Source organism: Mesocricetus auratus, unplaced genomic scaffold (assembly GCF_017639785.1).
Source record: "Mesocricetus auratus isolate SY011 unplaced genomic scaffold, BCM_Maur_2.0 Super-Scaffold_100022, whole genome shotgun sequence".
Taxonomy (NCBI): domain Eukaryota; kingdom Metazoa; phylum Chordata; class Mammalia; order Rodentia; family Cricetidae; genus Mesocricetus; species Mesocricetus auratus.
The window spans coordinates 5,271,909-5,416,087 of record NW_024429203.1 but is presented as its reverse complement, the minus strand read 5'-3'; the positions used below and the strand labels follow the sequence as shown (position 1 = coordinate 5,416,087).

The 144,179-nt window shown below is 40.5% G+C and overlaps 2 protein-coding genes across 3 annotated transcripts; one reads left to right on the top strand and one right to left on the bottom strand.

The window, feature by feature from the left end:
- The first annotated feature begins 21,983 nt into the window (after nucleotides 1–21,983).
- Nucleotides 21,984–22,424, top strand: LOC101842364 (actin, muscle). Its single transcript, XM_005078501.4, has one exon. The coding sequence runs from the start codon at nucleotides 22,002–22,004 to the stop codon at nucleotides 22,392–22,394; it is 393 nt and encodes a 130-aa protein (XP_005078558.2). The 5' UTR covers nucleotides 21,984–22,001; the 3' UTR covers nucleotides 22,395–22,424.
- Nucleotides 22,425–59,198: 36,774 nt separating this feature from the next.
- Nucleotides 59,199–120,749, bottom strand: Septin7 (septin 7). Of its 2 annotated transcripts, none has more exons than XM_005078503.4 (14): nucleotides 120,588–120,749; nucleotides 118,679–118,680; nucleotides 101,195–101,297; nucleotides 85,848–85,954; nucleotides 83,031–83,131; nucleotides 80,687–80,821; nucleotides 78,981–79,098; nucleotides 73,469–73,561; nucleotides 72,005–72,101; nucleotides 70,400–70,451; nucleotides 67,721–67,846; nucleotides 64,262–64,397; nucleotides 61,588–61,727; nucleotides 59,199–60,250 (listed from the first exon to the last, which is right to left on the bottom strand). In XM_005078503.4, the coding sequence occupies exons 1-14, from the start codon at nucleotides 120,646–120,648 to the stop codon at nucleotides 60,211–60,213; spliced, it is 1,311 nt and encodes a 436-aa protein (XP_005078560.3). In that variant the 5' UTR covers nucleotides 120,649–120,749; the 3' UTR covers nucleotides 59,199–60,210. The 2 variants fall into 2 exon arrangements, with proteins under 2 accessions (XP_005078560.3, XP_005078559.3); XM_005078502.4 differs by lacking the exon at nucleotides 118,679–118,680 and adding an exon at nucleotides 102,501–102,505.
- Between the last annotated feature and the right edge of the window lie 23,430 nt (nucleotides 120,750–144,179).

Genomic DNA, 144,179 nt, shown 5'->3' with positions numbered 1-144,179 from the left:
GGTTTCAGACACACATTACTATGTTCAGCTTTTACATGTGTGCTAGGGAGCCAAATTCAGATTCTATTGCTTGTACAGCAAGTACCTTACCCACTAAACCATCTCCCCAGCCTGCACTTCAGGTTTTGAATTTTCATTTTCCCCAGTTAGCAAACTATAGTGAGATACTCTCAGTGCTGTAGTGAGAAGCAGCTCCCAGCTTGTCATCTGGTTACTCCATCATGAGTTCAGAGGAACCTACTGCAGTCAGAGTTTCTGTCCAGCCTGGTCCTACCGCCTGTATTGCAGTCGGAATTTCTGTCCAGCCTGGTCCTACATCCTGTATTGTAGCCGGAATTTCTTTCCAGCCTGGTTCTGCCATTCTTTAGCCCCAAATAAGCATACAGACTTACATTAATTATAATCGGGTTGGCCAACGGCTCTTATTGGCTAGCTCTTTCTTAATTATTAACTACTAATCTATGTACTCCTACATGTCCTTATCTTACTGGAGAATGTCCATGTCCTGTCTTCCCAGTAGCTACACAGCATCTCTGGTGGCTTCTCTCTGCCTTCCTCTCCTTTGAATTCTCCTAGCCTGGTAGCCCCACCTATACTTCCTGTCTGGCTACTGACTGTTTCATTCATCAACCAATAAGAGAGACATATATGCAGAAGGACATCCCCCATCAATCTATAACTTGCTGTAAATTTCCTTGGATTTTGGATCCTCCGTCTTTGTCAGATGTATCTGAAGTCCAGGAGACGGTGAATGTCACCCAGTAACAGAAGCAGGAAGGAGGAAATGAGAGTGCAGTGGGAACAAGCCCCAGCTGCCTCTGTGGCACGCCTGTCCCCTATCAGTCTCCTTCTGGCTGAGGCTGGACAGCCATCAGTCATGACAGTCATTCCAGAGACTCACTGTGGGAATAGGTGACACTGGCAATCCCCGTGACACTGGCAATCCCCGTGACACTGGCAATCCCCGCACCACCGGCCTGGCCCTCCACGCTTAATAAAGCTGGGCGTCAAATCCGATTCCATTCCTAAATATGGCGCCATCCGCTCACAGACCTGGGAGGGTGAGGGCAGTCAGACCCAGCTCTTAAGCCACTGGTTTTCATCATAAAGGAAATCGCTCCTTGCCACAAATTGCTGAGGAACTGATAACAATCTGTTGCTGAGGTAACTATTCTCCCAGGAAGATCAAGCAGAGAAATTACTCAGATGGACAATAATGGTGTAATTTCCAACCCCTTGGCCACCTGGCTGAAAGTCAAGACGTGTAGCCAAAAGCCCGTGCACATTATTTTCTTTGCTTGCAATTCTCTTACGAGCTGAGGCATGGGAATCATGCCCCCTCCCCTAGGCCCTTACAGCCAGAGGCAGCGGCAGCATTTGTCACCATGCCTGGGAAAGAAAAGAGGGCCTTTGTGAAGCAACTCGAGAAGGCTTCTGAGCCAAAGTCTCCCTCTCCCAGCTCTCGTCAATGCTCCTGCAGAGGGGAGCCCAGGGAACAGCCTGCCAGCTCTTTTCAGGGCTGAGAAAGTCAGGCTTTTTGTCACCTTGGCTGGGCTGAGGAACTTGGATCTCTGGTCACCAGCCCAGGATTTACACAGAGAGAAGAAAGGGGATGGGAACCGTCCGAGAATAAGGGACGTTCAGAGGTGGAAGAGACTGTGTTAGTCCTTGGTGGGCCTCTCTGCTCCTTGATTGACGAGAGATGGAGGCACACTATGGTCACACAGCACAGGCCTGGGGCTCTTGCTTGTCTAGAGGCAGCGTCAGTGGGTAAATGAAGCCTCTGCACTGATACCTCCATGGTGAGATGGTCAAGCAGCCGCCCCACCTTGGCAGCTCAGCTCCTGCAAGCTCTTCATCAGCTCCCAACCAGCAGCCGTCAGCGTCCACCTCCATCCAGCTGCTAATGTCATTAGCAGCCCAGAGCTTTGTAGCTGACTCCAGAGGGGTCTAGATCCCTTAAAGAGCAATTGCAAACTCGATGAGCTGGCATTTAAAGCCAGCTGATGGTGAAAAGAGCCTTTAGAAATACCCAGACAGGGGCTCAAAATTTGACTCTCTTTTCTTTCACTTTATATCGGTCACATGACTGAAAGTTTCTGAGCTTAAATGACCTCTTCACAGTAAAATGGAGCTATCAAGAAAAGTTTGAAGAACCCCAGAAGAGTCTGTATGGTATCTGGTATCAGCATAGAGAGGTACCTAGTAATTGGCAGCTGATTCCCCCCGGGACCCTCTAACTGACCAGGCTGTTTGGCAGCTCCCAGGAAGGTCATTTGGCTACTAGCTGCCTACTTCATTTGGTGACTCGGATGTAACTGTTGCTTGTTTCAAGCAAATTTAGCTTCTGAGATGTTTCTGGACCATCCTCTGCATGCAGAGCCCACCCTGAGCTCCAGGGACTGCAGAGCCTGCCACTTGGGAACCCAGGGCAGGCTGTAGGCAAAGTAAAAAAACTCCAGCCTAGGAGGTCAGATGAAGGCTAAAGTACTACATCAACTAATTTTCCCAGCTCCTTTTTTGTTCCAGCAAGAATTTCAGTCCCATCCCCGTGCCAGTGATTTAGTGGCCAGGCAGGGAGCCGCAGTTGCCCTGGATGCTGCTAAGACACAGAGCCCACGTGGGACAAAAATGCTAGAGTGAACACCCGAATCAAGATGGGTTTTCCATTGAGTTCTGAGCTCACGCTGATTGGTATGTCTATGTCTAATGCCATAAGCAACTCAAATTCTCGAGACAGCCCTTTTATCTCATTTCCTCTGTGAACTCACCATCTCTGAGTAGGTTGCATGTAATGAATTTATTCAAGACTCAACAAATATTTATGGAGTATCTAATAACATTTCCACCATGGTACCTGGATGACGTCCCAGCCGATCCATAGGCAGGGAATGGAGCTCTGACATTATTTATAGGCTGGAAGGCTAAACAAAGTCTCTATTCCAACCCTGAGGTACAAGCTGCCAAGTGACTGATGTGAAAAATCTGAGAATCCAAAGACTTTGTAAGTAAACATATGGATGAAGGATGGCTTTTTGACAGCTCAACTTAGAATGCAGATTACTTTATTCCCCTTTCTGCACTCATCAGAGCACACTTATTCTTCCAGAATGTCCCACAGCTCAGCTCAGGACTCTCCACAAATAGCAGGAGAGGCAGCAGGTCTACAGACTGGACAGATCTTCTGAGCAACTACGCAGAAATCCTGTGAGGAGAGGGCTGGGCTTCCTTGGCAAGTTACTTCAAGGTCTTTCAAATTCTACCTTAGATTCTGGGGAAACAAACATGGACCTCTTGGTTATCTTGCCACTTCTGTGTTTCCGGGATGTAAAGTAACACTGTGATGGGCTTAAGAGTGCATTAAATAGTAAACATACCACTAAGAGGTCCAGTAGGATCTGCAGTTTGAGATATAGGCTTGGACATGGGTGATAAAAATTTGAGAAGGGGACAAACTTCCTCCTTACCCATTCTTTTGTCTCAGCCCCCAACTCCTGCAGGCCCTCCCTGGGAACCTGTGGTAATTCCTCAATCTCGTCCCCTGGTCTGCAGAAGACCGCCTGCTGCAGCCCCCACTTCCTCTCCGGCCCTACCCACAATGAATCTGGCAATCTGCTCCAACATTCCTCCACACTCATCCTGTTATCCCAGCCTCCAGCTCCAGTAGTCGTTCCCTGGGAACCTGCAAGCCAGAAAAGCAAGGAGGCCAGGGAGACAGGTAGGTGGTCTTCAGATCTGCACTCTGCTTCTCTTCCTTCAAATCCAGTCTCCAGTCTCATCCCCGTCTCTGCAGCAAGCCACTTGCTGTGGCCGCTCCTCCCTCTCTATCCCCATTCGCAGGACACTAAGCAGATTCTAGTGGCTCACCCTGTTTTACTCCCTCCTGGGAACCAGCTTATCACCCACTTCCAGCCCCCCTTTGCTCCTGTGTGTCAGCTCCTTATGCCTAGGAATACATTCTATCCAGAGCCCCCAGTGGCCACACCTGGAAGGAGCATTCCACACCAGGCAACCCAGCTGCGAACCCTTTAATCTACAGTAGCACCCCACCCGCAAAAATACACCAGTGCATTAGTGGCACAAATCTTTTGGGAGTAACCAAGCAATATCTAATTTGGTATAAGGTCCTTTCCATAAGATGGAAAGCTCAGCAACGGGTAGCAATAGAGCACTGTGATTCACAATGTGGCTCACAAAGTCAGTCGGGGAATGATCTGGTACTGTTTATTGCACTTGCTAGTTGGGAAACACGGATGAGAAACTTGTATTAATCTTTCAGCTAGTTTTCTTTTTCCTCTGCTGTAAATCAAAACCAGCAGCCCTGCCTGCGGATGCTTTAGTCGTGTGACGGACATCATGTGATAGCCTTGGTCACTGAAGGGCTCTAGTAGGCCCGAGCATGGCAAACATGGCTCTGGCAGGCCTTGCCCTTCCCCCACACCCTCTGCCTAGCAAAGCTGTTAGACTGCATTCCTAAAGCAGCCACTTCCTTATTTGCCCACTTCCTCCTCATGAGACCACCAAGGTCCAGCTATCAAAGTATTGAAGTTCAGCCATCAAAAACCCCTTTTGGCTCACCTCATTAACATTCCCAATCAAACCAACTCATCCTAACATGGTGCTTCCCTTCTTCCCTTTATAAACTGCTGTTTGCCTACAGGCCACCATCTGTCTCCTCTCTACCCAGAGGCAGTCCTTTGTCCCTTCTCCGTCTCCCTCGTTCCTTTCCCCTTCTCCCTCACCCTCTATTCCCTGTCTTTGTCTCCAATTCCCTGTCCTTTTTTCCCTCTGGGACAAATAAATCTCCTTTGTGCTGAGAACTTGGTCTTGGGTGTCTTGTGCTGACTTTGAGAACCTTTCAGTCACAACACAGGATTTGATAAAAACAATCTTTCTTGGTCAGTTGCTCTTTGCAGAGGGGAGGGAAAACTGAGCCCTATTAAAGTCCTTTGCCTGGATAATGGGTCCTAGCCCCTAGAAGCACCCTGGCATCCTGGGGCTGAGTCCTGGGAAGGTGTATTGCAGAAGGGATGCAAACAATACCATCACTCCGCCCCTATAAAGAGTCACTGCCACTGCTAGCCTTTCCCCACGCAGGTACTCCTTTCTCTGGGGGCAGTGCTTGTCCTTCACTGTTTTTGAGTAAACAGTCCAGTCTGTGGAAACTAGACTCTAGTTTCTTTTTCTGCCTTTTGTCTCCCTGTGCTGCCTAAGAGACCTAGCATCTACTGCCTCAATACCCTTACTCTTTCTTGATGCCGCTCAGCCACTGTGTGGCTTTCCCTGATGCCCCTCACCGTGCTGTGAAGAAGAGCTGGCCTCTGATCTGTGCTGCTGAGCAGCTTCTTTACTGAACAGGGAGTACATGGGTACAAGGAATCTCTGCTTAAGAAGGCTGATTGTTTTATTTTCTGCCTTCTTGTAGCCCTGACCAGCTAAAGATGATTTTACTAATGTTTATTCAGAATATCATTCTTCCCCGTCCCCCACCACAAGTTTAAACCTAACTAGACATATTATTTATTCTCCTAACTGTGGCAAATGCTTGCCTTAGGCAACGAGGGGGGCTCATTTTGGCTCCATTTCAGTCCATTATAGTGGGGAAAGCATGTCGACTGGGGTGGCTTGGTTCATGGTGTTGGAAGCCTGCAGCCTGGCTTACCTAGGATTGGGAAGTAAAGAGCTATATTTGAAATGAATTGGACCGTAAACCTCAAGAGCCCAACCCTGCTGGCCTACACTACCAGCGGGGCCCCATACCCCAAAGGTTGCCACCCGCTAGGACCAGATGTTCAAATTTAGGAGCATGTGGGGGAAATTTCAGGCTCGATCCATAAGACTAGAGAAGATACAAGATGTTTGTGATACACAAGGCAGATAGAAACAGGACCTGGTTTGTGGGAGCAAACAGGATAGGGTATAACCAGTGGGTAAATTACACTGTATGGTGAAAGGCTGTAGGACCTAAGGAGATAGGACAGGAAATGGAGCAGTCAGGCCCAGCAGGATGGTCATTACAAAGAGTCCTGAGAGAATAATCTTAGGTATCTTCTACCTGCTGGGAAAGAGGCAAAAGGCGTTAATCTCTTTGTCCATTAATGAAATTTCTTGCAAGATATAAACCAAAAACATAACCTGATTTCAGTAAAACTTAATTGTTTTGGATTGTCTTTTCTTTCTTTTTTTTTTAACACGTCTCATTGTGCCCCTGAAGTGTATCTGGTTTATAACCCTCTCTCCTGAGCTAAGATATCTGACATATGTCAGGCATTTCAAATGGTGGTTTGGACTGAATGCTTCGCACTGTGGCTGGGTAAACACAAGCATAGCTTGTTATCTGAGCCACCTCCATCATGGCAGTCACAGTAACTCCACAACAAAGGGAGCTATTGTAAAGGGCACGGCAGTTTGCAGGCACATACTCAACGTGATAACAGATCGCTGTAGGGGCAGATCGTCAGCCCTCAATAACCCACTAGAAGCTGCCTTTTTATTGGATGACAGTGACCTCCCCAGCCAATTACTCTATATGAAGATAATCAAATTCTCCTTCCTTAGGCCTGGAATTCTAACTAAGGTATTAGTCTCGTATTAAGCTGGATCCTGGAGCTGGTATGTAAAGACCCTGGGTCATGAAGCAGCCGTTTGGGCCCCCATGCAGTACAAAGCAGCGCAAGCCTGTCTGTAGAAAGAATGAAGAAGACAAAGAAAGCAAGGGAAGATGTGATAAACCCATGCGAGACCCATGCACTGGCTTTCCCAGAGCCTGATTTCCAGATGTCTTCTTGGCTGAAGCCAGTTTCAGGTAGGCTGTTCTGATGTATAACCAACTGGGTTCAACCAGACCTGTAACATCAGTGTCTTGAGCCTCCAGACTTCAGCATTACTGGCTATCATTCTGCCAGCTGTTGTGTGACACTATTCCTGGGGAGACATGAACATGTCTACTCACCACATACAGGGAATCAATGACAGACCAAAGTTCAGATACCACCAGAGTTCAACCTAGTGGACTAATAAGTTGTATTGGGGTTGCTTATGGACAGAAGTTTCTGTCCAGCCCAGTTCTGCAGCAGTTTAGTCCCTAAAAATGCACAGAGGCTAATATTAATTATAAACTGGCTGATGGCTCAGGCTTCTTATTGGCTGGCTCTCTCTTAATTATTAACCTGTTTCTATTAATCTATGTATGTCCGTGTGGTCTTGGCTTACCGTTGATTCCCGGGTCTCTTGCTTCCTCGGTAGCTACATGGAGTCTTTCTCACTCTACCTACTACCCTTTTCTATCCCTGTTTGGTTTTCCACCTGGCTAAATGCTGCCTTCCATCAACCAATAAGAGAAGCATGTATTCACAGCATACAGGACATCCCTCATCAGTTGCTTACAGGATATGGGTGACTGATTACTCACAGGATCAGAAATGACTCAAAGACAGCTGCGTCACCAAGAGCCTACCCCAGCATGGGTGACGGCTCATGAAACAGGAAATTTGGAGCACACTGCACAACCTGCAGGCAGCTTAACAGGTTGAGGAGTGTTATTTTCATGTGACTTAGTTGGTCTGAGCTTCTTCAGAAGGCCTGGCTGGTCTCTGCTTTTCCTAGGCAGCCCTGTTTTCTGTTTTTTGTTCCAGGCAGTTTCACTTGTCTGAAGAGTGTCTCTCAGCATCCTCATAACAGTGGTTCTCAGCCTTCCTAATGCAGTCACCTTTTAGCACAGTTCTTCATGTTGTGATGACCTCCCCCCACACACACACCATAAAATTATTTCTGTCACTGCTTCATAACTGTAATTTTGCTACTGTTATTGAAATGCAATATAAATACTTGTATTTTTCTGATGGTCTTAGGTGACCCCTATGAGTCATTCAGCCCACAGTGTGATCATGACCCACAGGTTGAGCAACACTGCCTATTTGGGAAAGAAGGAGGGGCCTAGTGAATCTGATGGATTTCAGGGACTTCCTGAAGGCTTGTTTGCTTCCTGTGCTTAGCGAGTGTCCCAGCAGAAAGCAGGGTTTCATCTCCCTTGGCACAGACTATTGTTATACCTCCCTGTAATTATCCTGTGGCTTCAGGAGCTTCCCAAGGCCCCAGCCCTGGGCATTGAAGAAAAACAAACTTCCCAAAGCCACAAGGCTTCCCAAGCTGCTCCATTATCCCATCGTTATCTCATTGTCATCATTCTATTTCTCTACCTTAGCAAGGGGAAGAGAACAAAGAACCCTTATGGGCTCCATCTCCACCTGACACCAAAGGCAAAAAAAAAAAATCAGAAGAATGGCTTCTTCTAAAAGGTCATCAATATTTTTCTAAGAAGCTTGAAAAGGGTGTTAAAGATAATCAGATGAGAAAATAGGCGTTAATTGAGACACTAGCTTTGGCCTCAGGAAAACTGAAGGTGGAAGTCTTAAGGCCTTGAAGAGATTTTTCGAGGAATCCATGAAATGAGTCAGTGCTGTGTAATTGCCAATCTTTAAAGCTGGGAAAACAATTTATTTTTTCTAGTGTGTTTTTACTCTTTTTTTATTATTTAACTTAGAAACAATCTTGTTTCACATGTCAATTCCACCTCCCTTTCCCTCCTCTCCTCCCCCCCCTCCCCACCAGGTCCCCCAGTCCTCCACCCAATCTCCACTCTGATTCCCAGGGAGGGTGAGGCCCTCCATGGTGGATCTCCAGTAACTGTCATTTCATCCAGGGCAGGGCCTAGGCCCTCCCCCAAGAGTCCCGGCTGAGAGAGCATCCCATACTGTGGCATGGGCACTCAAAGACTGTTTGTATGCCAGGTGTAAATACTACCCAAAGCCCCATAGATTACCTAGGCCTCCTCACTGACACCCACCTTCAGGGGGTCTGGTTCAGTCCCATCTTTCTACACAGCCATCAATCTGGAGTCCAAGAGTTCCCCGTTGTTCAGGTCAACTATTTCTGTGGGTTAAACCAGCCCAGTCTTAACTCCTTTGCCCATCAGTTCTCTCTTTCTAACACTAGATTCCAGGAGTTCAGTTCAGTGTTTGTCTGTGGGTATCTGCCTCTGCTTTCATCAGTCACTGGATGAAGGTTCTGTTTCCCAGACTCTGGCAGTGGGGTTGCATGCTGGCAATTCCCTGTTCCATGTCTAAAATCCATAAATGAGTGAGTACATACCATGTTTGTCTTTTTGTGACTGGGTTACCTCATTCAGGATGGTTTCTTCTAGTGTCATCCATTTGCCTGCAAATTTCAAGATTTCATTGGTCCCCCCCCCAATAGTACTTCATTGTGAAAATGTACCACATTTTCTCTATCCACTCTTCAGTTGATGGGCATCTAAGTTGCTTCCAAGCTCTGGCTATTACAAATAAAGCTGCTATGAACATAGTGGAGCAGATGACCTTGTTGTACGAATGTGAATCTTTTGGGTATATGCCTAAGAGTGGAATTGCTGGGTCTTGTGTTTTCATTCTTATCTGATATCAACAGGAAAAAACCCACTTGTAACTTTGCACCCCCACATTCTGAATAATTCTGCCTAAAGTGGGGAGATGTTCATCAAGCCTTGGAATGCTCCCTTTGAAATCAAACTCAGAAGTTTCCAGCATTAACTTGATTTGTGTGTTTGTGCATTTGTTTGTGAACTTCCATATGTGCCAAGACTCAAAACTGGAAGTGAAGCCATCTTGGACTATGATCACAGGAAGGGACTTAGATGGGCTTCACAAAACCTGTCCTGATATTGGCCTTTGGCCCCTGGGTGTGGGCTTGTGTGTGGATGTGTTTTTTTGTCCTGTGCCCAAAACTCAACAGTCACCTTGACAGATAGAATCGTAGGGTGCTATGATATATGAAAACTTTATGTGACAGAATGCAACATTTTTAGATTTAAAAATCCATAATACAAGATATTATTTAATTATTTTAAAAATAATTTCCTATAATACGGGGAAAGGGTAAGATCTTCCTAATTATTGTGTTCTTTGTATGGTGCTAGGATCATCACAAACAGGAAGTGTTCAGAGTCCCGGGCGACCTGAGGTTCCCTACAGAACTCCACCTTTCACCCCCACAGCCCTTCAGACCCTGCGACTTTGTCTACTTTTCTCACACGGGGCTTTGGGAATTGATAAAATTGATATCACATTCCCTTGTTGATTTTCTGGATCTTAGAGTTTCTGCTCCCTCTTCTGCAACGCTCCATGTGCCTTGGGTCTAGGAACTGTGTTGTAGGTGTATCCACTGGGGCTGGGCACCACAAGGTCAGTTGTTCACAAATGTAGGTAGGAATTATGCTACTTTAGTAAAGTGGTGGTTGTAGGTTCTCCTTTGAGATCCATCACTTTTTAGTTTGTGAGGTCTCAAAATGACTAAGGTCAACAAATGCTGGAGAGGTTGTGGAGAAACAGGAACCCTCCTGTACTGTTGGTGGGAAAGAAAATCGGTACACCTGCCCTGGAAATCAGTAAAGAAAATCCTCAAAAAACTAAAAATAATGACCTAGCTACGGCCACTCCCTGGCATATGCCAAAGACCTTGACATCTTACTCCACCGCTACCCTACTCACAATAACCAGGAAACAGAAACAGTCTAGATGTCCTTCAGCAAGTGAATGAACAGGGAGAATGTGGTACAGATATTTGTAATGCAATACTATGTAACTGTGAAGGAAAATGAAATCATGAAACTTGCAGGCAATTCATGGGAACTAGAAAACATTACACTGAGTGAGGTAACCCAGACCTAGAAAACAAAAATGCTACATGTTCTTTCTCGCTTGCAGTTCCTAACTCCAAATCCACAGAGGTGAGTAACAATGTGGAGTAATCACAGAAACCAGGAGCTGATACTGAGACCATAGCTGGGAGGGGGCAGCAGGGGGTGGCAGGAGAGAGGTGATGTGAAGTGAGAAACAGAATAATGGGTAGGGGTCGCCAGCTGGGGAGGAGGGAGGTGGTCAATACAAAAGGGGGAAGGAAGAAAGATGGACAGGCAACACCAAGATTTGTGATAAACACCTTATAGTTACTTAAAATTATACACACTACACATTCTACTCATCTATGGAGAAACTGAAATCACGAAAATTTCAGGTGAATTGGTGGAACGAGAGCGTGTACTGAGTGAGGTAACCCAGACCCACAAAGACAAATGTTGCATGGTTTGCTTGGTTTCTTTTCAATCTGTGCTTATTAGCTCTTTAGATGTGATTATATAATCTGGTGTGACCTCAACCGGGAAAGTGAAAAGGGATTGGGTGTCAGGGGAGCGGCGATAGTAGGATACAGGTACTATGAAAGAGGAAATGGAGAAAAACCAGGTGAGTTTACAGAGAAGGGAAGGGAGGGCAGCACTGATGGAGAGAAGGGAGGAGACATAGAGAACACCAAGGATGATTGAAAAGCCGTGGGGAGTCATATTGTTGTATGTGTATGTTAAAATTTGTGTGTGGGGGTGGGGAGTGTGGGTATGTGTAAGTCAAATAAACTTATGCCACTGGGGGTGATAATGTTCCACTGAGAGTAGATGTATATCTAATAAAAAATCTCCAGTTCTGGGCAGGGGAAAACTCCCTCTGAGTCATTGATCAGAGAAATCCAAGAGCCTCCCACAATAATAGGAGGTATTGCTATCCCCTCCCAAAACCTGAATGTAAGACCCTTTTGCTGAAGACACCATACAGGACCTGGAGGAAACAAGCTGGAACTGACCTGGGAGCATCCTCCTTGAGAACTACCCAAAGGTGCTGGGCAAGTTGCCTAGGGAGAAAAAGCAATTAAAAGTCCTACCCTGCTACACTATAACCTAGCACTGAAGTTACTTTCTATTGCTGTAATAAACCACTATGACCAAAAGCAACTTGGGAGGAAATGGTTTTTTTGGCTTATACCTCATAAAAGGAAGCCATGTCAGGAACTGTAGCAGAGGCTATGCAGGGGTACTGCTTACTGGCTTGCTCTTCATTATGTGCTTAGACTGCCTTTTTTATGTATCATGCAGGTCCACCTGCCCAGAAATGGCTCTATCTTCTGTGAGCTGGGACCTCCAATACCAATCAATAATTAAGAAAATACCCATAGCCTTCTCTACAGGCCACCTTTAGGAGACATTTTCTCGATGGAGGTTTCATTCAGATAACTCTAGCTTATATCAATTTGACAAAATACTAACCAGGACGCCTAGAAATCCCAACAATGACCAGAATGACAAAATACACCCAAGGGTGCAAGAGTGGCACTCATGTGTCTGGGGTAACCAACAACCACCTAATTGCACTTAAGGCCTACTCAATAGGAGACAATGTATACTTGGTACGGTAAACCTCACCAACTACTTGTGACTGGTGAGGTCATGGACCCTCAAGAAGAACCTACTACTGCTACTAAACTAGTATAATTCCCAACTGCATATTAAATACTTGTCCTTATATCCACAGATAAGAATCTTTTTGCAGCAGATGTGGACCATCACAGAAATCCACAACCAGTCAAAATGCAAAATACACCTGACCATGGGATGGCCATCCCTAACTGATACATCTACAATGCAAGCCCTACACTAATGCTCAGAGAACACTGTGGAAGAGGAGGTGAAAGGATTGTAAGAGCCAGAGGATCAGGACATCTGCTACGAGGCAGTGTCTTCTATATATGAGAGCGTGTTGCACCCATGAAATTGTAATTATATGGTTGCCTAAAGAAGACCTGTTGGCATATTAGTGTAGATAAGGAACTGTCACAAGGTCCCACCCCTAGATAAAGAGAATCAGACAATGACTGGCTGCTCAGAGAAAGAGAAACAGTCTTCTCCAGGGATGAAGCCCCAGTGGGTTATCCAATCCAAAGACATCATCCCTAAATACATATACACGTATATGAGCAACATTAAGTATATATATATATATATATGTATATATATACGTGTGTGTGTATACATAAATATACATATATACATATATGAACAGAAATTGAAGAAGAGGTAATGAAATTGAGAGGGAGTGGAAGGGGACCCAGGAAACGTTAGAGGCAGGAGAGTATGAGGTTGGAATGATGCAAATAAAATAATCAGATAAAATTCTCAAAAAGAATAAAATACATGTTTCTATTAAGAGAAAGCAGGCTTATTACACAGGCTGACACAAGTGGAAGTACCTGCTTCTCATATGAGTTGTGAGAGAGGAAAAGGTGAGTAGATGGATTGGGAAAGGAGGAGGGGAATAAAAACCATCCTGGGAGCCCAGCAAAGCACCATGACAACACTTGACATTTGGGTGTTATCTGAATTACTCTCTGTGCCATGGGATGGGAGTTGAGCTCCAGATACAGTGGCCCAGACTCTCCCTCTGTTACCTCCAAACCCTGGACAAAATCTGTGCCATGCCTGTCCTGGATAATGTGGGTAGGAGAGGGTTGTGTCACTGCTCAGGAAGGCAAAACCACATGAAGAGAACAAGGAAGGGCCCAGAGGTAGCTTTATCTTTCTTCTGTTTTTGGTGTCTGTTGTCCTTCTGCGGAAATGATGTGTTTCACAACTCGGTAAGAACAAACAAAGCCTAAACTTTGATCTTTCTCTCTTATTTCTGAAGATGTACAAAGCAGCTACTAAATGTTCTACTGTTTTCCCGGCTGGTGGGCAATCACAGGCATGTATGTGGATGGTGAAGGTCAGCAAGGGAGCAAGAACACAGGCACACAGAGTGGCTGACAGTCTGCTGTAGGTCCTCAGCAGGCACCCTAATAAAACCATGCCGCCTTCAGTTTCCTATTTTACCTAATATTTGAAATGAGATCTCTCTCTCCCTCTTTCCCTCTGTATGTGTGTATGTGCATAATTGTGTATAAGTCTATACATGTATGTATGTATATGTGTGTGCATGCATGAGTATACACATATACATTTATGTGTGTATGTGTGTTCATGTGTGTATGTGTGGGTATTTATGTGTGTGTGCTTATTTAATAGAATATCATAACAAAGTGAAAGACAATCATGGAATGAGAAAAAATGTTTTTTCTGGATTTTGTGAGTAGCCAAAGGACTCTAGAAGCTGAGGAAGGAGATTCTTGAGCTCCAGCATGGCCTGAGGTATGAGATCATATCTCACACAGTGGGAAGACAGGGAAGGAGAAAGGAAGGAAGGAAAGAAGTCAGCTAGGCTAGGGAGGTCTTAGTCAGTGAAGTGCTTGTGGGGGACCTGAGTTCTATCCCCAGTGCCCAGGTAAAAGGTTGGGATGGTATGTGCTTGTAATCTAAGCACTGGGGAGGCAGAGACAGGCAGATCTCTGAGCCTCAATAGCCAACCAACTTGTTCTTATTGGTGAACTCCAGGTCCCAGTGAGAAGCTGTATCTCAAAATATTACTGAGGAACAACACCCAAGGTTGACCTCTGGCCTCCAAAAGCACTTTCCCTGACATGTATACACAGAAAGAAAGAAAGAAAGAAAGAAAGAAAGAAAGAAAGAAAGAAAGAAAGAAAGGAAGGAAGGAAGGAAGGAAGGAAGGAAGGAAGGAAGGAAGGAAGGAAGGAAGGAAGGAAGGAAGGAAGGAAAAAGTTTCCACTGGGGACAAACACCCACATAAATCTGGGCCACAATGGTTACAGTGCAATATTCATAACAAGCAAACAGTGAAACAACCATTGCCTATCGCCTGTGATCCTAGCACTGAAAGAAGCTCTGGCACCGTCTATAACACGGAGACTTGGAAACACACTAAGGAAAGAACAGTTGATTACATGACCCCATTTGTCTAAGCTGTCCAGAGCAAGCAAGCACATGCAGCCAGAAAGGAAGTCTGTGGCTATTAGGGCTGGGGAATGAATGCAGGTAAGTTATAGTTTCCATTTAGAGCAATGAAAAAGCATCCAGTGCTAACTATGGTAATGGGTACATCACTCTGAAAAAGTCTACAAACAATAATTAACACTTTGGATGGTGAATTGTATAGTATATCTCAGTAAAAATTCAAGGTGAGATGCTATTTTCTCTCTTTTTTTTTTTTTTTTTTTTTTTTGGTTTTTCGAGACAGGGTTTCTCTGTATTGTTTTGGAGACTGTCTTGGAACTCACTCCGTAGACCAGGCTGGTCTCGAACACACAGAGATCTGCCTGCCTCTGCCTCCCGAGTGCTGGGAGTAAAGGTGTGTGCCACCACAACCCAGCTATTTTCTCATTTCTAAGCACTTGGGTTTCTCTGTATAGTTACCATTGAATTCTAGTGTTATATGTTCAGATGATATTGACAAAATCATCTTTGGAGTAAATTAAAAGGCTTTGCAACTAGTCGATAATCAATTCTGTTACTTGTTTTTGAATCCCACATCTGGTGCTGAACTGAATGTTTTACAGGCTGCAGAGTGACCCATCTCATCATGAAGGTGCAGAAGCCCCTGACAGTCCAGCCTTATAGCATGTGAATGGAGGATCTGGGAACTTAGCCCAAGCCACCCTGGCTCCCAGAAGCCTGCTCACCACTCTATCACATGTTCTTTCAGAATTAAGCTTTTCTTCATGCAAATTACCTCTCCTTTGAGAGGAGCATTGGGTTATTTTGCCCCTCGTCCAGCCGCAAAGACAGTTAAAAGGGCATTCCAGAAACATTTCCTTCTTCCCACTTTAGTTTCCATCCAGCAGCTGAAAGCTGACAAGTCATCCAAAGGGGCAGAACACAGAGAAAAGCCAACTTGGGGTCCACCCATGAAGTGGCTCAGCAGGTAGACATGCTAGGGAGCAGACCTGACAGTCCAAGACTAAGCTCCACCCCATCCTCTGGATCCACAAGGTGACAGGACAGAACCAACTCCAGAGAAATGTCCTTGACCAACACATGTGCACTGTGGTGGGTGCTGGCACCAACACACACACACAGAAGGGGGGGAGAAGGAGGGGGAGAGGAAGAGGGAGAAGGAGAGGGAGAGGGAGGGAGAACATCAAGTAAAGAGTTTGGGAGTAATTTTAAAGATAAAAGCCAAGTGTTCTCCCTAAAGGTGTGGGTGAAAGGAAAGTGTACATATCTGGACAGTGGATTAAGGTGGTTCTTTTGTTTTGATGTGCGTGTGTGTGTGCATGTGTGTGTGTGTGTCTTTGTGAGTTTATGTGTACCACATGCGTGCAGGTGCCTGTAGAGGTCAGAAAAGGGCATCAGATCCTCTGGAACAGAACTAATAGGAGGTGGTGGTGAACCACTATGTGGGTGCTGAGAATTAAACCTGGGTCCACAGAATGCTCCTGACTACTAAGCCAACTCTCTGGCCCTGGATAACAGGTTGACCAGGGAAAATAGTGTCAGTTCATGGAAGTTAATCCAAATCATACTTTTACCACTGTAAAATTGTTAAATTAAAAAAAACTTGCCAGAATAATCCAAAACTTCATCCAAAAGCAGAAAGCATAATTTGAATAGCTAATTTTTAATGAGGAGAAATGAGCAGGTCTTGTTCTACCTAACATTAAGCAATGTCACAAAGCTGTGCCAAAGTTGCTAGAGGCAGGGCTGGGAAGACAGAACGGTTGGTAAACTGTGTAACCATGTAGCCATGTAGCCCTGAGGACCTGAGTTGAGATTCCCAGCACCCATGTAAAAGGTCAGGCGTGGTGGCACACTTCCGTTACCCCCAATGCTGCGTGGGGAGAGAGACAGGCAGATCATACATACATGCATCACACACAGATACACAGACATTGGCACAAACATACACCCATGATACTAAAAGCAGGAGAAGAACATTTGGTGCATAGTTCTGCGGAGTAAAAATAGGTTCTGAGGGGCAAAAGCTGAAGTGACAAATCCCTGACAAAAGCAGCATTTACATCAGCCATATAAGTGACAGTGAGGACCACTGAACTCGAATCCTCACTAAACAAAACTTCAAAGTTTCAGCATGCTAGAGGCAATTTTGTTGTGTTTGTTTTTATTATCCTTTTAAATAGGAGGTGTTATTATGTAGCTCTGGCTGTCCTGGAACTCACTCTGTAGACCAGGCGGACCTCCAATTCACAGAGCTCACCTGCCCCTGCCTCCCAACTGCTGAAATTAAAGGAGTGCACCCTCACACCCTACTTAAAGGCACTTAAAAAATAAGGACAAATGTCTAATGAAGGAAAACTTTTTACCAAATATGCTGTATGTCCGACAGTTTTCTCTGTCACAGGCTCTTAGGAGTCAGGAATCTGCCATCTTCCAATAGACAAAGGGTACATTAGTAAGTGGGCTTTAGAAATTAAATATAAACCTATAAGATCAATCTTTATACTAATTAAAAGTAGACGTAAAATGCAATGCAACTGCCAGAAGGGACACACTTTTCTATGTTTGTTTTTCATTTGTTTATTACAATAGGTTAGCAAAGTTTTCGGGTACCAGAGTTTTAGTGTAACAGTACTCTGATGTTACTTAGGAAATTCTTCCTTTGGAAATGAACTCCAAGCTAAGGGGTTGCTAAGACACTGAAGGACACATTCATATGACTGCTGTCCTGCCATTAGGAAGTTGTAGAACAGAAGCTCCCAGCCTTCCACAGCAGGCTGCTGGGGTGGCTCCTGAGTTCTTACCTAGGCTGGGTTATTTCCATCCTTGCTGTAGAAGGCCCTGCAAAAGCATGGAAAGATGCCCTGTGTCTGCTTGTAACTCAACTCCAGGGGATCCAATGCCCTCTTCTGGCCTCCACTGGCACTCACACACAGGTGTGCACATACCACACTTATACATAGAGATACATAGATAAATAGCAAAATAAATCCTTTTATTGGAAGGAGTTTGTAAATTTATTTTTTATTTTATGAGCATGAGTGTTTTTCCTGCACGTGTGTCTATGTACTACATGTGTGTCTGATGTCTGCAGAGATCAGAAGAAAACTCTAGATCATCTGAAGCTGGAGTGACCGATGCTTGTGTGTCAGCTTCCATGGGGGTGCTGGGAATGAGCCCCAGTCCTCTGGGAGAGCCGCCAGTGCTCTTAACCACTGAACTGTTGTTCTGACTATAAAATCTGTGGTTCAGTCAACTGTGTAACAGCAATATGAGTTTCTTAACTTTGTCAACTATGGCCTGGTTTTTGTAAGATGTTATCGCTACAGGAAGTTGGCAGAATAGCGGATAAGAATTCTTTGTGCTATCTTTGTACCCTTTTTGTGAATCTGAATTATTTCAACAATGTTCAGACAGGGAATAAACACAAAGCTTATCCTCAAGCAAACCTTTATCATGATGCAATGCTAATTTCTCTACACTTCCATAAAGCAATCAGCCTAAACAGATACTAATAGTGAAACAAATATGCTAGTACAAGCAATGATGAAAATATTACTTATATGCTACGTGTTTTCATGTTCCCTTCCATGAATGTGTATGACTTCTTTTTCTTTGTTTGTTTCTTAACTTTTTATTTTTATTTAATTTAGAAACAATTTTATTTTACATATCAATTCCAGTACCCTCTCCCTCTCATTCTCCCATGCCCCCCAGTGATGCCCCCAGCCAACCTTTCCCCAGGGAATGGGAGGCCTTCCATGGGGGATCATCAAAGTCTGTCACATCACCTGGAGCAGGGCCTAGGCCCTCCCCCTGTATCCAGGCTGAGAGAGTATCCCTCCACGGGGAATGGGCTACCAAAGTCTATTTGTGCACTCCAGATAAATACTGGCTCTACTGTCAGAGTCCCATAGACTGCCCAGGCCTCCTAATTGTCACCCACATTCAGGAAGCTTGATTCAGTCCAATGCTGGTTCCCCAACTTTAAGACCAGTGTCTGTGAGCTCCCACAATTACTTCTAAAAGTAAATATTGCTTCAAAGAGTATTTGGAGGAAAAGTAGCTGACTTTGGTTTGGATTTGGAAAAGACCCCCAAGCCCAGTGGACTGCCCCATTTTCACCCAGGCTGGCACCAAAGAGACAAAGCAATGCCTGCTGGAAAGGAAACAGAAGGCTTTCCAGGAAAGCCGGGCATTGCCATGCAAAGCGTGTCCAGCTCGGACACCACAGCAGGACAAAAACGCCTTCAGATCCGTTGGCAGACACACACTTGGAGCATGAGCAAGACAGGCATGGTGCTGGCCGTCTCTCTGTCCTTCCTGCTACATCAAGGAGGCAGGGAAGGTTTGCCAGGCTCACATGGCCGGTTGCCAGTCTCTGAAATAGGGACAACTGAAACATGATCTGGATGCCAGTGTGAACAGGACAAACGCAGGGCATAGGCAGGGCAAGCAGCGCAGCCCCTGAGGGGCAGAAGCAAAGTCGGGACATAGAGACGGTGAGGTCCTGTACCCATCTTTTGTAGACCCTCTGTGCTCCTGGCATGGTGCTAAGATTTGAGAAAGCAGCTAGTTTATCCTGATGACAAACAGCCTTCTGGGGCCAATGACATGCCAAACACATAATAAAGGTATAGGGCAGTTTCAGTGACAATTGTGAGAAACAGATGCAGAAGGGACTGTGGAGGCCAGCCCAAGCAGCCAAGTACAGCAGGATGGCATATCTCTTCCCCACTTCCAAGGGCCTCAGTAAGGCCGGGTTGCCCAGAGAGCACACTTTCCCCACAGCCACCCAGAGTGTACGCTCTCTGCCACAGTCACCCACAGAGTGTACGCTCTCTCCACAGTCACCCAGAGCGTACGCTCTCTCCCACAGCCAGGCCGAACTCCGGAGATAAATCACAGACTGGGGACTTAATCTCAAATTCGAATTTCAGTCACTTTGAATCTCACAGCATGGGACTTAGGCAAACAGTGGCAACTCTGTCATGCCCCCTCTCATGAGTCTGGTACAGTTATATGTATTCATTCATCACTTCCTCTACTTACCATACTCATGCTGAAAACTCCAGTCCATAAGAACCTCCTGTGTTCAAATTAACAAAAACCCCAAGGAAGCTAAAATGTGCACAGATGCAGACCAGAGCCTGGCTATGGAGGAAATGGAGAACTACCTAAGGTACCAGTACACCAAACCATGCAACTGGTATAATATGGACACAGGTTTTCTGGGTAAAAGAAGGAAAGGTGAGAGGAGGCAGGGAAGGAGGGACAGAGAGAAGAGGGGAAGAAAGAAAGGAAGGGAGGGAGGGAAGAAGGGAGGGAGGGAATGAGGGAGGGAGGAAGGAAGGAAGGAAAGAAGGAAGGAAGGAAGGAAAGAAGGAAGGAAGGAAGGAAGAGAGGGAGGGAGGGAGGGAGGACAGGGGAAGGGAGAGAGGTCAAGCTATGACAAAGGTGGGACTTTCTCAACACCAAAAGAAAAATTTAGAGACAGAAGATGACTCATCAGGTGAAGATGAGTCTGATGACCTGATTTCAAACCTCAGGATCCATGTATTAGAAGGAGTGAACCAGCCTGTCACCCTTTGCTGTCCTTTGACCTTAGTACATGTACTATAGCACATACATGAGTGAGCGTGTGTGTGTGTGTGTGTGTGTGTGTGTGTGTGTGTGTGTGTCTGACATGCACTCATACATATATAATATATAAGTAATGTCTAAATAGTAAATAAATTTCAAAAACCTCAATGCTTGCTTTGGGTTTTAAAAGGATCCCGTTAGGTATTGGAATTAAAAAAATGAATTAATTTTTTTAAAACATAGGAATGGGGAAAAATCCAGTTAGTTTGTAGTGAGGTCGTGAATTTTTTTCTGCCTTCTGTCAAGCCTTTTCCAAAACACAGCAAGCCTGAGAATCCCTAGAACTCAGTGGTTCAGACTGGAAGAGACCAGATTAGACTTTTGTTAGCATGAGACATCTTTGGCAGTGAAAAAGCCGTTTCTAATCTTGCTAAGACAGCAGATCATGAGGTCTGGCTGTGCCAAACTCAGACATGTCTTACCTCTTATGCAAACAGCAAAATTCAAATACTTCCTGCTAGTGCTAGGGCAGTCATGCAAGGGCACACACATGCTGTGTTCATGCTTTGTGCAATGATGGGTGAGTGGTTTTCTGACATTATAGTGGTGAATAAGAAGAAAGCGTTGAGCAGAAACTGCACTTCACATTTGGAGCTTAGATTTTCTTTTCGAGGTCAGTGATAGGAGCCCAGCTCCCACTTCGCAGAGCAGTCAAATGATCCACTTCACTGTGTTGCCAAGCTGCTAAGCTAAGTTTGGTAGTAGATGTTTGAGAGTCCACTTTACCCAGAACAAGGGATTGCAAGCAGAAGTTTCTGTCCCACCAGCAGCTCCCAAATAAACACATGGAGGCTTATATTAATTATAAATGTTTGGCCAATAGCTTAGATTTGTTACTAACTAGCTCTTACAACCTACATTAACCCTTATTTCTTATCTAAGTCCTGCTATGCAGCTCAGTGCTTGCTACCTCAATTTGTGCACACCCTGCTTCCTCTGAGTCTGGCTGTCAACTCCTCTGACTCTGCCCCTCTTTCTCCTAGCATTCTGTTTGTCTTTCTCACCTAACCTAGTAAGCTATTGGCCAGTCAACTTCTTTATGAAACTAATCACAGCACCGTATATTCATATATTCCACAAGGGGTCTTCCCCAACATGCTCATGGAAGCCAAGTGGGAGTCTGATTCCTTTCCTGGTAGCAATTAGTCAGGGCCATTGTCCCTGCCTCTACAGGTAGAGTGTAACAGAAAGCCATCTAAAACAGGCTGACTGCAGCCACATCCTCATCACACAGTATACAATGCCCAGTTTCCAACTGAGAATTCATTGATGTATGAAGAACTGAAAATCTCAACACAGAAGAGACGAGAACTAGCTGCGCATGCTCAGCTGACTGAGTGAGACCGCCAGGGCAATGGCTTCTGTGCATGGCTGAGGCGATGTCTTTATTAGATTCTGGTCTCGCCCAGAATGTGGGCAGCACCTTGACGCAGGCTGGGGTCCTGGACTGAATGAAAGTGGAAGGGAGGTGAGAAGTCATCACCTCTCTCAGAAGCTATTGCTCCATTGTAAATTACAAACCTCTGGGTTTGATTCTCAGCACTGAAAGAGAGAAGTATGGCGTGAGGGGCGGGGGGAGATAAAGAAATGACAATAAAACATGAATAAAAATGTTGCCCTGGATTTTGAGCAGGAAATGGCTACTGCTGCATCCTCCTCCTCCTCCTTGGAGAAGAGCTATAAGCTGCCTGATGGGCAGGTGATCACCATCGGCAAAGAGCACTTCCGGTGTCCAGAGGCGGTTTTCCAGCCCTCCTTCCTGGGAAAGGAGTCCTGTGGCATCCATGAGACCACCTTCAACTCCATCATGAAGTGTGACGTGGACATCCGTAAGGACCTGTATGCCAACACAGTGCTGTCTGGTGGCACCACCATGTACCCAGGCATTGCTGACAGGCTGCAGAAGGAGATCACAGCCCTGGCTCTCAGCACATTGAAGATTAAGATCATTGCTCCCCCTGAGCGCAAGTACTCAGTCTGGATTGGCGGCTCCATTCTGGCCTCGCTGTCCACCTTCCAGCAGATGTAGATCAGCAAGCAGGAGTATGACGAGTCAGGCCCCTCCGTCATGCACCACAAATGCTTCTAGATGAACTGAGAGGTGCCAGGCATCTGCTGCATGAGCTGATTCTGAAGTGTCGATTTGCTCTGGCAAATGTGCACACCTCATGCTAGCCTCGTGAAACTGGAATAAGCCTTTGAAAAGAAATTTGTCCTTGAAGCTTGTACCCAATACCAGCACTGGATCGTAGAACTTGTTGCTGATTTTTGACCTTGTATTCAAGTTAACTGTTCCCTTGGTATATGTGTAATACCCCGTGCATGTCTTGATTTAGTCCTTAGTCATGTGGCTTGGTTACTTGGTGGCTGGGGAGAGCACGCTGTGGAAGAGAAATCCCCAGCCTGGTGGATCTGTGTGTGTACCGTGCAGCAATCTGTGCAGGGTATTAGCCGACAGCTGACTTCCAGGATTTCTCGAGCCTGGCAAGGATTCTTGAACCAGTTACCACTTCCGTCTTGCTGGTCTAACAGGGTGGGAAAATCCGAGCCTTAGGACCCAGCTTCCGTTCTGGTGTTTTCCCTCCTGACCGCCGTGGGTTGTTACTTGCCTTGAGTTGGGGACGTTTGCATTGATACCTGTAAATGTATTCATCCTTTTAATTTATGCAAGGCTTTTTGTACTCAATTCTTTAAGAAATGACAGATTTTGGTTTTCTACTGTTCAGTGAGAACATTGGGCCCCAGCAACATTGTGTAACGGAAAATGAAAGTGCTGCAGTAAAAAAAAAAAAAAAAAAAAAAAAAAAAACATTAATTTTTACTCCATGGAGACTTGTTTTTTAAAAAAATGAAAAGACAAACTACAGAGTAGAAGTTATTTGAAAATTGTATCTCATAAAAACAAAATGATTAATTGCTACAGAATATTTTTTTGTTTTTTTTCGAGACAGGGTTTCTCTGTGGCTTTGGGCTTTGGAGGCTGTCCTGGAACTCGCTTGGTAGTCCAGGCTGGTCTCGAACTCACAGAGATCCACCTGCATCTGCCTCCTGAGTGCTGGGATTAAAGGCGTGCGCCACCAAATTCTCAAAATGGCATAATCCCAAAGAAAGCAGACAGGTAGGAAGGGGACAAAGACCATGAAGAGGCATTTTGCTGAAGGAGTCACACAGATGTCCACAGAGACCTGGACAGATGAGCAACATCATTAGCACAGGAATCCAATGAGAACACATGCCCTTGCGGTGCTCTGTGACTTTATAGTGGCGAAAGGAAAACACAGTATCAGCACCCAGCAGCTTCTGGGGAAGACAGACTGCGTCACTCCTGCACTGCTAGTGAAGCAACCATTGAAAAAAGTTTCAAAGGGTTTTGTTGTTGTTGTCTTTGCTTAAAAACAAGAAACTAAACATTCAACCAATAACTGGCTTTCCAGGCATTTTTTCAGAGAAATGCTTAGGTTCATATGGAGACTTGTACATAACTTTTATGGCAGATTTAGTCATGATAAATAGCCCCAAGTGGAAGTAGCTCAGATGTCTTTCAACAGTCAGATGATTAAATGAACTGTGGTGCTTCATGCCATAGAGTACTATCCAATATATCACTTATGTGCACAACAACCCTGGGATGCCCCCAGAGAACCACGCTGAGTGAGAAAAGCCAACACAGAGTGACATGCTGTATGATTCCACATGTGTAACACACTGAAAAGTATAGAAACAGACACAAGATTAGTGATTCTCTGGGTGTTAAAGAAGGGGATGGTAAGGGAAGCTGTGGTGGTTTGAAAGAAAATGCCCCCAAAGGAAGTGGCACTCATAGAAGGTATGGCTTTGTTGGAGTAGGTGTGGTCTTGTTGGAGGAAGTGTGTCACTGTGGGGTGAGCTTTGAGGACTCCTATGCTCAAGCTACCCTCGTGTCTGCCTGCATGCTGTCACGTCCTGCCATGATGACAATGGATTAAACCTCTGAAACTGTAAGCTACCCAATTCCTTTACAAGAGTTGCCCTGGTCATGGTGTCTCTTCACAGCAATGGAAACCCTAACTAAGACAGAAGTAGAACAGTTATACACAACAGCGTAAGGGACTGTGCTCTGACAGAAGGGTGCTGCCTTAGCTATTGGTATCTACACAAAGGCTACGAGATTCCCCTGTGGAAGTGCCAGCCAGGAGCAAATGTGTAGAGGAAGTACTAAAGCCCTTCTGGCCCTTCACTTTCTCAGTGGCCAGGTGAGAAGGGAGTCCGAAGAGCGCTGTCAGAGGTCTGTGTGCTGTGCTATGATCCATCACCACCTGCTGGCCTTGCCCCCTGAAGGCCCAGGAGAGCTGCTTAAGTGAGTCACTTGGAGAGCTCACTGTGTCCCCTACAGGAAATGGCTCACAGAGGTCTGCAGGAGGCAAGCAGACATTTGAGGACAGGAGCTCCCCAAACTCTTCAGGGCATGTGACATGACATCTGAGGACTATGGGGCAAGGGCTGCCAGGCATTATCAGATTCTGTCTGGTGGGCAGCCCAGAGAACAGAACTGGCAAAGGAGAGGCTGAAGGGTGGGTGGGTGAGCAGGTGAGCAGCAGCAACCAGGCAGCTAGAGCCACAGTGGAGGGCCCTGTGGTTATGGAAAGGATCTCAATGAATCCAGGAAAGAACTCTGTGCTGTAGGTGATCATACGCCATGTATGGTAGGAAAGACAGCCACTGTAAACAGTAACCAAGGACAGAAAACAGGAAGCCAAGTTACAGCATCCCTGCCCCTCCCCTCTCCTCCAGAGCTCTACCCCTGGAGGGTTCAGAATGAAGGCAGCTGGATAGAAAGCTAAGCCCCACTATTTCAGGGACGAGACTGTTTTCAGGCCTTGGAGGAGAAGTCAGAAGAAGGTTCACTGTTGAAAGAATCCAGGACTGTGATATCATATGGGAGTGAACCTTTCTGAACACTCAACCAAGGCGGTGGGACATAACAAGCTGTGATGCAGTCTTTCGTCAATGTGACATAAGCTAGAATCGCTTGGGAAGAGGAAACTACAACTGAGAAAAATGCCTCCATCGGATCGGCCTGTAAGCAGGTCTGTGAGGGCATTTTCTTGATTAATGATTGATGTGGGAGGGCCCAGCCCACTGTGGGTGCTGCCCTGGACAGGTAATCCTGTGTTGTGTAAGAAAGCAAGCTGAGCAAGCCATGGAGAACAAGCCAGTAAATAGAGAACACTCCTCCGTGGCCTCTGCTTCAGTTCCTGCCTCCAGGCTCCTACCTTGGATTCTTGTCCTGATTTCCCCATTTTGATGGACTGTAAGCTATATGATAAACTAAGCCCTTCCTCCCTGAGTTAACTATTGGTCAATGGTTTATCATAGAGAAACAGGGAAGCAAACCAGGATGCACCTCACTACCAGAGAGTAGGCTATCACTGTGACTCATCCAACTGTATTGCTTTGGGAAGAATGGTGGAAGTATCTGGAATTTGGGGCTGGAAAAGCCGTTACGTTCCCAGAGATGAATATGCTGTTATGGGATCCTAGAAGATAAGAATGCAGAAAGAGTGCAGACGATGGAGGACTGGCTTTTGAAGCTTCAGAGGAAGGCAATGGCTCAATCAGCACCGTTTGTGCTATGTATTTGAGGGGCGGGGGAAAGTCTGTGGTTTCTGACCAGCTGGATCTGAGAAATCAGCTGTGATTACAAAGAGACCAGATCTACTAAAGTAAAATTTGGTTTTACTGGGGCAATCGATGATTCCCCAGTAGCTGGGGTCGAGAGAACAGTGTAGTTAATAAGAGACCAGTATCACTGAGGCGAAATCTTTTGTGAGTACTTCCTGTCTGTCAGCACATAGAAGCTGTGGTCCAGAAGGCATCAAGACTGTAAATCAAGATGTCAGACAAACTTCGTATAAAAATCTCCCACATGGTACTGGCTTTGAATGTAATAAAGGGGCCATGGAGAGAAGCTGAGGCTTGGCACCATGTGAAGTCAAGAGAGGCCACTTGTGAAGGTACAACTTCGGTTGCAATGGAGACCCCAGCGCACTGGGGATGCCAGGACCATGGGACAACCACCAAGGACAGCAGCAGGTATGAAGTGGAGTTGGTCTGAGCAACAGAGAAGCAAACCAATGTTGGAGCCGAGCATGACATTAAATCTAAGTATTCTGGGGCCAGGGAACCAGCTCAGCAGGTAAAAGCACTTCCCTCCCAATCCCAGTGACCTGACTTTGATCCCTGGGACCTGCATTAAAAGCCTGATTCAATGGCACACATATGCAAACCCTGCATTCCTGCTGGAGTAGGAATGAGAGACAGAGACATATACCTCTGGAAGCTCACAAATCATCTACCCTGGAGGACAAAGCCCAGCAAAATTATTGCTAAGAGAGAGCCTGCATCAAGGAGAAAAGCAAAAACCTACTCCTGAAGTTATCCTCTGATATCCACAGTGTGTGCATACTCACACACTTTTTATAAAAAAAATGGCTGACACTTCCCAGGCCTGAATAGGGAGAGGACAGAGATGGCTCCCTCCCAGACCTCTTGGTCTGGTGGGGGATGGAGGGCACCATCAACCATGAGCCTCTGGCACCGGCCTCCCAGCATGTGAGAGAAGAAAAGCCACAGCTCAGTGCCACTTCTTGAGGTTGGGGTTGGCAGGACTCAACCAAGCTCCACCTGTGACTCAACCAGGAGCCCTGATGCCAGGTGGTCGGGCACCATTATGGTGAGCGAGTTCAGGATGGGAAAATGGAAGCGAGAGAGCAGCAGAATGGTTCATGGGCTGGGGAGAGAGGCAGACCTGAAGAGGCAGTGTTGGTAAGGAGCAGCAGGATAAGGACGGCCTGCTAGCCACAGAAGTCCAAGGTGATGTCCATGCCTGAGCTATTGCCAAGGGACAGGTCTTGGTCCAAGACCCTGAAGCCACCAAAGGGAACTGTGCTGATGTCTTTGGTTCTTTTTTCCACGGAGGACCTCCAGAGGCCTGTAGTCTGGGCTGCAACTTGGGGCCATGTTGGTATCTGAGGCTTGAGAGCTGACCCCGGAGTCACAAGATCTGGCCCCGGGGTCACGAGAGTGAGACGAGACAACAGGCCCTGCTTCTCACCAGCTACAGCACACAGGGTACAGGCCCTGCAACCTTCCCCGGGCAAAACAATAGAGCTGGCCCTGGTGGTGTGAGTGCTGGTGAATCAGATCTGAGGACCCGAAAACAGGAGTACACTCCTTACTGCATGCTGCTTGGGTGGGCTAGGTGTAGCAGCGCTGGAGAACTTGCCAGTGAAGAAGAGGGAAAGCAGACAGACGGACAGACCCAGATACCACCCAGGCCCAGAACCAGGGCTATGAGTTGGCCAGCCCTCCATCCCCTGAGTCTGTGAACTGTTGGAGCATGTGAAGGGGATTAACCTACAGATCTAAACCAGCAGGATCTCCGTGACACAGGACAACAGCAGGATAGCCAAGAGGAGCCCCAGTGAGAGCCTATTACCCATGGTACAGCAAAAGCCAGAGGCCTCCAGCCAGACCAGTAACTGGTCAAGATGAAGGGACTAAGGGGTAAACTGTGACTCGGTGGGGCCACACTACAGCTTCCACAGTTGACTCATCTTCCATTTTTTGCTTCGTGTTCTTTGTTGTTTTGGTTTGTGGGTTTTCTTTTAAATGTTGTTTTGTTGGGGGGGGTGCAAGGGTAGAGGCAGATGCAAGGGGGATGGAAGATAAGTGGAATGATAATGCATGGTGTGAAATCTATAAAGTATCAGTAACAGTTTTGTAAGACAGCCAGATAAGAACTCTAAGTACCCACAAGTCATAGATCACAAACCCATGAGCTATGCTGTTGATTGGGCTGTGGGAAAGCTCACAGATCTGGGGGTTTCAGGATAGATCTGGACACTGACATGCAGGGAGCAAACTCCAATTCTGTGTTCATCCTCAAGCAGTGAAGGGAAGGCAGTGAAGAGGGCTCCTGCTTCCTGGGGGATGAAGTAGACCTCTGCAGAGAAGCTGACTTCAAAGTGGAATCAGAGTTTGCTAATGAAGAAAGGAGCAAACTGTGTATCAGGAAAAGACGGATGTGCACAGAGGCATGGGAAAATCCATTAGTTCCAAGTTCAATGTGTCCATAGTCCAGGTTACCACAGGAGAGAGCAGGCTGGAGAGGAGGTAGATAGTAAGCATGCAGAAGCACTGTGTGTGTGTGTGTGTGTGTGTAATCTTTTTATGTATGTGTTTGTGTCAGTGTGTATTTGTATGTATGTGTATATATGTATTCCTCTTTGAGTGTGTGTTTATGTAAGAGTGTGTGTGCTGTGTGAGGGTGTGTCTGTGTGCCTGTGTATGTGTGACTGTGTGTGTGTGTGCTGTGTGAGAGTATGCATGCATGTGCGTGTGTCCTTGTGAGGTGTATAACAGGGAAGTAGACAAATGAGTTGGGAACGTCTCTGAGCTTCAGGGATTCTACCAACTAACAGGAGAATCATAGCCTAGAAGACAAGACCTGGAAAAGCTAGTTATGAAGCTTGCCATTCCCAAGCCCAAGACAACAGCTTGTGACTACTGTAAGATGAATCTGGGCTGCTCACAAAGCCCGGGGCTGAAAGTCTTGGTTCCCGCCCTGGTGTACTGGGAGGTAGCGAATGCTTTAAAAGTATGCACATAGTAGGACATCTTCACTGGGAATGTGTCCTTAAAGGGAACTGTTAGACACCAGTTTTTTCTCTCCCTTTCATTCTCTAGCCTTGAGGTCAGTAGCTCTGACCTACCTCAAATTCCCACCTTGATGAGCTACGCCATCGCAGACACAAAAGCAGTGGAAGTCACACAGTCACGGGATGATACCACCAAAACTAAGAGCCACAGCAAAGCTTTTTGCTTTACATGTTGATTACCTTAAATATTTGTCACAGCAACAAAGTGCTGGCTAGGAGTACCCCCAAACTACTCAACTGTGCAGTGAGGTGAATGTGTGTTTATGGATTCTACCTCAGTTAAAGAAACAACAAAGGCCTACCCTAAGATGCCTCGAGATGGTAAAAAGAAGGAAATAGACAGTAACGACATTTTAAACAATGCAATGGTCTTACAAGACAAAGCTCAGGGAGCTAAAGATGCTCCAAGAACTGCCATTCAGCTCCAGGCTCTCTTCTGTTTCCCATGCCCACAAGCTGGGGTGTCTGTTTAGCAGCTGTAGAATGGGCAGATCTCAGGGAATTCTCTTTAGGCCTGATGCTCACTCCCTCGCACTGAACGTTAGTGATTTCTTTCCTTTCTCTTGAAATCCAATGAAATTAATAGACCTCTTCATTGACTGCAGAGATGAGGGTGTATAAGTAATACTTTACTTGTCTATCATATGTCAGGAACTACACAGGCCTATTTATTTATTTTGAAGTTTTTGAGACAGGGCCTCATGCTATTCAGGCTATCCTAGAGCTACCCTGAGTGAGAGAGAAAAGTTGGGTGTATACAGCTTCCTTCTGTAGCCACCTCCACACGGTCAGGCATTCCCTGTCCCAGGCCATGAGATAAAGCTTGACAGCATCAGCGGGTCAGAGATGAGGCAGTGTGCTCTCACATGGATGGCAGGAACTTCACTTTGCAGCCACTTGGGTCTTCTCAGAGCTCACAGAGGCAGAGTGGACACGTGGGGAAAACCCAGGCCTCCGGGTTGATTCCTTTCCACTGGGTAGTTTGATCCCCTCCTCGCTCCCTATGAGGTCAGCAGAACTGGTGCTTTGACCTTGTTTTACAAAAAGAGTTACAGTGAATAGTTCAAGCCCACAGCCACAGTTCAGAACCAGGCTTTAAATCCCTGTCTTGTGACGGCAGGATGAGTGTTGCTTCTGTGTGCCTCTTCATCAACCCGGGCCTCCGCTAGGTTGTCCCTCATTTGTTAATCTGAAAGAAACCATTACCCTTTCTATCTCTACACATCCCCACATCCCCTTCTGAGCCTCCATCTCCAACAGAAAACGCATCCCATCTACCCTCTACCCTCTTAAATACTTCAAGTGTGCAGCTCCGCAACTCCAGTTACCTCACTCGGCTGCGCCCCTGCACACTCCACTTTAATCATTTAATGAATTTAAATTTAAAAAAACATGCAAAATGTGGGCTTCAGAGGCTGCCATTTTTTTTTCACAAAACAAATGGAAAGAGTTGTTTTGTGATATTCATAAGGCAAAACTCCTGCTCCCATTTGTCTTTTCTGTCCCCACTTCAGCCTCACTGGGCCAGGGCCTGCTTTGTCCCTTCCGGACGCTGCTGCTGTCAGGGTTTTTGTACTGTGAGCAGAGCCTGAAAGAAGCGCTTGAAGAGGCAGACATGTTTGTCCATTAAAGTCTCCAGTTCATGGTCTGTGTGCCTGAGTCAGGACTGAAACTCATACCAGAAAGTTTTGTGGAGGATGACTTCTTACCTCACAGTGACCAGAAAGTGGAGACAAGAAGGGGCCAGGAACTGAATTAACCAGTGTGACATGTTTTCCTGTGCTTCTCCCAGTGGCGCTACAAGTCCATCAACGAATGACACCTGTTTGGGATATGCTAACCCCTAGATCAAAACATTTCATGTTTCCCCACTTTGCACAGAAGAAAGCCTGCGCCTTATAGGTTAATAAACTTAAAACTTTATTTGGTGATTCCAGTGTGCGACATGCCTCTGGTCCATCATCTACTCCCAAGTCCCTTCTCTTTCCTTTCTTCATGAAAGCTAGAAAAGCTACAAACTCACTTTCAGAGTCTTTCTTGAGACTACAAATGGTTTCAGCAAATGTTTTAATAACCCTTATAAAAAGAACAGAAGCAACCAGACATCTGTCTATCTGAGCCAAATATGCAATGTCAGGGACTGTACAATGATTTTGCTCCCGTGAAGCAAAAAACATGAAAACAGGGCACCATTTTAATAACATTTCCAAACCATAAATAACCTTTCCAAACAGTTCCACCAGTTGGGGATCAAGTATTTAAACAAAGTTGCTTATGGGCCATTCTTAGTCACACCATGCTGAGGTGGATCTTTTGGGGTAATGTGACTCTGTCTTTGGATAATTTCTGGTCCTGTAAGTAACTTCACCCATATTACTGTAAGTACTCCCAACAAAATTCATTAGTTCACCACGTTGGATTTTGTGCTATCTGTGCTTTGGTCTGTCATCAGTTTTATATCTAGGGTGAGTAGACATTTGTTCACATCTCCAAAGGAATAGTGTCACACAAGGGTCGATGTCTGTAGGGCTTTGAATAAGAATGGCTCATATGTTTGCATGCTTGGTCTCTAGTTGAAAAACTCTTTGGACAGATAAGGAGTTGTGGCTTTGCTAGAGTAGGTATGTCTTTGTCGCAGGAAGTGTGTTGCTGAGGGTAGGCTTGGAGGTTTCAAAAGCACATTCCAGGCCCCATGTCTCTCCACTTGTGGATCAGGATTTAAAGCTCTCAGCTCCTGCTCCAGCATCATGCATGCTGCCTTGATGGCAGGACTAACCCTCTGAAACTGTAAGCAATCCCAATTAAATGTTTTCTTTTATAAGAGTTGCCATGATCAACAGTGACCATGAACAGTGACCAAGACAATATAAGTTTTTCAGAGACAACAAAGACATCATGATGATCTTTTTAAAACTTGGTCTCCATGAGATTCACTTCAGTTAACAAACACAGGAGCAATGGAAGCATAATTCACACAATAGAGTTTGGCTACCATTGTTAACAGATGTGCAGATTAATGAGTAAAAGTGAGAAAAAAATCTGAAGTGTGCACAGCCTCAAATAGTCTTCCCAAACCACCCCAGGGGAAATGGACCTTAGGGAAACTTGCAGATATTCCTAGATTAAGATGCTATTGCTCCTGCAACTATTACAGAAACACAGTGGCACACAACACATGTAACATGTATCATTTTTCTAATTTGGAGGTCCAAAGTGGAGAAGAAGAGGAAGAGGATGAAAATAGATTTTTCTTCTCTTTCTAGTTTTTCTACTGTAAAAAATCCAAAGGATATTCATTTAGTAAGCCTGCCATATATAAAACAGGGGAAAAACATTACTTGTATTCATTTGCTGAACAAGGTTTAAAGCACAACTTTAAATACAGCATGTATAATAGCACTAGAATATTTCCCAATGCCCAGAAATAAACTTAATAAGTGATGTGAGAAATCTAAATGGTAATTGGATGAAACTACCAACAGTCTAAGTGGGCTGAGGAATATGTCATGTTTGTGTGATGCTTAAACATCTGGCCTCAGCATCCATCTATATCCTAAAAACTGAAGGACCCAAAAGAGATTTTATATGTTAAGTCATTTGTTCACTATGCCAAGTTAAAATGGAGATTTATATTTTAAAAAAATACCTACTCATTGAAACTAACAGTAAACTTGTTTCATATTATCCTGGATAATATGTAAGAAATGGACATCTTTTTTAAAAGTGGTTGACTTCATTGCATTTGACATAATGCAGACCCCTAAGGACGATGGGTCCTTCTTAGCCCAACCACACCAGGCAAGCCTTCTCCACCCTCCTCTTGAAACAGGCTTGCTTCTTGTATGTTGGGTCCACTTCAGGTAGTTAGCTACCTTCAAAGGGTCAGCCCCTATCTGAATTATCTGGCTGCTCCTGAATTTAGAGCCACTTAGCCAGGAGCAGTCCCGTGAGCAGGTCTGATCTTCCTCCATTTGGTCAGCTTGGTTTCTGATGGGAAAAGGTAAATCTGTGATGCTTTTGATACTAACCCACTTTAGTTAGCAGAAGTGGGTAAAAAGTGAATGCCTCTAGTCTTGTCCAGATTACCTGAAGAGGCAGCCAGCCCACTGCACACCATTTGCCTCTGTAGGGCTGACACTGGGAAAGGAGAAGCCACACACTTCTCAGTTCTCACTGCTATCCAACACTAGTTGTACAAAGCCTATTGCCTGTATGAGCCCTTACTCTGGGATGCCAATAATCTTTCATAGGTCAACAAATCCAGACACAGAGACATCCAGTCCCTTACCCAAAACTTGATACTGAGATGCACTGCAGAACATCTTGCTTGAAGCCTCCAGGTACATACCTCCCAGCTACTGTCACAAAATAGGTAGTCAGAGGCTCTAAGAGCCTTACCCTCATGGGAGAATCCAGCTCCAGCTACAATCACATCCAAAAAAGAAAAATAATAATTCCTTAAAAATAATTTATGGGCTCAGGAAATGGCTCAGTGAGTAGATATGGTAGCTCTGCAAGCACCCAAGCCTGCATTCAAATCTCTAGCACCCACATAGAAAAGTCAGGCATGGCTTCATGCGCATGGAAGCCCAGCTTTGCAGGGCCAAAGAATGGTAGATCCTGGGACCTCCCTGATCAGCCAGTCTACCTGAAATAACAAACTTCCATTTCAGTGAGAGACCCTATCTCAAGGCAGTAACATAGAAAGTAATTAAGGAAGACAGCAACATCTACATGGATACTTTCTACATGCAAGTGAGAACACACTCATACATACAACATACGTGTAGATGAAGATACTTAGGAACTTGTACTGATTATGACTCCAAATACAATGCCTGTAACTCAACCATTCTATCTCTAGGACTATAGCTTGGAGAGACTAGAGACACATATACATGTGTTCACAAGGTACATACTGGGACACACCTATCCTAGTGAAAAGCACCTTTGTGTCCAACGGTAAAAAGCAGATACATTATAAATGCAGTTGTCATATACATATTTGCTATGGAGGCATCTGGAGTGCTCACCCACGCTACCCCACATCTGATCTCTATGAGGCTGCAACATGCTTGAGAGCAGGTGATCTATTGTGGGAAGAAAAAAATACATGTCACAAAACTAGCTGTAACTGAATCAAATTAAAACATGGAATTCATGTTAGTAATCTGAAGAATTTTCCAAATTCTTTCCATAACAATCCTCTATTACTTTTTTACAAGCCTGTCTAAAAATAAATAATACATAGTCAGGGTGTCGGCCCATGTCTGCAGACTGTGTGATCCCGCAGTGTCAGGCCTCCTCAGGAGGAGGGGCCACTAATAAACAAATAGGAGAGTGAGGAGAGCTGGTGCCATGGCCAGCGAGCCAATGACCCCTGGAGCTGACCAGGAGAACCCTGGGCAAGTGAGGCGATTAGAGACCCACCCACTGCTCTGAAGTTCTCCCACTGCTCTGGGTCAACAGGGAAGGCTCCGGTCACACTGGCCAGCACTGAAAACAGTGACAAAGGCACACTCAGAATAAGACCAAAGGTCTTAGTCCAGCATCCACTGTCTGGATCTTTTGGACTACTTGACTGCTTTCCATGGCTCCACAGCGCTTCCCTGGAGAAAGGCCATTTTCCTCTAGCTTTTTCCTTGCACTGACGATTATTTCCATTCTGCTGAGCACATTGTAGTTTTTCTTCCGAATCTTCTACTCCCAAAATATCTGTTCATCTTCCTAAGCCAAAAGGTGTTAGTGAGCTGCCTGGTGAGGGCTTAATACCCCCGCTATGCGCTCAGTTAACTGCCAGGAAGAGCAGCCATAATATGTACCGCTTATTTAGTAGTTATTAGCTGTTTACAGATATTGCATCCATTTAATCCTGATAGTTTGTCTTGGAAAGACAGCATTACCTGTTCCGTGTAAGAAAGATAAGAGATCCAAGATTTCATTAAGTTAAGCAACTCTTCCAAAGTCAATAACAACAGGAAGCTAGTTCAAAACCAGGAGCACTTTGACATCCATGACTCCCCACATCAGGGAGGGTGGCCAGGCAGGCAGATCATCTATGTTTCTCAGGTGGGGAAGCTGAGTGTGGCTTCTGGGAAGTGGGGGTAACGGTCTGAGAATCCAGGGCTCCTGGATTCTCCTAGATGTAGCTTTTCACAGCTACTGGAGTCTGCATTCAGACCATCTTAATGGTCTGGATCCTCTGTGCTCTTATGTATCTTTCTGAACTCGGTGGATGGAGCTTCAGTCACCCGTGGATGGTATGTCAGACACGGTCTTCATGGTTTCAGAGAGTCCTTGTGAAAAGCAGCCGCCAGGAGTCAGGTCTAAACAGATCAGAAGGTGAATTTCAAGGAGAAATGAGCAGTCTTGTTCATCCCCCTCCCACCCACCTATCCCACACTTCTGACCAGAGCCTGTGTTGTGGACTCCTGGGCAGACAGTCCTGGGCTTCATCTCCCCCTCCACTCTGTACAAGCGTGTTGGCTTCAGTGCTTACCCTTGTTAAGTTGCAGCTAATCTCTCGGGAGAGGCATGAAGTAGAGTCATTTGCCTGGCTCCCCTTGTTCCCAGACTGAGGTCTCTGTTGCCATTCAGTTCAGTCCATGAACTCAGCTAGGTCCTGAGTCCTGCCCAAGGCCATGGCAGGAGGAAGATCCTTTTACCAAAAGCAAAGCTTCTGCTGGAGGAGCTGCATTGAGAATCTCATTATGGGTCTATTTTTAGATGCACACTGTAGGTCTACTTTTATATATACTTATAGTCATTTCCTTTTACCTGTGACATCTTCTTGGAAGATGACCTTTTGGAAATAATTTTTGATTCACTTTTGTCCATGGGGAAGTGACTGAATGAAAGAATTAACTTTTTCCCCACAAGTAGTCTAGACAGAGAGTAAGTAAAATTGGCTCACACTTTCTGGAGCAACCCATGCTTTAAATACATCGGAATTCGGCCATATTTTTATCTATTGTTTTTATTGTATGAGGATCACACTGAGGATGAGTTTAAACTAAGGCATCTGTATTCACACATGAATAGATTCACGTATGTGCACACAGGTGATCATGCATACGTGCACATGTGTATGAAAGCCAGAAGTGGACGTCAGTGCCTTCCTCTGACACTCTCCACCGTTTCTTTGAGAAAGAATCTCTCACTGAACCTCAAGCTTGTGATTCAGCTAGACTGACTGGTTAGCAAGTGCCAGGAACACCCTCATCTCCACATCTTTAGTGCTGGAATTTCAGGCACACACCACGGCACTGACATTTTGGTCTATGTAAGTTCTGACTGGTCCGATTTAGATCCCCCTGAGTGAACTACAAGCAATGTACTGGCAGCCATCCCTCAGTGTGTGTAAAAACTCTTTAACAGTAATTATCACTAAATATCGTTAACAATTTTACTGACATGCTCTCGTATTTACCCATTTAAAGCATGATAAGTCACCAGTTACGGTATATTCAAAGTTATGTGACCACTTTAGAATTTTTTTTTCTCCTTCTTCCCCTCAGGCTTGTGCACACGTGAAACAAATGCTCTCTTACTTAGCTACAGCCTCAGTCCAATATTAGGATGTTTTTCATTACCTATATCTTCTTTCAAGTGCTTCTTGTGTGTAGTTTAACGTTCATTGTGTGGTACCGTGGAGCAGCACAGCTGTTGCTATAGCAAACAGCATCCCAACATCTCAGTTGACAGATGACAGATGAGCCTCTTCTACTCTTTGGCTGTTGAGAACAAGGCTGACCTGAACTCTTACAAGCATTTGTTGTGGACGTGTCTCCAGTACATTCCAAGCAATGTGATTCAAATAACGAGTGACGAGAGAGATGGCTTGGCAATTAAGAACACTTCCTTCTCTTGCAGAGGACAGACGTTCACAAGCACCTGTGACCCCAGTTCCAGTAGATCCAACACCCCCTTCATGCCTCCCTCCATGGACACCAGCTCTCAGAAGCACATACCCACAAGATTTGCCAGCCTGAAATTTCCAACTAACCTCTAAATAGTGAGTTTCTACTTCAGCAGCCAATTATTTTCCCTGTCTCGCATCCATTAACACCTGATAAACTTCCCCTCTGCTTACATGCAGTTTGATGTTAACAACTCGTGAATCATCCTTGGTGAAAATTGGTTGGTTATAAACGTGAGAACCGATGTCTGGATTCCCGGTTCTGTACTGTTAACATGTCCTTAGGCCAATACCACACCGTCTTAATTTACAGATTTTCGGGTCTTACTTTGTTCTTCTTTTCAATACTGTCTTAGCTACTTTGGTGTCCTGGTTAACTCCAGTTGTCACTGTGAATGTCTGAGGGTAGGGAAACTCAGTTGAGGAATTGCCTCCTTCGGATCGGATAGGTCCGTGTGGCATTTTCTTGATTGCTAATTGATGTAAGAGGGCTCAGCCCACTGTGGGTGGTACAACCCCGGGCAGGTGGCCTGGGAGGTATTAGAAAGGCCTTTGCGTGTGAGCCTGGAAGCAAGCCAACAGGTTGCAGCATTCCTCCGTGGTTTCTGCTTCAAGCTCCTGCTTCTACCTTGGCATCCCTTAATGGTGTAGTGTAACTCGTAAGCCAAGTAAACACACTCCTTCCTTCCTTGTGCTGTTTTTGGCCAATGTTTCAGTGCAGCAACAAAGATGCAAAGTAGAAAATTCGGGTTCCTTGAGTTGTGTCATCATGAAGAACAACTTGCAGTTTTGTCAAAAAGCTACTTAGTTGTTCCCCAAGAATTGTATAAAATCTACAAACAGATCTTGGAAGTGTTTCCACTTTAACAATATTCAGTCTTCTGATGCATGCATGGACAGAGTATCCCTTTCCATTTATTTGATTTTTGCAGCATTTGTCAACAATTTTTAAAAGTTTAGAGTTAAATTTTTTTCATATTCTATTATGAAATGAGATTGTTTTCTTTATTAAACACTTTCTCATTATTTCTCACCTGGCTTATTTTCCTCAGGAGTCTTTTGGAGAACGCAGCACGAAGGGCTTAATGTATCTTTGTGGATAAGTTTGTGTCACCAGCACTAGTGACCAGAACTACAGTTATGTCCCATTCTTTCAACAAGGACAATCCAGACAGTTCCCCTGCTTAAGGGTCCACATCCAGGACTGCCCAGGACTGGCCAGATATGGCTCAATCCCCAGCTCTGCTTCCCTAAAACTCACAAGGCCAGACTAGGTTTGAGCTACAGATAGAATTTCCCTTTGGAGAGAGCAGGAGTTGATGCCCCAAGGAGAACAACTAATTTACCTTTAATGTCAACCCTGGGAGAAACCAGTGAGCAAATCCTGCCAAACAGAGGTTTCCTGAGTTTAAAATACCACAGGAATCCACCCAGATGCCTGGAACATGAAGCAAAGGTACAGGCTCATCTCCAGACTCGGCAACACAGGGAGTTGTTGAGTTCCCTCAGGGGTCACTGTCCATCATTTCTGCCTGGAGATACCTCTGGCGACCTTTATAGAGACTTGCCCCAGGAACCTGAGGAGCCATCACTGCCTGGCCAGTGGGTTGCCCTCCTCGCTTTCTCCATCACTGCCTAGACCCAGCGGGTACCCCCTTTCTTTATTTAGGGATTCACATTTGTCCTTGGGTCCTGTATTCTTCTCAAAAGAATTGAGCTATCTCTTGGGGGGAAGCAAGGGGAGCAGGGTACAAGATATAATCCTATGTAGCCCAAGCTGGCCTTTGTAATCCTTCGTAGCCCAAGCTGGCCTTTAGCTTCTCCATCCTCCTGCCTCTCAAGTGCTGAGATGTCAGATGTGCACCATCACTCATGGCTTTATAAACAGTCCTAAGTATCCCAAGTGTTGCTGCAAGCACAAACAATACTGTGTGCACGTGCACACATGTATTTGAATTTAAGAACAGCATACCGGCTTGGGTCCAGCTTCCCTACTCTCTAGCTACCAGACGTGGGAGCTTTTTGACACTTCTTATACCTATGAGTTTGTTGTCAAGTAAACCAAAACCACCAGAAGAAAACACTTGAGCAGTTTTCCTTGGGACTAGCCAGCTGGGTCTCAAGCCCTCCAAAATACTTTGGATGTTGTCTTTGCATTTCACTGGAGGTCCCGTCAAGACAAGGACAATGCCAAGCAGTTCCCTCTGGTTTATTCCCAACTGCTTCAGGCTGTCAGCCACCAAGAGAAGACACTAAAAATCATTTGTAGATTCCTCCTTTTCATCACAAAAATCCCTGGGTGGGGATGGGGATGGGCAGACCCTGAAGAGGTCCTCAGGGTGAGGGTGAGGATGGATGGATGCAGAAGAGGTCCTCCGGGTGGGAGTGAGGATGGACAGACTCTGAAGAGGTCCTCAGGGTGGAGATGGGGATGGACAGACTCTGAAGAGGTCCTCAGGGTGGAGATGGGGATGGACAGACCCCGAAGAGGTCCTCAGGGTGAGGGTGAGGATGGATGGATGCAGAAGAGGTCCTCAGGGTGGAGATGGGGATGGACAGACCCCAAAGAGGTCCTCAGGGTGGGGGTAGGGATGGGGATGGACAGACTCTGAAGAGGTCCTCAGGGTGGAGATGGGGATGGACAGACCCCGAAGAGGTCCTCAGGGCATTCAGACCAGGAGGTTTTAGAATGGAGCAGCTCCTCCTGTGTGGGGAGGGCTGCAGCACACGCCACCACCCCAGTCCCAGGGCCTCACCTCTCCGCCTGCTAGGGCCCTGCCAGGAAGGGGGCTCCAGCACAACTCCACAGCCTCCCATGGGGCCTACAGAGGCCTGCTATACAGTTCCCCACCACCTGTACCTCAAGTCCCTCCACACCTTTGTCCTGCAGCCATCTTTCTCTCAGCAGCCAAGCTTGCCCTCCCAGAGCTCCAGGGTTACTTTCCCCTCCCTGAGGGACAGCCAGGCTCAAGGCTGCTTCCCCTTTCCCAGTCAGCAAATCATGGCACATTTATTCTGTTGTTAGTGTCATGACAGGATAGCAGCCTTAAAAACTCAAAGGTGCCTCCACTTTTCAGGCCACAGGTGGGTAGGATGGAGTCAAAGCCCTAGAAACAACCACATCTAGTTTTCTGTTTGGGCGGAAGGATACCTTACATTCCTTTTTAATGAGTCATAAGTCTGTCTGACCCACCCCCACAGGCATGAACAGGACTACTTGGGACAGTCCCCAAACCAAGCACCCATGAGCATATCATCTGCCCTCTTCTGACCTTCACAGACACTGAGAGACTGAGTTGCACATGCACAGCCACACACACACACACACACACACACACACACACACAGAGACAGAGAGAGAGACAGAGAGACAGAGAGAGACAGAGAGAGACAGACAGAGAGACAGAGAGAGAGACAGAGAGAGAGAGAGAGAGAGAGAGAGAGAGAGAGAGAGAGAGAGAGAGAGAGAGAGAGAGAGAAATACATCTTGAATAAATCTTGGGTTCAGCAACAGAGGCCAGACAGGTTTGCCTGATATCTGTGTGGATATTCACAGGGGACCTTTAACCTCCTGCCTTCTAAAAAGTTGCACTAAATTTGCAAAACCTTCCAGTAAGATGGAAGGATGACCCTGTGTGCATGTGAGCTTGACCTCACCTATTATTTCAACATTCCCTGTCTCCTGTTTCCTTCATCCCTGTCCCTCTGGACTCCACGCCTTCAAAACCCTATTCCACCAAAGTTGTGGGGGTTGGCCCTGGAGTTGTCCTACCCTGCACTGGCTACCCCTCCTGGGATTGCACAGAGCTAAGTGCTTTCAGAAAGGGTTGACAAGGAGCTAGGGTACTGCTCAGTGATAGAATGCTTGCTGGGAACATTTAAGAGCTCTAGAGTCTGTCTGTCTCTCTCTCTCTCCCTCTCCCTCTCCTCTCTCTCTCTCTCTCTCTCTCTCTCTCTCTCTCTCTCTCTCTCTCTCTCTCTCTCTCTCTCTCTCACACACACACACACACACATACGCAAACACAAGTTGTCAAGTTCCTCTTCGCAGTAACCAATCCTTCCTTCCTTTCAAGGAAACTTTTGATTATAAAAGTTCCTAGTAAATGGAAGGCCCTGAAATTGAACACCCAGAAGGTGCCATGGCCTACAAGAGAGTCCTGGGCTGTGAGGTCTCTCCCTGGCCAGGCTTGCTTTAAACGATTGGATTCGTGCTTGTTCTGAATCCGAACTACTCTGTGTTCTGTGTCCTCAGCGCTTGGCTGGGTTAGTTGGCTGAAGCGGGGCACGGCACGCATGCCCTGTGCCTGTCCATCTATGTTGATTAGTCTCCTTTGGTCTCTGAACCGCGCCGCAGCTACCACATTTCTTCTCTGTAGAGAGGCAGCAGCTGAGCCAACACAACACACATGGGGACAGTGTTTGGTAGCAGTTGATGGCTTTTACACAAGTGCTTCTGTTTGGCAGATAGAAAAATAGACAAGAAGAGAAAAACTTGCCTCTTAGAGAGCTGGAATATAGAGTCAGGGCTTCCCATGAACCAAGTTCATGGTTCTCAGAAGGACTGTTACTTACAGAAGCATTACTTTAACTGCATGCTTTCACTGCCCAGCCAGGGACTAAAGCCAGATGGTTCCAGAAGGCTGGTGCCAAAGCAGCACTGCCATCTAGTGGCTGCTGGCAGCGTGCTGCAGCTCTCCCCAACCATTTTCTTCCAGCAAGACACCCAGCTGCACCAGCCGACTTACACTCCCAGCCGATGTCAATAGACATTTGGAACCAAAATTACGACAGTGGGGGCCCAGACTATGCATCCACCGCGTCAGTCTGCACATTAGTGCTTGTCTAGCTCTACTGAGATCACCCCCCATTGAAAAAGTTTTCACCCTTCAGGTTTAGACCATCGGGAGGGCTCTTAACCCCCGAGCTCCACTTCCCAGATAGGTGATTTTCTACTGTGGGCATCACCCCCTTCAAAATCACTAAGGAACTGATGCCCATGCCCTTTGTCCTTGACTACAGCTTTAAATGGAACGCACACAGTAACCGATCTGCTGCCATTATGTCTAGCACTCCAGTGACTCCCTGGCTGAGTGTTCTCTCTCCCGGTCATTTCCCCTGGGCAATCCAGCCCTTTTCCTCCACTCCACAGCAAATGCCTGGTACCGGCTGCTGGCCCTTCCCCAGATTTGCCTCATGAGAGTGTGAAGCTACAGAGAGAAACTGATAGCCAGAAGTTCAAGATGTTTGAGACTTCACACACACAGAGAGAGAGAGAGAGAGAGAGAGAGAGAGAGAGAGAGAGAGAGAGACAGAGAGAGAGAGACAGAGAGACAGAGAGACAGAGAGACAGAGAGACAGAGAGGAGAACATCATTTCTCTTCTTGTCTCTACTTTCACTTTTGGCATCACAATTTCTAGATTCATCTGTGTTGTGATTCTCGTGTAGTTTGAGGGGCAACTGTACTAGCTCATTCCATCAGCAGTTTTGACTAGTGCTGTGTCAGCTGTGCACAGTATCGGCTCCAGCATCTAAGGCTGCATCTAAGGCTGCCACTCCGGGGCATGCACATAGAGTAGAAATGCTGGCTCATAGGGAATTCTATTTAACCTCTTGAGGGTGCTAGATGGTCACTCTTTTCCTTATGCTTGTTCATGATACTCTGCTTCTAGACTGTTTCTTTGGTAATATTTTAACATTTTTCTTCTTTCCTTTTCCTTTCTTGTGTGTGTGTGTGTGTGTGTGTGTGTGTGTGTGTGTGTGTGTGTGTTTTGAGATGTGTTTCTCTATGTAGCCCTGGTTGTCCTGGAACTCACTCTGTAGACCATGCTGGCCTCAGAACTCAGAGATCCTCCTGCCTCTGCCTCCTGAGTGCTAGGATTAAAGGTATGCGCCACCACCACCTAGTCCTTGAATTTTCTTTCTTAAACAAAGTAATTGGTTCTGAAGTATGGAAACCAGAGGGTGGGACCAGGCCCCTTTTCAGCCCTCATGTTACTCTGCGCTGTCTGTGCCCTGGGAAGCCCCTCCCTCCGCCCCAACATCACTTCTCCATTGCCAGCTCCTGTCTGTTGGGGAAAGACTTGTGGAAACAGATGTTCATTGTAGCAGCACCCATATCAGAGGAACTATTAATAGGCTAATAGACAGGACACAAGGTAGCAGCCCTCCAGTGCTCAACTCACACACAACTCCTCCCATATGGAAAAGCTGAGGTGAATAACCAATAGAACACTGGGAAATTCTGTTGTACGACTTCGCAAGCAGTGTCAAGAAACATAGTGGCCTGTGTCTTGCTCTTTCTTAGGTCACTTGCTTGGGAGAAAACACACCAGTGTCCGAAACATGTCCGAAGCATTCCTATAGAGAGGTTCATGGGGTAAGGGCCTGAGTACTTCTGACACTAGCTTGTGGTCCTGCAGCCTAATTCAAGCCCTCAGCTGACCAGAGCCTCAGTGGACATCCTCATCATGGCCCCTAGCTAGAAGCTGACCAGATTCTTAGGGACCACCCTGCACATTAGCCTGCCAGGTACTACTGCAGCTAATGCTGCTGCTATAACTCTGTTGCTAGAAAAGCTAGCACTGGTGATACTGAGTATCACGTGGCCACACAACACACTAGCAGTCTTTATTCACAGAAGTGTTAAATGGCTATGCTGGAGTTCTCATGCATTCTGGGAATGTGGGTGAACATGTATTTGGCATGTATAAGGCACTCCACTCTTGTCGCTGTATTACTGACCCCCCCTTTTTAAGCTATCTTCCCCTTTGTAAATAGGTGTTCTCCCAGTTGTCGGAGGCAGGGATGGGTCTGCTAGTTCTTTCAGAACAGTTGAAGAGAAAGACATGTCCTGCCCAGGACACGAACTGAGTGATCAGGCCCATCTTGCCAGAACACAGCTCAAGGAGAATTTTTCAGTTGTCTTCATGCCAGATTCCAGGAGCCTGGCCATGTGGGGTGGTCTAATCACTAAATGATATGAGGGGTTCAGGTGGGGAGATGGAGCTTCTTTCCCAGCAACTCCAAAGTAAAGAAATTCATTTTGTGTCAAGGGAGAAATCGCCATGCTCCCCAGGCTAAGCTTTTGGCTCATGTGAACTGAAGTTTCCTAGGAAAGCCACACTTACATTGGTCTACAGACTGATTAAAATGGTTGATTGTAGAGAGCTGAAATGTTACAGATCAAGAGCCAAAATTACCGTAGGCTACCTTCAATATCTTTACTGGCCATTCATCACCCCTCTCTCCGACCTGACATTCTTTTAACTAGCAGGTAAAACCTTTGGAATGTATCCTTAGCAGACAAAAAGCTAAAATGTCATCAGATACCAGTGAAACCTGTACAGCCTGCCTATATAATGTCCTCGCCAATGTAGTTGGCATATGCATTTCTTAAAAAAAATAACATTAAATGTAGTAAAAATGGCAATCCTGCCAAAAGCAATCTACAGATTCAATGCAATCCCCACTAAAATACCAGCACAATTCTTCACAGACTTTGAAAGAACAATAATCAACTTTGTATGGAAAAACAAAAGACCCAGGACAGACAAAACAACCTTATTCAACAAAACAACATCTGGAGGCATCACCATCCCTTACTTCAAGCTCTACTATAGAGCTGTAGTCCTGAAAACAGCTTGGTATTGGCACAAAAATAGACAGGTAGACCAATGGAATGGAATTGAACACCCTGATATTAACCCATACATGTATGAACATCTGATCTTCGACAAAGAAGCTAAAAATATACAATGGAAAAAAGAAAGTATCTTCAACAAATGGTGCTGGCATAACTGGGTGCTGGCATGTAGAAGAATGCAGATAGATCCATATCTATCGCCACGCACAAAACTTAAGTCCAAATGATCAAAGACCTCAACATAAATCCAGCCACACTGAACCTCTTAGAAGAGAAAGTGGGTGGTATCCTTGAACGAACTGGTACAGGAGACAGCTTCCTGAACATAACACCAGTAGTACAGACACTGAGGTCAACAATTAATACATGGGACCTCCTGAAACTAAGAAGCTTCTGTAAGGCAAAGGACACAGTCAACAAGACAAAAAGGCAGCCCACAGAATGGGGCTGATCTCCAAAATTAACAAAGAACTCAAGAAGCAAGTCTCCAAAACACCAAAGAATCCAATTAAACAGTGGGCTACAGAATTAAATAGAGAATTCTCAATAGAGGAGTCTAAAATGGCTAAGAGGCACTTGAGAAAGTGCTCAACATCCCTAGCCATCCTGGAAATGCAAATCAAAACAACTCTTAAGATACCATCTTACTCCTGTCAGAATGGCTAAAATCAAAAACACTAATGACAGTTTATGCTGGAGAGGATGTGGAGAAAGGGGAACACTCCTCCACTGTTGGTGGGAGTGAGTGCCAACTCATACAGCCACTTTGGAAATCAATATGGAGATTCCTCAGAAAAATGGTAATCAGCCTACCACAAGACCCAGCAACTCCACTCTTAGGCATATATCCAAAAGATGCCCATTCATACAACAAGGATGTCTGTTCCACTATGTTCATAGCAGCATTATTTGTAATAGCCAGAACTTGGAAGCAACCTAGATGCCCCTCAACCGAAGAGTGGATAGAGAAAACGTGGTACATTTACACAATGGAGTACTATTCAGCAGAAAAAAAAATGGAATCCTGAAATTTGCAGGCAAATGGATGGCACTAGAAGAAACCATCCTGAGTGAAGTAACACAGTCACAAAAAGACAAACATGGTGTGTACTCACTCATATATGAATTTTAGACATAGATCTAGGGAGCTTACAATCCCATGGCCAGAGAGTCTGGGAAACAGAACCTTCATCCAATGACTGATGTAAGCAGAGGCAGACTCCCACAGCTAAACACTGAGCAGAAATGAAGGAACCCAGTGACAGAGAGGGAGGACTGATGAGCAAAGGGGTTAAGACTGGGCTTAACAGCCGACCTGAACAAGGGGTACCTCTTGAATCCCAGACTAATGGCTGGGAATCTAGCATTGGACTGATCAAGACCCCCCTGAATGTGGGTGTCAGGGAGGAGGCCTAGGCAATTTATGGGGCCTTGGGTAGTAGATCAGTATTTATCCCTGGCATACAAATGGACTTTGGGTGCCCATTCCACAATGAGAGATGATGCTCTCTCAGTCTGGACTCTTGGGGGAGGGTCTAGGTCCTGCCCTGGATGAAATGACAGACTATGGACACCCCCATGGAGGGCCTCACCCTCCCTGGGGAAAGGAGCGAGTATGGAGGGCATGGGAGAGATTAGGGGGGAGGGTGTGGGAGGAGGGGAGGGAAAGGGAGAGGGACCTGGGATTAACATGTGAAGCAACCTTGTTCCTAATTTAAATTTAAAAATAAAGCTAAGAATATCTTTTAAATTTTTATTTAAAAAATGACATTATTTATGTGTGTGGAGGGGTGCACGTATATCACAGCATACACGCGGAGGTCAGACGACAAGACTTAGGGAGACAGTTCTTGCCGTCCCCTTGAAGCAAGGCCTCTTTTCTGTCACTGCACTGCCCACTCTACCCCAGGCTAGCTGGTCCAGGAGATTCAGAGGGTCCTCATCTGTGCCTTCTGCCTCACCATGGAGATGCTGGAGTAACAGATGCATGCCACCACATCCAGCTCTTTAGGGGTCAAGCTTGCACGGCTAGTGTGCTGCTGGCTGAGCCACCTCCCCAGATCCTGCACTGACGTACAACATCTGTTCAATGGCTGTAAGTTCATGCAACTACCTCAAGGGAGGAACTTGTCTCTCAGAGCAACTCAGACCCATTTACATTTGCCTCACAGTACTCTAATCTGGAGCAAGACAGGGCTTGTGGAGATGGTCAACCGGGGACGTTTGCTGGGACACCACAGTCTCTGTAGCACATCTGCAGACACTTTGAGCTGATGATCGCCCCGCCCCCATACTGCCATTCTGGCTTTGTGACAGTAACAAGAACCTTTCCCAACTTTGGATTTGGCTGTACTTTCTCCTGTACAAGGCGTGGAATATGTAGCTTTTCAGGAATGTCTTCTGCTGGAGGCTGTCCCTTCTTGGCTTCTTAACTGTAGGGTTACCCTTCTAAAGAAGTCTTACGGCACTGGCCTTCTTGGTTCCTTGTTTCGTCCCCTCAGTGTCCAGCTTTTCAGTGTTTTTACCTGTGAACCTGTAAAATGGGACCATCTATGGGAGTCTATAGGTATAAGAGGGGCATTGTTAACAAAAATAAAAAGAGGTCAGTAAGAAAATGTTTGGGGATGAGAAAGGACTCTGGACGACAGTTTGTCCTGCAAGTGAAGAGTGTTCCAAAGCGGAAGTATAAGAAGAATCGGACGTAAAGACGAATGGCAAGAAGGATTGTGAAGCATGACACCGAAGAACCGAACACACATGATTAAGTTCCTCACAATGGCAGCTTGGCAACATTGTCTTAGACCAAAATGCTACACACGCTAGCATCAAAACTGAAACTTGATTCCCTGCTATAAGAAACCTTCATTGTTTCAAAGGCTAGCCTTTTGTTTTAGCCCTTCACAAAAATGAGCTATTTGAATCGGATAGTCAGATTTTATCCAAATGCCTCCGGCACCAAAATATAAACATCTTACGCTAATTTGTATGATTTACCATGGGATTTAAGTCTCCCCTCATCAGAAGCCACGTGTTCTCACAGGTGGTAGGTAACTCCTATTCTAGAGTTTGGGGTAACCACAGACTCATGTGACAGACAAGTATTTAAAACTTGACCTTGTGTCTACTGGTTTTAATAGTATTAATTGGTTGAAAAAAACAGATGCCACGCTAAAACCAGAAGTTGGCAAAAGTGACTCAAGTTTCTGGTTTCCTTCGTTCAAAACATTCTTCTAAATTTAAGATATATGCATTTTGAGAGAGCATCTAGCTCCTTGTAACGACTGGGCATCCTAGGAGAATGGAGAAATGATGGTATGGGGACAATTATAAGAGGAGTTTGAAAATAACTGAGCATTCAGAATTGATTAGTCCTCCCAGTAAGCTTTGGGGAGATGATGAACTGAATGAATGAATGAAAACTAAAGCCAGATGAGTTCACTTATTGGGACATGACACAGCAAGCTCCAGTCAGCCTTAGAGAAAAGCACACCTTCCGGTCCTTCTTAACCACTTCCCACAATGCAGCTTTGGAGGGTGAACTGTGGACTAGCATTTCCCTACTGAATGCATGGCAAATCCAAGCAAGGGCATATCCATGTAGACTCCATAAAAAGGGATGGTCCTCTTCACTCTCAATTGAGATTCCCCAAGTAATGGAACTCAATGGAACTCAACCCCTCCTACAGCACTCCTATTCACTGTCGCTCTTGCGAGTATTTCACACATTTACATTCTAAACTTAGAGCTTTTACAAACTGTCTCGGTGTAGTTGGAGTTGGTCCTGATATAATTTTTATTGTGTATGTGCACGCGCGTGCGCGCTCCGAGGATAACTTTGAGGGTCATCTCTGCCTTCAGACTCGGTAGTGAGCACCTTTACCCACTACGCCATCTCTCTGGCCCTATGAATGTTCTTAAATAAAAGAATAAAATGCTGATCTTGATTATTTTAGTGAAACTACAGATAAAGATATTATATCCTCATTAATGTTTCTGTTATGACTTCTGACCTACCCAAACCTCTTTCTTATTAGAATATTTAAAAACTTCACGGTCCTCAAAAATGAATTCTCAATACCGGCAAAAAAAAAAATCAAGATTTAGATGGGCAGAGGTTTATTTTAAATCTTCCATAAGAAACCCTTGTTTTGAGGAAAGGGTACAAATACTTTAAATCTAAACCCCCTGTAGTCAAAACAATAGAATTTCCTTCTACTTGGAAAAAGAATTAACTGGGCCCAAGCATGTATAGGAAATATTGACATGAATTCCTAGAAATAATAACCCTGTAAATACAGTAGGATATACCGGTCCCCACTCTACCCATCAATACCAATCCAATTCGGAAGAACTTGGTGGCTCAAATTCCAGATGATATAAAAATTACCACCAAAGTCTGAAGGCTTTGAGGCCATCTCTGATTCTTCCTGACATTCACTGAGAGCACCCACAGACTTGGGCTGACTTTTCATTCAAACTAAAAGGGGAGCAAGGGGAGAAAGTTTCCAATAACAACAGCATCATGGTGAGTTGAGTTTATCCAACTAACCAAAAGCTAGAACCAGGGGCACTCACTACATACCAGGCACATTAGGGCTGATTAAACTCACAGAAAGCATTCCTTAGAAAAGACCTATGTTGATTCTGCCCACACACCCCGACACTCGACCATTCCCCAAGTCACCATTCCCCAAGCCCACACCAGCAAGACCCCAGATCCCTCAGTAGGGGCCTCCCCCAGCCCCAAAAGACTTCCACCAAGCAGGCCTAGGCCACATAAGCCAGAATGGGCAAGTGAACTGCCTACCAGAACTGTACCTTTCCCTGGATTGTTCCCCTTGACCCCTCACCAGGCCGATGCCACATTAGTTTGTTCCTAGTCCTGAAGCTGCTCAGTCCTGCCAACCCCAGTGGACTTCCGCCACTGAGGCACAGACCACACCAGCCACAACCACCCTTACCATGGATAAGCAGCCCTTTCCCAGAACTCCAGCAGACTCCACAGGCCCAGACACAGTCCATACCAGTTGGAAGAACAGAAACTATAGGCCTATGTACAGCCCACACTATTCAAAAGAACAGGCCCAGCAGCTCTACTAGAGACCAGTCAAGTCCTAGGTACCAGAGAAGATGACTCAAGCACTACTGGAGGCCAGGCTGGATCTAGAGACCCAAGAAGACTTCAGCTTTACCAACAGCCAGACAGGATCAAGGGACCCAAGACCCCCAAAATCCCAGCTGAGACACCCTACTGGACCTGAAGACTTCATCAGGTACCAGAACCCTTGGCCACTTAGGCCAGAAGACTAGAGGGGAAACAGAAACTAAGGAACAAAACATCCATCCAATAAAGACAAACACAGGAATCAACACCTAGACTTATATAATCACCCCAAATCCAGATGCTAGTGTTCAAACACCGGTGTAAGAACACAATCAAAACAGAAAGGGCAATATGGTACCACCAGAACACAGCTCTCCTATGACATCAAGACCTGAACATTCCAATGCAGCTGAAGCACAAGAAAACGACTTTAAAAATAACTGCAAAAAAAATGACAGAGGTTCTTAAAGGGGAAATGGAAAAAATCCCTTAAAGAAATGAAGGAAAAACCACCAAATATTGGAGGAAATCAACAAATCTCTTAAAGAATGTCAAGAAAAACAACAATTGACAGAACCAAATAAAATGTTCAATACCTGAAACTGGAAATAGAAACAATGAAGAAAACACAAACAGAGAAAATTCTGGAAATGGAAAACCTGGGTAAACAAACAGAAAATACAGATCACCAACAGAATTCAAGAGATGGAAGAAAGACTCTCAGGCGTTGAAGATACAATAGAGGAAATAGATTAATTGGTCAAAGAAAATGTTAAATCTGAAAGATTCCTAACATAAAACATCCAGGAAATATAGGACAGTATGAAAAGACCAAAACTAAGAATAACAGGGATAAAAGAAGGAGAAGAATCCTGGCTCAAAGGCCTACATAAACAAAAGTAGCACACCTTTACACAGTAATATTCTGCAGCATAAACAAATGTAACACATCTTTGACTAGTTAATAATATTCTACAATTATAAAATGGAGAAAAAAGCATCTTCAATAAATGGTTCTGGCCTAACTGGATGGCAACACATAGAATGAAAATAGACCCATATTTATCACCCTACACAAAATTCACATCCATGTAAATCAAAGATTTCAACATAAATCCAGATACACACTGAACCTGATAGAAGAGAAAGTGGGGAATAGCTTTGAATGTATCAGCACAGATAGAACACCAGTAGCACAGAAACTAAGATGGACAATTAATAAATGGGACCATATGAAACTCAAAGTTTCTGTAAGGCAAAGGACACTGTCAATAGGACAAAACAGCAGCCTACAGAATGTGAAAAGATCTTAACCAACCCCATATTTGATGGAGGACTGATCTCTAAAATATACGAAGAACTCAAACTAGACATCAAAAAGACCAAATAATCTAATCTAAAAATGAGGTACAGACCTAAATAGAGAATTCTCAACAGAAAAATCTCAAATGGCAGAGAAAAACTTAAAGAAATGTTCATCATCCTTAGCCATCAGGGAAATGCAAATCAAAATGACTCTGATATTCCAACTTACACCTGTCAGAATGGCTAAAATGAAAAACACAAATGGCAGCTTATGCTAGAAAGGATATAGAGCAAGGGAAATACTCTTCCATTGTTGGTGGGAATGCAAACTTATACAGCAACTTTGGAAATCAATATTGCACTTTCTCAGAAAACTGGAATCAATCTACCCCAAGACCCATCTATACCAATCTTGGGCATTTACACTAAGTATGCTCAATCATACCACAAGGACACTTGCTCAATTATGTTCATAGCAGCTTTATTTTTGATAGCTAGAACCTGGAAATAACATAGATGTCCCTCAACTGAAGAATGGATAAAGAAAATGTGGTACATTCATACAATGGAACATTACTCAGCTGTTAAAAACAATGACATCAAGAAGTTTGAAGGCAAATGGATGAAACTAGAAAAAAACCAACCTGAGTGATGTAACCCAGACCCGGAAAGACACTCAAACAATATGAGCTGTAAAGTAAGGATAGCAATGCTAAAATCCACAGACCCAAAAAGTCTAGGTAGCAAGGCAGGCCCAAGGTGACACAAGGATCTTTCTGGGAGGGGAAATACAGATTTCCTGGTTGGGCTGGGGGAAGTGGGCATGGGAACTTGAGGGTTGAGGTGGGAGGAGGGAGAGAGTGCTGAGAGATGACTGTAAAGGGTTTTTTTTATGGAATCAGGTAGAACCCTTATGAAAGGATGTCTACAAGGATGGCTCCAGCTAAGACTTCTGCAGCAGTGAATACACAGCCTGAACCGTGATCAGATTGGTCAACTACCCTGTTGTCATCGAAGAGTCTTCATCCAGTGACTGATAGAAGCAGGTTCAGAGACCCATGGCCAAACATTGGGCCTCACTTGTGCTCAGGGATTCCTACTGAGGAGTGGGAGGAGGGACTGTAGGAGCCAGTGTGGTCAGGAACACTACAGGAACACCCAGCTTGGCTCATGGAAAACGAGTCTTTCTTTTTTTTTAAGATTTATTTATTTATTTATATTATGCGAATGAGTGCTCTGTCTGCATATACAACTTTATGTGAGAAACAGGCACCAGATCTAATTATAGATGGTTGTGGGAATTGAACTCAGAACCTCTGGAAGAGCAACCAGTTGCTCTTAACCACTGAGCCATCTCTCCAGCCCCTGTAAATGGAATTCTTAATTGGTCTAAATAATAAAAACCCTGAGTCAGATAGAGGAAAATGCTGAAAAATCAGATAGAAGGAGCAAACCAGTCATACCTTACCTCCTCAGCATCTCAGGGGCAAGAGCAAGTTCCTGTTTCTTCCCACTTATATCCTCTCCGCCCAGCCATCTCACTTCCTGTCTGTGCCCAGTCATCTAATTTCCTGTCTGTCTGTACAGACCTCCAGACCTCTAAGATTACCTAGTGGCAAGCTCCATTTTCTGATCTTCAGACAGGCTTTATTTGTACAAGCAAGATATCACAATGGAGCCTGCATGGGACCGACCTAGGCCCTCTGCATATATGTTAAAGTTTTGTAGCTTGGTCTATTTGTGGGGCTCCTGGTAATAGAAGCAGGGGCTGTCCCTGGTGCTTTGGCTGGTTCTTGGGAACCTATTCCTCATGCTGCCTTTTTCACCCTGAATATAGGGTAAGTAGTTGGGTCTTACAGTCACTTGATATGCCATGTTTGACTGTTGCTCATGGGAGACTTGCCCCTTTCTGAGCAAAGGAGGAAGAGTGGATATGGGAGGGAGGGAGGGAGGGAGGGAGGGAGGGAGGGAGGGAGGGAGGGAGGGAGGGAGGGAGGGAGGGAGGGAGGGAGGGGAGACTATGGTCAGGGATATAAAATAAAAATTTTAAAAAGAATGCTGAACTTTAAAAAGTCTTGTGCTTATAAATAGGGCATTGGAGAAAAATACACAAAACAGAAAAAAAAACCCACCCTCAATTATAAGAATAAACACATATGGGGACCTTGTGATCTAAGGCATTACCTTAAGACTCATGTTTCCTCAATGGGTCCTCAAGGTATTTTGTATCAATCAGCATAGGACTGTAAAAACACCACCTAACACTGAGGTTCTGCCAATGAGAAAGGGATGACATGAAATGACTCCTGTTGAAACCCATCTCCTTTCTGATTGTGAAACAAGAAATACAATTTGTTATGCTCATAAAATCTATGGAGCCCTGATTTCTCACAGGTCTTGCCTCTTGTCTCCACCCCTGCCACTAACACTTACATAGAGAAGAGCAATTATTCTGGCAAAGTAGTACTTCTCAAACTGCAATATAGTGAAAGTTCAAAAAACTAGGACAAGCTAGATTATTGGTCACACTTGCTAGATTACACTGAAGATCAATCTTTCCTAGAATTAGGAAGCAAATATTCAAATACTCCAAATAGAAACCAGAATAAAATTGACTGTAGACATGGAGGTAAACATAGTCACTCTGGTTAGATGACACACACTGCAGAATTTCTGATGGGCTAGGATGCTAGGATGCTAGGTTTCCCTCATCTGATACATTTATTTCTTTAGGCTACACTGAGCTCTTGGGATTTCTAACTTCAGATACATTACTGTTGTATGTTGCACATAAATTTTACATGAGTAGGGGGGATGTGGGTAACTAGATGATCTGTAACTTCTTAAATACCTCAATAGCTATTCTCTCAGGAATACTCTCCTGCCTACTGGGGCTCAGTTTATCAGTTAGGAATAAGCCTTTCTGGCACCATGTAATGTAAAACATTTGACTCTGCATACACAAAATACTATGTTTGGCCAACAGGGAGAACCATGAACTGAAGTTTCCTGGAAAAGCCCCACCTCTATTAGAGTCCACTGAAGTGACAAAGGCTCTAAGGGTTAAGGCACTTGTCACCATGCTCAATGATGTGAGCTTGCTTCATCTCCAAAAAACACATGATGGAAGGAGAGGCCATGATGGGGGAAGTCCTGTACATTTGTCAATAAAGTACTGTTGAGCCAATAGGAATCTAGATAGGTGGGGCTAGGAGTCCAGGAGGATTCTGGGAAGGAGAAACACAGGAGTCAAGATGCCATGGGGGTAGGAAGCCTGGAACTATTCTCCAGTAAGAGACATACTTAGATTAACAATTATGGGGTAATTACTTAAGTCAGAGCTAGCCAGTAAGAAACAAGCAAGGCCAACAGCTTCATAATTAATACAGCATCTTGTGTGTTTATTTGGGGACTACAATGCGGCAGAGCCCAGGCGGCTGGCGGGGGATAAACCAAAGCGACTAGCAAAGAAAAAGCTTCTCTTTAACAAGGCCAACTCTTTTTTTTTTTTTTTTTTTTTTTTTGGTTTTACGAGACAGGGTTTCTCTGTATTGTTTTGGAGGCTGTCGGTCCAGCCTGGCCTCGAACTCACAGAGATCTGCCTGCCTCTGCCTCCCGAGTGCTGGGATTAAAGGTGTCGCCACCACCGCCTGGCGAGGCCAACTCTTACAAGTTGTCTTCTGATATCCACGTGCGGGCTGTGGCACATGTACCCCCCCCCCCCGCCTCTGACTCCCACAAATAAATGTTTAAAAAACATTTCCTAAGTCTACAGATTGACCGATTGAAGTCTGATTTTAAGAGTTGGAATGTTATAGGTCAATAGCCAAAATCATCTTGGGCTGTATTTAGGCCACTTATTTACCTCTGCATCTGACTCCACCAACACAAAAGCTAAGTGTCCTAGAAATATCTAAAACCTGTAGCAGAGGGCCGTGCGTTGATGCAGAGGCAGGCAAATCTCTGTGAGTTTGAGGCCAGCCTGGTCTACAAGAGCTAGTTCCAGGACAGCCTCCAAAACATTAGAGAAACCCAGTCTCAAAAAACAAAAAAACAAAACAACAACAACAAAAAAAACTGTAGCAGAGATTTGTTTTGCTGTAGTACCTGATGTGCCCATAAATGTTTGGTAAATGTACTACTGGCTTATGGTTCTAAAAGCTCATGAAACCACTGCCATTTGGGGCAATCTGAATACATGTCTCAGTCCCGTCTTTGTCTCTCTTTGGAGCAAGAGCTATAGCTATGCATTGTTTGACTACACTGAGATTGAGTCTGGCAGAAAGAAACATGGTAGCTTCTCCTACTCCCTCCTCAATTGCCATCATGTCTACCTTTAGAATAGCAAGATCAAAAGGCTTACACAATGCTGAGGCACTCTTCATTTCACCTAGCCAAACTGCTTATACTGGCGTATCCAAGTATGCAGAACTTTTCTATGCTTTGACTTTATTTCCTTATGAAACAGGTGAAGTTCAAGTAAGCCAAGCAGCTCCACAACCAGGAATACAGTGTTCTGTTTACTTGTAAAAGGAAAACTGGTCCTTGTCATACCTGCAAATCAGGGACCTAAGAGGGATCCACCCTGGAAGGAGTGCCTAACTCCCCACAAACCATACCCCAATTTTATAGCATGGTTCACATACTCATGCACACAAGCACCAACTATCTTACTCTCACTACTACAAAGGATTCAGGAAGCCCAGGTGCTATTAGATCTCAGGGGATCCGTGAGCTGCACTGAACCCAGAGGTTCTGCATGGCCAATAGGGTTTCCTGCTACCCCATGCAAGTCAGTGCAACATCTCCTTTGACCCAACTGTCCTTTGCTCAAGCCAACAACGTTCCTCATTTTTCCCATGAGGCTCTCAAAGTATAAGGAATACAGGAAATTCTTAGCCCTCACCTTTGGTGAAAACTGCTCACACAAAAGTAAACACTGTTAGCATCATAAACTTGTGATGTTCCCACCAGAGATGGCTAGTAAACCATCAACCATTTCTTACACAGGACATTCTCTGACTCCTGTTCTCCACACCTTTCCTCGCTGAGATAGTTACTTGATTTCTATAGAATGCCCTACTGTCAGAGGGCAATAGTTCCAAAAACTTGTTACTGTTCATAGAGGACCAACTTCAGTTCCCAGTGCTGACATCAAGTGGCTCACAATTCCCAGTAGCTCCCGACTGCAAACTGGGGGGGGTTGGGGTGGCACAGACTGATGCCTTATTGTGGCCCCCAAAGAGCACTCATCAAAATACATGGAGCATACATACACACAGACACATACATGAAGCAAAACACAATGTTTAGAAAACAAAAGGCTACCTTCTGTGTGCAAAGAAACAGGTATAGATACTTTTAGCAGCACAGACACTGAAAATGAACCACCTCCACCTCCTGAAACGGAGAAACTTTTTAGTCAAACCCCAAAGTCTGCATATCTTAAGAAACAAAGTAAAACCCCAAAGAAGCAAAGGTATGAGATCAATTTTATAGCTGAGGAAATACTAACAGTGTCCAGTTTAGAGCTGAAATTTGAAGCCACTAAGCACCAGTGAGCATCAGTTTGTGCTAATAACTGGAGAACAGCAAGTCTGAGAGATGAAACCAAGTGGTACCCTGAAACTGATGCACGCGCTGTTAAATAAGAATGTTCACTTATCTCCATGAAGTATTTACTACCTATTAGGTGAGTAAAAGTCTCCCAACCCTGGTTTTTACAGATGCAAACAATTGTGACATCTATGAAAGATTAAACATGATGTAAAACAAACAAACAAAACACAAACCTGGGGCTTTCTTTCTAGGACAGTTCATCAGTTAACAGGGTGAAGTACAGGAACTTCTGCTTATTCATCAAGGCTTTTATTTGAATGCCAATTTGAGTACCAAATAAGTGGTCATTTCAAATAAAACAGGAAGACAACGTCCTCAACTCTACTTGCTTTAAGTAATAACTGAGTCTCTATATACTACTATCACAAATGACCTAGATCAATGGCTCCCAAGAAGCATACTGATACTAAACTTACCTTTACACATGACACACAGAACACTTTACCAAGGAAGTAGGATTGGGTTCCAGAACAGGGGCCTAGGCAACTTTCTAAGTCAACAGTGTTCTTACAATATAAATAGCAACAATGTGCTTTTCCTTTCACCAACCTAACTTGCACCCCTAGATCAGAGGACACAGGTGAGAAGGTGCACCCAGACAATGAACCTGAGGGGAAGAGCCCCGCCCCTGTTCAGCTTTCAGGACTGCAATTTGAGCTATAGAGAAGTTTCATGTCCAATGTACTCTGTTAGCCATGAAACTGGAAACAATTAGATCCACCTCCACTAGGTGGCAGTAAATTTCTACTACCAGGCATTTAAGCACTTAACAATCAGCACTTGCTTGGTCAACAACCCCACTTGATAGCAGAAAGAGAAACAGAAATCAGACATATACAAATCACACAGCAAAACAGTTATCAATGCGCTTAAAACCCAAGAGTTAATGATCAAAAGACCCAGTAAATCCCCACAGACTCCTTTATATAATTTGGTAGAAGTCCGGGCATGGATAAGACTTTGGGGTGCTCTCATTAAGGGTGGTAAAATGAAGGAAGTCTTATCAATATTTTCACAACACATAGACAATATCGTAACTATTGCAGGCAATAGTTCTTGGCTAGGCAGGAGACCTAAATATTTTTCAATTCCCATTCTTCAAATTTATTAAGTTCTTAAATGAATCGAACCTTTTTGGAAAGAAGTGTTAGTCTCTCAACACAGCACTAGGAAAAAAACCAATAAATAATATGCAAACAAAGTTATTCTACTTTAGTATACATACTGCAATTTAAAAAATTACTTTAGACACAAAGTTTCACTACTAGCCCAGGCTGGCTGAGAATTCTCATGTAGCCCAGGCTGTCCTCCAAACTTACCATGTAGCTAAGGCCAACCTCACACTTGGAGCAGTCATTCCCAAGAATATGGGTCTGCCCAGACTGATGAAACCCACAGAGGCAGCTGACCTGAACAAGGGGGAGCTCTTGGACCCCAGACTAATGGCTGATAGGCCAACATGGGACTGATCCTGAACCCCTTTATTGTGGGTCAGTGAGGAGGCCTAGGCAATCTATAGGGCCTTGGGTAGTAGATCAGTATTTATCCCTGGCATACAAATGGACTTTGGGGGTGCCCATCCCACATTAAAGGATGCTCTCTCAGCCTGGACACATGGGGGAGGGCCTAGGACCTGCCCTGGATGAAATGACAGATATCTCCCATGGAGGGCCTTACCCTCCCCAGGGAATGGAGTGGGTATTGGGTGGAGGATTGAGGAGACTGGTGAGGGAGAAGGGGAGGGAGCTGGGATTGAAATGGAAGCAAGCTTGTTTCCAATTTAAATTTTAAAAATCATTTATTAAAAAAAAATATGGGTCTGCAACACCATGGCCAGATACTGCTACATATCTTCAAAAGGCTACACACAGCAAGTATGGTCATGTTTTCCAAAAGCAGATAGTAAAGAACACATAAGGTAATTTCAAATTATCAAAGGCTGCATCTTAAGAGGAAATGACTATTGAGTTTTCCTAAATGGTGTTTGAACGCCTTGGAAGTTCTACTTTTAAAATAGCCACCTGGGGGTGAATTTTTATATGATTCTTTAATATGACTAGTATTTTTAGTTAATGTTTTAAAATCTAGAACTAAGTATTTATGGAAAGCAGTAAGCATCTTTGAAGCATTCTAACTTAAGTCTTTCAGGCTTCTAATTAAACAAAAACCACTAGCTAATTAGAATGATCATTTACTTTGGCTTTGGTCAATAATTTAAAAAAAAGCTTAAGCACAGTTAAGTATTTTTACTTCAGTAAAGAAACTGCAATTAACTTTTTTAAAACAGGGGATGGAGGGGGGGGGGGGGGGGAGAGATCTAACAGTTTCAGGAAGTTTCCAGAGTATATATGATCCAAATATGAGAAAAACATTTTTAGAAGTAACTTATTAACCAGTATTAGTAAACAGCTCAGGGTGCTGGCTCTCTGAGCACTGGTACATCCACAAACTTACCAAGATGGTCATGCAGCAGACCGTCAGAGGGAATTCAGGTTTCTTCCCAACTTGTCAGTCTACTACAGAATATGCAAGATACTGCACTTTGTTACATCACAACATTGTTTATTATGTGAATTTTTTTACAATACAAACAAAAAATACAGGTATGCAATATATGGATACAGCTAAATGCAGAATGGTGATGTTTTTTCTCTTCAAGAGGCCATGATTCCCATTTCTAGTAAAACAAAAGACTGAGTATAGGTAGAAACAGGTTGGTCGTTAGCTTCACAATTTGCCTAGAAATGATCTACAAATGCATTTCTCTTCCTGCTACTTACCAGAAAGTGTAAAAAGGGAGTTAAAGGAAAATTTCCTTGTTGGTTCCTACCATATGAAAGATGCTATATTCTATTTTAGCAGGGCCAATATATGGAAAATATCTAAATTAAATGTTATTACAAAAATGAAGCAGTAATGAGATTCTGGCTAAAGGGGCACTAAATGAGAATATATATATATTTAAAGAATCCAAAACAAACAAACAACAAAAAAAGGTTGTTATAAAAAGCTCTAGGTGCACTGTAAGCATATAGGTTTTTTTTTCCATGTGTACTTTTAAACAATGGAAGTGTCAAAAATAGGGTCCACTGTGTTAGACTAAATACATTATTGTATAGGCTGCATTGAATGGAACCTCTGTATTATACTTATCATAGAGAAGCATAGTTTGCATCATATTATGGCAATTTATCCTCATTGAAAACCTTCCAGAGTCCTTTTATTTTAGAATATTCTGTAAACAATCAACCCACCAGAACATGATTGTACAACAGTAAAATGTTTTCTTGCATTAAACTGAAGACATCTTTTTAATTTAAAAAAAAAGAAAATGTAGAAAGGTACTTAGAGCTGTTAATTTCTAAGTACACAATATCCTAGACAATTCAAGGCATCTTAATCTCCTTCGAGAACAACAACAAAAAAATAATTTTTGTCATGCTGTTAAATCCATCATTATGGATAAAATTGGTGCAAATTGGTCAAACGGATCCAACAAACACTGATGTCCAAGCTGGCATATTGGCAACTAATACATAACTGGTGGTCAATAGAGTTTAAAAGATCTTTCCTTTCTTCTTATTCTTTTCCAAGGTTCTAAATGAGTAAAAGAAAAAATGAAGATGAGTTATACTACAAAAGCCAACAGCAAAGAAACAGCTAACCAAAATACAACTATGTTGGAATTTCAAACAATAAATTCTCATTGAAAAAATCTAAAATATTTAGAAGTAAACAGTAAACCAATGTTTATCCATAAAAGTATTTTCTTAGACAATCAAATACTTGACAAAATTCTAAGATAAGCAGTAAAAAGAGTTAAGCTCTGTTTTATTCATTTTAATTTACAAGAAATTTTTCCTAAAATTAAACTGTAGAAAATTTAAAAGATAGCTTTTTTCCTGCAAGTAGCATTCTTAAATATATCTGCTTTGATATGTTTTTTCTTCTTTGGACAGAAAGCACATAGGAAGACACTACAATAATGGCAAAGTGTGAAAGTGCCTCACTAGGAAAGTGTTATTACGGTCTCCTCAAGGGTTATCACATTTCAATTTTAAATGATACTATTAGCAAAAGAAAACTAATGTATAAACACTATTGAGTTTTATACATATTAAGAGGAAATGATTAGCTATATTTCAAACTAGATATCTCATATTTACCTAAAAGAATCTATTCTAAAGATATAATTGAAGCATCTTCTAAGGACCAGACAGCAGAGGTCCTGCCTAGTATGTGTTTCAGGTTCAATCCCAACACTACCATACCTAACACCCGAGTTGAGGAGGTAAGAACTCAATTATGATATGTTAACTGTAGAGACTGTTAATGAAACTGCTCAATCAAAATTATAAAAATTAAGCATGGAAAACATCCAAACTGAAGAAAATACTATTACAGTATATTAAATTAACCTATTCATATAAAAATTTATCATGAAAACAGCTGTGCCTGGGGACTGTAATGGCTTTAATGAAAATGCCTTCAAAGGCTCACATTTTTATTTGAATACTTGGTACCCAGTTGGTGGAACTACTTGGGAAGGATTAGAAATGTGGCATTGTTAAAAGAAGGTGTGTCACTGAGAGCAAGTTTTGAGGTTTCAAAAGCCTGTGTCATTCCCAGTTAGCTCTATCTCCTGCTTGTGGATCACAATGCAAGCTCTCAGCTACTGCTCCAGCACCATGCCTGTCTGCTGCCATCCATGCTCCTGCCATGATGGTCACGGGCTCTAACGAGTACTGTAAAACTGTAAGCCCTAAATGAACTTTTTCTTTTAGAATTGGTCACGATGTTTTACTTCGGTGATAGAAAAGTGACAGAGATACATAATAGACTACGTGTTTTTAATTTTTAAAAACAAGTAGGTAAAAAGTTCTTTAAAATACCAATACATCTATCTATTTCTTGGGCATCCTGATATTAGTTACCTTGAAGAGTTCTGTTGCTCTAAAATGCGTTGTTGAGCTTCCCAGTTTGCTTTCTCTTCTTCAAACTGGCGACGTTTTTCCTCTAATTCTTTGTGCTGTGCTTCTAAATTCTTCTTCATTTGCTCATGGCGCCGCTGAAGCTAAATCAGAATCAAAGATGAAACAACTGATTAAGAAATTTAGGACTGATACTCTAGTATCAAGAATGTACACCTTGTCACAATGCCAGCAGATTCCTCCTACTGCAGAATCTGCCACCCAAGCCAGTGACTCCAGAGAGTTACCCATAAAAACAGAAAATAACTACTTTTTAAAGTAAATGCAACAAACTTATATTTGTGTATATTTTACAACAGATAACCATTATCATTTTTCTTATTTCACAAGTACAATGGAGGTTGAACAGGAAAATCATTATTCCTGCTACTTTACAAAGAAATAGCAATGGACTACATATCAGAGGACAACAATATGAAAGACTTAATTCCTAATCTCCTAATTCCAAATTCAGATATCTGAGCCAGAAGCTAGAGGAAGTAGTTAACCTGTTAAATCCCAAATCTCCTAATTTCAGGTTCAGATATATAAACAAGCAGCTAATCAGTGAAGGACCTGTAAGTTCAAATGGATCCTGGCGGTGGATACTGTTCCCTAATTCTTGTTAGAACTACAGAAACCTAAAGCTTAATCTAGATGCTAGGGATTAGGACCTTCCCAATGATTCTAACACTGGTGATCCTTTGCAAGGCTAAGAACTAATGCTGAAAGAACTGCCGTCTGACTGGTGTTGACTACAGAAGCAAAAGGCTGACATCTAATAGATCATCAGGAAATAACTTCACTGCACCAAGAGCCAATCTGTTTCTGAAGAAAACAACCAACAATTACAAACAAAAGAAAACAAACAAACAAACAAACAAAAAAACAAAGCACATTAAGTCAAGGTAGATCAAATGCTCAATGACTGCTGAGATTATTCAGCTGCCCAGGAATTATATGCATTAAAGATTTATTGGTGAATTAATACATTAGGTTTGATTTTAATATAATTTGTTTTATTTTTGAAAACCAACAAAGTCCAACTTCTAATTTATTGCTACTGCAAAGGAATCACGTTTATTTCAAGATGTGTCAAATCTGAGGTATTTCAAGATGTGTCAAATCTGAGGTAAAACCTTCATAACTTACTAAGAAAAATGGAACAAGAGAATGTACATTTTGTACCAAAGACTTGGTATAAATGAATACAAAGCAATCACATACGCACAATTCAGAATAGTAATTTCCTCTGGGAAAGATAGATGGCATATAGGGAGAGGACACATCACAATGAAATTAATTCATAAGAGATGTATTTTTTAAGCTGGGAAGTAGGCCCCCCAGCTGCTTACTCTTTACAAGTAAGTAATACTTGTAAAATTTTCTAAGTAAAAGCATAGTTATTTCCAAGAAATCAGATATATTAAGAGTAGAAAAATTTTCAACTATTAAAAAAGCAACAGGTCTCAAAGATAAATGCTCAGCTGATAAAGGTGGCTGCCCACAAGTCCTACCCCCTAAATTTAATGAACACCTAGACGACTCCACATGGCAGCAGGAGAGAACTGGCTCCCACAAGCTGTCTTCTAACCTCTATACCCATGCCACGATATGCACTTACCCATACACAAAAATAACTAAATTTTGTAAAAAGGAATTATGTTTAAAATACACCTCCTGAAGTTATGTAAAGCAACAACCATAATGAAAACACATACACATAATGTCTTTATGCTGGCTTATGCAGCTGTAGTAATGGCTAATATATTTTATCCTTCCTCTCATGTGTAAGTGAAGATGGGCAGAAATATCTATGTTGTATGTCCATAGCATGGACAACATGACAAAATACAACAGAAATTTGGTATACGACTATGCTACTAAGTATTAGAAGTCATGTCTCAAGTATTTGCAGCAGAATAGACTCAAGAATGAATTATATTAAGCAAGGCTAAAAAGGTTCCTATAATTTATTGGCATATACTAAATATGTTCATATATGTAAATATAAAGCTTTGAAAACTTTATCTCAGGGATATTGGTAAGCATGCTAGAGTGGAGTTCTGTGAAATAAGAATGGACACCCTTAACAGACAGCATTTGGGTAAAGGAAACTTGGCCCAGCTTTCTTCACAAGCCCCTCCCTCAGAAGGGCACTATTATTTGCATTTACTGGCAGGTGACATAAATGCTATTTTGTTTAGGAATGACTTATAATTTTGGTTTTTTTTTTTTTTTTTTTTGGTTTTTCGAGACAGGGTTTCTCTGTATTGTTTTGGAGCCTAGCCTAGAACTTGCTCAGTAAACCAGGCTGGCCTCGAACTCACAGAGATCCACCTGCCTCTGCCTCCCGTGTTTTGGGATTAAAGGCGTGCGCCACCAATGCCCGGCTTAATTTTGGTTCTTATAACTAGTAATTCATTGTATTTTGACTATTTGTCTTCCCACTTAGTATATTGTATCTAAGCCCTTACACGCTGAACTATGTAATTTTATAATAAAAAAGTGCCTTTATTCCTCTATTATATTATACATTAAATTATTTTTGAAAATGTATAAAGATATAATTTACATTTTAATAAACATACTATTTAAAAGAAATGCTGACAGGCTGTTAATTAAACGGATTGATTACCTCTGCTTCAGAGTCCTTCAGTTTTTGAACTTTCTCTTTGACCTTCATCTCAAACACCTGCTCCATCTCCATCTCCATCTTCTTCATCTTTGCTACATGTTCCCTCCTTTCTTCTTCCATCTGTGCCAGAGGGCTCCTGCCACCGATATTAAGAAGAACCATTAAGGTTGATAAATAAAAATGGCAATACTAAATTCTGAAAGAGTTGATAAAAACAATGAGATGCTATAGATGCCATTATCTCTTGGAGGTATAAAATATCTACATCACTTTAGACACAAAATCCAAGTCTTATATAACACAGATGGGTAAAGAATCCTTCAGAAAATGTAAGATACGTAAATGTGCTCATAATCATAGAGGTTAATAGGAGTTTATCTTAGTCCTAATCTCTACAAATGATTACTATAAAGTAAAGCCTAAAATAAAACTGTCAGGAAGGTGTTTCTCTAAATCTTGTGTACCTTAGTTCTAAAGATGATTGCTCTGGCTAGTTTTTATGTAACTTGATACAAGTTAGAATCATCTGAGAAGAGGAAACCTCAATTGAGAAAATGTCTCCGTACGATCAGGCTGTAGAGAAGCCTAAATGTCATTTTCTTTATTAGTAATTGATGGGGGGAAGGTAGAGTGCCACCCCTGGACTGGCGGTCTTGGGTACGGCAAGATAAGCATTCGTTAAGGAGCAAGATAGCAAGCAGTACTCCTCCCTTGCCTCTGCATCATTCTTGACTCTAGGTTCCTATCCTGTTTGAGTGCCTGTCCTGACTTCCTCCAATGATGAACTGTGATATGGAAGTATAAGCCTGTTCCTCCTGCCCAAGACGTTTTTGGCCATGATGTTTTATCACAGCAATAGTAAACCTGACTAAGACAATGATATAGCTGAAATAAACTGTAGAAGGAAAACGAAAAGCAAGCAATCCCAAAATAAATTCAAAGGAAACTACAGTAAGTCATGTTTTCCTCAACTTTTTTTCAGTGTGAGGAAAACAAAAACTTAGATAATAAAGTCAGTATACAGAGAACATGTTTAATTTTATTAAAATTTCAAGTATTATAATGTCCTCTAAGATAACTACTGATGTCACAACTATATTTATTATAATTTAATTAGCTAACTCAATTGAAATGCTGAAGATAACAACCATTCAATGCTTGAAACACCATTTAGGTTACACAGACTTTTCCTAGGCTCTTTATAATTTTAATGCTGATGAAAATCCGTTCACTTAAATATCAGTGTCTTATAAAGTATAAAGTATCAATCATGTTCTGTGAGTTAAAATTGTTAAGAGTAGACACTAAAGAGCTAAGTAAAAACAAAGCAAAGCAAAGCTATTTCACTTTTAGGGTTCATGGATTCAAATCACATTGCTGCAAAAATGTGTTTAAATTTTTCATGGTGACACAGCCTATTGTTCTTGCTCTTGGTTGCCCTCCAGACGTGGAAGCTTATTTTTACTGTTGAAATCACAACTCACTTAAAACACAGGGGTTGGAGGCTCCTGAGCTAGAAGTGACATGAATGTCTCCTCCCTAAGGACAAGCTTTCATGGCACCAGGCACTTTGCAAGCTTTCAAAGAAGGAAGGCAACCAATAGTCCTACCTAGGTGCAATGCCCATGAATCAAACAATGATAACCCTAAGAGTGCAGTAGTAGTATGCATGCCTTGATGGCAATCTACAACTTTCTAATTGAGCTGAAGACCTGCTCAATAAGAGGGAAACCTAGCCAACATCCCAGGGAAAATTCTATCCAGCCAACAACCCAGTGAAGTCACAAACCTTGCATGAGAACCTACAAGAACCACTTTACTAAAACAGCACAATTTTAACTACATACTAAATATTTATCCTTATACCCACAGGTAGGTGTAATCCTCACCCCTCATCCAGGAAAACTTCTCTTTGGAACCAAGAGAAGCCATTAGAGAAAATCACAACTAATCAAAAGGCAGAGTTGTAGAGTTCATTCCCAATGGATTTATCTATGAAGCACTTCTGTACCAAGGGAATCAGGAATGAGGGACAGATTGTAAGATCCAGAGGATCAAAGTTTGCTGTGAGACAGTGTCTCTTAGTAATATCAGAACTATATCCATAGTCTCACCAACATGACTGCTTAAATATGTGAACAAGAACAGGAATGCCAAAGTGATGGGGGAAAGCCCACAAGGCCTCCACCCTACACAAAGAACTACAGGCAACTAAGGAATGTTTGAGAGTGGGAGAAATAATCTTCTCCATGGAAGAGCACATCAACTGGTTATCCGATACTAACATTACGCAAACTGAGCAGAGTATATTTTAAGAATATATGTATACTTACATGCATGTGCTGTGGAATATTATTTTAACTAGGCAAAGATGTGTTATAATTGTTTATACTGCATCATGTTACTTTAACAATGTAAAGGTGTGCTACTTTGGTTTATGTTGCATTTGTTTAATGATGTAAGGATATGTGTTTAAATCTAGGTAAGAGAAGAGAGATGAAGGAACAAGAAGACAAGAGAACAGAGGATACACCTGGGATCAGAAAACAGGAAGCCATCAGATAGACAGACATAGAAACTGCAAGAAAAGGCTAATAACAAAACAAAAACAAAAACAAAACAAAACAAAACAAAAAAACCCTGAGGCAAATCATAGATAAAGAAAAACAGGCTAACAGAAGTGAAAAGAGCTAGTCAGAAATGTGCCTAAGCTAGGCTGAGCATTCAAAACTAATAATAAGTCCCTGTGTCATGATTCGGCAGCTGGTTGGTGGCCCAAAAGAAAAAGCCTGGTACATGCATGTAACAATGAAAAATGAGACCATGAATTTGGAAGAGACCAAGGATGATGGCAAATGGGAGAATCTAGAGCAGTGGTTCTCAGCCTTCCTAATGCTGTGAACCTTTAATACAGTCCCTCATGTTGTAGTGACTGCCTACTATAAAATTATTTTCGTAAACTAACTGTAATTTTGCTATTATGAATTGTAATGTAAATATCTGAATTTTCTGATGATGTTAGATGATTTGGAAACAGGATATGCATGCTACCAGGAGAGAAGTCAATCAAACCCTCCAAACTGCAATTATAAATCCACCACATACCAAAAAGGCACCCCAAGATGTCCTTATCAGCTAAGCCATCCTGCCAGCCCAAGAAATTGCTTGTAACTTTCTCTTCAAATATATATTTGTGGTTTGTTTTGTGCTGTATGAATTATAAAGATGAATGGCAAAAGACAAGAAAAGGTACAGTTCTTTATTTAAAGAACAGAAAAATAATCATTCTAACAATTAAAGGTAAGACATAAAACTACCAAGACAAAACAGCATAATTTTCTGCTATTACAAGTAGAGAATATCACCCAAACTTTCTAATGAGTAGCAAGAATTTCAAGATAGGAAATGAAATGTTTACCATGTAAACATTTTTTTTCCTGGAGAAAAATATATACTTACTTAGTAAGTTGTCCTTTGTTCTTGTTGTTATCCACTCCATTGTAAGTCACTGCTGCTAGTTTTCTGCTTCTGTAGTTCTCATAGTGTACATTATTAGTAACATCTTTCAAATCCTGCATGTGTGTTCTGTCATAAACAGCAAGAATTTGATCATTAAAGATTTCACCAAGACAAAATTTCAGACAAAAATGTTAAGAAAGACGACATTCATATGTCTTCATTTACAGACAAAGTAGATCAAGACAAATAGGTTTAGGTTCTAAATGAGCTTTCAAGAGCCATGAATCACTCATGAGGAATAGTTTCTGCCAAAGAAATAGTCATTTCCAATAGTCTAACTTTAATTGAGAGGGGAAAGTGGATTACTATTGTAGCTCAATCTAGCAGAAATTGTTTTCCTATATACAATTATTAACAAAGTACTACTGTGTTTTCACAGGTTAATTTACATAGGGACCTTTAATATAACAGATAAGGTTGTTTTCCAACTAGGGAATCTTGTTTGTTTTTCCTTTCCAAGTCAGGGTTTCTCTGTGTAGCCCTGGCTATCCTGGAACTCACTCTGTAAACCAGGCTAGCCTTAAACTCAGAGATCGGGCTGCCTCTGCCTCCTGAGTGCTGGGATTAAAGGCCAGGCTCCAACTAGGGAATCTTAATTTAAAGTAACTTTCTGATATAAAACCACGACACAGGGAATAAAGTATACAATTTATAGGATATGATGACACAATTCTTCAATGATTAGAGATGATAAAGACTGAGTAATAATTCTTCTTTTTCTCATTCCCCACTATACTTTGAACTTCCTGTACACACCATCTTTACCATTTTACCATGACTTCCTTTGGGAGACAAGAAAACAAAAAACAAAAAAAAAACTAAAGACAGTGTCTTGCCCTCCCTTACATACAAATCCCATCCATTATGAAGTACCTTACCCCACATCATGAACAGAAAGCAACTTAATTATCTGGTTTATCTTCTACTATCTGACATTTCTATGCAGTTCTCTAAAAGTTTACTTAGTGTCTTAGTACTAAGTTTGGGCTTTCCAGTCTCCTCTCCTTTTAAACCCTGTTTACCAATGCACTCCTTTTCACTTGTAGTCTCAACAGCTATACCTAAGTTTCTACTGCTTCTACTTTAATCACGTTGGGTAGTTCCCAATTCCTAGAACACCTGACAGGTGAAATATAACAGCTCATGTTCATTTGTTAAATATTTTGAAAAGGAATTGGCATTAATTTATAAGTGATAGCCAATTATGTCTTCAACTACATTGTGGGCTTGTCTTTAACACAAGCATGTATTTATTTTGTACTTAATAGAGATAAATACCAGATAATAGGAGCTTTTAACAATGTTAATAACTACATACAGAAGATAACATAAATAGTATTTAAGACTGTATCACTGTATAAGTTTCTCAGGATAGAGAAATTACACCTGTAATTCAAACATTTGGGAAATGGAGACAGCATGATCAGATTAGCAGGCTAGTCTTAGCTACACAAAAAGTTCAAGACCAGGCTGGGCTGCATGAGACATTACCTAAAACTACACTAAAATCAAAAACAAAAGAAAAAAATCCAGTATTTTCTATAATTAAATATTCATTTAGTCACTATACCATTAGAAACATAATAGTAAATTTATAAATAAAATTAAGATATTGTTGAACTCCTTGTATTAGTGTCATTTAGCATAATGATTACTGTTCTGTGTCTGACATTCAAAAGTTGAATATAAAATTGCATTTACTTCTATTCATTTTTTTAATCCACCCCTTCATCTGGAAAATCAGAAGTTTTCTCTAGTTTCTGAATTTGTTTTTCTAAGTTTCCATTGAATTTACCTCTTAAAACCAAGTATAATTTCTAACTTTAGCCTGTAAGACAATTATTTGAAATTTAGACTGACACTGACAGTTCTTTCCTTCAATTATTTATTAAATAACCAGTAGGTGCCTTCATCTTAAAGATGGTAACTACATGAAACACTCATCCTTCTTAGAGCAAGTAATACTAGAAATTTTATTTTTATTTTATGTGTATGAGTGTTTTGTCCACATTTATTTCTGTATCAATTCTGTGCCCATTACCCATGGCAGCCAGAACATTGTTCGGGGCTCCCTGGATTTGATGGAGTTAGAGAGTTGTGAACTACCATGTGGAAAGATCAGCTGAGCCATATTTCAAGCCAATACTAGAACTTATATTTTCATACATGCCATGTTCAATTGATGTTTCCGGGAAGTCTGCTCTTTGCTGGAAGAAGACTGGGGTGGTGCAGGAGGACTAGGGGAGAAGGAAGATGGGGGGGGGGGGGAGGAGAGCTAGGTAGGATGGAGGGAAGGGAAGTTGCAGTCAGGATGTATTGTAAGAGAGAAGAATAAAAACTTTAAAAAATAAAAGACTTCATGAAAAAAAGTATGAGACTTAATTTTTCTTTGTATGCCTCGTCTTATAACCTGCTTTATAGTTTTGCTAATGACTTCAAACCCTTGGATAAGCAATATAAGTCATTGTCATACATTATTTATACTTCAATAGGAGAATGAAGATGCCAATATAAAGTAGCTCCACTTACAGAGTCACAAAGTCAGTCTTCCACACTAACTTTCTTTAGGGTGCTTAAAAGAAAAAATCCTTTGCTCTTTTCACTGTTGCTCACACTTACCTTATCAACATATTTCTTAGAATTGTAAAATCACAATGTTCACCATTTTCAACTGTAGAAAAAGAAGAGAAAACAAACCACACACATTCATTTTAATAAAGCTTATCTTTTCACAGGAATAAGGAAATAAAACCAAAGAGAAAATTTGTAAACTGCCAACACCAGAATTTTATTAAAGTTTAATACCAACACAAAATTTCAAGGAACAACAGGCAAACGCACCCTAATACTACCACTGTAGTGTTTAAAAAAATATATTGCTTTTCTTTAACTTTTCTTTGTGAATGTGTATCTCTTATATATGTAGATGCATGTGCATGTATCTGTGAAGAATAAGTTGACATCAGCTGTTTTCTCCACTCTTTACAGAGGCAGGATCTCATCCACTAAGTCACCTCCTCAGCCCTTCTTCATATAGCTTAATCCTAAGTGATGGCCACATAATAAATGAGCTCCCTGGAAATAAACACTGACAATTTTAAAGAAGGAAAGAATCCTCCTTATCAGAACAGAATATATTTATTATGTGATATATTAGAAAAACCTTAGCTGGGAGGTGGTGCACACCTTTAATCCCAGCACTCATGAGGCAGAGGCAAGCAGATCTCTGTGACTTAAAGGCCAGCCTGATCTACAAAGCAACTTCCAGGACAGCAAATGATATACAGAGAAACCCTGTCTCAAAAACAAAAACAAAAAACAAAAAACAAAACCAACCAAAACAAAAAACAAAAACAAACAAACAAAAAAAAAACTTCCTGTTGTGGTTGTGAGAGAATATGTTTTAAAAAAAACCTCCTTAGGACAATCAAAATCAAACAGCTAGTCAAGAGCTTTAAGATATTTTTTATTAAAAAACTTTATGTGAAAGAAGTATGCAAAATAATAATAGTAATATAATATATAAGGAAAGCAATTGTTTCAGAGAATACTACTAAAGGACATAAACGTTCTAAAGCCTTAAGTCAATAATTGCAGGCCACCTGGGAACAAAGTTGAAGGTCCTTGGGCAAAATCACAAATAAAGACAGTAATATAGCATGATTTTATAAAAATTATGCAATTATTTAAAATATCAGTACATAGATCAAAAGACATAGAGTAAACTAACATAATAAATAAAAACTTACAGAACTATTTCTATTGCTAATAGGATTTCTGGGGTTTGATATTATCACCAAGAGTTTACTGCCATTGAAAATCAACAAACTAGTAAAGTAATTGAAAAAGATGACATTCTCCTTGAGGAAAGAAGAGGCACTGGTCATGATTGTGGCTGGCTCTCTCTGAAATAACCTTAGACCAAGGGAAAACAAAGCATGTTTTCAAACAAGACAGAAACTGGTGGTACAGGCACAGGCAAGTGGAGCAACGACTACTGACTGTGAAACACTTCAACTAGAGGATTTAATCTAACTTAGCTAACACATCTGAAACATGCTATTACCTTTAAGAGGAAAACAAAGACTAGGAAAATGAAATTAAAACTATCCTTGAAAACCCAGAGATTATCATACACACTGCATATTTTACATTCCTTACAGTTCACATTTTAGCATCTTTATGAAACCTTACAGTAAAATATCCACAGAAAAATAACCTTACCTTCAGCCACACCCCAAGGATATTGCCTTCCTCTGACTCTTTTGCCATTAACTTCAATGATAGTATTACTACCTACCACAGCAAGAGGTAAACGATCCTATAAAATAAAGTGTTGCTGTTAACAGATCTCTTCAGTACTCATGATTCAATTATAAATTATTTACAATATTCAACATATTAACAAAAATTACTTGGATAGTTCTTATAATAATTCTAGTCAGCCAAGCAGGAAATTGGATTGTTTGGTTTTCTTTGAAGATATAGTTTGTCTGTAACACAAATGTAACATTGGTTGTCCTGGAACTCACTTTGTAGACCAGGCTTGGCCTCTAACTCAGAGCTCCTCCTGCTTCAGTCTCTCAAGTGCTGGGATTAAAGGTGTGCACCACCATGTCCATCTTAGAAATTATTATTCAAATGGTATTACCATCAAGGTAAATAATGAATAAAATTGCATTTTTTGTTGAAATTTTAAGAATAATATAGCATGTATTAGTCTAATTAGTTGTTAAAAATTACTCTAAAAACCGTCCTATATGGGAGACATAGAATAAAAAGTACATTGGTATTTGGAAGAAAAACAAATAGAGATAAGGCCATGAATCTACTTGATGATTAACCTTAACAACATGAAGTGCAAGAAATACTCATTTTCTAAACTGTAACTCCAGAAGCTCAAACCCACTTTTGGATCTGTATTCAATCATTTTTAATGCAGAGTACAAATTTCAGTATTTTCATAGCAACCAGAAATATAGAAGCTATTTTGCAAAACCTCTAACGCTCTTCACTTGTCAAGACATAAATATTCTATCATCATACGGTAATTAGAGTTTGCACGTACATAAGACCAGTATTCACTAAACTACTTTAGCTCCAGGTACTCAAAAACAATTTTAAATTAAAACACACAAATTTAAAAGCCAGGCATGGTGGCTACACCTTTAATCTCAGAACCTAGGAGGCAGAGGCAGGTGGATCTCTGTGAGTTTGAGACCACCGTAGTCTACAAATCGAGTTCCAGGACAGCCAGAGCTACAAAGAGAATCCCTTGGGGTGGAGGTGGGGTGGGGTAGGTTGTGATGGGGGGAGATAAGACACAACATGGAACAATGATACAACAACAAAAAATTAAAATGTAGAATTTTTGTAGACTTTCATGAAAAGACACATGAAACAATTTTATTAGGTTCTTAAAAGATCAAACACACAAAAATGAATTCCCCTTTCAAGTATGTAAACTTGAAACCAGTTAACTGAAAACCATGTGTGATGGTATTCACTTGTCCACTCTGTGCAATGTCCTATTCTATGTGTTACTAATCACTGTAAAGTTCATAAGCATTAAGAAATATCCGTATTTGTTTTTGTGAGCCAACTATTATAAAAGTGACACTTTTGTTCTTTAAATTAGAGTACAATTAGAAGGGCCAAACACTTTACTGTGCATAGCATTGAACCTACCTTTATCTTCTTAACCAGCTTATTCTCTTCTTCATCATCCGTTTCTGGAAATTCATATATTTTAATTTTATGTTCTTGGATTTCTTTCATTATCTAAAATAGAAGTAGTAAAAGGGCATCACATATAAGTATGACATTAGCAGTATTTTCCTAAACTGTGTCTTGGATTTTTATGACACCCCAGTTTCTGGTCCTTTGTTGTTCATATCTAAACACCAAAACCCATTACTGGGGAACAGGGAGAGAAGGTAAAGGTGCTAGTCATGCAAGTCAGGGAGATTTATAAAGGTAGATGGAGAAAGGCAGAAAGAAACAAACCAACTCTAGAAAATTGTCCTCCAATATCCACAAGTATGACACGGCATGTGCACCAACCTACACCTACACCTACACCTACACCTACACCTACACACACACACACACACACACACACACACACCAAAGTAAAATTTAAAAAATTTTTAAAATTCAATTACTTCAGAAGTATCAATCCTATGATTATTATACTAAAAAGAATTATAAAAATAAAAGAATATTCTAGAATGGCATTAAACCAGTTGGCCTCTACTATAATGGCTTTTGGTCATTTGTTTAAAATGAGTAAGATTCTTTCTCTTGATATAACTTACTATAAGAGTTGAAGCAATAGAATCTAAAAATAGTTGAAAAGGGTAAGTAAAAAACACATTAGCCCCAGCAGAAAGTTTCACTCTAACAGAAAAAATCATCACATGATTCACCAGTGAAATGCAGAGGAAGTTGGACATAGTCTACTGAGGAAAGGAAATGAGCCATGATATAGCAGAATGTAGAGTAATGTAAATGGTTTAACTTTCAAGAGCTAGTTGGGAACAAGCCTAAGCTAAGGCCATGCTTTCATATATAATAAAGTCTGTGTCATTAATTGGGAGCTAGCAGTCCAAAATAAGTCAGACTTCATTCAGGCCCTTATAACCAAGCATAGGGCCTGTAAGCAATCAGCATGCTACTTTGCAGGAGACTAGGAAACAACTGCCTCAGCTTGGCCCAGCAAATTCCCTATCTGGGGCAGGTAGATGCCGCTCCCGGCCAATGCCTTTGGGCTTGAGACTTGACTCTCACAGACCCGCCATGTGCTAATAAGCAGAGTCTCAGAAGGAGCCTGAGGACATATATAGAGGCTCTGCAACATTTTTGCAACATTATTCTAGAGCCAGGCACACTATGCTTGAAAATGCTTAGGTGATGAAGAAAAGGAAATGGATAAAGACAGTCAAAGAAAAAATAGCATGAAAAATAATAAAGTGAGGTCTTTAAAGACAGAGTAAAGTAATATAAAAAGAATAATCGACATAAGGATAGTAAATATAACATAGGACATTTGGACCCTATACAGTGCTTTCTTAACTTGAATTTTTAAAATACTAATGAGCAAAAAACAATAGTTACTGAGAGACATTAGATTGTAGAAAAACTGCTGAATTAAGCCAGTCTATATATTTTAAGGATGTCTTAACTTCAGGATGGAAGACAGGAAATGTATTAGAGGTGAGGCTATGCCTTTGTTTTCACAGGAAACAAAAAGATACGGGTCCTTTCAAAATTAATAAAGATCAGATTTGACTGGGGGAGACCTCCTGAAAATCTTGGCTGCAAACAGGATAGAAGACACCAAGAAAAACTACAAGACAAGGAATCTATGGGAACAGCTCTGAGACTGATGAGACGTGATTAATCATGTTGGCAACAGAGTCCTCATGACTTATTGTTAAATACCATCCTTTTATATGGTATGGGTGGATATTTATATTACAGTTTGGTTATACAGTCCAAACAGATTTATAAAGTTGACAGGTGTCTTTCACATGCTTAAACATAGAGCAGAGAATCATCTTTAGCTGATTTGTGCACTCCGCAAATTCCATACTTATGTCAATAAAGATAGGGCAGAATATAGGTAGGTAGGAAATCCAAGCAAGAGATACAAGGAGAAAGAAGGCAGAGTTGAAGCAGATACCAGTAGCTGCTGGGAAAGCAAGATGTGAGGTAACAAGCCACAATCATCGTGACAAAATATAGACTAATCTAAATGTAAGAGCTAGTTAGTAATAAGGCTGAGCCATCAGCCAAACAATTATAATTAATATCAACCTCTGAGTGATTATTTTATAAGCAGCTTCGGGACCAGGTTAGAAACAGAAAAACTTTCAGCTACAAAAAGAACCTGGTATCAATAAAGACAAGACAAGTAGCTGAAGTGATCCAGCCTCTCAGAATGCCTCTGTTATAGTTTCCTCAAAAATTCGCATCTCACCAACAGCCTCCAAAACAATACAGAGAAACCCCGTCTCGTAATACCAAAAAAAAAAAAAAAAAAAAAAAAATCCGCATCTAGAACAACTTCAAAGCTATTAGATGAGATGGTCCAGCCTCACGAACTCTCCAGCCAAGACTCAGATAAGCTCTACACTTTCCCATCACAGAGACAAAACAATAATACAGTTAGCTATCCAAGGACTTTACTATTATTCCAATCTTCTCACAGACTCCTAAAGATGCCTTTGCTACCAGACAACAGGAAATAATTTTAAGAATACAATGCCTATATTCCCAAGAGGTAATAGTTTTTGGTTCTTTGGTGGGTTTATAGATGTTTTTCATTGTTGAGGGGGGTTGACTGCAAGTTGTTACTGGTCATGGTCACTATAAAAACTAAGCAAGGGAGGTTACATTCAGGGATATCTTTCTGAAAAGAAAAAAGAGGTGAAGTAAGAATGATAAAAGGGTAGATTACTGAATCTACTTCTAAACTAAAAAACAACTACTAGTCTCAAATATGTACATTAGTGCTGTTTTTTTGTATACTGATACAAAGTTACAGTAATTTTTGTTATAACATTTTATATATATATATATATGTTTCTACTCTTGTTAATATAAAGTTCTAGTCCTTGAAAGCTATTATTACAATTAAACTTATAGTCATGTTAGGTATGTTTTCAAGGTGAAACATGTTTTAGATAGATAGGGGTCTTCAAACATGTCAGAGTTATAGATAATATGCATTTAAAATCTTTTAATAACATAAGGCTTTTCATGACAGTGAGATATAACTGCTCATGGCAGCACCAATCGACATCAGAGAAGATGAGAGGCATCAAAGAACCTCCATATGGAGTTTCTTTCATTTGTGGCAAAGTTAGCCACTGGGCAAGAAAATGCCCTTGCCTCGACTGCTGATAGGATGCTGTCCAAAGTGGACAAGCAGAACACAAAGGAAGTCGACCATCAAACTTTGCCAAGACAGGGTGGGCTAGTCCCTCAAAATTCCTGCTTGATAAAAATCTGTCAGATATTCTAGGCCTATAAGGCCAAAAATGAATGTTTCAATACTGCACAGGAACCTTGAGTGACTGCCCAGGCAGCCAGCTATCTCTGTCATTTTTATAATTTTTGGAAGTTGCTTGCTCTGCAATTCCTGTTTACTCAAATAATAGTTTATCCTTCTCAGGTTTCGGATGGGGTTGACAACTAAGATACTATTTTACTGCTACCAAATTCAAAGAAGAAACACAAAAAGATGTATAGTTTATAAGGCTGAGAAACATAAAAGCTTAAGTTGTTTATCTAAGAAAAAATTTTAAGGTCTAAAAAGAATTTTTAGGTTGGCAATACAAGTTGTGATAAAAAGTGATTTAGGAACAAAACTTTGGACTCAACAAAATAGTATTTCTCCAAGGTTGCCAAATACAAACGGATTGAACATTGTGAATGTAATTCTTATCAGATAATATCTGATAAAATCCTAACTATATAGTTTTACTGTGTTAAAAGTTAAAACTTTTTCTTTTTATTTGGACAAAAAGGGGGAAATGTTTTGGGATATTTGATCACACTGTAGGAAGATGACTTTGTTTTACCACACCTGCATAAGGCACCTTCTGATTAGTTTTAATAAGGAGCTGAATGGTCAATAGATAGTAGGCAGGAAAGGATGGGTGGGACTTCTTGGGAGAGAGAGCAACTTGGAGAAAGAATCAGAGGGGCAGAGATTGACACACAGAGGAAGTCTGACATGCTCTACTGAGTAGAAAAAATGAGCCAGAATGTAGATTAACATAAATTTAAATTTTAAGAGCTAGTTGGGAAGAAGCCCTAAGGCCAAGAAGTAATTGGCAACAAAGAAAGTCCGACTACAAACAGTTCCTAGCTTTAACAGCAATGCTCCTTGGTCAGAAGTTACATACTAAAATTATGGAAGGGAGCATTTTCAAAATAAAAGCTAAAGCCCCAACTTCCTCTACAGATCTAATTGGTAGGGATAATGTCCAACAATTAGTTTGAAAAAAAAATTACAAATTATTCCGAGTAAGAAACATGGCTTTAAGCATACAGAAAAGAAACTTGAGGCCAAAAGCACAATACAGAGTTAAAGTATATATGCCAAAGGTCTTGTGTTTTAATGCTGGATGGAAAAAAAAGAGAGGGAGTAGAAAGAGAAGCAAAAGGCATTTGACCAATCTGAAAGTAGAAATCATTACTAATCTATCCTTTCACCTCTAACTTCTCAGAATACATCAATATACAGATACAGACTATTCAAGGCAGAAACTAGCCTGGATATAGAGACCTCATCTCAGATAACAACAATGAAGAAATAAAAAGGAAAAGAGAAGAGAAACGGATGGATGAAAAGGAAAAAACTAAACAGGAAGAGGAGGGGGAAAGGGAGAGGAAAAGGAAAGAGAGACAACCTAACTGTGACGAAAATATTAGCAGTAAAAACTATGTTTAAGATGCCAAAATTGGTATGAATTAAACACCACTTCATGAACATTTTCCATTTTGTAACAAGTTTGATATTTAAAAGGTCGTTTTGTTACATGGAATCATGCAAAGATAAGAAAACAAAACTCTGAGGCTTATCTTGAGCATAATACAAAATTGTTGTTATTTTTAAAATATTGGTCTAAAGTAAAAAATAGACTATTGGAATAGACAGACTTTCAGAAATTTAACTTAGATGTCATCCATATATAACAAAGCAAATACAACAAAATGAGAAAAATGTATCGAGAATATTATTACAGCCTGGCACTGATGGCACATGCCTTTAAACTCAGCACTTGGGAGGTAGAGGCAGGTGGATCTTTGTGAGTTTGAGATCAGTCTGATCTAGAGCTCCAGGATAGCCAAGACTACACAGAGAAACTCTGTCTGAAAGAACAAAACAAAATGGGGGGGGGGAGGCTACTATTATAATAACAGAGCATTAGTTTGGGGTAGGTTGCTTAAGGGAATATATGTGTGTATATATACGCATTAATATGTATTATTTTCTAAATATTTTTATTTTATGAAGTATTACAAACAACATTAAGATTCAAGAGAAAATAGAAAAAACATATGCTTGTGAGGATAGCAAACTATAAGCTAGAAGATAAATAGACTATATTGTACTAAAAATAATAACAGCCATTAATTAATTAAAAGAATGGTTGGAAAACCCAAAAGTTAATTCATTCTTGCTTACCTGCTTTTTAAACTGTTGACATTCCTCTGGTGTGAGTGTGTCTGCTTTGGCAATTAGTGGGATGATATTCACTTTTTCATGCAAACGTTTCATAAATTCAATATCCAATGGTTTAAGTCTGAAATATACAGTATTTAATATGACTGAATCCATCTGTTTGGGGGAACAGATTCTTCACATTAAATACAATACGCTACTTTACCTATCAGAAACACCCTGAAGACATACTGGGTCAGCCAACAGGCAGAACAGGTAAAGGTAAAAGAATGGGGTTAAGATGGCTTTCTGACTCCTGACTTTGAAGCACGCTGGTCATTGGGTTCTGCCCCTAAAGAGGAATTGGAAAAACCAGAAAGGCTCCTAGAATGGACTATGGGTGCCCATCCCACAATGAGGGATGCTCTCTCAGCCTGGACTCTTGGGGGAGGGCCTAGGCCCTGCCCTGGATGAAATGACAGACTATGGAGAACAAAGGAGTAGGGTTTGGGGGAGGGGGGAGGGAGGTTGGTGGGAGGTTGTGGGAGGAGGAGAGGGAGAGGGAGCTGGGATTGACATGTGAAGCAACCTTGTTTCCAATTTAAATTTTAAAATAAAATTAAAAATGGCTCTCTGTCCATTATAAACTGGCTTTGGTACTATACTTTGAAAACCAAATACTTCCACTATGGCACTCACCATCACTAATTTGCCCAGAGTGTAGCTTCTAAAATGTATTCCTCATCATTCTTCTAGAATTCTTTTGAGTCTTATAAGTAGATGTGCTGGCTTAGTGATATAAATGTATAAACTTCTGACAGTACTACACAATATTAAGCATAAAAGAAACCTTTTCAATCTTACCACAAAAAAAGTAATTACATATTATGTCTTCCTGTTCTATAGAGTGAAAATGAGTATCACACTAGGCAAAAGAGACAAAAACCACAGGAGGGAATGAGTTTATACTACTCTAATTTGAGTATTGGGCAATAACACTACTTTAGTTTATGTTATATAATAGTCTAGTTCCTTTTGGTAAAAGTGGGTAGAATTACAATTAGATAGTTAGATTATGCTGTGATTTATCCTCCCCGACCATAAAAAGATTCATAAAGAGTAATAGAAGTATTAATAGCTAATAAGACACATATCTACCCAAAATAGAAAGGTAAAGAGTTTTTGTTCTGTTTTAAAGAGAACAAAGTAAGACAGATAAAATCAGATGTTTTAATACTTTAGCCTGAACTACAAGAGAGGGTAATTCTGGCCTAAACACAGTAATCTTCATATTAAAGTGTAACAAACCACTTAGAAATAGCACAAAAAAGCATTTGGAATCTGAGATTTGTTTTTATTATTAATACCTTTTCTGTTACATTTATAATAAATTTCCTTGTCTATAAACTTAATAACTATGGCTGTTTTTTTTTAATTTGATGGTTCAACCTTTAGAAAGGCATAGTTAAAATAAAACTTCAAAAAACTATTAGTTATAAGATCTCAAAAATCTGACAGAAAATTGGAAACACTTCTCTTTATGAAGGAGATGAAAACGAGTGCCTAAATCTTAAACAGATTGTTCCAGGCCAATTTTACATGGGATTAGGTGCTTTTATAAATGATCTAGTTATATGTACTCTACAGACACAATTACTCTAAAATAATTGTACAAGATGAGTAATGATACACAATATAAACAATGAAATAGGAAAGCATCAAGTACTGACCCGTGTCCTGAAGGAGCAATGAAGTATAAACAACATTGCACCCTGTTATCAGGCATCTGCCGTCTGTTCACTCGAGATTCTGCATTTAAGTAATCCTCAAATTTACTGTCAATGTAGTCGATAACAGGCTGCCAGCTGTACAATGTAGATAAACACAACAACTAAGTTGCAATCCTACAAAGCAATGAACTGTTTGACAATTAAAAGATACTAGTTTTAATTTCATTAAAAAAAATTCACCAGAAGAAAACATCTCATTGTTCCACATACTGACTCAAAACTAGGTAAAAATTAGGGCTGGGGAGATGCCTCAATCAGTAAAGTGCCTGCTTTGAAAGTAGGAGGACCTGTGTCCCAATGCCTAGAACCCATATAAAAAGTCTGACATAATAGCATATGCCTTTGATCCCAAGCTACAGGAAGGTACGGGGTAGAACAGATCGATCCCTGAAGCTCACTGAGCATCCAGTCTGTTTCAACTGATAAGCTTTACCCCGTCTCAACAGTTAAAGGTGGAAAGCATCAAGGTGACACCAATCTAGACCTTGGGCCTCCACATTTGAATGTACATACACCATATACATACTTGTGTATGAAAACACACACATAACATACACACACCACACACACAAAATAGATTTTTTTTAAAACTACATGAAATATATCTTGTTTTTGTTTTCATTTTTAGAGACAAGGTTTCTCTGTATTGCTTTGGAGCCTGTCCTGCAGCTCGCTCTGTAGACCAGGCTGGCCATGAACTCAAAGATCTATCTGCCTCTGCCTCTCCTCTGCCTCTGCTCTGCCTCCCAAATGCTAGGATTAAGGCGTGCTCCATCAACACCCGGGCTCATGAAATATCTTGGTTCGTTATTTTTAACTTTCAACTGTAAAAAATGAATTGCTCTATATCAAAGAAAAGCCCTGGTAATTGATTAGTATTATTAGCATCCAGGTACACCTTGGGGACCTAACAGTGTGTCAACCCTGCATGCATGGCAGGCAGTATCCTGTCTCTGTATGCAGGTGCAAAAGGTCCCTGTAAAAAGAATCAATCAATCAATCAATCAATCAATCAATCAATCTCTCTCCCTCTCCCTCCCTCCCTCTCTCTCTCTCTCTCTCTCTCTCTCTCTCCCACCCTTTCCTTTCTCTCTTTATCTCTCTTCTCTCTCCCTTCCCTTCCCTTCCTCTAATAACCCCTCCTATGTAAGTTCTGCCTGCATGGCAAATTTGTCTCTCTCCTGCCATGGGATCAGTCAATGTCCCCCTCTCGCTGCATATACAAGTATATTATTTACATTGATAACTACATCAATGCTAAATACTGTGCAATCTAAAAACAATTACATCTACAGTTTTAAATTTCCAACAAAGATTAAACAATACAAAAAAACCTATGATTAACTTACTGGGAATTTTTTAAGAGTTGAGAAAAATATTAATTAACTACAATTCAGCATCAAAGTGAAAAAGTTTATAAATACTAATATAAAATTAATTTGGACTAGCCGGGCGTTGGTGGCGCAAGCCTTTAATCCCAGCACTCGGGAGGCAGAGGCAGGCGGATCTCAGTGAGTTCGAGGCCGCCTCGTCTACAGAGCAAGTTCCAGGAGAGCCTCCAAAACAATACAGAGAAACCCTGTCTCAAAAAACCAAAAAAAAAAAAAAAAAAAATTACTTTAGACTAAAATTCCGTGTTTGCTTCACATCTATAATTTACTGAAAAACTGAAAATATAAAATAATGGATAAATTCAGATGTAACATAATTTATATAATAAATAAAATTATAGTAGAAAAACTTTTAAATTTATTATAATTATATACATCAATAAGAGGTATTAATATACATTCACATATTAGTATAAAAGGTAGTAATTCCATTGTATATAGAGAGAAAGCAGAGGCTAAAGCAGGAGGATTTAAGTTATCAACCATCTGGGGACCAAAAAAGATCATGTCTCAAAACACCAAAATAGAAGAAGAAAAAAAAAAAAAAGACACAGAAACAAACAAACAAGGGGAAAAAAAAACAGTGCAGGAAGAAATGTTTTCAAATAGAGATACAGCAAAGCTGGTATATGAACCCAAGTCTTGATTATTTAAAACTTAATGATTCTCACTGTTAAATTTTTTATTGTTCTAGGTTTTATTTCTGTTTATAAGGCAGGGTCTCACTGTGTAGCTCTAGCCTGAAACTAGCTATACAGACCACGCTAGCCTTGAACTCAGATGACTGTCTCTGTCTCCAAACTGATGGGATTTAAGACATGTGTCACCATGGCTTAACTAACTACGCTGTTTTTTTAAATAACTTGAGAATAATGGGGACAAACATTTCTTACCAATTACTATTATCCACTGCATCTCCAAATCCTGGGGTATCAACTATCGTCAGCAGCAACTGAACGCCACCTTCTTTGATTAAAACTTTGGATTGCTCCACCTGTAAGAGTAATTGGTGCACACGTTAATTATATATTATGTAAGTTGCTTCCTACAACAAAAGGCAAGGAAACTCAAGTTTCTCAAAACCAATTTGGAAGCTGTTTAAAAAAATTAAATCTAACCACCTACATAGTGTGTGTGTGTGTGTGTGTGTGTGTGTGCGTGTGTGTGTGCGTGCGTGCGTGTGTGTGTACATGGTTGTCAAGGTCCAAGGTTGATGTGGGAGTCCTTCATCAACTGCTCTTTATCTTATGGGCTGACGTAGAGTCTCTCAACTGAACCTAGAACTCACAGACACCACCAGTCTGGCTGGTCACTTTGCTCTGGGCATCCTTTGCTTCTGCCACACTCATTAGACCTCCACAAGTTTTTGGATGCAGAAGCCAAGTCCAGTCCTCACATTAAGACTGACGGTACTTTATAACCACTGAGCCATCTTTCCAGTACCTACTTTTTCCTAAAAATGATTGTGGCTATCAGAGTCCTAGTTACTTTAAACAATTTCTGGCTTTCTTATTAACAAGTCCTATGACTCTTGCAGTAATAGTATTTATTAACCACATACCCTAATATGACAGCGTATATTTCAAGACTGTTTTGTATTAACAAAGATTAGGCACTGGGGCTGTAATTAAAGTGGCAAAGTGAATTTAGCATTTTCAAGACCCCAAGTTCAATCCTCGGTACCATTAAAAAAAGTTCAATTTGTTTATTGACTTGGTAAGGAAAAATGAAGCTTTTATGTGCTTTGATGAATTTGTTTATAAAAATATTTTCCATCTCTGGCCTATGAAATTTTGGGTATCCATACATGATCAAATACAAAGAAGTCAACAACAAATGGAAAAGCTTCAAAAGACATAAATGTAAACTAGTGCCATTCACAGGATCCAATTTTATCCTATCATCTGATTTTGCAAGTATCCTCATGGGATTCATGGAAAACAAATTAATTCAAGCCCAGGAATGTCAATGTCTTCTAACAATCTGTTCCAAATGGTCACTTTCCCATGCACTCTTCTTAAGCAGGTCACATCGGCATATTTTAAAGCATCACCCAGAGTGCTCTAAGATTAAATGCATAACTTAATGCCAAAGGAATGAAGTAAGGGCATTTTCTACTATGTTTTTCTCCAGAGACTAAGTAAATCTAAATGTCATATTGCTTATGTGTGTTGTTGATTTATTGAGGCACCTTTTGACTCCCTACATCCATCAAGTCAAATATAACATTTCCAATATTGTAGCTTTTCAATTTAGGAGGAAGTCAAGCCTTCAATGTATATTATTCAGCTTTATAACCAAAAGAACCATTAAGTACATTAAACATTTTAATATAATGTTCACAAGATATATTAACATAAACAAAATGTGTTACTTAATTAACTACAAACCATTTTGAAGAAAAGGTTAAAAATTTCTTCCTTAAGTAGCAGTACGGCCTAAGCTCTGAAGAGACAGCCAATAGTTGGAACAGTGCTACTAAACAAAAGCATACAGTGATCCACATAAGTACTTTGAAATTTTCAGTAGCCTCTTTAAATATAGCTGATAAAAAACAATGAGAGACTAGGACAGTGGCGGTATACACCTATAATCCCAACACTTGGGGTGAAAGCAGATGCAAGTGGATCTCTGAGTTAGAGGACAGTCCAGGGCTACCCAGAGATACTGTCTCAAAAAACAAAACAAACAAAAAGAACAAGCAAACAACAAAAATCAATGGGAAGTTACATTCTTTTCTCCATGCTAAGTGTTCAAACTCTGAAGTACATTTTACACATGCAGAATATCTCAATTTGGAATAAATTACAAAAGCTCAGAAGCAAAACGTAGCTACAAGCTATTGTGCTGCAAAGGACAGATTTAGAATCTAGAGCAGTGGTAATAAACCTGCAGTCACGACCCCTTTTGGAGTCCTATATCAGATATCCTGTATTTCAGTTACTTACATTATAATTCAGAACAGTAGCTAAATTAGTTATGAAATAGCAATGAAACAACTGTATGACTGGAGATCACTAAAACATGAGAAACTGTATTAAAGAGTCACAGCATTAGGAAGGTTGAGAACCACTCACTACTCTAGAGTCTAGACCTTATTTATAAAGTATATTTTACCAACCAGCAGTATCCATGCCACTTTGAGTCCTGTTAGAAATGCAGAAGTCCAGTTCTACCTCAAACATATAAGATCAGTAACTATATTTAGTAAGATCTCAGCTCATCATCATGCATAGTAAGACTAAGAGGTGATAAACTAAACCATATATAGCTTGGTAGTCTTACATAAATAATTACTATTGCCATTTAGCTATCAATGTGGTATTAATTAACTGACAATAGTGGAAATGTTTTATATATGGCTGTCCAAAGTAAGAATCAATTAGCACATGTGGCTACAGAGCACTTGAGATGTGTATTATACAATTGAGAAATTACATTCTAAATTTTATTTAATTTTATTGGTTCAACCTTAGCCATATGTGCAAAGTGAGTATCATAATGAACAACATAATGCTAGGGTTATTATTACATCACAATGCAATTTCTAGGAGGGTCATCAGAGCATTTATGGCAGGCTCTTTAATGAAGTCATGTTTACCACTTTCTACCTAAAGTCAAATGTGAATCTACCTCTAGACACCAAATAAAAGTTATACCACGAATTTCATTCGTGTCAACATAACTCTGCTATTAACAATAGCACATACCTGTACAGTCTTTTTTATTCTATGAGAAGGACCTGGATACTCTGGAGAATACAAATCTGTGAGGAACAATGAGTTGATTAATGTTGACTTTCCCAGTCCAGATTCACCTAAAAGAAACAGAAAAAAAATCTGTCAAACTCAGCCAATTTATATAATGAATATAATAATACTAGTACTTCACTAGTGACATTCAAAATATACTTCAAAGACTCTATATTAAGGCTGGAGAGATGGTTCAGTCATTAAAGCATAGGCTCACAATCTAAAACATTAAGACTCCATATTAGAAAAAAAAATTTTTTTGTTTTATCTATTCTTCTTTCATATAATACACCCCAATCGCAGCTTCCCCTCACTCCACTCCTCCCAGTTTTGAGCACACCTCTCTCCTCTTCAGATCCACCGTTCCTCATTTTCCTTTCATAACAGAGCAGGCCTCAAAAAAAAAAAAAACATCTTTGTCCTCAGTTTCACACTAGGGTAATGACTTTGATAATCTCTGGAAACAACTAGGAAACAATCTTCCAGCTTAGTTAGATTAGGTTAGCCTCTGGGCATGCTTGTGAAGGATTACTTTGATTTGAGTAACAGAGATATAAAGACCCACCTTAAAAGAATGGATGTTAAGGGGCGATATCACTCCCTGGAATTAGGTCGTGGACTACATAAAAAGAAGCCAGCTGAAACCCAGCAATCAACTTCCTCTGCTTCCTGACTGGATGCAATGTGACCAGCTGCCTCAAGCTTCTGATAACCAGGCCTTCCCTGCTATGATGACTATGACTCAAAATACACCCTTCTGTGTTTTGTCAGAGTATTTACCAGTCACAGGAAAAGATGCCGACCAAGTAAGATCCACACTGTCAAAGGATTTTAAATAAATGTTTAATAATTTACCACCCATCATTTTTAAAAGTAACATATCTAACACTATAACATTTTAATGAAAATGTGTTTTAGTGACCACATTACAGGAAAAAAAATAGCTAATTTATATATCACTGCTTCAGTGAGTTAGGTATTGGGGCAAAACCCTGAAAGAGCAGAGAACTGGCAGCATTCACCAGCTGCTTCCTACCTGTCTCCATTCCTCTGTCCAAAGGTCTGTGGTCCTCTCTGTACCCCACTTTATCACTTCCTGTCCCCAACTCCTGAGTTCTGGGATTAAAGGCATGAGCTACAACTGCTTGGCCTTCTATGGTTAACAAGTGGCTAGCTCCACCCTCTGATCTCCAGGCAAGCTTTATTTGTCAGAACACAAACAAATATCAATGGACAGTCAAAAAAGAACTTTGTATGTTGATAAAATTATCAATTCACAAAGATATAACACTTATAAAGCAAATTTTTAAATGTGAAGAAATAAATGATTCCATAATCATAGTTGGACACTTCAGTCATAAACAGAACTATAAGAAGGAACCAAACTGAAGCCATTTTGGATAGAACTTCCATTTTGAATAAGGGTCAAATAAAGTTTAAGTTCCGAAGACCTCTCCAGACCTAATCGCTGAATTCTGACTGGTGGAAAATGTAACTGTAACTTGGTACAGATGTTTGTGGATCTCAGGTTTAAAAATGCTAACATTCTGGCTCAGGGGTCACAGTTTGGCTTCTGAGTCTATTCTGCGGCCCTGATCAATCAATAGTAACTTGATTATAGTAACTTTTTGTCATCTGTATTGACTTGGTATGTGAGTTGTGTTGACTCCAAGCAGACCTCATAACAGAACAACCAGATGGGCAATAATCTAAGTAAACAATAAGAACTGAGCTATATTATAACCAAAGCAGACCTAACAAAACAGATAAAACAATGAACCCAGTAGACTAATACACACTTTTCTCAAAGCATTTTCCAGGAGTAACTATGACTTTAAAAAAAAAAAACTGAAATAAGTTCTTTTTTGTGGTGCCTCCTATATATTTGGCTGTGTCAAGAAGTAGTCACCTGCTTGCTGTCAAAAACTCATTCAAGTGGAGGATGAACAAGCTCTGTAAATTCTATTTGAAGCACATGGCCACAGAAGTGGCTGCTAAAATGCTTTGGGGAAGTGTTGAAGGAGTATCTTGGTCTGAATCAGTGATTGGTATGAGAAACAAGTTTTCCCATGCACAAAGAGTCTTGACCATTACAGAACGTGCCTGATGTTGAGTAAGGGGCATTCTTGTTACATACCACAAAGAACAGGAGAGAGGAAGCACAAGTTTGTTTGCTTAGTAGTCTCAATTTGGTTATTAAAAAAAAAAAAGGAGAACCTGGCCTGACAAGATACTATTGTGCCTCATTGGTTGAGGACTAAAAGAGCTGGCAGAATGTGAAAGCTTTTCAATCTCTCTAAAGGAGATGATGTCTACCAAAATATTATCAGGAAGCCCTTAAACAAAGTTAACAAAGTAAAGCAGGCCAGGAACAAAGCACCCATGATTTAGCCTCTTGTTTTGCCATGTGTCCTGCAACAGAAACACCAACATTCAGCTCTGAAGAAACAATGCACTAAGAAAAACAAGGAGGAGGCTGGAGAATATGCTTAACTTTTGGCTAAGAATGAAGGAAGCCAGGGTCACACTGCCAAGAGATGTAGACTGTCCTTGCTGAGAGCATCTACTTCTAAGTCTGACTCCAGTCAAAAATAAGTCTTTAAGAGTAACAAATAGTCAGACTTTGAAAAAAAGAAAACCTGAAATAAAAACATTTATTTTCTCGTCAAAATTAAATAAAACTGAGGCTGTGGAAACAGCTCAGTGGGTAAAGGGCTTTGCAGTGAAAACAAGACCAGAGTTTGATCCCCAGTACCCATGAAAAAGCAGGATATGACACTGAGGAAGCAGAGACAAGAGGGTCCCTGGGGACTCACCAGGCAGTCTTGTTAATCAGTGAGTCTAGGTTCAGGGAAACCCTGTCTAAAAAGCAAGGAGGCCAAGTGACTGAGGAAGACACCTGGTGTCAACTCTCACCCCCACATGCATGCTCACATAAGCACACGTACAAACACATACAAATAAACTGAAAAATTTACACACATTTAGAAATTCATCAACACACTCTCATGTAACCAAAGGATCAAAAAGGAAAATACAAGGGTAACTAAAATGCATATAAAGAAAAAGGCACTAAGAAGGCAGTGCTAGGGAACTGTCAGTTGTAAATGCTTACATAACAGTGATGATCTGATTTTAAAAACTACCTTTCATTTAAACACAAAACAAAATAGTCACTATAGCACACCTGAAAACAAAACAGAAAGAAAAAAAATTAACAAAACTAAGTGAGCTGTCCAAATGGGCCTTCAAAATTAACAGGTCATCAACTACACTGAGAATAAAAGAGAAAAATTCAAATTAATTAAATTAGAAATAAAAATTGATTAGTCCTAATTTTACAGTAAGAAAAAGGCTAACAGAGTACTATGAATATGTCAACAAATTGGATAACACAAGAAATAGAAAAGACTTTCTGAAACATGTATGTCCTATAAAATCTGAGCCATGAAGAAGAAACTGTGTTAATACATTTACATCTTGGAAGAAAACTAAAGAACTAACAGACTTTCCATCAAAGAAAAGCCCTGGGCAAAAATGGCCTCACTAATGAACTCTATCCAGCACTTAAAGAAAACCAATTCTCTTCAAACTCTTCCCAGAAACCAAGAGGAAGGAAAGAGGCTAGCACCATCTTTATACCAAGTCCAAACAAACATAAGAAGGGAACATTAAGCACAGGCATAGTAGTTGAAGCCTGTAATCTCAGCACTCCAGAGAAGGTAGGAAGGAAGATCAAGAGTTAAGAGGCTAGCCTCAGTCAGTTACAAGCAAATATGAACTATGTGACAATGTTATACAAGATAGTTATAAATAAGCAAAAAACAAAGGTGTGAAGGAGGGGACTCCAGATCAACACCCCTGTTTACTAAGAATGCAGAACTCCTGAAGAAAATTAGCAAAATGAATCATACAATGCCACATTCGAAGAATTATATGAGACGATTAAGCTGAATGTACACCTTGAATTCAAAGATTCTTCATCATACTCAAACAGTACATACAATTAAGAATAAGAAACATAAATATCAATAGATACCAAAAAGGTAACAAAATTCACAATCCTTTCTTGAGAAAACACTCAACAAGTACCTCAACACGAGAGCCATATATGTCAAACTCACTGCTAATACACTCTATTACAAAGTCAAAACTGTTCCTCTAAGACTGTTTAGTCAGATGTCCATTCCTGCAGTATGTATAGAGAATAGCACTGGAAGTCCAAGTCACATCTATTAGACAAGAAAAGGAGAAAATGGGTCTAAAATAGAAAATGTGCTTGTTTCAGGTGACATGATTTTTTATATTTAGAAAACTCTAAGGTCTACACGCCCTCCCAAAGTGTTTCCACATACTAATAATAAACTCTATGGAAAATAAACCAAAGGGAAGAGGGAAAAGAAATTCACTGACAATAGCCACCCAAAAATATGAGAAATAAACCAGGCAGTGGTGGCACACGCCTTTAATCTCAGTGCTCAGGCACTCAGGAGGCAGAGGCAGGCAGATCTCAGAGTTCAACCTGGTCTACATAGGGAATTCCTTCATTCAGGAAAATGAAAGAGTTCCACATGATCTATCAAATAAGAGAAATGGAAAACAACACAAATAAAAAAAAAAGAAGCTTGTGTTTATGAACTGAAACAAAAATCAACATTGGTAAATGGCCATATTACTAAAGAGATCAGAATTCCAAAGACATTTGTGACCAACACAGAAGAATGTTCAAATTCCCAGGGAACCACAAAAAGACTCTTAAATATCAGTGCTGAAGAGATGGCTCAGTGTAGTTAAGTGCACCTGTTGCTTTTACAGAGGACCCAGTACCACCACGGTGGCTCACAGCCATTCACAACTCCAGTTCCAAGGGATACAACATCCTCTTCTAGCCTCTATGGACTCCAGGCACAGACATGGTACACATATATACATGCATGTAACACACACACACACACACACACACACACACACACACACACACACTAAAAAGAAAAAAGATTCTGGGTATCAAAGAGTAATAAAAATAAAGGTATTAAACTGCCCAATTACCGAATATATTACAGAGCTATTGTAATGAGAACAGCAATTGTACTGATATAAAACCAGACACATAGACTAAAGCTCAGAGCATGTTTATGATATATGTTAATTTATGATTTTCAACATGGAACACAAATGGGAAAAACACACAGTGAAAAAAGAACAACTTTCTTCAATAAACAGTGTTAAGACAACTGAATATTCAAAAGCAAAATTATGAGATTACAAAAATCAATTCAAATGAATTAAAGATTTAAAAATAAGACCTGAAACTATAAAATCATAAGTAAGAAACACAGGGAAAAGCTCAATGAAATAGATCTCGGCAATTACTGGCTTCTTGGTTTAGGATTTAAGAGGGCTTTTGATGTGATCCCCAAAAGCATGGACAACCAACTGGAAGCAGAGGGATAAACAGGACTCCAGGATTATACCAAACTAAAATTCTTCCACATAGCATGGGGGAGGGAGGTGACCAAAATAGGACAAAATATCTGGAAACTATGTGCAACAGAAGTTACTATGCAGAGTAGGTGAAGGACTCTCACAACAACAAAATAACAAACTAATTTAAAATTCAGCAAGAGTCATAAGACATAACTCAAAGAAGAACATACAAGTCAAGCTGACACTTGTACTCCAGCAATTGGGAAGCATGGGCAGAATGAATTTAATTGCAAGGCCAGCTTGAACTACATGGAGTTCCAGGCCATCTTGGGTTACATAGTGGAACCCTGTCTTAAAACAACAGACTTAAAAATGGCCATATATGTGAAAAATGTTCGGTGTGATGGTTAATCTTAATTTTCGATTTATCCTGGATTTGAATTCAAAGAAGAGATAACACACTCACTCACATACAAGTGGTCTTCTTGATCAGACTATTTAAAGTTGAAAGATACACTCTAAATGTGGATGGTACTTTCCTGTGGTAGCCAGATACAAGGACAAGAGAAAATGCTGTGTCTTAGGTCTCACTTCTTTCATATTTCATTAGTGAGTTTGTTTGCCCTGTTGAAAGATCATCTACCCTACTGCTGCTACTTCTGTATTTCTTCGGTAATCACAGAACCCAACTTCTTTGGGGCTTCCAACACAGCCTGAAGACTAGCAGTAATCCTTCAGACCTTCAACATTTCAGTCTTATAAACTAAGCATATAGCAGGGTCTCAGATTCTCTGGTGTGGAGAAAGCCATTGTTAGGCTACCCAGTCCACATGTGTATACACAGACACACAGATAAACATTATATGAAATCAGTTCTATTTCACTAGAGAACCCTAACACACTCAGTCTCACTAACCAACAGGGAAACACAAATTAAAAAGCACATCAGACCATACCTGTTACAATGCTAAAAGCATAAGAGGTAACAAGTGCTGGGCAGTATTGGAAGAAGGAAACCCTTCTGCATTGACAGAAGTATAAATTGGTACAGGCATTGTAGAAAACAATAAAGAACCCCTTAAAAGTTAAAAATAAGGGGTTCGAGAAATGGCCCAATGGACAAACTATTTGACAAGCAATCAAAGACTCAAGCTGGGATACTAAACAGACCAAACAGAAAAACTAGAGGCATAGGCACTGGTGAGCCCAAAGCCCCTGAGACACCTACCGGATAAAAAACTGAAGCACTATTATCCAAAAACCTTATAAGGACATTTTAAAACTGAATGGGGCAACATTTTGATTTAAAATGGACCCAATACTTTAGCATATACAAATAAGACATACAAGTAGCAAATGAGTATATATAAGGCAGATTATTTCATGTCATTAAGGAAATGCAAATGAAAAAAGTAAGACAAAGGTATACATCTCTTCGACTGTTCAAATTAAGACTGAAAAAGATGCAGAGTAACAGGAAGTGAAAGAAACTGTCATGCATTACTTCTGGAAATGCCTTAAGAGGATACTCACTTTAGAAGACAGTTCTGAGATTTCTTTAAAAAATAAAACAAACTTTAATCATGCAAATTCAGTAATCACGCAAGTAAAAAAAACTAGTGGCCACAACAAAAATCTCCACATGACTTCTTGTATCTTCATTTATAATTATCCAAAATTAGAAGAAATCAAGATGTCTTTTTAGTAGTAAAGAGATAAACTATGATGCATCTAGAAAATAGAATACTATTTGGCACCAAAATTAAAACAGTCTTTTGAGCAATGAAAAGACATGCAAGAACACTAACGGCAATCACAAGGTGAAAGAAGTTAATGTGAAAAGCAGCTATATTCAATGATTACAACTACATAACATTCTGGAAAAGGCAAAACAATGATACAGTAATAAAATCAGAAGTTACCAAAGGCTGGGGAAGGAGGGAGAACAGGTAAATTATAGAGGACTTTGAGGACACTAAAAATATTCTAAAGGAGATTCTATAATGATGGATCCATGTCATTTACACTTGTCCAAACTCAGAGAATGTATTAACAGCAAGAATGAGCCTCAGAGTAAATTGTGGACTTTGATGGATTATGAAATAGTAATGCAAATTCTTCTCTTTAACAAATAAACCACTCCGCTTAGGATGGTTGGAAGGACGGGGTGATAATGGGGTGAGCTATGAATGTGTGGGTAAAGAAGGTAATCCTTCAATCTGAACGGTTAGTAACATCTTCAAAGGTTTTTAGAGACTTGGTACTCAAAAAATACTTACAAATTACTTTATGCTTTCTAACATCCTACATATACCTAAATATGGAACTACAGGTGTGATTTTTTTTCAAAAATTTTAGCTTCCTATACTATACCATCTACCTACCAGTCTACAAGTGACAATAGCTGAAAGTTTTATCAAGGCCTGTACATGTAATCCTTGTGATTGATACATATATAGTCAGTGTGATTTTTCAGTATTTACTGAATTGTATTTCACACAAAGTGACTGCAACATTACTCTCTGAAATAATTTTATATTCAAAGTTTTACAGTGCTTCCAGTTCTTAATATGACAGCTTTTCTTTATCATAATAAAAAGAAACTAGTAGAGAAATTTTTTCAGCCATGTTAAGACTCTACTTGTGAGTTAGTGTGATTTGGGAATTTTGTTTATGGTGAAAAATTTATTCATGATTTAAATATCTGAAAACAAAAATGACAGATTTTTAGGTAACAGAAAATTAAATATTTCTCTTTAATTTTACCTATTTTCAATAGCTTTTTTGTTATTTTGGCTATTTATAATGATGAAAATAAGTCAATTTAAGAAAATGGGCTCTTGTAAAGTCCAAAGATTTTTCTAAGAACAATTAAAGTGATGAGTTGAATCCCCATAACCACATAAAGGTAGAAAGACAAAACTGACTCTTAAGTTGTCCTCTCATCTCCACACACACCATGACCACAGCATATGCATGTATGCATACCTACACAATAATAGTTTTTAAAAAGAAAGAAATGAGTATATACAAGATACTATGTCAGATTATGCCAATATTTGAAGATGACAATGGTAATGGATTCTAACAAAAGGATTTAAAAATACCAGTAAACCCTAGTTAAACAGCTAAATCCTGTTCATGAGAAAATAATAAACTGTCAGCCAATTTTCAAAGGAATTAAATCTGACCCCCACCAAAAAGTTCTGCCCAGTAATCTATACTTCACTACAGAATAGGAGCATAATACAAATTTTCCCGATGTCTATAATTAAAGGAATTCAACTGAAGTCCAAACTAAAGACTAATTACCCTATCAGTCTCTATCATCCCTTTTTCTGTCCTTTATCCCTAGTTCTGAATCTTAAAATTAAGTCAAGAAAATGTATCAATAAAAATGGGCTTAAGCCAGGCATGGCAGTACATGCCTTCCTTTAGGAGTTGAAGCTAGTCTTGCCTACAAAGCAAGTTTCAGGACAGACAGGACAGCTACAGAGAAAAATCTGTCTCAAAAAAACAAAAAACAAAAACAACAACGACAAAAAACGGACTTATGGCTGACATGTAATCATAGCTTTATCAGGTATATCCCTTATATAGAATACATGTAGGACATTTTTTCAGACCGGGTTTGAGATTTACTACTAAATATGACTTAGTGAGGTGTAGAACTCAGCCTAATGGAAGCCTTCATGCCCAACCACTTGTCTAGGGAAGCATAAATAGAAATATAACTGACCCCACAGCCATCAAGAATGAGACACATCTCATGGAACACTGACATTGGTTCTTGGTAATGGTGGTATTTTGCTTTTGCCTTGTTTATTTGAGACAGTGTCTCACTGTGCAGCCTGAGATGGCCTTGAACTTAAAAATCTTCCTGCCTCTGCATCCCAAGTGTTATTACCACACTCAGACTGATAATGCTTTTTAATTAATTTTTAAACAAAGATTTGCGATCAAAAATTCTCTAGATAAACTGGCTTTGGTGTACTCTACTGAGTATTTATACTTACTATTCTTAAACGAGCCTCTGCCTAGATATTAAAAACAGAAACAGACTGGATGTGCAACCATGAGCAAGCAAGCTAACCTAATACCTTAATTTTATCCCGGAAATGAGTTCCTATAGTTACTACAGGATTACGACTTAAGATACATAATAAACATATGCCCAACATACAAATGATGAAAAAGTAAACCTTGGTTGTCAATTTGTTTGGATCTGAAATCAAAGACGTGGCTTTGGGCAAGTATGTGAGAGACCATATAAGGAGGGACAAGAAACTACAATCTAGCTGGGCACACGTGCACTAATCCAAGAATTCACCAGAAGGATTAACTGAGGTGGAAGGCCCCCCCCTGCGGGGTGAGCAGCACTTTCCTAGAACAGCACAGGTAGAAAGAAAGAAGTCTTGGGGAAACGCTTCTGCCTGCTTACTGGTAAGTGCTTCTACCACTAGGTGGCTGCAATCCTTCACTGGCAATGGAACACAGCAGCAGCCTTCATTACCATACTGGAACTCTGAGGCACCAGCTTTTTAAATTGATCATCAAAAAGGGTTCTATCTGGAAATGCTGCATCTTTTTATGCTCATTTTATCTATCATACAAATTTAAGCTATTTGAAAGAGAAAACACAGAATGCCTGCCATGCCTCTCTGACAAATATTTCTGAAAGGTTATTGAATAAAGTTTACCGTACAAAGTAAACATTTTACAAAGAAATCATCATTAAGTTTGAAAGTTTATGTAAATACAAGAAGTGTTTAACACTAAAATGGTTCTGGATTTAGATCTCAAAAATGAGGACCTACCGGGAAGAGATTATTAAATTAAGGATAGTTTCAGTTTTCTATGACTTACAATTCTAAGGCCTGAGGAATATATCAACATGTGGAGGTATTTAGAAATAAGTTAGGCACAACCCCAATTTAACAAAAAAGCTTTAGTCCCAAAACACAATTCTATACAAATGTAACTGGAATAACATTCAAGGAACAGTGTAAAAATAAGATAGTAAACCTGTTTTTCATTAACTTGTTAAGACCTTATGATAAAGAGGGACAAAAACTATATTCCAGTTGGGAACAGGTCTACTATTTCTTGATGGGAGAAGTCTTTCTGTATATTGTGAATATATGTTTCTCCCATTGGTTGATGAATAAAGCTGTTCTGGCCAATGGACAGGACTTAGCCAGGCCAGAAATCCAAATAGGGATAGAGAAAGTCAACGAGATGGCACCAAGGAAGCAAGAGACCCAGGCATCACTGGCAAGCTAAGACCACATGGAGATACACAGACTAATAGCTAGCCAGTAAAAAGCCTGAGCAATAGGCCTAACAGTTTATAATTAATATAAGCCTCTGTGTGTTTATTTTATTAATCCAGAACCTGGCAGAGCAGAAACTTCCATCTACAACTTCTAACCCAAGGATTCAGCGCATTAAATAGGAGGACCAACTCAAGACAAGACTCTATAATGTCCTCATCAATTTTGCTTTGTTTTTTTTTTTTTTGTCAACATCTCACATGCTAAGGTCATTGGGGAAGAGAAAAGAAATTTAACTGAGAAAATGTCTCATCAGACTGTCCTGTAGTCAAGTCTGTAAAGGAGTTTCTTCATTAATGATTGATATAGGAGGTCCCAGACTACTGTGGGTGGTATCAACCCTGGGCAGATGGACTTGGAAAGTATAGAAAGTAATCTAAACAAGTCATGAGAAGCAATCCAGTAAAAACCAGTCTGCCATGGCCTCTACTTCAGTTCCTAACCTGACTTCCTTTCACGATGGACTATAAGCTGTATGGTAAAATAAACCCTTTACTCCCCAAGTTTGATTAGACCATGGTGTTTACTGCAAACCATTTTCCCCATCCCCAAAATGGGAAAACAACACAAATTTTCTATCACCAGACGGCCTTGACCATCAGATATTGTACTGGTTAGTTTGGGGGTGGGGGGGGTCATCTGAGAGGAGGAAGACTCAACTGAGAAATGGCTGCATCAAGTCTGTGAGGCACTTTCTTGATCACTGATACGGAAGGACCAACCCACTGAGGACAATGCCATCTCTGGAAAGTGGTTATTTTAAAAAACAAAAGCAAGATGAGTATATTATTTACTTGTCTGCTGCTGTGATAAAACACCATAACCAATTGTGGTAATCAACACACACAAAATACTGTTCCCCTCAATAAGGAGCATTTCATATTTAATTCTAATAATAACAAATTAAAAATTATGTGGTAACATGATTAGCAAAACAATATACACTGTTCAAGTCCAGCATAGACTCAACTGCCAAGAATAGTTCATCCATTATCCTGTAATGAGGTCGTCCTCTTGTATAAGTTTCTTCTATCAGTTAATGAATAAAACACTGTTCGGCCAATGAGGCAGGAAGATAGGAGGGTCTAGGAGACAAGAATTCTGGGAAAGGTAGGTAGAGTGAACCCAACACACAGAGTCTCAATGCTGCCAGAAGAGTAACACCATGCCGGGGCATTACCGGGTAAGCCACAACCTCATGGCAATACATAGATTGATAGAAATCGGTTAATAATTAAGACAGAGCTAGCCAATAACAAGCCCAAGCCACTGGCCAACAGTTTCATAATTAATATAAATCCCTGTGTGTTCACTTGGGGACTCAAGGGCGGTGGGACTAGCCAAGACAAGAGAAAAAGAACCTCTCATTAAAAAATGGCACCAACAGCCGGGCGTTGGTGGCTCACGCCTTTAATCCCAGCACTCGGGAGGAAGAGGCAGGCGGATCTCTGTGAGTTCGAAGCCAGCCTGGTTTACAAAGTGAGTTCCAGGACAGCCTCCAAAGCTACAGAGAAACCCTGTCTCGAAAACCCAAAAAAAAAAAAAAAAAAAAAAAAAAAAGGCGCCAACAAAGTGATTTGCATGAATTTCCATGTAAAACCTGACAAAAGCTTTAAAAGGGATTCTAAAAACAAAAGAACAGAGATAAACAAAGCTTCTAGGTAGCAGCACTTCCTCAGGTGGAGCTGCAGACAAGCTCCTTTAAGAGTGGCTTCCAACCCTGCGTTGGGGGCACACACCTTTAATCCCAGCACTATATTGTAACTATAGTTCTTACTTGTAAACTGTTTTGCTATGTATAATTTTGCTATGTAAAAGTCAAAACCCTTCTTTTTATTTAGACAAAAAAAGAGTAGATGATGGGGGTTGTCCTTCTGTATATATGTTTCTCTTATTGGTTGAATAAAACACTGTGGCCAAGAGGCAGGGAGATAGGACGGACAAGGAGATGAGGAGAATTCTGGGAGGCAGAGGTAGGCAGATCTCTGTAAGTTCAAGGCCAGCCTGGTCTGGTCTACAGAGCAAGTTCTAGGACAGCCACCATCAAAACAATACAGAGAAACCCTGTCTCGTAAAAACCAAAAAAAAAATAATAAAAAGTAATATGTAATAAAATAGAGATTATATATAGTCACCTATAATAATCAAAACTACAGTTATGTTAGGTTTTCTAGATATACAGATATATTTGAGATGGATAGTCTTCAAATCTTTCAAAGACCTACAGAATATGGCATTTAAAATGGTTTAGGGTTTTTCATGACAGTGAGACACAACTACTCCTGGCAACACCAATTACTTCAGAAAGGAAGATGGGCATCGAAGAAACTCATTTTGCAGTTTGCCTTCAAATTGGCAAGACTAGCCATTTGGGCAAGAAACTGCTCTTGCCTGGGCTGTTTGACTACATACTGTATATATAAACTGGACATACAGGACCCACAGGAAAATGACCTCTGAAACAAGATGACACAGTCCTGCAGGGTTCCTGCTTCATGGAAGAGTCTGCCAGACATTCTATAGGATACAGAGAAAAATGACTAACAAACTGCCAATACTGGTGGACAGTTTAAGATTTCCTGCTTCAGTTCGAGGCCAGGCTGGACCGACAGCCTCGAAAACAATACAGAGAAACCCTGTCTCGAAAAACCAAAAAAAAAAAAAAAAAAAAAAAAAAAAAGATTTCCTGCTTCACCGAGAAGTCTGCCAGACACACTGTGGCCTATGGGCTAAAGATGGATGCCACAACATTACAGAGGAACTTAGGGTACTGACAAGGCAGCAAGATGTCTCTGTCAATTCTAGAGTTTACATATTATCTTTCTGTGGTCTTTGATGGAGTTGAAGATAGATAGTTATGGTTTTGGTTTCATTAGTTATGATAAAAGGTAAGTTACATATAAGACTTTAACTCACAAAGATAGAATAGATGATAGAATATTTTCTTTAAATCTTGTTAAATGTTAATGGACTAAATACTATAACTATAGTTCTTACTTGTAAACTGTTTTGTTATGTATAATTTTACTATGTAAAAGTCAAAACCCTTCTTTTTATTTAGACAAAAAAAAGAGTAGATGATGGGGGTTGTCCTTCTGTATATATGTTTCTCTTATTGGTTGAATAAAACACTGTGGCCAAGAGGCAGGGAGATAGGACGGACAAGGAGATGAGGAGAATTCTGGGAAACATAGGCAGACACAGTCGCCATGTAGCCTGCCAAAGAGTAGCAGGTTCGGACTCTTCTCCAGTAAGCCAAGACCTCGTTGAAATAACATTGATTAATATAAATGGGTTAATTAAGACAGAGCTAGCCCATTAAGATGGCCTAGTCATTGGCCAAAAGTTTTATAACTAATATAACATCTGTGTGTTTATTTGGGGTTGAAGCAGTTGTGAGACCGGGCTGGCAGGACAGAAACTTTCATCAACAATCCTGCTTTCATCATCATCTTTTGTTGTTATTGTTGTTTGAGACAGAGTTTCTCTGTAGCTTTGGAGGCTATCCTGGAACTCATTTATTAGACCACACTGGCCTTGAACTCACAGAGATTTGTCTGTCTCTGCCTCTCTAGTGTTGGGATTAAAGGCATGCACCACCACCACCTGTGGCTTTCATCTTTTTAAAATAAGTAATAGAAAAGTATAACAAAGTTCCTTTACATTCATGAGTTTAGTAAAGTCTAAAGTCAGCCTGTAGCCAATGAAAATAGTCACTTAAGAATAAGACTGTCATTATCCAGGTTGTAAAAAAAAAGTATGGACTGTTTCTTTATATAGAACGATGACATTAACAAACCTATACACAACATAACCCTCAACAGTATCTTCAAATGAATTATACAGCAGAGCAAAGGGTTCACAGACTGAAATGAATGGCCCAGTGGTTAAGAGCACTGGTTGCTCTTCCAAAGGTCTCAAATTCAATCCCCAGCAACCACCTGGTGGTTCACAAGCACCCAATAATAAGATCTGATGCCCTCTTTCTGGCATGCAGGTACACATGCAGAGTACTCATATATAATATGTAAATAAATGAATGGAAACAAGGAGAATCTTATTTCCCTGCAATACCACACACAATGAGTTCTATTCTAAAGGCAATCATTTGAATTATTATCTATTATCCTACCTTTCTTTTCAATTCAAATCACATTACTTGTTTAACGTAAATGTTCACATGACACAACCTCACTAAAGGTGATTACCTAGAGAACAAACATATTCTGCAATAATAAGTAGCTATCTGATACTTTTTTCCTTTCTAAGCATCAGTTAGAGTGAATCTTTATGTTGTTGGTCTGTTCTATCATAACCACCCATCATTTCTCCGTTTTCAGTTTCCACAAAATAGGTTTGGGATAATGGAAGGAGAAAAAAAGAGATAAAAATCCTATTATGCAACTAAGTTAAATTTTTAAATGTTTCCACATAAGGCAAAATACAACATACATCCACTAAGGTTATTTGAGATATTATTTCTGAAATTCATCCAAAGTTGATTAGTAAAGACCAAAACTCCAGATTAGTAAGAAATTATCTCACCTACTACCATAAGTGTGAATTCAAATCCTCTTTTCACCGATTTTCTGTACACTTGATTTGGAAGGTTGGCAAATCCCACATAGCCCTCAAGGTTCTTCGGTTGCTGAGGAAGGTAAAAAAAGAACCATAAATCAACAAACAATTCAAATTTCCTCATTCTTTTTAAATTATTTTTAATTATACAAATTATTTTTAAAAATTTATACAAACTATTATTCATAGTAAATCAAATACTTTATATTGCCACCAATAATAACATTAACTGCAGAATGTACAGAATAAATTGAACATGAATTGAAAATAAAATGATTAAAACCCAAGAACAAAGAAATAACGAAACCTGTTTCAGAGCAAAGATTTTATTTGACAGTAAGTTAGTAACAAGGAACTGATGAACTAACTAGAACAACAAAATAACAAGTTCCAACTATGAAAAAATTCAAATCTCCTATGTGTACACAAGTTTCTTGAAATTTATCTTGACTCATTAAATAAAATCAGACTTTGTGTTTAAACAATTATTTTCTGTAAATCTTGAAGATTTTCAAAGTCAATGTCAATAAGCATGTGTCTTTCAAGCTGTAATTCCAGACCCATTTCCAGGTTACCCATGACCCTGCTGCCTCCATCTTCATGGAATGAAATGTATCCAGGCTTTAAAGTAAACCATAATAAATGTCAGTTATTTGGGGTTTGTATTCTTTGATGCCTAACAATCATTACATGAGCAATTTTAAAAAATTTAATTCTAAACTGGTAAAGTAAGTCTGATCTTATTTGACCCAGTGGTGAAAAATACTGTTTACAGTTATATTATCTGAGTGAATAGATTTACTGCTCAATTTTACTTTAGAAATAATCATCTTCAAATATAGTGGCAAAATACTTAGAAGAGGCACATACATCTTCTAAGGTTATGACACATTTAAATTCTAATGATAAAACAACTTGTGATATAAAAGCATTACTCCAACACATGAGTTTAAACAGAGTCTGCACTCTTCACTAGGATCACATTTATAGCTAAACCACAACTTTCATCCTTTCCTTTAAAATAAACTAATTCTTAAGCCAAACGTTGGTAAGCCAAGCTAGCCATTTAAACTAAAATCTAATTTTGAACATAATTAGCAGACTGATCGGAATACAGTATTTAAAAGCCAAGTATCTGAAAGCCTATTATGAATACAGCTAAAGCTACGTTTTAAGTTACACATTTCCTTAAAGGTCATATTTGATCCAATTACAAGTTAAATTTAACTTAGACTATGAATAAGGCTTTGTATAAATTACGTAGTGTACTCACAGCTACTTTGTAATGGAAACATTTCCATCATTCCAGTGTTTTAGATTCCAATAGAACAAATTCACAGAAGATGGTAAATGAGGAATTCCACAAATTGTAGTGGCACATTCAGTTCAAGCAGGAGTAGCAGATCCATGGGAACATAGCAAAATACAGAAAAAACTAAAGTTACTTACATGTAACCAACAACTTAAAAGTAAGTAAAACAAAATAAACTGAAGACAGACTCTTTCCTATGCATGCCAAAGTAATATTCTCATATTTTCACTAGCTTTTAAACACCTCCTATCTTTTAATAAAGGCCAATTAGTATACTGTGCACCTTAAGTCTTAGAGAAAACACTGCAAAAGAAGTACACATATGAAGTTTTGGAAAAGTGTACTATGAATTTCATACAACTTATATGTTATCAGTCAACAGCCCAACTTAGACAAACACAAACATTTTAATTAAAATCTTTTCCCACAACTCTGGATTTCAAATTCTGTGAACTCAAACTTAAAAGACATGTAGATTGCAGTAAAAAAAATGATATGCCATAACATATGGGAAAATTAGATAAGCTGTAGGCTGTAAAAACTAAAAAAACAACTTAGAGAGCACAGAGAAGAAAACATAACAGTAGGATAAACTCCCTAGGAAAGATACACGTTTATACCTGTGCAACCTACTATAAACAAGTTGAGGCAGTTAAGGTATTCTTGTAGCTTATACTTAAAAGTAATTAATTTAACAAGTGAAAGCAAAATTTCAAAAACTGTCTCACACACACACACACACTGCATATGCAGAAGAACTGAAAAATCTTCAGCAACTACCCTTTTCTTTTGCCACTTCAAGGAACCTACCAGACAAAAAGGCATAAAACACCTAAGAGTATATACCCATGTCATATTGTCTTTCGCTCAATAGTCTGGTTCATAATAAGTACTGTTTTAGGGTTGAATTAAGAAAGGCAGGAAGCATCGCAGCCAACAGGAAGGACCATAAACCAGACAAAAACAAAAAACAAACAAAAAAAAAACCTGGTACTTTCAGGAACAAAAGAGAAGATATGTGATCTTTAACAAAGGAAAGAGACAAAAGGATAGGTAGGAAATGAGGTCAGGCAGGCAGGCAGGCAGGGGCCAGATCATGTGGGACTCAGCCAAAGAAAGAAGTTTGAATATTATTTTAGACATGGGGGGAAACCACTGGAGGGTTTTGTACAAGCAAGTGACCTGATTAGCATTTTAAAGATAGCTTTCACTGTTAAGTGAAGTAGCTTAAGAACTAAAAAGACCACTGCAATAATCCCAGAAAAAAAAGATAGATTAAATTAAGCTACTAGGAACCAATGAGAGATTTTAAGGATTCGAAATATGTTTTTGAAGGTAGAGTTGTTGGAATATTGCTAATGAATTGGACATCAGTGAGAGAAAAAGAAACCAAAGATAGCTACTGGCTTTGACTGGAACAACTTGATGGTTAGTGGCAATTACAAAAACAAAGTACAATGGAGAAAACTGAGTAGTGAGAGCCAAAATCAACAACAGCTTTAAACATTTAGTTTGAACTGCCTACTATATTCAAGAAGTGTTCAGTAGACAATTTTAAGTATATAACTAAAGAAATTCCAGGGTTGGCTGGTGCTGAAAATAAGTTGTCCACACATTGATATTGGGAAGGAATTGGAGTCCCAAAAAGAAACTTTAATAAAAAGAAACAGATTCAGGGCAAAGCCCTGACAATTACGGTTGAGAAAGACCTGCCAGGATGATGGGAAGAAAACCAAGAAGACTGAAAGGAAAGGTAGCCTTTCAACTGTGTTGTACCCAATGAAAGAAAATATGCCCATAAAATTTGGAAATAATTTTACTGCTACCTTTTAACAAGGCCAGATTTAGTAACACAGCGGGGAAGTGATTAGGCTGATTTAAAGTATCCTGTTCTATTGCACATACTTTAATTTTAAATTTAAATTATTTAGAAAATTTAACTTATTGGTTCCCACGTGACTAGTTTCTGATTTTCTCTACAGTCCTAACAAAATATGAATATACAACTGATAACTTCCAAAAACTCAAATGATCATACATTCAAAACAAATTTCTTTAGAAGAAATTTTGTTCAAAGGTAAATAACAAAGTAGTTTGATTTTCTCAAAATTTGCACGCAAGCATCCCAGATAATAAAACCTAATGTCTGGAGCACCTGGCTCCAGCACAGAAAACCTGGCACCAAATACACTTTAAAGGATATACTAACAATATAACACTATATTTGTTAAAATAACTAAGTGAGCTAACTTTTTATATTATAAAAATCTTTCCTTACCCTGAATTTTAAAAACAATCTACAGTTTTGTTTTGTTTTGTTTTGTTTTGTTTTCAGGACAGAGTCCTGGAGCTCTCTCTCTGTAGACCAGGCTGGTCTCAAACTCACAGAGATCCACCTGACCCTACCTCTTAAGTGCTGGAATTAAAGGTGTGAGCCACCACCTACCAGCACAATCTACAGTTGTTGTGGGTTTTTCTCTCTCATATCTGATGTTCTGTTGTACATTTTAGGCTAGTGATAGGATTACAGATATAACTGATGCATTGATGAACTAGCATTCATTTTTATTCTTATTCCTATGTATCTATGTGTGTCTGTGTGTACACAGAAGCCAAAAGAGGGTTTCATATACCCTGGAATTGAAGTTACAGGTGGTTGTAAACAGACCAGTGTGGGAAGTAAATAGAATCCTCTGAAAAAGCAGTAAAGTGCTCTTACCCACTGAGCACTCTTCCAGCCCCAACTTGCATCAAATTTCTATTGGATGGTATACTGAACTATATACCAAAGTGCTAAGCAAGTGGATATCTATAATTAACCTGTAGGAGGAGTATTAAGTCTTGAATTTCTGATTGCTGTCTGAGTAACTAATGAACTAGTTGTCATGTACTAATACAAGTAGCATTTATATTAATACTATTACTAATATTAATACAAATTAGCAAATGCAGAAAATCATTTGAATTTAATGTACTAACTAGACTTTAAAGACAGATGCTCTAGCAGATAATAAGTGACTTCAAGGACAGATTCAGCAACTTAGTGAGACTCTCCCTTGTCTCCAAATAAAAAGGAGGCTAAATAAGATGTAAGCAGTGGCAAGTCTAGTATGCATAGGGCCCTGGTTCAATCCAGAGAAATGCCAAAAGAAAAACAAAAGCACCCTCCCCCCAAAAAAAACAAAACAAAAAACAAACAAACCAACAAAATTTTAAGGATCAGAGAGAGGACAGGACAGTAAAGCAACCTGTTCATCTAAGGCTGAAGACCATAAATCTTTGAATGTGAACCTGATCATGTGATCTTTTTTTCTAATAGCAACCTGTAACTTGAGCATAACACATTTGGAATTTATGTGAAATTATTATTCTCTGAAAAAGACATCCAAAAGGACAAAGCTCAAGAGAGCTGGCGTGTAGAGCTGAATTAATAGACCACAAATGGAGAAATGAGGAAACTATAGAGGCAATCTTTTTAAGATTTAACAAAGCACTAAAAGGCAGTGGCAGGCGGATCTCTAAGTTAGAAGCCAGCCTGGTCTACAGAGCAAGTTCCAAAGCTATACAGAGAAAGCCTATCTCAAAAAAAACCCAAAAAAGATTTGACAAAAGGAACTCAAGTTCAGGATCCATAAGGCCACTAAAATGATGGCTGAGGTTGAGGACATGCACAGTGCAATGTGTGTGCTCAGCATATAGGATGTCCTCAGTTTTCCACTACACATGTTGTATGATTGACTTTGTTCTCAGAAGGCAGGGGCGAGAGGAAATCACAAGCTAGGAGCCAGCACTATCTACAAAGCATGTCCCAGGACTATATAAAGAGAACGTGCCTCAAAAAAAAAAAAAAAAAAAAAAAGGCTGCCTCTATAAATCTGCTAAGTAAATATACAGTAAACCCTAACTCTCATAAATCCCCAGTAAAGATGTAAATGCTGCTTCTAATTGGAAAAGTTTTGCAATAACTTAAAAAAAATACATGCGTATGTTCACGAGTACATGTATTTGAGTCAGACCAAAGAAATTAAACCATTAGCCATCATCATTATGGCAATTTTTGTAAGTTAATTAACAGCCAACCAGCTAGACAGCTCTGTGGGTAAAGAAAGGTACTTGCTGCCAAGCATGAAGACATGAACTCTGTAGCAAAAATAATAAAAACCCAAAGACAGATATTGCAGAGCTGTCTATTCTCTCTAGTGCTGGGATGAAAGGCGTGAACTGTTTCTGTTTAGACTGATTCATTCTCATTTAGCATAGGGTGGCCTTGAACTCACCGAGATCCATCTGCCTCTGTTTCCCCAGTGCTAGGATTAAAGGTGTGGCCACCACTGCCTGTCCTCTATGGCTAACTAGTGGCTTAGGTGTATAGCTAACTAATGGCTTAGTGTGTGTGTGTGTGTGTGTGTGTGTGTGTGTGTGTGTGTGTGTGTGTGGCTAACTAGTGGCATAGTTCTTAACTAGGTATGTTGTTAACTAGTGGCTTAGCTCTGCATTCTGATCTTCAGGAATGGTTTACTTATTAGATCCCCAAAACCCACATAGCGGAAAGAAAAACAATTCTTGTAAGCTGTCCTCTGGCCTCCACAAGTATGCCCACACCCACAATAAATACATATACAAAAAAATCTGAAAGAAAACCAGTGTTGTTTGGTAGTTGGGCTTGGTGACAATTCTTTTTTCTACTATCTCCCAAATTGTAAGCAAAGAATCAGAAATACCTCCACTTTTAAAAATATACAATGAAAGAAAATGAAGCCATGTATATCAAAAGCCACCATGGGTTCACCTTTTAACAGGTAAATCAGACATTGTTTTTATTTTTACAAACTCATTACACTACAAAGGAAGGTTAACCAATACAAGGAAAGTAGAGAAATAAAGTTATCAAATAGCTGGGCAGTTGCAACACATGCCTTTAATCCCAGCACTGGGCGGCAGAGGCAGGAGGATCTATGATTTCGAAGCCCGCCTGGTCTACAGAGTGAGTTAGAGGGCAGTCAGGGCTACACAGAGAAACCCTGTGTCAAAAGACAAATAAACAAAAAAGCTATATTAATAAGGTGAAACAGATAAAACAGCAGCTTAGTGTATAACAACTTCAGCAGAATTATACGTCACAAGGATTTGACAGTCTTATGACCTCAAGTCTAACATATTTCATAATTTGATGAAAGCACAGAAGGTACCCATGTACCTTTTGAAAGTAACAAAAATTAAGAAAGCTAAAAATTCCTTTCTATGTCTCTAAGACTCCAAAGTAAGATTTAATATGGAAATGTGTAGAACCAAATCATGTGCCTTTTCCCTCATCCCAAATCCAAAAGACAAAAATTTTAATGAAGGCCATAACTGCAGCAGAACTTCAGAAAAAAGATGTGGGACACATTTGGTATAAGTTCTTCTAATTTAAGAAAAAAATGAATAAGCAAACTATAGCAGCCCAAGATGATGATAGTATCTTAGTTGACAAGATACATAATAAGAAAAGAAAGTTGCCCTAAAAGGTTAACTTTAATATTCATTAGCATACTTATCTAGACTATAGTACCAAGAAAGGCTATATACAGTAGCAACAACAGTTCAAGGGATCTGGTTCTCTGCCCCATAGTGTTAAAGGAAATGGAAAACAGACTACCAAAAACTCAGAAAAGCCTGAGGACTGCCTCCAGAGGATTACATAGTATTTAAGATGAAATTACCCTCTATGCTCAAGAAGCAAATGAAAACCTCTATCATTCACCTATGTAATAGTAAGAGCATAACTTCCTCAGAAAATAGTGATATTCTAATACAGAATAGGTGGACCACCAAAACTATATGAAAGTCACACAAGATTTTAAATTTTCCGTAGCCACATTAAAAGCAAAAGGAAACATGTAAAATTAATTGTAACACCAATGCAAGATGTTCAAAACATTTGTCTCCACACACAACCAATATAAAATTAACAAGATATTTTATATAGAAATCTGTGCTTCCATGTCATATTATGATCCCTATCTTAATTCAAACTAACCTCAACTACAGTGTTCAACAGCCAAATGTTACTACCGTATTGGATATTTCAGGGTTAAACAGCCATCTAATGAAGACTGCAGGTTGAGCTGCTTCCATGATGAGACTAAATGATTTTCCTTCCAATCCTGAGACCTCATGAAATTATAAGAAAAATAAGCAAGCCCATATCCCAAAAATTTTAGGGATTCACTTTATTCCAATTTAATGAGTCATTATTGTGTCTTTTGTTCACACAGTACATGAGTACTCTGTATTTTAGTGTAGTATTCTGAACAGTACAATTTTGTAAGTGAATGAATTCTTTCTGTAATCTTTTTTAATGCTTCCCTACTGCATTCCCATGAGAAAACAAACATCTGATTTTTGGAGGGAGATGTAACATACTAATGTAGTTACTGGGAAGTGCTTTAATTTTCTGCATAAAATTATTAGTTAATTTTTGCATAAAATTATTAGCTAAATTTTTAGGGAACCATAAAGATTCTATAAAAATCATAAGCTAACTCTACAACTAAGGATTTGAAAAGCCTACTTTGTTAAGCTATTGGAGCAACCAAAATAATAATACCTCAAAACAGCAAATTCTAGTATTTCAGTCTATGGCCCTTTATCCCTTTTTTTATTTTTAGCTTTGGAGGATACAGAGTTCCTAGGAAGCTTTTGATGAAAACATACACCTAGCCCCCTGCCTATAAATAGGCAATTAAAATCCTAGCAATAGAGCCCAAAATATAGCATTTAACTATAACCCTAGAAACCTATACTATAAGCAAAAGATATTAAAGTTCCACAATAGGTAAATTATTATAGTAAGGTAGAGCCTTAGGTACAATACTCTTAACATGGATTTGTTAGGAAGAAATTGAAACAGTAAAATCAGTGAAGAAGCTACAGAAATGAAGGTCCTTGGCTTATCTTAGCTAGATTCTAATTTGTTAAACCAACTAGACTTCGAAAACCCACTCTTCAAACAAGCAATGAAACCCCCCAGCTGTACTAAAAAATGTTCAACAGACTAAAAGATACTGTTAAATTGAACTAGTGTGATGGCACACGCCTGAAATCCCAGCCATTAAGCTGTGGGGCATGATCAGTACTTCAAGTTAGTCTCTGCTATGTAACATGTTTAAGGAGAACATGAGTTACATGATATCCTATTTAAAAAATTATCAAATACCAAACAAGGGTTCAACTGACATTTCTTTTAATCCTTGCCAGTATTAATAAAGTGGATGATCATTTCATGCCACCATATTCATGCATATGTGTTATTATTTCTATGTTAGCCAAATATTTAACTTTCTAATTAGAGAGACTATATACCCCTTTAGCAAATCTAAAGTTATTTCAAAATTTTAAGAGGTTATTACTATTCAGTCAGCTTTCACACTGCTATAACACAAACTCAAGTGTCTTTTGTTGCCTGTGGTTCTAATTGCCAGCAAAGTAACTGTAGTTACCTTTTTGCCTCACGGTATGGTGATATTTTGTTTATAGTCTAACAAATAAAGCTTGCCTAAAGATCAGAGTGCAAAGCTAGCCACACTAGTTAGTCATAGAGGCCAGGAAGTGGTGGTACACACCTTAATCCCAGCACTCAGAATACAGAGGCAGAGAGATCTCTAATTCAAGGCCAACCTGAGCTACATGAAATTGATCCCGTCTAAAACAACCAGCTCACATAGGTGATCTCAGCACTTGGGGTTCCACGCTTTAATCCCAGCACTAGAGAGGAATTAAGGCAGGAAGAGAGAACTCAGTGCAGTCTGAAGTTTGGGAGATAGATGCAGTCTATAGATGCAGTCTAAGGACAGAATTGCCTTTTTGGTATGAGTATTAGTAGAGGTATAACTCTCTACAGGCTGGCCACTTTGCTTCTCTGATCTTCAGGCAAGTTTTATTTGTTAGATCATAAACAAAATATCACATTTTCCCTTCTTTGTCAGAAACTTAAAAAGAAGGCTATAAAGTGCTACATCACAGAATAAGCAATCATCTCCCTGAAGTAAACCTCAAGTATTCTGTATTTAACCAACCTTTGATTTCTATCAAGAACCCATATATTAAGGCTGACTACTTTCTTTATGCTTTCACTAATTCCATCCACTTATGCCAAGTTTTCATTTCTCCAAACTATCAGCATCTTCAGTCAAATGGGTTTGGTAGCTCTTTTGTTTAAACACTATTTTATACATCCAAAGAACAAGAATTATTCCTATTTAAATTTATGTTCCTTTCACCCAGTACCTCACCTTCATAGGATGTAACTGAGAACCAAACATGTAAATCTAGCTCAATGTTTAACGGGCATAGAATAGACCTTAAATTAGATTTGAGGCCTGTGTCTACACAGGCAAAATCAGACCTGGTGCTGTAAACATGGTCAAAACATCAAAACATGGCTAGGGGAGTCCTAGGCCCTAGGAGAGAACTTATTGATGTGGTTTTTCTAAAGTCATTGTTGTCAAACTACCTTTTAAATATTTATGTTTATATAATTTGTACTGCTCCCACACTTGGTCAAAGAAGCTTCTTATTAGAGTGGGTAGTGTTACTGCTCAAAGGGCTGAGAATAAGTGACTTTATGCTCAGCTGTAGATGGAACAACTGTTATCATCAAACTACCAGCTAAGGCTTAAGGAACACCATAGGGAGAACTGTAGGATGGGGAATGTGTGAAATGATGTCCTTAAGGCATGGCATGATAACTGTTCACACAAACTCACACCAGGGTGGTTACCTGCACAAGACCAAGCAAGCTGGAATTAAAATTGCAGCATGAAGTGGGGAGGGGTTCCTGAATGCCTCCCCTAAATGAAGAGCTGCTAGCAGCTGATGACTGCTGGAGGAGGGAAGAGTCATTTGGAAGGAGCACTAGTAGATTTCCCCATATGCCAGGAGGGAACCCCACATTAGTGTACACATGGGCAGCAGTAACTGGATTCAATGAATTAAAAGATGATAGATAGACAGATGACAGACAGAAATAGGAAATTATTTAAGAAAATAACAAAGCCGGGCAGTGGTGGCGCACGCCTTTAATCCCAGCACTCGGGAGGCAGAGGCAGGTGGATCTCTGTGAGTTCAAGACCAAGCCTGGTCTACCGAGCGAGTTCCAGGACAGGCTCCAAAACAATAGAGAAACCCTGTCTCGAAAAAAACAAAAAAAAGAAAAAAAAGAAAATAACAAAGGTAGGTAGATATATCCACAAAGTAGAAAATGTAAAAAACTACATAGTTTTAAAATTCATTTTATTACTTAATAACCCATGCTACATATAATTTGTAGCACAAAGCCAAATATACCAGACAGCAGTTTTTAAAAGCCTAGAGTATTCTACTAAAAGCAGGGGAATAATCATATATAACAAACAGCTCCTACCAATAACATAAAAAATATAAATTACAAACCTAAAGTACTAAGAAACACTCCCAAGAATAGCCGGGGAAGGGAGAGAGGTTTGTTATACATTCTCTTTCAAATGTTATTTACAGTTTAAAATTATGAAGCTATGAAATGTCCAAAAACAGCAAAACAGCTAAGCAATTTTAACACCAGAATACCATACACATATTTAAAATAGACTAGTAATAGCTTAATAGACCAGAAGATTACATTTAAAGAATACCTAACTTTCATATATATTGCCTTATAACCTAAGGAAGATTCTCAGCCCAGCTGTTCATCAGAATCACCTTAAATACTTAAAATACAAATTTCTGGACTCTTTTACCTAGTGAATAATGAACCTCCAGCACTGAAAATATTTCCAACACTAACGCGGGGCATAATACCACTTATTACATCAATTAAGAATGAACATGAATTAATCTACAATGGTTGAAGTTACTTACTGTTCTCCCCTCCTAACCATAAAAGTCTATTTATTATTAAGATGGTTTAGAATGTCAATGAATGAAAGTATATTAGTTACGGGAGAATTTTTCCTTATAGAAATCACTTCATATTTCAAAACAGTATGGTATGCTAGTTATTTATTTAAATAGCATAAATTTAAAGCAAAAACATAAAACTACATTTTCCCTCTTACAAAAATAATCTTACTCAAAAGATTTTCTAAAATTGAGAAAAGCAAACATTTTCTTCAAAAGAACTCTAATTATAGCCTTAAGAAAATTTGTGTACATAACACAAAATGTTACTCCAAAAATTAATAATGTTAAGTCTTAGTTGGAAAACAGTTCAGATTTTAATAAACATTGTAATAATCAAGAAACTAGGGACCTTACCCTAAATATGAACCTGAAAATTTCAACAAAAAGGGGAAGGATAGGACAGAGAGGGAAATAGGAGAGGACAAGTGAGTTAAATGGGGAAAACATGGGGCTTTAATTAAGGGAAGGGGCATGAATATAAAAATAGGGGAGAGGACAAACTAACAGTAAGGCTATCTGAAAAAAATTCATCAAGAATTATATCTATCTACCTAAAATTAAATATAGTACATAAGTCTGTGTATACATACTGTTTAAATGAAAATTTCCCATCTGGACTCACAATGTTCTGAGAAAGTGAGGGAGAGAGAGGGAGGAAGGGAGGGAAGAAGGGAGGGGGAAAGAGAGAGACAGAGAGAGAGAGAGAGAGAGAGAGAGAGAGAGAGAGAGAGAGAGAGAGAGAGAGAGAGAGAGAGAGAGAGAGAGAGAGAGAGAGAGAGAGAGAGAGAGAGAGAGAGAAACACCAAGCAAGAAGAGATGGCTTTGAGTTATCAATCAAGGTGGCTCAGAGGTTAAGAGCACTAACTGCTCTTCCAGAGGTCATGAGTTCAATTCCCAGCAACCACATGGTGGCTCACAACCATCTGTAATGAGATCTAGTGCCCTCTTCTGATGTGTACATGGAGGCAGGGTGTTATAGAAACTCCCAACATCACTATTGCTGCTGTCCTTTGAGGGCCCCAGAAGTAGAAGATTAAGTCCCTATTGCTGAAGACACCATTCACTTCAGACACAGGACCTAGAGAGCCTGAGCTGTATCTGACCTGAAAGTTTCCTTCATGAGGACTAGCTTTCATGGTACCAGAAGATGCCATGACAGCTTCCAAAGAAGGAAAGCCACCAACAGTCCTACCCAGCTATAAACCACAACAAGGTCCAACCTGGCATGATAACCCTAAGGGTGCAGTAATGGCAAGCATACGTTGGTGATAATCAACAGCTCTCTAATTGGGTTTAAGACCCACTTAACAAGAGGGAAACCATTTCTGATACTGGAAACCAAGACAATGAATGACCCAGGGCTAGTGAAGTCAAGGATCTTGGAGTAAAACCTAAAATTGCCCTCTTACTAAACCAGCACAGTTCTTAACTACATGTTAAATATTTACCCTTATAACTTGCCCCTCATCAAAGAAACTTCTCTTTGCAACAAAAGTCATTACAGAAAAATCACAACCAATCAGAATGCAGAGAACAAGAAATTGTGTGACTCCCAGTCTTAATTGATACACCTATAAGACAATTCCTGCACATAAGACTCAGGGATCATTTTGGAAGAGGGAGTAAAGTTTGTTAAGAACCAGAGGAACAGGAAGTTGGCTGTGGTGCTGTAGTTCCTAGAAATGTCAGAGAGGCTACACCCATTAAGTCTCATCAGCAGAGCTGCTTAACAAGACCTGAACAATGACACCACCAATGGACATGCTAATATGTAATGGGGAGAACTCGAAGGGCCTCCAGCCTAGTAAGGAATTATGGGCAACTAGGAATGCTGAAAGCAAGAGAAATGGTGTTCTCAAGGAAGAGTGCCCCAACTGTTTATCCAATAAGTCATCAGTCTGAGATCTCACACACACATACAGGTAACATTATAGAGACCAGGCAGGTTGCATTTACATACTGTGTGTGTGTGTGTGTGTGTGTGTGTGTGTGTGTGTGTGTGTGTGTGTGTGTAAAATAACAGAAAAAGAAGCAATGAAGCTGAGAGAAAATGTGTGGGGTGCATGGAAAGGGTTGGAGAAAAGAGGGAAATGATATAATTATTTTATAAATTCAAAAAACATCTTGTAAAAAATAGTTAGGGTTTAAAAACTAGAAGTATTACTGTGAAGAGATACACGAAAGCTATTTACTCTGAGTTTTCCCACCACAAGGACAAGCACTTAGGAAGCCTCCTTAGTGCTAATGAACCTGTTGGCATTTGGATAGTGACCTTCCCAACCTCCAAAACTGTAAAAACTGAGTTCCTATTCTTTATAATTGTTTCGATCTTAGGTATACTGCTATCCCAGCACAAACAGACTGAAACCATATAATGGATTTACACAGCAGTAAAAAATAAGAATTATCTTTACACACTGATAATGTAAAATAGACTAGCTGGGGAAATGAGGCAAGAGAGATAGATGTATGTCACAGGGCGGGAAATCTATTTGACTTTTAACTCCTTATGTTTTAAAATCATTCAGAGTACAGATAAGAAACTGTTAAAGTGTATGACCTGAAGCGTAGGAAACTGAAAGACTTTGAAGGCAGAAGGAGCTAGGCATGGTAGTGCTCATTTTTAAACCCAGGGGGAGTCAGAGGCAGGTGATGTACTAGGCTGGCCTGGTCTACATAATGAGTTCCAGGCCTGCCAAGACTACACAGTGAGACACTCCCACAAAAAAAAAAAAAGAAAAGAAAAAAGAGAAAGAAAGAGAGGGAGGGAGAGAGAAACCACATAACAAATGCATGGGGGCTATGAGGGGCCAAGTTATCTGAGATTTCATAATGTATAAGACTTTTGTAATCGATGTTTATTCACTCAGTGAAAAAGACTTACAAAATACCAAACTGCCATTACAAGACTATTTTACAAAGATCAGACTCTAAAAGAAAAATTTTTATATTGCTGAAAAAATTAATCAGATTTCCAGGGGTTCATCCCAAGCCTGTTTATATAATCCTAGAAAGCTACTAGAGTTAAGTTCCTTTAAATGTACGAAGGTGACTTATCAACTTTTTAACTTTTTTTTCTTGTGCATTTGAAATCTTATAAAGAAAGGGCTGGAGAGATGGTTTAGTCAGTAAAGTACTTGCCATGCAAGTATGAGGGTCTGAATTTGGATTCCCAATACCCAAGAATAAGCTATAAAACCCAAGTGTGACAACCCTGGTGCGGAGAGAGAGGAGGTGGAGGCAGCAGGTATCTGGGGCTTGCTAGCCAGCTAGTCTAGTCAATCTAGGTTTAGTGAGAGATGTCGTCTCGAGAAAAATGTCATGAGCTGGGGCGGTGACTCCATAGATAAGAGCACTTACTATGTAAGTATGAGGACCCAAATTCAAATCTCAAACACCACACACACACACGCTAGACATGGATGCACATACTTCTAACCATGGCACTGAGAAGAGACAAGTAGATCCCAAAACAGTGAGCTTCACTTCAGTGACAGACCCTGCTTCAAAGTAATAAAGACAGTGATAGATGAAGGTACCTAATATCTTCCTTTGGCTTCTGCACGCACACAAATAGGCGCATACTCCAGCACTCATATGCATAACCACAAGCACAACAAGCATGTACCAAAAAGAAAAATAAAGTGAAGATCACAGAGGAAGGCTTACAACACTGATTGATCTCTGGCTTCTATGGATGGATGGATGGATGGATGGATGGATGGATGGATGGATGGATGGACGGACGGACAGATGCAGATAAGAAACACACACTCATACACACCTGCATACACACAAGTACACAAATAAATACCACATACAAAAAAGGAGGAAAGGAAAAACCTTAAAAGCTACCCCCGAAAAAAACTTTTAAATAAGTCAACTATATAATATATATGTGTAATACAAAATTAATATGGATCTCATTAAACTGCTTTTAAAAATCTAATCAATGACTATCAGAAATCAGATCAGCAGTTACCTAGAACAACAATGTTAAGGCACAGGAAATGTCAAGATGCTAGAAACATTCAATTATCTTGATTGGTATATACGGCTACAAGATGCATATGTTTATATTATCAAGATTCCTTGAAATAAGTGCTTAAAACCTATAAATTTTATAGTATAAAAGTTATACCTTAGTAAAGTTATTAATTTATAGGAAACACTTGGAAATGAAGATTCCTAGGCTCCTCTCCCAGATACTATGAATCAAGAAACATTACTGGGACCCAGATAATCTACACTTTTTAACACAAGGCCATGACTGACTCTTCATATTTGAGGGTCACAAACTATACTCTGGGCTCTACTTACTGATCTAGCACAGTGTCCAATATGTCAATTACCAAAAAAGAAAAAAAGGAATGAAAGATAAACTTACCAAAGAAGGAAGGGAGGGAGGGAGGGAGGGAGGGAGGGAGGGAGGGACCAAACAGCTATCTAAATAATCCTAATTCTCAAGTTTGAGAAATATTAAATATATAATATACACACATATATACACCACATATACATACATACATTCACCTACAGGTTGTACTCACATAACAAAAATAAACTCTAAATGTTAATATTTCCAAGTCTAAGACATTGATTGGAGGCTCATCAAGTAAAGCTACCAAAATTACTCAGTTATGGCTCCAGAGTAGAATGGAATAGAATTAGTATGCTGAGGGTAGAAAAGCACTTGTCTCTAGATCTGACCCCTGAGTTTGATTATGTGACATACACAGTGAAAGGAAAGAGCTGACTCCAACAAATTGTCCTCTGAACTCCACATGCCCCCTGCACGTACACGCACACGCGCGCGCTCACACACACACACACACACACTCTCTCTCTCTCTCTCATTTTTACAAATTTAAAACTAAAAAAGACTCTTTTTTATTGTAACTCTTGGATTAGTGGGGAAGAGGGATATCTTCTTTATACTCTTTATAAAGCAAACATCAACTAAAACACAAATACATGAATATCCAAGACTCAAAATCCTCAAAATAATGTAAATAGCAGCAGCCCCATTCTTTCAAACACAAGGTATACTTTGCTCTTCTCAGTTTTCAAGGTACTTTTAAAGTTACTGGCTAGAGTACATAATCTTTAATATAACTGATAAGTCACCATCTTTAGGTACCCAGAAATTACTGCACAAAACCCTAATCCAGTTAACTATTCTGAAAGCAGGGTGGACTGGTGTATAAAAGGAAGTAGGTTTATGTTAAAACAGACATTTTAAGCACAAAAACAGATGTCTTTGTGGGGGCTGGAGCTGCTGGAGATCAAACCCAGGGCTTCATAGATGCTAACTAAGCTAATAATGCTCTGCCACTAAACTGCATGCCCTCTCTCAGAAATGGTTTTAATAGCAGGACCATTTCTGTCTATTGAACCTAATAACAAAGTTGGGACTTTCATGGTCTTTCTCATTTCACTTTTATTTAAAAGAAATTCACAGTACTTCGGATTTTGGGTGGTGGGGAAATAAAGGAAGGGACTTACGGAGGGAGAAGAAACAAGAAAAAAAATTAAATCATCCTCCTGTTTTGTAAGCGCTAACTTAAATGGCTGACACATGAGCAGAAGGGGCTAATGAAGATCTGAAAATCCATAGCTGACATCAAAGCTGAAGCTCTTAGTCATGGTAAGGTGCATTTTTATTAAGACTTTGAACCAGAAACCCTCCTTATTCTCCAAGAGGGGAAGAGGGGAAAGAAAAAAAAACTATGTCTCCCCAAAACCTAAATCAGTCATTGACTTCTACTATTTTCTTGTTGGACCCACTCTGGAATCTATCTTGTTTCGAAGTGACCTTTCCTAGAGATTACAAACAGGGGCCTTTCCCACTAGCTTCTGGTGGGCAGAATAACTGAATCCAAAATAAGAAAAATGCAACATGAACATCTTTGGTGTTTGTGTGTGTTTGTTTTTCTCACGACAAGACCACTAACCCACAACAACATCCTGCCCCACTGCACTTTTGACCACAACACAGGGAATGGGATCTACCTATTTCTGTCTCAAAGCTTGGTAAAATGCATGAACAAATCTCAACTTCTAATAAATCTGAAGATAGCTTTTCATGTCAAAATATGTAATTAGGTTTGCTCCAGACAATGTGGTCAAGCAACACTACTCTACTGGTCAGTCCCAACCATACACAGTCCATGATGAATATACATACCAGAAAATTATATGACCGAAACCAACCTGTCTACAGCTGGTCATAAAAGCCGCATAGCTAATTCTTCTTCCTATTTCCTGTTCAACACTTTTGTTGTTAAAGCACAATCCTTTAAACTGCCCTAAGGCCTGACACTGGTTCAAATATTCCAAAAGACTGTGTCTTTGGGAGCAATGCACAAATCCACCTAATCCATTTTCTAACTTCTGAAATAATACCAAAACTTTTTCATGTAGTTATGTACAAATTATCTTATCTCTAAACCAAAACCAGCACCTATAAATTGCTAAGTTAGGAAATCATGCATCAACTTTCCATAAACACACAGAAACTTGGTTCTCAATTCTGTAAGCCTGAATGTATATGTGATATTTTTAATGAAAGTGTAACGAGGACCAGGTTCCCTCTCATTGCCCTATCATGGCTGAATGACACGTTGCTATCATGTAAACTACCAATAGCTTACACATTTCTATCATAGCTCCATTCAAGCCCTAAAGACTCGAGTCCCATTCAGCTCGATGGAATGAAAGATTGTTTCCTGCCTCCAGAAGAAACCGTTTATGTCCAGGGACTCTACAAGTTGTACTCCCGCAGGACGCATGAAACCTAGAGTTTCCTCAACTTCTCACCAAAGAATGCACATACATACGTAAGAAGGAGAAAAAAAAAAAGGAAAAGAAACGCTTGTTACTCCAAATTACCTATTCCTCTGAGTTCTCAGAAGAGATCAGAAGGATGTGTTTCCTTTTCATCAAAATTAGAGAACCAAACAACTCTTAAAGTTGAACTATTTAGCAATAAACTTGCCAAGATTTAAGTACTAAGTAATGATTTCGGTAACTTAGCAAACATATGGTCATCACAGATTCTATCCCTTCAACTGAAAGAAGGCAGACTTGCAACAGTGTACTCTAAAAAGTAACTCAGCAAAAAAGAAATGTGTAAGAAAATAACTTAGCCGCTTATTTCATACTACATAAAAAGTACCAAATGGAACTCTGGAGTGGAAAATGTGAATGAAATGGCCTGCTCTTTTTCCAGCATGTGGGGGAGGAAAGGAAATGAAAAGGCTTAAGAGAAAAACAGAATACTGAAATTATTTCCAAAAATTAATTTCCTTAAACTTCTCTAGTCCGGGTCTGCCCACACTCCCCCTCCCCTTTCCCAACACCAGTCTCATCCTTTACACCTCCTCCCGGGGGCGCCCTTTCCAGACCTTCTCTTTGCCTTTTTCCTAAAAATTAAACCCAAACTAAGATCGGGATGCGTCTCGAGACTCGCTCGCCATCCATCAACCTTCCTGGCTGCGCCCGGAGAAGGGGGAAGCGAGCAGCAGCACGTTGGTTGGAGTTGCTGCAGCCTCCTCCTCCTCCGCCGCCGCCGCCGCCGCCGCCGCCTCCACCGCCCCAGCCCAGTGCATCCTTCTTCCCTCCCCGGCTGGCCCATAGAGAACCGGCACCGAGCTCGCTCACTGATCCCCACCCTGCTCGCCCGGCCCACACGCCCACGAGGGGACCTCTGGCCAGGCTGCTCCGGCTGGAGAACCGGGCAGGCCAGGCCGCGGGGCCGAGGCCCGGAGGAGACGCAGGAAAGGCTGGCTTCGGAGGCGGCCGAGGGCTGGGCTGGGACGGGGCGGCTCCGGCGGCTCCAGCCTCTGAGGCCGCGGCTGGCTCGTCGGCCCGCCCGTCCGCCCGCTCCCCGGGCCTGCCCGCCAAGGCGCAGGAAACGCCGCCGCCTCGGCTGGGCTCAATTCAAACTGTCACCGCGGCCGCCTCCCCTCCCCTCCCCCCGGCCGCCGCGCCCCGGGCCCTCCGCCTCCCCGCCGCGCCGCTCGCCCCTCTGCCCCCCAGGGCGTTCCCCAGCTCTGCCGGAGGCCACCGAGCGTCCGCGCGTCCCGAGCCGGGGCCGGGATGGCCCGGCGGCCGGGGGCTGAGGCTCACCCATGGTGCTGCAGTTGACGCTCCTCTCCTCAGCAGCAGCGGATCTCGCACTGACCGACATCCCCTCCCCCCTCCGCGACCAGCCCCGGCGCGGCGCAGCCGCCGGATTCTCCAAAGCCACCTACGCCGATTCCGCGGCGTAGCCGCCCGGCGTCGCTGCCCCACTTACGCACGCGGCAGCAGGCGGACTGCCCCACTGGTTCTCGCCCGCCCTGAGGCTTCCGGGCCGAGCCGAGGCGGCTACGTTCTCGCGAGATTACCCACCTCCGCCGCCTGCCGCCCCGCTTCGCTTCCAGCATGACTTCACTGGCGCCGCCGCCGATTTGCTGCGCCTCCCTGACCGCCATGTTTACATTGGCCGCGTCTGGGCACTTCCGTTGTCGTGGACAGTAGGGTCTTTTGTATGTTTCTGCAACACCGCTTCTAGGACTAACCGCGCTACTTTTGTCACTGGAAGTCCTGGGGACGCGGAGTGGGAGCGGTGGCTGGGGCGCGAGGGCGGGGTCTTGCCCGGACTAAAGATGGCCGCCGCCAGAGCCTCCCCGCGCAATTTCACGTCAGGTTTGGGAGCCGCGGGAGCCGCGGGGTTGGCCTCGGCGACTCCTTACGGAATTGGCGTAAGGCTGGGAGGCGCAGCTTAAAGAGCCAGCTATTGGAAAATCGCCCTCAGGGTGGGGGCCCCGCGCAGGCCCTTCTGCGGACCTGACGTCTTTATGAAAGACGAAAAACAGGCAGGTGTGTGTTCTCCCGTCTGTCACGTTTCCTCGCTTCGGGGGCTTTCAGTGAAATTAGGCCCCGCTTGCCCCGACACTTCCTCCTTGTCATTTCTGGTGGTCTGGCGCAGTGGAAGGGCCGACTTGAGCAGTTTCCCCTGAGGACTGCACACACTCACGTTGACTCACCTTGGTCCCCTCTCTGCTCTGGGTGAGGAAATGAATGGAAACTGTGAAACTCAGTGAAGAGTTGAGGGTGTTTGGACGTGTCATTTGGGAACCTTGCCTCACATGCATCCTAGTGAGAGTATTCTCAATTTTGTCCTTAGTTCCTTCCTTGAAGACTCTTCTCTGTAAAGTTCAAGAACGTGTGAAGGAATTTTGCATACAAAGTTACTGTGAGCACTAAAGAAATCTTCACGGCTGCCTAGTTGTGTCAGTGAAACAATCCTAATGGGATCGGTAGATTACATTGTTATTAAAAGGTTTGTACACAGCCGGGCGTTGGTGGTGCACGCCTTTAATCCCAGCACTTGGGAGGCAGAGGCAGGCGGATCTCTGAGTTCGAGGCCAGCCTGGTCTACAAGAGCTAGTTCCAGGACAGCCTCCAAAGCCACAAAGAAACCCTGTCTCGAAAAACAAAAACAAAAAAACAAACAAAAAGGTTTGTACACAGACTGCTATATGATGAAACTCAAAGAACTAAAGCTACTAACGTGAAAATGGATAAGTACATTAACACTATTGAGGGGGAAGCAAGTTACAGAAATGAGCTATTATGAATAAAAGTTTTTAAATGAGAAGCCGTGAAATCAAAGTGCAAGTCTCATAAATGATACATATAAAATGTAAGATAATGGCTACTTTTACTGAGGAAGAGAAGGGAATGTAACAGAAGCGTTCCACTGAGCCTGTTATTATTTTCTATCCAGGTAATCTGCAAAAAATGTGGCAGCCAAAAGTTAAGGTATGTTAAAGTTAGGGATAGGGTACATGGCTGTTCAATTTAACTGTTGTCCTAACTTGAAACATTTCCAATTAGCTGTTTTTAAGGAAAGAAATTTTATCAAAGAAAACCGGTTTTATTGTATCTTCGTTTATGCTGACCCTAAGTCTACATTTTTATAACTGCTCTTTAAGTCTGTTCCACCTTAACTGCCAGCCAATTCATTCTGTTAACTTCCCTAAAGTTCAAGTGAGCATTTTACTTGAGAAAGCTTCATTAAATTTCTGTCTTGGAAAAGGCCGTGTAGAGAATAAACAGGGTCTACAAAGTTAGCCTGTTTGGGTTCAAATCCCAGATATTAATATTAGGTATGTGGCATAGGGTAAATTTCTTAACTTTCTGTGGTGAAGTTTCCTCCTCTAGAAGTGAAGATATACTTACAAGTGTTTTTGTCAGAATTCTATAGACAGATGCATGCCCTGAGCACAGTGCAAGCTTACTAATATTTCTTACATACAGTTAATTTATAATGATAATTTGTAGTATAAAATTAAACCAAATGCTATTATTGATATAATTTAGTAGTCTATAAAGAAGAAAATATTTGTCTGTGTCTCTGTTAGTAAATGTCTTTGGAAAGAGGTTTTAGTAGGATTGGAATCTCATTAAGACATTAGTGAATTGTGAGTTGTGTTATTTCCTGAAAATGAATAAAATATCAATACAAATAATGCCAAAGATACATTTGTTTTCTATCATACAAAGTCCACCCCAAATAATAACTTCAGTGGTTTCCATTGAAAATTCATAGATGATTACAGGAAATGAGATTATACCATGTGGAACTCTCTCAGAAAGAGAATCAAGAGCTGATGTTATACATTGTATATATGTTGAAAGTAATATATAGTGTAGAAAATGAGAATTGTGCTCATTTTATGATCTTTCTATTGTTCACAAAGTAAAGCCTAGACCTGAATAGGGTTTGAAAAAGAAAACTGATATAAAATCCTGGGCTTAACATGTAGGTTCTTCCCAGTATATATTACAATGTACAAATCAAGTAAACTTACTTCATCAAGCAATGCTTGTTCCCACTTTCAACAACAGCCATTTTCTGCATCATTGTCAAGCCATCTCTCTCTTACTTTCAGAAAACAACAGCAAAACCATTACAAACCAATGGATTGTTTTCCTCACTCACAAGCCTGCCTGCACACACATCTGATGACTTGGCACAATGGATAAGTGTTCCCTTCGACCTCTACCATCTCTGAAGCAAATATTCCTGCCTTCTCAATGGATTTTTTTAAAGAGGATTTCTCTGCAGGTTTGGAGACTGTCCTGGAACTTTCTTTGAAGACCAGGCTGGCCTCGAACTCACAGAGATCTACCTGCCTCTGCCTCCCGAGTGTTGGGATTAAAGGTGCATGCCACCACCCCCTGGCTAAATGGATTTTTTTATTCTAGTTAGTAAGCTTCAGGATTTTACTCTTATCACGCTACCTAATTTCCTCATAAGGTCATCAGTACTCAGTTTTCGATAGAGTAGACATTTTTTTCATGTTTTACTCAATTTCTCTGCAGCATGAGATACTAGTAACCATAGTTTCCTAAATTTACATCTTTTGATTTGTAAAACCACACTTCCTGGTTTTCTTCCTAGATCTCCAGCTCTTCTGTTTTTTTTTTTTTTTTAAATCTTGCCTTCTAGGATTGTCTTCTGCCCATCTCTTAAATATCATGTACCTAAAAGATGTCCAAACTGATTTGTTCATAACACACACACACCTTGTTTATCATAATGTGTTTTGGTGTTTTGTGTGCATGTGTGTTTGTGTGCCATGTGTGTACATGGTGCCCAAAAAGGACAGAAGGCATCAGAACCCCTCAGACTGGAGTTACAGATGGATATGAACTGCCATGTGGGTGCTGGGACTGGAAACCAGATCTTCTGGAAGATCAGCCAGTGATCATAACCACTGAAGCATCTCTGTATCTCACTTTTTTTTTTTTTTTTTTTTTTTTTTTTTGGTTTTTCGACACAGAGTTTCTCTGTGGCTTTGGAGGCTGTCCTGGAACTCACTTTGTAGACCAGGCTGGCCTCGAACTCACAGAGATCCGCCTGCCTCTGCCTCCCGAGTGCTGGGATTAAAGGCCTGCGCCACCAACGCCCGGCTGTATCTCACTTTTTAAAAAGTTATTTATTAGTAGAATATATGCATGTACATATGCACGTACACCCTATGTTCAGAGGTCAGGAGGCTTTTGAGAATCTGTTCTATCTTTTCACCATTGATTCCAGTAATGAAACTCATCAGGCTTACCCAGCAAGTGCTTTTATCCCATCTCATCTTTAACAGTCCTCTTGTGGTCTCACGAGCTTCTGTGATCAGGTATGCTAATGAAGAGTAAGTTTCAAGTCTGGTTCTCTCTTTTAATTCTAAAGTCTACGTACCTCTAAAATGTCTACCCTGGATAGCCCAAAGTATCTCAAAACAACATATCCCAAACTAAGTTCTTATTTCATGATACCTGTATTTGCTTCAGATCTCTAAATGGTTAATTATCAGCGATCCAGTTGTATAAGTCAGAAATCTCCACCCTGCCCTCCTACAATAATCAGCAAATCCAGTCAGGTTTCGTTTCCCAACCCTACTTCCATTTCTTTTCATATCTCTTTCTTTCAGACGAATATATACTCTTGACTTAGCTCCTAGTAGCAGCCTTTCTGTTCTTTTCATATCCATTTCTTTTAGACAAATATATTCTCTTGACTTAGCTCCTTGTAGCAGCCTTTCTGCCTGTTGCTTTATGATATTACAACCCATTCTTCACCTATATCCATAGTGACCATTCTAAGCCTTAACTATGTCAGTCTCCTGTTTAGCCTTCAGACTTTTCCTTAGGAAATGTACATGATATGTTTCCTCGCTTCTGGCAGTGAGGAATCCTGGCAGTGAGGAGGGGGTTTGGTCTCTGAAAATGTGGGCAAATAAAGGTCAGTATTTTAACATATTAACATCGATTTTAAGGCCAGTTTAAAACTGAACATGAAGATTTATTCTCTATTAAATCTTTTTCTCATGAAAATACACTGAAATTTCTTTTTTCTCATGAAAATACACTGACATTTTCCAGTATGATAATTATAACAGGTTAAATGCAAAAAAATCCATAAAAGAATCAGCTGTTTTTATTAAGCTAGACATTAAAGGAATTTGCCAAAATGTAAAACAATGACATTTCTTAAACTAATTTTTATTGCTTTAGAAGACAAAGATATTTTTATAAGATGTATTTGTGTTAACACAAATTAGTTTATTATATTTTGATGAATTTTAGATATTTGTGAACTGAATTAGTACATAATACTCTGAAATTTTCTCAGTTTTAATTTAAAATATAATAGCTCAATAGTTGTATTCCATATAGGCAAGAACTCTTGGAGATCCTCAATAATGTCAGACATAAAAAGATGTCCTGAGAGGACAGATTTGAGCATTGCTGCAGAAGCACCAGTTATGCATGCTCAGTGTCTGTGTTGACCAGAGAGTTCCACTTCACCAGAATTCCAACACATGGCTGTTAGTATACCTACCGTGGAATTCTGGGAGTCTCTCTGTAGTCTTGGTTGGTCTTGAACTCATAACAATCCTCCTGCTCATCCTTATTAGTGCTGAGATTACAGGTGTATAGGAATTCTTTCCCTTCCTCCAACTCTCCCCTCTTCTCTCTTTCCCTGCCGTGGTGGACTATTTCCCTCTGGAACCAAAAGAAAAAAAAATCACTTCCTTAAGTTGCTTTTGCCACTTTATTTTATCACAACAACAGAAAAATAATATATCTACCATCCACAAAGTCTCAAGTTTTCATGAAATCTGAGTGTGGTCTAAATATCCTTGATTAAATACCATAGTTACCAGAGGAAAGTTCTGGAAATAAAGCAAGCTTATTAAAATAATTGAAAATTTAGATGTTTGACAAGGAAATAGATACTGATATATCCCTATATAGATTGGGAATCTACAGAATACAAGAATGTGACATTTACAAGGATAATGAACAAAAATTAGAGAAAAATAAAACTTCATTTTCATTTAAAGGTCAAATATCATGGGAGAAAAATCAAAGCACACAGCAAGAGAAGAGGAAGGAAAGGAAAAGAAAAGAAGGGAGATTGCAGCTTCAGCCCAGGGATTTAAGCAAACAGAAAAGACTCAGAATAAATACTTCCCATTCTTAAATTCCTTACCTCTTTTTCCCACCAGTCAAGAAGGGGGCGGGTAAAGACATAGCACAGAAATAGGATGTCCCAGAAGTCCAAATTTATCTCAAATTATCATTGGAGCCTCGAGGAATGTTCACATTCCAGAGCTTTCTTACAAGCTCATTTCTCAGACATATGAGAGCCCCTCTTCTCCTTGAGGATTCCTCATCCTGACAATAAACTGGCAGCACACTTACCTCTAGCCAGGAAAGAGAAGAAACCACTTACCTTGCTGTTCCATTTTGTTTTGTTTTGTTTGACATCAGTTTTAGAGCTATCCAGGAGAAAAATTCCAAGTTCATAAAATCTATTACAAGTGGAAAATGGCTATTGCTGCAAAAGCCCTCTGGCATTTCCTACCACTGAATCAGAAATTGACTGAAATCGGAAATGGGGGCACATGGTACTTTCTATGGGAAACCAGCTGCCTTCGGCAGCTACGTTTAATATATTGACTTTGGCAAAGACTGAATACTTCCTGCTATAGAAAAGTGAATTGAATTGAACTGAGTTTAAATGGCTGCAATAGGTTAGAACATGAACATCATTTTATAAGCAGTAGACACTAGCCCAGTCCTAATTGCCTTTTTCTAGCAGACTTTGATTAGTGACTGATAGTTTCTGAAGGTCTACCTTAGAGAACTCACACCCAGGAAAAGAGGAAATTTAAAGAGGAAGCAAATGCCTTGGCATTTGTGTTAGTCTCTGCTTGCTTTAAGAGAAGCAATTGCTGTGGAGACTTACTAGGACAGGTTAAAAAAATTAGTAATAGTTAAAATATTGTGTCATCACTGTTCTTTTGTGGGCATCCTAACAAGTCATAAACTGTGTCTGTGTGCATGTGTCTCAAGTGTTCACACAAGCACTTACATATTTGTGTGTTCATGTGAGCTCACATGCACGTGTATGTGTACAGAGACCAGAGGTCAACCTCAGGTGTCTTCCCCAGTCTCTCCTCCACCTTACTTTTTGAGGCACACTCTCACTGAATCAGTCAGCTACACTTGCAATTATTCCAAGCCCCAGCAACCCTCCTGTCTCAGCATCTCCAGCACTGGGATTACAGGCACATGTCACCAGACCTAGTTTTTTTTGTTTTGTTTTGGTTTTTTTTGTTTTTTGTTTTTTCGAGACAGGGTTTCTCTGTGGCTTTGGAGGCTGTCCTGGAACTCGCTTGGTAGTCCAGGCTGGTCTCGAACTCACAGAGATCCGCTGCCTCTGCCTCCCGAGTGCTGGGATTAAAGGCCTGCGCCACCAACGCCCGGCCCACCAGACCTAGTTTTTAACATGGGTTCTAGGGATCAAACTTGGGTCCTTGTGTTTTCATGACAAGCACTTTACCAGCTGAGCTGTCTACCCATTCCCAACTCAGAGACCCTTTTCCTGCATCATTAACCATTTCATATTGATTGGACCCTGTTTTAGGAAGCTAATTTAGAGTGCAAATGATAGCATTTGTAACTGTTACCCCAGAAGTGATTTCCATGGAGCCAGATGACTTGTCTTGTTTTAATTGATGCTTTTTTTTTTTTTTTTTTGGTTTTTTTTTCGAGACAGGGTTTCTCTGTGGTTTTGGAGGCTGCCCTGGAACTGGCTTGGTAGTCCAGGCTGGTCTCGAACTCACAGAGATCCGCCTGCCTCTGCCTCCCGAGTGCTGGGACACCAACGCCCGGCTTAATTGATGCTTTTTATTTTATGTACTTCCACAAATTTTAGAGTAAATAGTAGCATCAAGCCAGTAAAATACTATTCACAGGTAAAGAGACTTCGTGAAGTGAAAATAGTAATATCTCAGTTGACACTAGTGCTTGCTTATCTGTGGGCATTTCCTATTCAAATTCTTGTCTCCAAAAGCTATATTTGTGTGCCCTTTCATTTAATTTCTTAGAAGATTAGAGGAGGCCTAACACTCTAAATCAGCTACCTACCAAATTCAGAACTGGCTCAAATATAATTTTTCATAGCCCATATGCTGCATACTACTGAAATTATGAATGTGAGAATTGAAGTGAAGCAGCTGTATTGCAGATGATGATATGACTGAAGCTGTGGGGTGCACATATGGCGTGGGCAGAGCTCCCTTTCCCTTTCATAATTTATGACGCACAAATGAACACTTCTGAAATCAGTGTCTGATAAAGGGATTTATTTACTAGCCATTGTCTCAAAATAATCTTGGACTTTTAGCTAAACATTAGTGATATTTAGATTCTTTTGCTGACAACTAGACAATTAAAATGTTTTCTCTTGTAAAATCTAGCTGTCTTTGCAAACTGTTGGGCAAATCTCTAAATCCTGAGGTAGACTGCATCATAGCTATCTGATACAGAACTTAGCACAATGCCTTGTATCTGATACAAGGCCCAGTATAATTCTTTACACATTGTAGCCACTCAAATTTATTGGAAATAATTGCATATATTTTGAAGTTCTTTTTTGTTTGTTTGTTGGTTTGGTTTAGTTTTTCGAGACAGGGTTTCTCTGTATTGTTTTGGAGCCTGTCCTGGAACTCGATCGGTAGATCAGGCTGGTCTCGAACTCACAGAGATCCACCTGTATCTGCTTCCTGAGTACTGGGATTAAAGGCGTGTGCCACCAACGCCCAGCCTATTTTGAATGGGAAAAGCAATACCAAAAAAAAAAAAAAAAAAAACAATAAAAGGACAAAAAGGCAGAATGTGAATAATGCAAATAGGGAGGTTATTATTTTTAGGTTTGTTTCTTAATTTGTCCTGAACTTCCTTTGCACATACATGCAAATATACTAGGCCAAAAATAAACAAGCACAAGAGAAAAATCCTTTCATAGACTTCCTGCTAAATCTGTTTGACAGATCTCTCTCCCTCTCCCACTCTCTCTCTCCCATGAAAGGCTCAGTATTGGCAAAGTGCTCACCTCCTAGCTTCAACCAGGTTGCCTCTAGGCCACCCTGACCAGTTAGTTGAGATAGTTCTGACTCAGTGAAACACACCCCCCAGCCCCCACTCCACTCCACCCTACCCCACCCCACCCCCATGGTTTCCTAATCTGTTAGGGAAAAATAAACACAGACTTCCCGGGCCTTTGGTGCTTGAACAGTCAAAATGAATTCTGGGAAGAAAAAATAAGAACTATAAGAAAAGAAAAATCCTCTTTTAGACCACTGACAGATACTCTCCTCTGCTTTTATTTAACCAACATGCAATCATATGCATCCAAGCAGTCTTTTATTTTACAGGTGAAATAAATTATTAAGGGAAAAAATTAACAGAAGACATTGAGAGCAAGTATTACAGGACTGTGGCTGTGAGTTCTGGGTGAGTCACTGCTTTAGGAAATGAAAAGAATGCCAAGTATGTGAAGGTTGCTGACATGCTGCAGACCATAGGATAGCTCCTTGGTAATTTCAGGTTTCCTTCCTGCTTCTGGAAGAAGCACACACATCAGATTTCATGAGGGCTAGGGAGGTGGGGGGGTCAGGAAGAGGGACTGTGTGAAAGGCCTGGTTCCTTTAGCTCCTAGGTTGGTCCAGGTTCATTTCATTATGTGAATCAGAAGGTGGGCTCTGTCACAGGCCTGTAATACCAGTTACTTTGAAGGCTGACATAGGAGGATGTCTCAACAGCTTGGCGGGACCTTGTCTCAAAAAATTATAAAAATAAACATTTTTAAAGGGACAGAAGTGGCTCATAGCAAAACAGCTTGCCTAGCATATGTGGTCTATTAGTCCAAGCCTTTGTATTACAAAACAACGTATTTAACAAACTTAAAGTGATCCACTAAATCGAGATGTGTATTCCCGTCAAGCCAAAGAAGAAATGCTTGAGAGATTTGGGGGGAGGAGGAGATTACTACTTTTGTTCCTACTATTGTATAGTAAAAAGTAGGAATAATTCAGTGGGAAAATATTGTAATAACTTTGTCCTGTAATCTTTTGCCTGAATGAGGTAAAACAAAGCAAAAGAAAAACAAAAAAAAATGTGGCCATAGAGATGTCTCATCAGATAAAAGCACAAACCTATGACGTAAGTTCGATTTCTGGGATCCATATAAATGGTGGAAGGAGGGAGCCAACTTCACAAGTTGTCATCTAATTTGCTACCTGTGTGCTGTGACATATATGTTCCCACACACACTAGTTATACGTACACCCTGATAATAATAGCAAAAACTAAAAACTCAAATAAATTTTGTTCACTTCCCTCCAAAGATCCTTGAGGTTTCTCCAAGGTTCATAGTAAACGACCTGATTAAGCAAACTGCACCAAGCAAGGGCAGTAAAGGGCAATGAGAGAAGGAATAGGCAGAGAGACACAGAGGGAGCTATTAGAACAGCTTCATAACACCAGGGCCTCAGCAAAGCAGACTTCGCCAAGCCTTTATTGACTTTCACATTAGTCTGTGGGGGCTGCCACAGTGAAATGCGACAAGCTGGATGTCATCAGTGAATCTACTTTTCATGGTTGGGAGAAGCTGAAAGGCCAAGAGCAAGTTGTTAGTAAGCTGGTCTCTCCTGAGGCTTCTCTCCTGGCTTACACACACATGTCTTCTCCCTGTCTCCATGGTCTGTGTGTGTGCACATTGTTGATGTCTTTGGACACCCAAACTTCTTTGTCTTCTTAGGATACGAGTCAGAGTGGATTTAGGGCCCCTGTAACAACCTCATTTTATTAATAAATTAATATTATTTTTGCATCTTTAAAGAGTCTCATCCTAAGGCACATGATAAATCAAAGGCTTCAATATGTAAATTCTTAAAGGACACATCCCATGCTGGAACATTCTCCATGCAAGTTAACAAAAGCTGGTCAGTTTGAGTATTCTTCGACTTACTAATTTTTCTTCTAGGAATTTGTCCTAGAGAAAAACCTAGTACACATGCCAAAAGATGAATACTTAGGAATGTTCACTACCCCAGTGAGTGAAACAGCAAAAAAATAATAAATAGCCCAATTATTCATTAATAACAGATTTATTTCATCAATTAAAATCCAACTGAGAAAATAGAATGATAGGTCTAGATACATGGCTACATCAAAGTTTCAAATTGCTGAACACTGTATATAATCTGAACTTGTGTTTTAAAGTTAAGTATTTGTAGGTACCTAGCAAACTGTTTAAAGGATATATGCCAGCCTGTCAGGAGTGACTCCCTCCAAGCATGGACTTTAGAATGGGCCTTCCTCAAATTTTTCATTTGCCCACTTCTGTTCCTGCTTGTTTTGAATTAAAAGTGAAACTGATAATTCTTAAATTATCCTATGCATACTTAGGTAGATGGTTTTAAAGTCTCTGAAGTTCAACAATACATTTTCAAAACCTTATTTATTGAGCATCTAGAACCTACTCATCAATACATATTTTTGAGGACTTCACAGGTAGTATAACCTTCTACAATTCAATTTTTGCAAGAACTTCTCAAGGCAAGTATTAATATTTTTGCTTTATTGTGGTAGAAAGCACAACTTGGAAAACTCAGGTGATTTTCAAAATGGCAGAAAATAAACCACAAAGTCAACTCTTAATGTTGACTTATAAAATTACTTCTGTTTTATATATAGGATTCGGAAAATGATCATATAATTTGACATTATCTTAGAGTATCATCCACTGGTTACTATTATATTTCCTCATCAAGTAAATCATCACCTCTAAATCTAAAAATATATAAACATATGTGATAGCCACTAGTCACATGTATTTGTTAGAGCAATGAAGAACTCAAAAGTGATCATTAAGTAGAAAAAGATTCCATTGTCCTTGTTAGGTTTCAAACCTGGGGCAAATGGCTGAGATGCCTATTTAACATATCATAGCAGGCACTGGCCCCCAGGTTCTCCTTGCACCCCTCAGTCCCTACCTGTTACTGGGCACTTCTGGCTGGCATACCTTGCCCCCTACCCTGAACTTCTCCAGCCCAGGGGTTGGGCTGCCCTTCCCTGTATAACCCAACCATTTTAGTTACCTGGTCCTTTTGTCTGCTCTCTTTTGAGCCTCCTGACTCATGCACTTCGTTCTCCTCTGTCCTCTTTCCTTCTCTCCTCACATGGCTCAGGGTCATGTTCACTCTGGAATCTTCCAGATATTCCTGCCTCTGACTATGATTTCCCACGTATCTGTAATAAATGTTCTCCTCCACCACACCTAGGACCAGTCATCCAGTCACATACTTTCCTTTTTCTTCTTTTTTTTTTTTTCATTCAGGCTTGAATTCCTATGGAACTAAAATAAGGGATGGGTACCAGGAGAGACACTTTTGTTTACCATTTTTTGCAGGCAGGACAACACTGGCCTTTAGGATACTAATATAGCAGTGTTTGGGTTTATAACCTCAGTTATCAAAAAGAAAGAGGCTTTGATATTGAACACCAATGACTGTCTTTGTGAAAAGTATACACATGCTTATTGTTCCCATTAAAAAATAAGAACTTTGTGCAAACAGGCTTGTACAGTGGTAGGAAAAATACTTCAAGAGGATTTCTGAAGCAGCAGAAGCCTTAATCCCTCTAGCTCCTGAGATCTTATCATGTCTCTCCAGACAGCACTTAGCATCCAGTTTATCCAAAAGTGTGACTTCAGGAATCCAGCATATCTTTCAAGCTCTTCTTATCCCCCACTCCTGATAGTGTCTGCACTCATTTAAGTTCCCGATCTTTATTCAAAATCAGTAGTTCCCAAAGCTTAGCCCTCTTGAATCTGTCAGCAGACACTATTGCTTGATGTGAATGGAGCTGAAGATCATTAGGCAGCCCCCTCCCTAGCTTGTGTCCTGGGGAAGATACAGTCAGATAACCGTGGCAGACATAAAGACAAACGTCCCAGCATTGGTTGAGACGTGGTCTGGAAATAATGAGAACCTTGGCAGTTAGAAGCTAATGAGAGTTTATTTTGTGAGTGTGATACGGACATTCCCAGATGCCTGGTGTTGCCTATGAGATGAGTCCTAGGTGATATGGAGGAGAATAACTGAATAATGGGAAGGGAGGTTTAAGTTGGGGAGAGGGGTGAGGGTAACGCCACTAACTAACGTTTAGGTTGTATGAAGAAGCTGTATGGAAACCATTTGATAAGCTTCCTAAACATTAGAAGTTGATGTTAAGACTCTTGATGAAAATACCTTGCACTCACTTCTGACACAGGACATCAGTACTGATGTAGAAGCTTCCCCCGTTCTGGCTAGCTTTCATCATACGGAAAGATGCCGTGCAGGCTGCTGAGAAAAGTCATAATTGTCTTATCATGCGTGAACCCTGTCAGCTACAGTAACAACCAACATGGCAAGATATTAAGGTCTGCCCCACAGGAGGAAATAGATACCCAATGCTGGCCAAGAACCTGTTAGTGGAGTTTGTCGACCTGGGGACTGAATTTACTACCATTATCTTGCTAAAGAAACATAGTATCAAACTGCCTCTAAATCCGTATCTCTATGCCCACAGAAAATGCTGCTCTCAGACTTTAGAGATCTTTGTGCAGTGTACAGCAGTTAGTGTAGAAACTCAACAACAGTACAGAAAACAAATGTCTGTGAAGTGCTCAGCTACAAGTAGGACCTCTATATCATAATCTGTCCCCTGGGACTCAGGGTCCGTTAAGGAAGAGGGGGATGGGAAAAGTGTAAAAGCCAGAGGTTGAGGAGGACTGGAGCTAAACAGTGTCTGTGGACATGGCAGGGCTGTTGTACTTAAAAACTCACAGAGGCTGTAGTTGGTTGTGCAAGATTGCACAAGATCAAGACAGTTCACATTCCAGAATGAAGAGGGAAGGGACTCAACAGCCCCCACCTCTAGCTGGAGAGCTATTGACAGTTAATGACTTTTGGGAAAGTCAGTTTTCTTTAAAGGTGTGACTGTTGGCAGGTCAAGCAGGCTGTAGTAGATGCCCCACATGCTGAGTGCACAGCAGCACACATTGATCTTGATGGGTAGAAGGAGAGAGAGAAAAAGGACACAAAGTTGAGAGGGGTAGAGGAGTTAGGGTTAATATGGTCAAAATCCTTTGTATGCTTGTATGACATACTCAAAGATTTAATAAAAATAGATTTTGAAAAAGAAGAACCCCTCATACTTGAATGTTTTCCCACTATCTATGTGGGAGTGTCTGATCCACCTTTGAAGGCAACATGAAGTAGGGAATAGAGAACAAGGCCTTTGCCGTCAGAAGGAGTTAAGCCATCTGAAAATATCAGCTTCAGGCTCATGAACTGTCAGGAAGATATGATGATAATACATGAATTAAGAGCTTTACACAATATCTGACACACAAAAAATGACAAAATATATATTCATCTTTATACAGTCCCTAATTAGTACTCCAGCAGGTCCCAAGTCCTAGCTTTATCCTCAGGCTAAACCTTGTTCTGGACCTTGCCCAGATGCTGCTGACTTTTCTCTAGGCCTTGGCCCTCTTTGCATATATATGCCTTCTAGCACCAGGATGGATTGCAAGCACATATCCTGCGGACTATACTCAACTGGAAAACAGGTCCATTTTTGGATGGACTAAGGTTCACTGGACCCCTGAGGCTTGGTGACTTACAGCAGTAGTTTTCAAAGCTTCCTGAGACCTCTCTTTGTTTGATCTCAGAATTTGAATTTTTATAAACTTCCCTGCTCCTCAATTAGAAGGTCCATATCACTATGCTTTACTCATTCTTGATTCCTTGTAGAAATTCTAGGCATGCTGTATGACCAAGGCTTTGGTAACTACTTTGAAGACAGTAGATATTTAATAAATTTTGCTGAGTGATTTAAGACAGTCTCTTGGATGCTGTTCACCACCTTACATTCTGTGTGCCATTGAACATAAAATAATATTAAATAATGATATATATTAAGTTCTTAAGATTTGTTGGTTAGCAATTAAAACCTGCGTCATTCAGCCTGGATCCTGGTATGACACATATTTGGGAGAATACTTGTGAATGAGTAAGTTCCATAGAAATAATAAAAAATAAATAGCCGATACAAAACTTTTGAGGTGTGAAGAGACAATGGTAATGATATTTATAACATCCAAATTTTAGTGTTCATGTCATCTAATATGTCCTAGAGAAGAAGAAATTGAGGTAAACAACTCTTCGGACATTATAGTATATGTCAGCAGAGAAGAGGGAAGTAGATAAGGAACATCATATCTACTAGCTACATTAGCACAATAAATAGATTTTAAGCCAGGTACTACATGTACCTCCAAACCCAGCACTGAAGTTGGATATAGGAGGATTGCTCTGACTTTGGGGGCAGTATGAGCTACAGATTGAGAAAAAAAAGATTCCCTTTACTCATTTCAAGCATATCCAAAAGATACAAAGAAAGTACAATAAACTTTCTTATCTGCTGTGAAACTTTCATAATTAACATTTTTGTCTGTATTCAACTTGAGTAATGCAAAACTAGGGCTTCCCCATCTCTTTAAAGAGTGTTTGAAAATTGTGTAAACAGATGCTGTAGTGTTTGGTCAAAGACTCAAAGATAGTGTGTACTCCCAGAGCATGTTTACATATATTTTCAACACTGGGCTAACAATTCCTCTTTCAGTTGGATGATTACACCATCCCCAACTCTACACAATGTCCTGATGAGCGTATATAATAGAGTCACTGTACTAGTCTTGAAGCAAAAAGAAAACAACTTATTTATTTTTCAAACTTTAGAAAATGTGGTTCTGTCCCATCCTGGGCACAAAGGGCCAATGAACACAGCTTGTTGTGGTTTGTGTGTTCAGTGGCTCCAGATGTGCCACATCCAAGTTAGTCTTATGACAACCCAGAGGGTGTGTAGTAAGAGTTGCGTTTCTGGGTTCATTGACATGAAAAAGTGTGAAAGCTTATGCTTCAAGGCAAAACATTAAGGAAGTGACTGGTGATTTAATGATGAGGACAAGCAATTTCTCAAGAATCACTATTGTTTACTTGATTCAACTATTTCATTGTAGGGTGATGGTTCATAATTACTAGATTTAGCCTTCCTATTTTATTGTTTTCCATTCTTCAAAGTAATCACTTTGTATTTTATACTTCCAGTACAAGGTCACTCACTACTATAGACATCAGAAACTAATATCTGAATGTTAATTAAGACAGCATGTCCAAAAGACACTTCCATATAGCTTGCTTTTTAAATATAATTTCACATTGGACACATTATAATACTCAATATATATTATCTATTGAATGAAAAAGGCTGAGTGTCTTTCTAAATATTTTTATATATCCTTTTAAAATAATATATAAATGTAGCTTTTGTCATATTGGGAAAAATCTATACTAAAGTGTTCTTTGAGATTCAGAATGCATCTTGATCATATTTTTAGCACTGATTTCCTTCATTTCCACATCATTCTGCCTCAGATCCTCTCTAGCAAGTCAATAATAGATATATAAGAGTGACTGTTATCCATAACTTCTCCATACTGGAAATTCTTAGACTGTTTAATCTCCCTTTTTCTACTCAGTGTCTCACTCCTGGCTTATCCCTTTGTATTTTCTCCATCTAGGAAGCTTCCATAAGTCCCCTCCTGACAAAATAAAAGACACCTTGGGCACAATTTATACCACTATGCTTTTAACTGCACCTTTATGGTGACTTATTATCTTTTTTAGTAAATATTTTAGTTTTAGTTTTTAATTATATGTACTTGTGTATGTCTTTGTGCATATGGCTTTGGAAGTCAGAAGAGGGTGTTGGATCACCTGGGGCTAGAATTACAGGTAATTGTATGCCATCTGACTGCCATGATGGGAACCAAACCTGGACCCTCTGCAAGAGCAGTAGACACTCTTCATCACTGAGCCACCTCTCCAGCCCCATTGACCCATTATTCTTATTTCAGGCAGTTTCTGCTTCATCCAATTTCTAGCACGGGTTAAAAGCATCCCTCTGCATCTTCTTTTTCCTTTTCCAAGCACCTGAACACTTCTGGAATATATAACATCATTAAGTTATTTGGATGATCTAAAATGCCTACCATTCAGTTATCCTGAGGACCCAATAACACTGGGCATTCATGTTCTCACTTCTCACTAAGTAACTCTTTAAAAAGTAACACCTGTGCCGGGCGGTGGTGGCGCACGCCTTTAATCCCAGCACTCGGGAGGCAGAGGCAGGTGGATCTCTGTGAGTTCGAGGCTGGGCTGGACCGACAGCCTCCAAAACAATACAGGGAAACCCTGTCTCATAAAAACCAAAAAAAAAAAAAAAGTAACACCTGTTATTCCAATCCTCTGTAGTCTCAATAAATTTCTACACTCATCAAGTTTGCTGCATGTTTTAGAAGATGCCAGAGGTCATGTGATATGACTACTTATTTATTTAATTGTGCCCAGATCATCACCTATCCTCTTTATCTTCTCTGTAGTTCTACCCCAGATTGGAACAGAGCCACATTTTTCTAAAATTTGAAAAATAAATAGGTTTTTACTTTAGAGACAAGTACAACAACTCTTATTATATGCACTAATCTTTTTTCTCTCCTTCCCTTCCACAGCCTTCTTGGCATGGCCCCCATCAGTTATCTACTTTCTGTATATTTTCTGAGCCTTCCTCCTTGACATTCCTCCCATGTCATCTACCAACCTTAGCTCTCTTGCTCGAAGGAGAAAGGCTCCTGAATGATGATTCCATTCATAATATATTTGTCTCCTTAACCTACAAATTTCATCCACTTTGATTTCTTCTCCTACTTGACTCAGCACCACTAGCCTACTGAAATTCTCAGAGCCAAAAACTTCTAAGATATCTGCTCAACTTAAAACAGTGATCTCTATTTCCTTACGAGAACTCTCATCTTCCATTGTTGTCCATGTTCTCCTGTGGTATTTATTGAATGTTTCCATTTAGCTTCCTTTCAAGATTCTTTTTCTGCCTAATAACCAGACCAAATAAAATAAACAAAAACTCTAAATAACAACATCCACACTCTGTAATTGTAAGATATCTGACAATTCATTGTTCAGTCTTTGTCTTTTAACTCCCAATAGCCTCTTTATCATCTCATCTTCTGGTGATCTGCCTACCTAACTCCATCATAAGGGTTACTCCCAGCTTGGTCTTCTCCTAATCATGCCCTTATTTCTTACTAAATGCTAATCATATCATGTGGATGGATTACAGATGCTTTAAACTCTAAACTAAATGTGCCATATCTTTAGTCCTGTGTTGTTTTTCATGTTGGCTATGAATCCATCACTGTATTCTTTCATCATTAACTCTCAAAGCAATCTTCCCTGTTCTCTACCCTTCTTCAGAGGCCTATTAATTCTTCTTTCAGCATTCTGTTTCATTTTGACAATTTCATGCATATATGCAATGTATTGAGAATATATTCACTCTCCATTATCCTTTGTATCCCCTTCCCTTGATAAAGAGAGGCATTATGGGATTAGGGAGAACCCTGGTGCTAGGGAAATTCCCAGGAATCCACAAGGATGACCCCAGCTAAGACTCCTAGTAATAGTGGAGAGGATGCCCAAACTGGCCTTCTATAATCAGATTGGTGAATACCCCAACTATCATCATAGAGCCTTCATCTGGTAATTGATGGAACCAGATGCAGAGATCCACAACCAAGCACCAGGCCAAGCTCTGGAAATCCAGCCAAAGAGAGGGAGGAGGGAATTTATGACCAAGGGAGGTCAAAATCATGATGGAGAAATCTACAGAGAAAATTGAACCAAGGTTATGGAAACTTATAAACTCTAGACTGACAACCTCCATGGAACTGAGCTAGGCCTTGCATATGTAGAAGACACTTGTGAAGCTTGGACTATCTGAGGGGCCCCTGGCAGTAAGACCAGGATCTATCCCTGACACATGAGCTAGCTTGTTGGAGCCTATTCCCTTTGGTGGGATGCCATGCTCAGCCTTGTTACAGTAGTATGGGGCTTGGTCTTGCCCCAGCTTAATGTGCCAGACTTTGCTGACTCCTCATGGGAATCCTTACCAGTTGGTAGGATTGAATAGGGGTGGGCTGGTGGGGAAGCAAGGGAGGATGGGAAGAGGGTGGGGAGAACTGTGGTTGGAATGTAAAATGAAAGTTTAAAAAATTAATAAAAAAATAAAGTTCTGTAAAGAGAAGCCTTCCCGGCAGCCTGGTTCCAGAGCTACATCAGTCCCAAATAAACACACAGGAAGCTATATTAATTATGAAGCTGTTGGCCTTGCTTGTTTCTTACTGGCTAGCTCTGACTTAAGTAATTACCCCATAATTGTTAATCTAAGTATGTCTCTTACCGGAGAAGTTTCTGGGCTTCCTACCCCATGGCGTTACATCTTGACTTCCTGTGTTTCACCTTCCCAGAGTCCTCCTGGACTCCTAGTCCCACCTATCTTGGTTCCCTATTGGCCAACAGTGCTTTATTGACATATACACAAGACTTCACCCATCAAAGTTCTTTTCCACTATTCAACTTACTTGTGTTTCTTGACTAGTATCTTAAATATTGCATTCTAAAACACCACTACTAGAGTTATCTACCTTAGGTTCAGACCTGATCAAGTCACGCTTTCAGGTCAAAAGATTTCATTTTGTACCCATTGTCCTCTATAGTCAAAGCCCTGCTTAGTTTAGTACAACTTCAGCTCTCTAATCTTACTTCCCATTCCAGTGTTGGTCTGTGACAAGTCCTTAAACATACCCTGTACTCAACCATGTTTTCTTAAACTATTGCTTTTGTCTTGTGGATTCCTCAAACATTCATGGGGCTAGGAACTTCTCAAGTCACCTTCAAATTATTCTCTTCCAAAAAGCTTTCTCCCCACAAAAAAGAGGCTCCTCACATTATTAAATTAATATCTAGAACACAAAAAATAGTTAAATCTGTCTTTGCACAAAATGTCTGTATATCTTCCCCACTAGAGCAAATACTTGAAAGAGAGAAGCAGGATCGAATTCATTTTGGTGTATAACATGATGACTGTGAGGCATGACCACAGCAGGCACTTAGCTGCTTGCTGAACTGTTGAATATCATATTAAGGGTGGCCTCCTTTTAATTCATAGAACTAAGGATCAAATTTCACTTTCTTTGGGTAGCAATTTTTTAAATTTGTTTTGGGCAGTAATTTCATATATATTATAAATTAATTTTCCATTCATCACAGACTCTCAATAATGAGAATTATTCAGTGGACAAAAATTCACAGTGTTCATCATGTCCCAAGAAGTCATTAAGCAATATAGTAAATAATAAATGATCAAAGGAAGACAGTGCAGGTGAGAGCATATATGTGATTGTCAGGGAGAACCTCTGATTATAATTGTAAGAGACAATGACTGCAGAGTAATTACTCATAATTTGGTACGGAGTAAATACCTGGTGACTGTTACTCAGCATTATTGTGCAGTAAAGCCCAAGAACAGTGACCCCTTTCCCCCCATGTAGTCTACATAGTTGGTGTGATCGTTGGTAGTAACTCTGCACTAGATTCAATTTGGAGCCAGAGTCAGGTATGTCATTTTATGATAATTTCCAGAACAACTAACAGAGTAAGGCTTGCAAACAGCTTGCTTGATGTGATTGATCACATGCTACTGATGAGGATTTGGCATCCCTCTCTCCCACTTGGTATTCAGTGAAATAAATATGACCAGAATTGTAACCTTCCTAACAAAGACATCTGCTAGGCTGGGCAACTCAAGCAAAGCTGCTTCTTACTGGCAGCTTGCTTTAGATGTAGATGTTGCCATACTAGAATTTCTGTATTTATCACATCATCTAATATACCGTGTTGGCATGTTTCTTCTGTAGACCAAAGACTTCCCACTAATTCAGCTCAGTATTCAAAATTCTATATTTGCTTAAAAAGATTATTATAAGAGCTTTAATTTTTTTCATCTATTAATGGAAATTTCTTTTGTCTACTTTGTATTTTTTAAAAGCCAGGTCAGAATGTCATGAACTGATGAGTAAGTCTTCTTTTCTGTTCTTCCTACCAGAAGCTCTCCTCTTTAGAGATTTTTTCTCTCAACTCATACTCTATGTAAAAAACACACAAAATAAGAAGAGTGGTATTGCCGGTGGTGGCGGCACATGCTTTTAATCCCAGCACTTGAGAGGCATTGGCAGGCCGATCAATTTGAGTTCCAGACCAACCTGGCCTCCAAGTCACAGAGAAACCCTGTCTCGAAAAACCAAAGAGTGGTATTTATTTATTTATTTATTTACTTACTTATTTATTTATTTATTTATTTATTTATTTTGAGACAGAATTTCTCTGTGTAATACCTCAACCAGGCTGGCCTGGAACTTAACAGGATCTGCCAGCCCCTCCATCCCAAGTGCTGGGATTAAAGGTGTATGCCACCACAAACCAAATTTTTTATTATTATATGATTATATGTGTTTGTGTGCGTGAATGCAGGTGAATGCAGAGGCCAAAGGCATGGATACCTTGGAGCTGAAATTATAGATGACTGTGAGCTGCCTGATGTGTTTGCCAGTAATTGAACTGAGATCCTCTGGAAGAGCAGTATGTGTTCTTAACAGCTGAGCTGTCTCTCCATCCCTATTTTAAATGTGTATCCACATATCGAATTTTTAATGAAAATCTTTGCTATATCGCATATTTATTAGGTGGAAGTAGAAGTAAGAAGGCTGAATGGGCTGTTTCTGTCTCCACACGTTCTCACCAAGACTCAGACTGTAACCTTTCCTCAATGTGGCTGGGGAATGAATGCCTTGAATGTTGAGGACCCTGCTTCGTCTCTCTTTCACACCTCTCTAATGCTGGGATTAAATGTGTGTCATCTGTTACTCTTTTAGACTGACTCAATCTTGTGTATCCCTGGGTGGCCCTAAACTCAGAGACATCCGACTACCTCTTAATCCTGAATCCTAGGATTAAAGTGTGTGTACACCACCTCCTAGCTTCTGGCTGCTGGGATTAAAGGTGTGTGCCTGGCTTCTATGGCTTGTAGCTGTCTTTGTTTTCTGAATCCTCAGGCAGGCTTTAATGAATCATAAGTAATATATCACCACACCTCCGCAATCTCCCCAAACAGCACCTGTGAACGCTGTAGACCACCAAAGTAGACCACACCTCTTAGATGTTCCACTCCCAATAGTGTCAGAGGGTGGGGTTTAGCCCTTAACCCTTGGGCCTTTGAGGGGATGCTTATCCAAGCCACACTACCAAGGAACAATAGCTCTGGTTTGATCTGGTCTAGGCCTTCTCCTCCAGGTTCTTTTCTTCCTCTCTCTAAGTCATCATGTTTGAACTTTACTAGCTTTTTTCTTCAGTGCATGAGTGCCTGCTTCTTAGGATTCCTACACAGGAGAGAGAGAGAGAGAGAGAGAGAGAGAGAGAGAGAGAGAGAGAGAGAGAGAGAGAGAGAGAGATCAGGAGAGGGGGAGACAGAGAGAGAGAGAGATCGGGAGAGGGGGAGGAAGGGAGAATCACTTGATTTCCTCTAGTTATTTGGGTCTCATCTCAAACAAAGCTTTCCTTGAGCATCCTTTTAAAGAGCCCCACTTCTTCTGTCTTCCTCAACACTTCACCCTTGAAGGCTCGCTTCTTCACCGTCAACTCCTGCTTGAATACCATCACCCTATTGTCCTTTCCCACCGCTGGATCTTTGGCAAGTATAACAGAACCTTATGTACAAGAAACACTAATTAATGTTTGTTGAATGAGTAAATGCATTCTTATTCTGAATAACCAGAGAAATATCCCTAGACTTCTGTTTGTAAAGGAAGAGAAGCTAAGATCAAAATTACATTTTTGGGTTTTTTTTCCCAAATCTCAGACTTTTCTTATTATAAATTACATCACAGGTTAAGGAATCCCACTTGAATTTTGATGATAGGCTTGAATATTGGCTCCTTTTCATTATCTTTAATATAGACTTGAAAACAAAACAATCAGATCAATCTGTCTATATACTGATGTACTATTGGGTGTCCACTGCTTCTTAGGATTCCTACACATGTTGTTCTGTTTTCTACTTTCCCTAAAACACTAACTTGGGAGTTTGGAAACTATCAGTTTCTTGCTAATATATCAGAGTAACTTCAAATACATTCTGTCATATTTTTACTTGTCCTAAGTTGAACTATGAATAATTATTGATATTGTAAAATGTTCTTGAAACATAAAATCCTTAGAGAGCTCAGTTTTGATGTTTTATAGACAATGGAATGCTTGTTGTTGCTGCTGTTATTAGGCATGCCTTCTTGATTAGCAGTGATTTCTTTAGCACTGACCCTGCCCTGCTGTGGTTGCCTCAAGATAACATAGGTTTGCAATGCCTAGCTAACTTAATGAATTTTCCTCTGGAAATTACTTCATCTTTATTTTTTTCCAAATAAAAGTATCTTTTCAGAATTGAGTCTATGCCATACACTCTTGATGTCAAAGCCTTATTCAAAAGTAATTTAAAAATCTTCCAAGATTTATAAGTTTGATCTTTAGGTTAAGATAAATATATCTGCTGTTCTTCCTCTGACTAGGCCTCGCTTGCCAGCTAAGCGGCGAAGCATATGTCTTGCATTAGAGACTCTTATCAGGCTAAGAAGATGCACTCCCACTTCCTGCTCATACCATGCTTACGTGCTGGGGAGCTAAATTATAATCATAGCTGCTTGTCTATTTTTAAAGTGCAGTTGCAATTTGACTTCCTGGCTGCCTTTTAAAATTGGCCATATTGTCACTTTCTCCCAAAGATGCTATTTGACAGCATTTCTGT

Bases quoted from the DNA above. Each gene is read 5' to 3' on its own strand.
- LOC101842364 (XM_005078501.4), top strand. From the start codon at position 22,002: ATGGCTACTGCTGCATCCTCCTCCTCCTCCTTGGAGAAGAGCTATAAG.
- Septin7 (XM_005078502.4), bottom strand. From the start codon at position 120,648: ATGTCGGTCAGTGCGAGATCCGCTGCTGCTGAGGAGAGGAGCGTCAAC. The intron at 83,132-85,847 runs GTATGTGCTATT...TTACTCTTACAG, and splicing joins GAATAAAAAAGACTGTACAG to GTGGAGCAATCCAAAGTTTT. The intron at 64,398-67,720 runs GTAAGTATATAT...TATCGGTGGCAG, and splicing joins AACAAAGGACAACTTACTAA to GAGCCCTCTGGCACAGATGG.